The sequence below is a fragment of the Platalea leucorodia genome (genome assembly GCF_965183815.1).
Source record: "Platalea leucorodia genome assembly, chromosome: 7".
Taxonomy (NCBI): domain Eukaryota; kingdom Metazoa; phylum Chordata; class Aves; order Pelecaniformes; family Threskiornithidae; genus Platalea; species Platalea leucorodia.
Genome location: NC_138829.1, coordinates 26,174,785 through 26,288,447, shown reverse-complemented (window position 1 = coordinate 26,288,447; position 113,663 = coordinate 26,174,785). Strand labels below are relative to the sequence as shown.

At 49.0% G+C, this 113,663-nt stretch overlaps 2 protein-coding genes across 2 annotated transcripts; one reads left to right on the top strand and one right to left on the bottom strand.

Annotated features, from left to right (window-relative positions):
• Positions 1 to 3,244: 3,244 nt before the first annotated feature.
• On the bottom strand, positions 3,245 to 18,104 carry TGFB3 (transforming growth factor beta 3; the record flags this gene model as incomplete). Its single annotated transcript, XM_082317054.1, has 7 exons — positions 3,245 to 4,344; positions 6,762 to 6,915; positions 7,486 to 7,657; positions 8,472 to 8,579; positions 10,140 to 10,269; positions 11,627 to 11,790; positions 17,390 to 18,104. The coding sequence occupies 7 exons, from the start codon at positions 18,102 to 18,104 to the stop codon at positions 4,186 to 4,188; spliced, it is 1,602 nt and encodes a 533-aa protein (XP_082173180.1). The 3' UTR covers positions 3,245 to 4,185.
• Positions 18,105 to 24,368: 6,264 nt separating this feature from the next.
• IFT43 (intraflagellar transport 43) lies at positions 24,369 to 69,838 on the top strand (the record flags this gene model as incomplete). The annotated part of the gene is made up of 9 exons (XM_082318963.1): positions 24,369 to 24,422; positions 24,980 to 25,069; positions 40,417 to 40,484; positions 53,343 to 53,375; positions 53,891 to 53,937; positions 66,825 to 66,897; positions 68,282 to 68,357; positions 68,718 to 68,780; positions 69,599 to 69,838. 9 exons carry the CDS (start codon positions 24,369 to 24,371, stop codon positions 69,707 to 69,709), a joined length of 615 nt encoding a protein of 204 aa, XP_082175089.1. The 3' UTR covers positions 69,710 to 69,838.
• Positions 69,839 to 113,663: the final 43,825 nt, after the last annotated feature.

Here is a 113,663-nt window from a genome sequence, read left to right as displayed (position 1 = left end):
AATTGCTGTTGTTGCTCTAAACCACAATTAATGCAGGTTATAGGCAGCCCATACAACCATCTGTTATTTTGCACTACCACAAATCAGTATAGTTTTGCAAATGTGTAGATATCACACGGTTGGCTCCATATGTATTGAAAACTGTATTTTCTTGATTGATTTCATTGCTTTTCAATCACCTATTAAGAGAAGATAACCCAGTACTATAGAGTTAATGTTTTGCATACCACTAGAAACACTTGTAGTGGGTAAGAAACCTTTTCTGCACAAGAGAGCTGGCCTTAGAGCTGCATCCTGCTCACCCTCTGGTACTGAACCTGCCCTGCGTTGGACCCTGGACCATGCTGAAAACGTCTGCCTCGTGAGACATTGCAATGGATCCTCTTCTGTCATGGGATGGCTGTAGTGATTTCATTTACAAAGCAGTCTGAGCCTGGAGACCTCCTGTATTTCTGCTCTGATGAGGACACTCTAGTCATAGGTAAGGAAAGCTTCAGAGCAGCATAGAAAGGTAAGAAAAGGATCTGTGAACTGAGAGAATGGAAATTTGGTAGCTACAACAGACATGAGACATCACAGGACAGAGCAGAACAGAACTATGATGTTGCCAGAGGAGTGGACAGGTACGTTTGTCTTTTGTATCTTTTACTTCTTTCCGACACGGTCCATCTTGTTTAGTGTGCGTATTGATGTCTGTTGGTTATGGAAAGGTGAAACACAAAGCAGCATATCCCAGTTCACACAGTGGTAACGGGGATGTGCTACTGCTTTTTGTAAGTGCAGTGGGATAGCTAGAGACTGTCCAACCCAAAGACCAGGGAGCAAAGACTTGTTTAGTCTGTGAAGATTATTCTTTGCGGAAATATCAGTGTACATTCCTGTACTTACTGAAGCAGTGTTCCTTGCAGAGCTCTACAATGCACTACAGCCTGAAAACAAGGTGTTCAAGTTCAGGTCTAGGCTTCTTGCTTGCTGTAATAGAGTATGCCACAGAGAAGCAGGGACTACACAGATGGGTGTTTGATCATCTGTGTAGGATCTGCCTTATGGCAGTGCAGAATAGGGTTTTTTCACTCCTCCTAACCATTGATCTTTGTTAGAGAGATAGAAAGTGTGCTGGGATTGTTTTCATCCGCTTTTGTTTGTTCCCGGGAACAACAAAAGGGAACTGTTGGGAGCTGTATTCAGTGTTGGCAGTAAAGATCCCACTTTTTCTTTCCCATTGTCTTCCTCAATTTGCCAGAGCATATAGCGAACTGCCCTCTGCCTTCTCACACAAGTGTCCTGAAACGTTTTGGTAACCCTGCACCCAGGAGCGTATTCAATCTGTTATTAACCCCATGTAGATAGTATAGTTTGTTGCTGAGTTATAGCTAAAACAGACCTAGAAAAGCTATTTTAATTGTAAGAAAATGAATTCAGACCCTGTCTCACAAATCTAATTCTCAAATGTTGCTAGGGAAACAGAAGGGTGGACAGAGAAGCAGTAACTGAAATGTGTCTGTCTGACTTCAAGGATTACTGTACCTATGAGATTACCTGTGTCCTTACTGGTTGGACACCCCAAGACTTTTCTCCCCTGATTATCCATTGCCATTTTGCCTCCTTTTCAAGGAGCTTGGTCCTTCTGCCACCCCTCCCTGCCACTGAGGAGCAGCAGTGAACAAGGGCTACTAAGACAGACCCACCTCAAGGGGCTTGCCAGGGTTAATCCGTGGGTGGTTCTGATGTGCTCCAAGTGCCACGTAGGACTCGTGAGCTGTGCAAGTGTTCTAGCTCAGCTCTTTGCAGCTCCCCCTCCTTGTTTTTTTTTTTTTCCCCTTTAATAGCAAGGAAGCCCTTCAATTGGATGGGCAGCAGAGCCAGCCCAGGGCTCAGGAGGAACAATGACCAAAGAACAGACTGCAGCTTGTAAACCAAAACCTCCCCAGGGGCTGCTGCTAAAAGGAGATTAGAGAGAATTCCTAGGCCAATTGGCATCTGGATTTCCCCCCCACTCCCCTGTTGCAGCCACTAAATTTCTGGCCTATCAGCATGGTAGTGTAGTCATTTATTTGCTCCCTTCTTGGGCAGGCGGCGGGGAAGCATGGGCACAGAGAGCTGTACAGGGCATAGTAATACAGCAGTGCTGCAGGACCGATCAGAGCTGCACCTTTCATTATCACACCTATGAGAGGTCAGTGAGCCCCAGAGAGATGAAAGGGATAAAGCTAAGCATTGAGGAGTGCCTCTATCAGAGCACAAGTGCCCCAGCCAAAATGTCACACGGGTTGCCAGGCTCCCTCCACCCTTGCTAACCTCTAGCCAGGTGGTGATGGTGCAGGGAGGGTTGTTTACAGTTTATTAAGATGTTTGAGATTACATGTTACGGCAGCCTCACGTGAGGTATATGGAAGCAGCCACTATTGTGAAGGGCTTGATGGAAGAGCTGAATTCTGAGCTGACCATGGAGAGCCCTGGCCACAAGCGATTAACCAGCTAGTTGTCATTTTACACTCAGTTGCTGGGGACCAGGAACTGGGAGGGGACAGAGAGGAACCTCTGTGGTCTCTAGAACATGACTTTAAGTGGTTGTGGTTTGGAGAGTCAGCGAGGCAGCCTCTGAGTCTCATGTGGCATGCAAGCACTGGAGATTTTTACCTTTGGGAGTATCTATGGCTGAAAAAGCCCATACTTTTAAAAAAAGAGTAGATTGATTTCTTGCCTGGGCAACATCTGTGAGCTTTTTGTGAGCATCTGCAATGTTCATGGTAAATTCAGAGGAGGGGTGTGTTATCTACCTGTGTGTTTAAGTCTGTACTGGCAGATCATGTATATTCAAATGGACATAGGACATTTGTCAGCTGTGGGAACTGCACTGCCTTGGTTATTTAAACAGCACTGTTGGAAGTGTTTTACGTTTGAGGGGAGCTTTATATGAATCTATCAAAAGCAGATGCCAGAGGTGATGTACATGTCTGAAGGACTAGGGCAGGACAGGGCACATACACACCAGGCACAGTTTGAGGGTACCAAGGAATTTCCAATCTGAGGCTCCCTGGCTGACCTAAATTCTGTTCCTTTGAAGAGACATTTTGGAAAGGGGAAAGATTTGAGAGTGGCTGAGTATGCCACAGCAGCAGCAGTTTAAAAACAGCAAACCATCTAACCCTCCAACAAACAACTTGCTTGTGAAAAAAAGAGCATCTCCCCTCAAAGTATTTATTTTTTACAATGCTTTTGAGATTACTATTTTTTAAGTCTTGGCAGGTGACGCCTGGGCCACGTTCATTGTGCAGAACAGATGCAGAACACCCCAAAGCACCTCACAAACCACAACAGACAAGAAGTCCTCAGGGTTTATCAGCTCACGAACGAATGGGCCCAATATTCAGGTACCCACAGATATTGCTCCGGTCCTGACCCACAAACCACCTCTCAGAAACTCCAGGAAGGGAAAAGAGCTGAATGGAGACATCAATCCCTCTGAAAATGGACTCAGCATGCTCTTTCCTTGTATTTGCCCACCCTCAGCAGGCTGGCTGGGAGCCTTGCAGTTTGCATTTAGAAACCAATAGCCAGGATCTGCCAACTGAACTTAAAGGTTTGGCAGACACAGAGTTTCAGTTGCAGGACTCCTGGATCACAGCTCTGAGGAACAAAAGTCTAAGTATATCTCTGAGCATTTCTTCTCTCAGCAGCTTCCCTTCTTGGTGCATTTTCTTTCTCTAAAGAAAATTTCAAGGTTTCCTCTTACAGGGGAAACCTTTAATTCTTCAGGCCAGTGGGGAGGGCTGAGGTCCTAGGATAGCTAAAGCTAGAATAGAAAACATCACCCCATTTCCATTCCCCCTTTCACCTGCTCTTTCTCATTCCCTCGCTTTCCCAGCTCAACCACCCAGCATTCAAATACACAGCAGTTCCTCCAGCCTGTCCTTCTCTTCCGCACCAACTGTCCAGCCATTTTGGAGAGTGTGGCCTTCGTATCACCAGAGTAACTCCCAGAAGGAACACGACACTGCCAACAAGACCAAGAAATGTTCCAGAAGAGATCCGCAAGGGCTGCCAGACCCTAAGCCACAGGGTTTGGCACTCGGCCCTCAGCATACGTAGTCTCTGACCCCCAGTTCCTTTTTTGTTAGCCTGGGAGCAGGAGAGTGGGTGCTGACAGTTTCTCTCTTGGCTTTGGGCGGGCCACGGTGCCTTTCAGCTGCACTTGCAGGATTTCACCACCATGTTGGAGAGCTGCTCCACTTTGGGGGTCCTCCCGACATAGTACAAGATAGTGAGCGGCTCCAGGTCCTGGGGGACACAGCAGGGCGAAGCGGATGCCTCAGGGTTCAGCGTGTTGTATAAGCCCAGCACCTGCAGAAACAAAGTAAATGTGGTGACAATGTCAGGAATACATTCAAGTTGGCTGAGGACAGGAAGGGACTGCAAAGCCAACGGGTCTCTAGGTGTTTGGACTATGCTCATCAGAGGGTATTTCCCTGAGGTGAGTAATACTCCCCTGTCACTTCCTGATCATGGCCTGCTTCTAAAGGGTCTCACCTGCCCCAGCCTGATTCTTAAGACTTTTTTTTTTTAATTGCAGTAGCCTTGCTCTGTGGCTGATGCCTAAGAGTTGAAGGGGTGCAAGTAGTTGTCTCCTTTCATCTCTAATTTGGTATGCTGGATAGTGTCACAATTTTTGCTTTTAACAAGGCTGGGTGTAACCAGGCTGGGGCCGAGTTGTCTTGGTTTCCATTAAAGAAACCAGAAGAAAGAATATCTGTGCTGGTTACTTCAACCAGCATCTCTAGATAGCACTGGATGGATGCCAATCCTCTTGAGCATCCACAGTTCCCTCCCAGCTTTGAACTGTCTGATGCTTCTTCCCTCCACTCCATCCTCCAAGTCATTACACTATAATGCTGGAGCCAGGAGAGTGTCCTGTGGGACCCCACTGGATTCCTCCTCCCAGCTGGCCCCAGCCCACAGATGACTGTACGCTTCAGCCATGTAACGGCTACAGAACAGTTGCCACGTTTCTTGCCAGAGGTGGCCGCTTCTCAGTGGTAAGCAACTTCTTGAGTTGTGGGGCCAAAACATGATCTCACCTGCACTACTGTGGTCTCATTAGCTCTTGTCTGGTATAAACGACAGGATCTGGCACGTTGTCTTTTAACTACTTTACAGTAAGTCTTTGGGGATGAGAGGTGCTAAGGAAACATCCTGTTGTGTCATCCAGATCCATGTAATCACAGTCATTCTGGTAGAAGCTCTCTGGGATACTGAGCAAAGTACCCCTGGCTGTACCACAGAGGTACCACATGCCCTGGGGCCGCTCTACTCAACAGAGACAGTAGGTTAAACAGACTGGTAAGAAATCTTCTTTTCACCATGTTTTTCCTAGGTGGTGCTGGCAAGCTGTCAGCAGCTATATTGTTCTAAAGTTTTCTCCGATCACTCAGCTGACCTCAATGCTTGATTGTTTCCTTTCTTGCTCAAGAAAAGAATGTTAGGAACCATTCTAAAATCTCCTTTCTCTCATACTGATTCAGTCCAGTTATCTCCTAGAGAGCTTCTCAGGACAACCAGATGGTGAAGCTACGTGCCCATGACCCTTTCAAAGCTGTTCATTCCCTTGCCTTGTCTTGCGCTTAATGCCCAGCATCTGTTCACTCCTTCATTCCCATAGATTGACGGTTCCCACTGATATTAGTCCTTGAGCTTCAGCGAGCCTTGCTGCTGTGCAGACTCTCAAGCTGTCAAGAAAATGTTAGCATCTTTTCTGCAATATCATCTTTACCTAGTTATCTATTCTTCAGCCGAATCTGCTTTTTCCAGTAACTTTTTTAGTGAAACCTGAAGCTAAGTTGTTAGTGAGCTGTTGCATTGTCTGGATTGCTGCCTTTTCTGTGGATGGAAGCACAGGATTTTCCTCTGGCTTTTCTTGCTTCAGCAATGGACTGCCTGCTCCTTAGTCTGTCTTCTCCCCTTGGTACTTCTCCTCTGCCTGTGCTTTTCTATTGCTTTTATTATTTTCCACTCCAGACAGTAACGAAGCTCAGATGGTATTCTTCCCAAAGCCTGTCTACTGTACTCATGTTACGCACATGTTATGCGTAGGTTACCTAAAGACATTTGCTTTCTGCCAGTTTTTACTCATGAATATCACTGCCTAGTAGGTTCCTCCCTGCCATAGGTCAGGTGGGATTTATACAGGTGGAAAGGATGCCTGTGCAGAAAGGAGAGCCTACTGCATGGCTGTGTTCACTTCTGGACACGGACACAGATTTCCCTTCACTTCTGGACTACAGCTGCCCCTGTGGTAGCAGACAGCAGCTGCGTGCCATGGCACAACAGTTTTGCATGACAACCTGGCACAGAGCGTAGAAAAATCCTCTGTCCAGTGCAAACTGCAAGAGAAATTTAGGCAGAAGATAACTACCAGAGTTGACATTTGATGTGAACAATTCAGTTAATACTCTGGCCATTACCAAATAAGTACCCTAAAGCCATCAGTCCTGCTGTTTCACATCTTATCCAAGAGACAGCATCCTTCTCCTCCTCCTCAGCATTTGGCTGGAAGCACGGACTCAGTATTGACTCCAAAGGAAGCACGTTTTCCCTGCTGAACCACCTAGACTCTTTCCTGCAGTCTCCTTGGACAGTTTTTACAAGTACTGAACTGAACTGAACTGCTTTTGCTGCTTTGAAGAGACCAGGTACGATCAAGACGTAGGGAGGAAGGGGGAGTCATGGCCACCAGCCCTGACAGGATAATACGCTGGATGTACCGTGCTGTGAGTGGTGTCTGCGCTGCGGAGGTATGGACAAGGCCCCGAACAAAAGTTAGCAAAGTAGCCCTTAGGCTCATGGACCCATTTCCAGCCAAGGTCCTGTCGGAAGTCGATGTACAGAGGACGCACGCAGCAGTTCTCCTCCAGGTTCCTGAAACACAGTATTGAAACACAGTGAATCTAAAGAGGGGCCTTGTATGCGAGTGCGTGATGCAGCTTCCTGAGCAGAAGGACTAGTACCGGCAGTTCCCAGCGGGACATGGTGTTTGCCTGTGCCAAGTGCAGAGGAGCATCAGAGGCGAGCAGTGGCGGGCAGCTCAGCAGCCTGGCACTGCTTGTGCCTGCCGGCAGGCGGCTTGACTGCTGACCCAGGGACACGGCACCCCGCTCACCCATAGCTGCTCTTCGGCACCTGGAGCTAGCAGGGGTCTGCCACGGTTCCCTGCCAAGGCTGTGCTCCAGGAAGCCGCTTGCATGTCTCCCTCTAGCCAGCAGCTCAGCCAAAAGCACACAGTGACTCTGCTGACCTGGCCAGCATCCCCTTCTTGGGCACCACGAGGAGCAGCTGGCTGAGCTGTGCTCTTCATGTGGCACCTCTCTGGCACCACAGTGACCCACAACCCCCTTGGAGGGCTCTGCCTTTCCCGGTGGCATGGAGTCTCGCCAGGTTTGCCCACCTCAGGCATGGCACCTGGTCACTCCAGGCAGGATTCTCACTTACCGGAAACAGTAGTTGGTATCCAGGGCCCGTTTCTTTCTTTGGCCTCCCAACGCTGGGCTCTCCAGCCGATGTGGGGGTAACATCATCAAGATGAGGTGGGGATTATGCAAGTCCTTCTGCTTCTTCAGGCGCCCCAAGTCCCCACGGCCGTAGTCATCCTCACTGTCAATGCCTTCAGAGAAAAACAGGATCCACAAAGAAGAAGTCAGTGTGGAAGTGTAGGACACAACAAGACTTTTCAGTGCATTTAACACTCTCATGCCTACCCCTGAATCAGGGTGAAAGGGATTCAGGCACCACGTCCACTTACTCTGGGACTTCTTCCCTGACAGGGACCCCTTTACTCCTGGTGAAGCTCACTGCTGCAGGCCTGAAATAGAGGCTTACGGGCCACCTGTTTTACCATTTGCAAACTGCTGGTGGGGCCATTAATCCATCCCACTCACTCCTGGCTTCGGTCCCAGGACAGGCAGGAAGATGAATGGTTTAAAGATGTCAGATCATTGGCACTCTGCAGAACAGCCTCAGAAATGGAGCCTGTGGGGGCCAGTGGCTGCAGCCCAGGGCTGCAAGCCAGGAGGTTCCTAGTTCTTAGGCCAGCCAAGCCACTGACTCTCTGGGCCACCTCACACAGGATGCCTGATTTCCTTGTGTTTCAGTCACCCTAACTGGAAAGCGGAGCCTCCGTGGAAATCCGAGAAGGCATCAAGCTGAACTTCCCAGACAGACACTGAAATACAAAATCATTCCTTTCTGAAGACACTCGTGCAAACCCACCCAGCCTGCACTTCCTTTCTCCCATTTCTAACCTATGTACAAAGTGGATATACCCATATAATCAATGTGCAAACCCAGATGTGCATGCTTTAAGACAAATGTTATGCAACGTAAAATGCTCAAATATGCAAAGCAAGACCTCGCTTTTTCTTTAGATACTCCAGGCTTTCCCTTCCCCAACAGCTTCCCCTAATGCAGCTCTTTATCACCTTTGAACTTGATCTCCAAGACCTCGTGCAAATTCTCCAAGATGTCTCCGTTGGGCTGAAAAGTATGGCAAGGACAGTGTATGCTAATTTCCAGGCCAAGGTTGGACTCTGCAAAGAAGGAAATGACTCTGTGAGAAACAGTCTTCCTCAGCTGGGACAGCTCCTGGTGCAGGGAAGTTTCACTGAGAACATGTCCTTTGGTAACTCCTAGACTGTGGGTCAGTCTCAAAGTCAGGGATGCTATCAGAGTTGGGGAACAGAAGCTGCCTTGGAAAGGAGAATGGGAAGCAGGATCTTGCAGCTTCACCTGTGCCAAAAGCCTTGCTCATGCTAAAGGGAGCTTCCTGGGCAGGTGAGAAGGGTGCTCCTGGTTACGGTTTTTAGGCTATTCAGCATCCAAAAGCATTTGTGAGCTTCAAGGAGCTCCACTGGAAAACAAGGATTTTGAAGAGCTGGTTTGCAGTGTCTGTGTTAAATCAGTTTTGCCATCCTCAGTACCTGTCTATTATCTGGCTTCTGGTTAGTCTCTGAAGGAGAGATCTGAAAATGAGCGAGTTGGATATGGACAAGTAATTTCACTGGAAGCATTTTTCTCAGCAGCTGCAACCTCCTGTTTTGTTGAACTGCTAGCGGTCTAAGTCACACAGACTTTCCAGAGGCAAGTCTATTTTCATAATAACTTCCTGGACCAGTCGTGCTGTGTGGGCCTGACTAAGAGAACATAAGCCTCTTATGAAAGCTCCTTTTTTATGTTGTGTCATGAATTAAAACATCTGGCTCCCCGGGGCATTGACAAGGTGCCTAGCACCTTTTTTCCTAAGCACTGTATACTCTGTGATGTCTTGTCAGCTAGTGTGCCTGCTCAGAGCTCGCTGCAGTTCCAGCCCTGAACTCCAGCCATCAGGACACAACTTAGATCACTTGAAAAAGGAGGAGCCTACAAGCTCACAGCTTACCCTACCAGGGAGCGGCTGCTTGCCAGTACCTGCATTCCAGTTTTCAGTGGCACCTAGCTTCTATCTGTGAGGCCAACCCAGCTGTGAGTCACGGTGCCTATGCTCCAGCTGTGAATGGGGTCAGTGTTCTTGCTGGGAGCTGCCCCCTAACTATCTGTTGGGCTGCCCAGTGGTGGCAGAGGTATGTTCTCTGCAGTGCTAAAGCCTCCATCTGTCTAGGTGTGTCAGCCTCTGGTATTTCCTCACCTTTACACCTGCCAAGCTGTAAACAGCTGAAGAAACCAGGATCCTTGCTGGTTTTTCCCTACTAGATTTGCTCTAGTCCACGTCAAAATTAAATCAGAGCAATCCTCATTTTCTATGTATTACAGATTATAGTTTAGACAAGCAGAGGGGACCCCTGCTTAGAATCGAAGAACTAAAAGAAGTTCTAGCATCTCTCAGTGAAAACAATTTCTTCCTCCAGAGGATGAATCCTCATTCTGACTCAGCCCACAGAGCTACGCAGTGGGGACTCCAGGACAGAGCTAAGAATCTAGCCAACGTCACGCACTGAGGTGGCTCTCTGGGGGAAGGCTTGTTCTCAGACTGAAAGAAGCTGTCCTCTATGTGAGCCAAGTTCCTGCTAAAAGGGGAGCAGAGAGATACTCCTGTCAACATTGATCCACACTTCTATGGATGCCTTGACACCCGGTCCAGCTAAGACCCCTACCTCTGTGCAGAAGCCACTCACGCACAGTCTCGGTGACATCGAAGGACAGCCACTCAGGGGAGCCCCGTGTCTGCACATTCCTGCCACTGAGGTAGCGCTGCTTTGCTATGTGCTCATCCGGCTGAAGGATCTGCGTCAGAAGGAGTGGTAGAGAGAATCAGCCAGTGCCGTGCATAAGGAAGAGATAACCTTGGGTCTTTTTTCTTCCACAGCTCACCAAAAACTAATTCATAAGGTTGGTTCTGGCAAGTGAGACACCAGGAATACCCTGGCACAGGTGAGAAGGACATGCTTCTCAACCAACTTGAACTCCAGAGATCTACACAATGCTTAGTTCTGTGTCCTAAGCAGCCCACCTCTCTCAATTCATCCTTGTTTCAGGGCATGTATCCAGAGGCAGAAGCACACAGCAACTGATCTAATCGGTGGTTTTGTTTCTGTATACACCTGTGGAATGTGGGACTGGATTTCAGAGTAGAACCAGCAGTGGGCAATAGAGCATCTTGCCACAGGTCCCTTGCCCAGCAAGCCTATGAGTCCTACACTGTGGCATTTTCATGTGTCCTACACTCTTCAACTTCTATCAAAACACACCAAGGCTGATCAGGTTTGGAGACCTCTCCCCCTGCTCTGACATCTCTTCCTGCTTCCAGACAGACAGCCACAGCCTGTGCAAGGTGTTCCTTCCTGCAGGACCCCAGCTTCATGCCACAGAGCACTGAACCTATGGAGAAGCTCTGGGATTGCCTCCTTGTCAGTTGTGTCACCTGGTGGAGAATTGCTCTGACCTTTGAAGCTGAATTCCAGGAAGTCCTCAAGAGCCACCAGCCACAGGGCAATTTTAGCAGCACTCTTACTGTAACGTGGACAGACACCAGTCTGTGGGAATGTCCCACCTGGATGCTAAAAGTGTACCATTACCTGGGTGGTCCAGCCCAGCCTAAGACCACTTCCAAGCCTGAACCAGACCTTATTCTGCCAGGGGAGTCAAACCAAACTCCAGATAAGTACCTGAATTAGTGGTGCCATGAACTGTGCCCCTCAAGAGCTGCTGCTGAAGGGAACATTGAAAGCAAGCGTTATTTTTCCAGTAAATCAGTGAAAAGACAGAGAGCTCCACCCATTGGATTAGCACCAACTGTACTGCAAAGGGACCTAGGCATGCAGATGGGACAGAAGGGTCAGGGCTGCTCCACTGGTGAGGGGCTCCCTTTCCAACCCCCTTCTCAGTGCAGCAAAGAGCTGCAGTGGGCACCAGCCCAGGGTGCCCAGAGCAGCCAGCCAATGTGAACGGGGAAGGGACAGCACCACGCTGTAAAAGGAAAGAAAGGTGACTGTTTCACTGCATATGCTGGAAGAAGCCTGGAGTACAGCATGGGATTGCTTCTCTCTCTCTTTTGTGGCCCTGCACATATCAACCGAGTCAACCATTAAGAAGCCAAGCTATTCTGGGCTCAGGCACAGGGGAAGGTGAGAAGGATACTCACCTGGAAAAGCTCAATGCGCTGCTCGCTGCGTTTGGAGCTCAGGTTGGGCACACGCAGCACCCGAAACTCAGCCCGGAATAAGTTGGTGCTGTTCTTCTCTGCCGAGGACACATTAAAGCGGAACACGTTGGAGGTGACACCTTTTGGACAAATGCCCAACTCATCTAGGAGAAAGAAAGATGGAAAGACAGAACCACAGGTCAGAGGGGCGGGATTGCAAATAAATATTGTTTGAGAAAGCTTTCCAGCAGAAGCCTGTCATTCAAACATCTCGCCACCTGTGAAGCACGGCTGTCTAGCTAGAGATAACACAGGATGAATTCACTCAAATTTGCTGTACATTGCAACATTTTGCAAAATCTTCCCACTACTGCCACCATTATTTCAATGCTACAAGCCAGAGAATCAACCACAGAGATCAACCACAGTATTTTTAATATTATCTCTTCTAATCCTGCTCATCAAATGTTGCTAATGCTCATCAGTCTGCTGCATCCAAAATGACAACCCCAGCCCAGGCAGCGGGGCAGCCTCATTTGCAGCTAGTGGGGCCCATTTCCAATAGTGATGATGCTGTGAATCTGCTCATACTGCTGACATGAAGCCATGTAGGAGGTGATCCCATTGCCGTTGAATCTTAGTTTTACAAACCTTGACATTGTCTCCTAGAATGAAAGCCAGCCAAGTGTCCACAAAGCATGAGGTGTGGAAGACTTTTTGGGGCAGTGACTATTCAGTGTGTACTGAAAGAACTGGGTTTTAAGATCAGTTCTCACTCATGACCCAGAGAAGGAATTCATTAATAGTACTAGATACAGAGCTCTCCAGGGACAGAGTAATAGTGCTGAGAGGCCTGCGGAGATCAGACACATGGGCAGGAAATAACACAGCAGTTCTCTGCCTCGATGTGTACCTGCGGAGCAAAAAATCCATTTCACAGATGCCCCAAAAGAGAGTAGGTAAAAGCAATAAGGTCCAAAACAGTGCCCTTGAGAAAACAAGCCTCTCTTCATTGGGACCACTTTGGTCCCATGGAAAAGTCTTTGTAGTCGCTGTTGTTCCTCTCCTATTGACCTCTATTAGCCTTCAAGGCTCTAGCTTCATTAAGGCTTCCTGCAGACAAGCCACAGCAGCTCCTGCTCTACGCCCACATGCAGGTTTGTTTGCAGCCCTACAGAGCCTCTCATATGACTTCTGCCTGTTGTCCAGTGCAGCACGGGGCTCTCACGTCAGCTGATATTTAAGTTGGTTTTAAATAAAAAAAGAAACAGAAAGAAAAACTATCGCCTGTTCCCAGCCACAGTTCCAGCCTGTGACAAACAGGCTAGAAGCGCTAGTTGAAGCAAGCTTCAAGTTAGATTCCTGGAGTTGGCCCCTCTCCACAACACCACTACTATCTCCCCAGAGAAACAGCTTCTGAAGATGGGCTAGTGTGAAACGGCGCCTGAGCACAGAGGTTCACCTCCCATGCCAAAGTCTGCTTTGAGCAACCCTGATGCACCTCCAGAGTCATCTCCATGAAGATGAAGGTCTTCCTCTTGTGCTACACCCAGATTCAGCAAGAAGGAGCCTGCCAGTTTACAAGGGTGTGTTCTTAGGGTGCTGGAGTTCTATTCAATAAGCTAATGACCAGATGCTCACATTGGGCTTTAATTGGAGGGGTTTTTTTGTCATTTGTACTACTGAATGGAACAGCTTTCCCATACAGAAAAGTCTCTGGCTTCTATTGAAGAGCTGGATGTTCAGTAATCCCAGGAGACCAGACCCCACTGCAGCCACGAGCTGGTATGCTCAGCCCAAAAATCCTGCAGTGCAGAGAGTACACTGAGCCACATGAGGACACCCACGGCGGGGACTCCAGCACTGTGACCAGTTCTAGGTTTTATGCCACAAGAAAAGCACAGCAGAAAACCCAAGCTCTGATCTCGTTAAATGCCCAAAAGCATCTTCCTGGCTGAAGTCTAACACCGAAAACTGTTCTGTGTCCTACACCTAGGCAGATACTGTGTTTTAATAACCCCTCAAGCTGTTTTGCACCCCTAGCCCTATTAGTAGTGCTGTTAACAGCCTGCCCTTCCATTTCAGACCTGACTGCCTGTCCACGAGGGGGATCCCAGTAATCATCAGAAATGCCTTTCTAGATCAGACCAGTGGTCAGTCTAGCCCAGTATCTGTTTCCAACAATAGTGCTTTATCTGATAATCTATTTAGAGACCGCAGATTTGGTCCTACAGCACAGTGCAGATGAGAGACAAAATAATTTATTGTTTATCATCTCCTTAAGATTTTTTGCTAAGTTAGGCAGCCACGCTGGTAAGAGATTACTGTATCTACTGTATTTTGCCTGCTGTCTTCACATTGCCTTCTACCTACTTACTTCACCAGCAAGGTGCTGGTGTCTTGGGAGGCGTTCCTAGTGGAAATAGTAATAGCTATCTTCCCTTCTCTAAGAAGAAGGTTCATGTTCGCCTCGTACCCTGGGAACAAGCCCTCTGTGATGGGGAGATGGAGCTGCGTTCTGTGTTTCACACTGAACACTGTGATGTTGGAGCCTGCTTCTCACAGCAGGGCGTCCAGGATACAGGTCTCACTCCCAGGAAGCTGACTGCTTTGGGGCAAAGCACTTTTTGCAAGAGGTCACAGGCAAAGGAAACAAGGTGATTTTTCAGGGAACTCGGTCCAGTCCCAGCTCAGGTGTGTTAATCACACTGGATCTGGTCGTGCCAACCTACCAGCACGGAACAAAGCCTGGAGGCAATATTCCTGCAAGCTCTTCAGTCCACAATACTCAGAGGCTGTAACCAAGGCTGGAGACAGGGAATCTGTGACACCCTGTGCACTCATGGCAGTCTATGTCTGACACGACATGATGTATCCTCACGATCGGACCCTGCTATTGCTGTGGAGCCCAGAGAGCCCAGAGCTGTTGACTGCACAACCCATGAGACCAGTAGACTCTCAGCACGGACAATGTGATACAGGTAGCAGGTTCTTTTGGGAGCTTCCCTCTTCCTACCACTGCTCTCAGCGAGGTGCAGGTTCTCCACGTGCTGCCGATCCTACACAGCTGCTGTTTCTGGCAAGCCCCAAGAGGGCTGATGGCTGTGCAGTTGGAGTTTGATGTCAAGGAAAGGCAGGCTGTCTGTAAGCAGGTATTACCTCGCTCCATATTATACCACTGGTACTTCAAGGTGTTTCATGCCAAAGCTGCCTAACTTTGGAAAAAAAAAAATTTATCCTTCTGGAACTCTGCAGGCGGCAGGTTTGGAGGGAAGAGATGCTTGGCCCCAGCGACCTGTGACTTTTTGCCTTGTCTCTCAAGCTGGCTTGGACAATGGCATCTGTTTTTCCTCAGGAAGATAAGCAAAGCCATTTGCAGGACCGTTGCAGATGCTCTCTGAGCTTGAATCTAACCAAGTCAGTGCTTAAGGGAGTCTGAACCCCCATGAGTTTTAGGAAATCCCTGAAATGAATGGCTGGTCAAGAGCGAGTTATTCTCTGAAACAAAGTCCCTTATAATGCAGGCAATGTGCCTGAGAGGCACAGCAGAAAGACTACTCCGTGAGTCACCAGACAGCTCAGAGTAGGGATGGGGAACCTGGTCCTGAATATCCTCCCTTCCTAGAAGGATGCGGCTCTTCCCGCTGCTGTTTTTGCTCCTCACCTCTCCTCGCTTTTGGGCCTTAATTCTTTGAGAAGGATGAGTTGTCTGAGCCAACGAGCCACTTGACTAATAGTTTGGAGCTAGAACAGTTCGTGTGCATGTGAGTGTGCGCGCGCACGCATTTCAGACTTGTCTGTATCATCCTCGCGCTTCCCTGAATGGAGCAGTCCTCCCCTTCCCCCCCAGAGGAGACTGGCTTTGGCTCAGAGCATGCTCTGAGATCACCACCTGGCACAGCGACAGAGTCATGGGAAAGTTGAACATCAGCCACTGCTGAAGACAGGGGGCCAAATTCAACCATGGTGTAAGCGATGAAACTCCCCAGGTTTCAAAAGGAGAGCGTCTCTTGACACCACGGCCTGTCTGGAGCCGGTCTCTCCCAGCGTGACACAGTTCCAGAGTTCCCTCTTTCTCTGGGTGGTGGCATCTACACTGCCCACTCCCAGGAATTCAGTCTCGGCACTACTTGGTCTTTTGCACCCACTGCTCAGCACCTTGCGCCAGTGTCCTATGGGGACATGCGACAGGTTCATTCATTTCCATAGGAATTTTCCCCAACCCACAGTCCCTCCTCACTGCTCCTTCTCATGCACCACATGTCTTCATTCCTCTTTCCCCTCTACTTTATCCAAATCCACTCCTCTGACTTCATTTCCCGCTGTCGTGCTTTCCCAGTTTCCTTCCCCAAAACACACCGGTTCATAGTGTGGCTGTACTATTTTGCACAGACACTTGGTTTCCCCATATATTTTTAGAATTTCACAAACAACACTTCAGTAGGTCAAAAATGTTGAAATATGGGTAAGCTGCTGTACCCTGTGCGCTTTCTGTTCCTCGAGTCTTGGTGTCTCCTGAGCTAAGAGCTAATCATATAACCATATGGAGTGCAGTCTGCTAGAGATTAAGTGAAATTTGTTGCATTACCACATTGTAGCTCTTATTCCAGCTCATCATATGTCAAGATTAACATAAACCTGGCAAGAGTAGCTGCATTCTGAGGCTGCCTGCAGCAAGTCACAGCTCCTCCCCAGAACTGCTGGCGTTCAAATCGTGTCCCCAAGACTGCACTACATCACAGGAGGACACCCTGGATGGCGGTATGACTGCATGCCCACCAACATCTTCCAGTCCTGAGCACAGACCGAAAGGATTGCTTGTGCCTACATGTGCTCAGCATCTGCAATCTGCTTGGGGTTCATGCCTGCCCAGTCTCTGTCTTTGCATCTGCATCTGCTCAGCTTCTGCACCTGAATCTGTTTAGTGTCCGCATCTGGGCCTGCTCATTATCCTGCTCCACACCTGCTCAACATCTGTCACGTTTCCTCAATGCCTATGTTCCCTTGGGGGTCCCCTTCGCATCGCTTCTGCTTTGCACCTGCTCGGCATCCCTGTTATCTTCTACTCGCTCTCTGAACCCTCACGCTATCCAAGTAACACCCTCGACAGCGTCCTCCAGGCAGCAGTCTCTTCAGCAAGCGCCTCTCCACCTTCTCCACAGCCAGGGCGGCTGCTGCACACACCAAACAGGTTGCCTCGATCTCTGCGGCAGCCGCTGGGGCTTCAGCAGGGAGGGTCCGTCCGCCTGCTGGTCCCCCAGACACCAGACCCGCGCCGTGCCCCCGCCCGCTGCGCAGCGCTGGCCCCCAGACACAAGCTGCCTCCTCTCCCGCTGCCTTCCCGCCGCCCCCCCAGATGCCAGGGCTCCGGCCCCGGGCTCGGCTCGCTGCTCCCCGCCGGGGCCTGGGCCGCCGCTGCTCCCGGACCCCGCAACCCGCCGCCGCCCACCTCCTCCACCTGCGGCGGGGCCGCTCGCCGCCGAGCCCCGCGCCGTCCCGCCGCGGCTCCGAGCGCTCGCCGCCCCCCGCCCCGGCCCCGCTCGTCCCCGCACCCGGCCGCGCAGGCAGGCGGAGACGCGCCCCCCGCCGCGGCGGCCCCCTCCCGCCTCCGCGCTCCCGCCCCGCCGGGAAAGCGGCCCCTCCCGCGGGGGCCCGGGGCCCCTCGGCCCCGGCCGGCCGCCCCTCCTCCGCGGCCGGGGTCCCGGGCAGCCCGCCCCGCGGGCGCGGCACCCCGGCCGGCGCGGGGGGGAGCCCAGCACTTACTGTGCTCGGGGAGGCCCTGGATCATGTCAAATTTATGGATCTCTTTGGCATAGTATTCGGACTCGGTGTTGTCCTGAGAGCAGCTCTCCTCCTTCTCCTCCTCCATCTCCTCCAGCAGCTCCCGGGTGCTGTTATAGAGGGCCAGGATCTGGTAGGGCACATGGGCCGGCCCCACGGTCTCCGGGGGGCTGGTGAGCCGCAGCTTGCTCAGGATCTGCCCCCGGATGGCTTCCACCCTCTTCTTCTTGATGTGGTCCAGGTCCAAGGTGGTGCAGGAGGACAGCGAGAGGCTCACGGTGGCGAAGCTCAGCAGGGAGAGCAGCACCAGAGCCCTTTGCACGTACATCTTCATGTGCGAGGGGGCGGCGGCGGGGGCCCCCGGGAGAGACCCCCGGGCGGCGGCGGGCGGGCGCGGGGGACCGGGCGGTGTGCTGGCGGCAGCCTCCCCAGATCCCGCAGGCTGAGGCTTGGCGAGGAGGTGCATGAACTCACTGCGCCGTGCGCCACTCAGGACTTCCAGGAAGAGCTGGCAGCGCTCCGCAAGGAGAAGCGGCAGGCGCCGTGCCTCGCCGCGCCGGGCTCCTTCCCCATGCGCCGCCCCGCGTCCCGCGGAGCCGGGGGCGCCCCGCCGCGCCGCGCCGCCGCACGTGTCAGCGGCCCGCGCCGCCCCGCCGCCGCGGGGGGAGCGCGGCGCCCGCCCCTCTCGCTGCACCATTCATGCCCCCGCCGCGCCCCGCGCCCTACATCGCCCGGTGCCCGAGCCCCGGCGGCCGGGAGCGCGGCACCGCGGCGCTCCCCGCCCAGCCGAGAGCCGCGCCGCCGGGCCGGACCGCCCGCTGTCCCCGCGGGCTCCGCTGGCCGCCGTGCCCCGGCCGGCCGCCGCGCCGCGCCGCACCGCACCGCACCGCGCCGCGCCGCGCCGCCCCTCCCGCGCACACTGCCTCTCCCTCGGCCTCGCCGCTGAAATTTTATACCTCCCTCCCATGACGTCCCCGGGACGGGGCTCGGGCGGGGGAGGGAGCTCCAAGCCCGGCCTTCGCCCGCAGCACCGCGCTAATGGCTTCAGCAGCCGCGCCGCCGCCGCCGCCCGCCCTCCTCCTCCTCCGCCGCCGCCGCCGCCCCCCCCGCCGGGCCCCGCCGCCGCCCCCCGCGCGGCCGGCGACGCCGGGCCCCTCGCGCCCCGGGCCGGGCCCCTCGGCGGCGGGGCGGCCCCGCGCGCCCTCCGACGTGGCCGCCGCACCGCCGCGGCGGTGGGGCGCGGGCGCCCCCTGCTGGCGCCGCCCGGGCAGCGGCGGGCGCGGGGCGGCGGCAGCCGCCGGCCCCTTCGCGGTGGTCCGCCGCGCGCTGGCGGGCGGCGCGGGCCGGCCCCTCCCGTTTCCAGCTGCGAAATCGCATTCAAAGCGGCTAAAAATACCCCGAATAGTTTCCTGGTGTGGTTTCTTTCCGAGGGAGGGAGGGGCCGGGCGGCCGGCGGGGGCCGGGCGCCGCGCTGCGGGCGAGGGGCTGCGGCGGCCCCGGCTGGCGGCGGGGCGGGCGGGCCCTGCGCGGCCCCGGGGGCCGAGGGAAGGCAGCGGGCGGGCGGGGTGAAGCCCCGCGGCCCTGAGGCAGGTGCCCGCTGGAGCGCGGAGTCGTCCCCCGCCATGGCAGCGCTCGCCGAGGGGAAGGAGCTGCTTCGGGCGCCCGCTGCCCTCGAAGGGCGCCCTGGCCGCAGGCGGGAAACCAAGCACCGGCCCCGGTTGAGGTTGGGGTCCGTGACCTGCAGGCTCCTCTCCCGGGGCACGCCCTGACCGTGGCCACCCGCCACACCAGCCTCCCTGCCCCGGGCTGGGCCTGTGCCCGCTTCTCTGAAGCCCGGGGGGCTCCCAGCCCCCGGAGCAAGCCCCCTTCCCTTGCCCTCACCTGGCCCCTGCCCCAGCCACGCAGGGACTCCCCACCCCACCGCCCAGCCCTTCTCCTGGCGGCCCGCAGCGGGGGAGCCGAACACCCCATGGCTGGCGAGGCGCCCAGAGGTCCGGGGCAGGATGGCGGCTTCGCGCCTTCCCGACCCAGCGCAGCCGCCCGCAGCACTGCGGGCTCTGCCGAAGAAGCCGAAGATGCGGCAGGGACGGCTGCTGCGGGGCTGGGGGCTGCGGGCGAGGCGGGAGCTGGGCAGAGCTCTCTGCAGAAGCAAGTCCTGGGGGCTTCGTGCTCCGGGAGAGGTGGGCCCCAGGGGCGTGTGGCCCTGCGCCCGGAGGGGTGGTGTCCGGCAACAGCGCAGCGGATCCATGCCTGGCAACACCGGGTGCCGCTGCGGGGAGCCTCCCTTCCCTTCCCTTCCCTTCCCTTCCCTTCCCTTCCCTTCCCTTCCCTTCCCTTCCCTTCCCTTCCCGGGCTGGGAGAGCACTGCCAGCTCAGGGGCCAGTGGCTTGCCGAAGACAAGGAGTGTGGAAGAGGTTCAGAGAAAATCCATGGGGCGGCTGGGGGAGCTGGATGCCCGGTGAGCCCATTCCCTGCAGCTCTGAGGAGACCGAAGGGTGAGCTGCTCACAGTTTGCCTGTGCTTTGCTTGGGGAAGAGGAATTTGAGTTCCTTGATGGAGCAGACAAAGATGTAACAAGGTCTAGTGGCTCTACGAAGATGTCAGGCGAATCACGACTTGGAGTAAGGTGCAAAGTCTGAGTGCTGCCATTAACTGTCCACGAAATATTTTAATGTAGATTGGGATGGATGTTTCTAGAGCTCCCCAGGCACTTCTGAAATGAATTCTGGATGCTTTTCTGCTCTGGGACCTCCTCTACCCCACGTTAGGTTGGAGGTCACACTAAATGCAGTAGAACTGATTGCTTCGGACTTCAGTAATCCATTTGCTACAGTGCCACATGGTGAGTTATTAGTTAAGACAGAGATAAGCACAGGAATTATAAGACATTACTAGCGGAGTTCCCCAGCGGCTGGTCCCGGGCCCAGTTTTCATTAATGATCTTGGCACGCTGAAATGGGTGTGCTAATGAAATTGGCTGCTTATCCAAAGTTGGGAGGCATTGTCAATACAGGGAAGGACTAGGATATCCTATAGGAGCGGGTAGGCAATTTTGATGGCTGAGACAGTAGAAATGGGATGAAATGCAATAGTACAAAATATACGGTTATGTTGTTAATGGCTGAGAGCAGACTTTTCTGTTACGAGTTGACAGTGGGGACTTACCGCTTGGAAATAATAGTGGAGAAGAAGGATGTAGGTCTGGTGCCAGTTCCAGTACTGGGCCACTCACTTTCTGCTCTGGCCATTGCTCTCTCTGGGTTGAGAAGAGGTGGGGAAGCTCCGTGGCTCGACGTGCGCTGGAACTGCCGCTGGTGGCTGCGAGCAGCAGTCACTAGCAGGTTGCACGTCTTGGACACGCCGGAATCCAGCTGGGCTGAGGGAGAGCCCGATGGGGCTACTGAATGTGTGAGTATCGTAGGAAATATTTCACACTTGGCAACCCTGACTGGGGTTTGACAGTCTGAGCTGGGGCTGATGTAACCCGAACAGCGTCTGTTCTCGTGAAGATCAAGACAGGCAAGTGCGTGGGCCTTTTCTGCCTATCAATCAGAGCACCTTCCAGAAGGAGGAACCTCTTGTTTGAAGCTTTGCAATGGTTAGGAGATTTTGTCCTGGAACCCGCGCAAATAAAAGAATATTTGCAGTTGTTTCCCTCCTCCAAAACCCCTTAGAGATGGGGTAAATAAATACTTCGAGGTGCATGGAGAAAAAAAAATTGCAGAAAAATCAAAGGTGAGGTGCTTGGAGCTGCCAGTGTGCTGCTAGCGCGGAGCAGGCTACGGCAGCAGTCTTCGCCGAGCGCTTTGCTTCCCAGTGGAAGCTTAATGTTTTCAATGAATTGGCCCATGTCGAAATCGGGAGTCTGGCTGGCTGCCTGACGTGAGGACTGGGTGAGGAAGAAAAGCGCAGTGCTGTGTCACTGGTTGCTACTGGAATTGCCTTGCATCCCATAAATCCTGTTGCTGCCAGAGAGCTGCTTAACAAAACCTTTGGCCGCCCTGAATAAGGTGGTCATTGTTCTCTCCCACAGCAGAGCTACCATGTGGGCTTTCCACCATAGCTGTAGCTTTAACTACGCGTGTGTGCCCTTGCTCTAAAGGTGGTCTATGACCAGAAGCATGTGGGAGTGCTCAAGTGTGATTGCTTTCCCAGACTCTCCCGGCTTTCTCTTGGGTAGAAGGAGGACCAGACACAAGCTCTATTCATAGGCTCAGTCAAGGAGTAATCAACAGCAAACAGCACTAGTGGGGGACTCTGTTAATGCTATTCTGCGTGATTGGGTTTGGGTTGAAACCAGATGGAGAGCGTCCATGCTTAGATGTGAGAACTTGTCCGTGAAAGGAATGCTTGCGTAGTCCTTACTTGCTGTTCAGACAAGAAGGGGTGGCAGCAGTGTGATTTATAGCGAGCACAAAACTGAACAAGTGAGGCAGATCGAGAGCTGAGAATACACCTGGAAGGGTACACTGGGAAAGAGAAACCCTGGCACCACGGACCTGACCCGGACAGGCAGCAAGCACAGAAAATGGCTTTAGCCAGCCACAGCAGCACCAGACGTTCGTCCTGTTAACCATCTCCTTCTCGGTGGAGTGGGGCTGCTCTAGGCCAGGATCAAATGCTGCCTCTGGTGTCACCAGTAGGGCAGAGGAGAATGAAGCTGTTCAGAAAAGGTGACCCCAACGTTTAAAGCAAGCAAGATCCATTTTAGCCACAACATGAAATGATGGATGAAGACTCTTTCTCCCCTGTTGCCTTCCCCAAGCAGGCAAAAATGTGTCAGGGTGGGTGACAAAGCCCGTTCTGATGAGTGGAGGAGTCCAGAGGGACTCAAGGACGGATTTTAGGTTTCATTCTTTCTGCACGGCTGCTCTTCTTTCTCATCGAGAATCTCTGAAGTCAGAAGTCAAAGTTCTGAGGCAAGGCTTGATTCCTCAAGTGCTTAAATGTTTTCTCTCCCGCACATGAACCCCACCCTCCTTCAGTTGGCCTGAGACTCCCGTCGCTGGGGTGGGCAGCAAGCAGCACAGCGCGTCTTGGGGGCAGCCGGGATGGCTAGTGGGGTGCTGTCTGGGGTGGGCACCCGGGGGAATCGTGAGGAGGGGCTTGAGGGGGTCAGTTCCAGACAAGTGAACCCATGGGTCCTGCTGCTTCATGATCCGTCCGTCCAGGGTGGCACCCCGTACTGTTCCTACCCTGCCTCCGGTAGGAACACCCCACCAGCTGCCTGTTTGGGGCCACAGCTGGCAATGCATCCCTACCCAAGGATTCCCGCCCCAGGGATGCCCTCCTGCTTTAGCAGACGTTGCTCTGGACGCTATCATGTTCCTCTTGGGATGCTCTTTTTCTGATCAAGAAGGTCAGCTGTAAGTGTACGCTTGTAGTCGGGCATCCTGCAGCAGCTACTGCAGCCTGGGGGCTACAGTCCCCTCTGTCCCCCGGCGTCTGCGTAGCTGCACGGTTGCGGCAGCTCTTTGGAGGAGTGCATGCGAAGTGGGAAATCCAGGGCCATATTCCCATGGCCCTGGTGGTGAAGCATGGGGCTAGGTGAAAACTGACCTCTCTACCTCGTGTATACTTGAATCTGTAATTAAAAGAGAAGAACAAAGTATCTGGAAGATCATAATTTCATAGAGCCTAACCAGGCTGGCTTCAAAAAAGGAAAATCACATCTCACTTATTGAATTCCTTGAACATGTCAAGGTTTGTAAAGGGAGATAATATCTTTTATTAGACCAATTGATATAGCTGGAAAAAACAGACAAGCTTTCAGGCACAGAAACACTTCTTGTATGTTTTTTTCCAGCTATATCAGTTGGTCTAATAAAAAGTTATTACCTCTGCCCACAAATCTTATTTCACTTAATCCTTAGATCACCGCAGTCACAGCACAACTACTTGAAAATGTCAGTAAGGGATGGAAAAAAGGAGAATTATTTGACACAATTTATTTAGACTTCTTCAAGTTCTTCAGCCAGACCATGAGCTTCTACTAAAGCTAAGCAGGTACAGAGGGAGATCTGGTGCCTTTAGTAAAAGGTGTTCCTGGAGGGCTTAAAACTTTAGGGTCACACCGTCAATTTTTATCATGGCAAAGTATTAACAATGTAGTTTGTGGTGTGGTACGGTTCTTGACTCTAGCAGCAGAAGAAATGGACGACAACAACTTAGGCTAATGAGGATGGGTGAAGATTGTGAGGAATGTCAGAGATACCAGAAAAATATAGGCAAATGGACAAAGCACTGGAGAACCGAATGTTTATTTAACATGTGGAGCTAAAACTAGATCTATTTACAATTAATCTATACATCTGTCCGGCCAAGAAAGGGACCAGGGGTCGTTTTATGCAGCTCAGTGGAAATCTCTGCACAACTTATGCTCGAGAGGCATGTGTGTAATGATCGTTGCGCTTGTATTTGATCCTTGGGGCTGCCTCCAGCGAGCGCTCTGGGGACCGGCTGCCCCGTCTGGAAAGTCGTGTTGGAGAGCCGGAGGAATTGGGAAGAGCATCAGAAGCCATCAGGAGACTTGGCAAAACCTTCTGTGAGGAGACAGATCTACAAGGCTGGGATCATCTGCCGTAGTGGGAACTTAAAAAGCGTATAGCGTAAAGAGCTGGAGAAGACAGTGGCAGGCTGTTTTTAACCTGCCACTGCTGCGTGTGAAATTAAAAACTGATAAACGAGTACTTACGTGATGTGTTGTGCTGAGAAACCGCAGCACCGCTGTCACCGTTAGCCAGGCCCAGCTTTTCAGACTGCTGATGGGGCCGGGTATTTATATGGCTGCGGAGCACCCAGCGCCGCTGCCGGCTGTTGGGCAGGGGTGCCCGGCCTGCGCTGAGCTGCCCCGGAGGGGCTGGGGGTGAGCGGGGTGGCGGGCGAAGGGGCCGGGCAGGGCCGCCGGCTGCCGGGCCGGCGGGGGCGGGCTGTCCGCCGGAAGCACCGGCGGCGGCGGCGGATGGAGGCCGAGCCGGAGCGAGCGGAGGCGCCGCGGCGGGGGGGCGCCGCCGGGGTGAGCGGGCCCGGGGGGCGGCCGGGCCGCTCTGCCGCCCGCGGCGCGAGCTGGCCGTTAACGGTCGCGGGAGGCGAGCGGCCGCCGCGGGGCCGGGCCCGCCGCGGGCCCCAGCCGCTCTGAGCCGGGGCTGCGGGGTCTCGAAGGGCCGCCCGTTCGCACCCGAGCGCGGCCGGGGGAGCCTCGGGGCCGGCGGCCCCCACCGCAGGGCGGCGGAGGCGGGGAAATGGTGTTGGCCGTCCCCCGGGAGGCCTGCCCGCGCTTTCCGTGGGGACCGCCGCGGGGTCAGGCTGCCGCCGGCCGTCGCCGTGCGGCGGGAAGGGCCGAGCAGCCCGCGGGTGAGGTGGGGGAGCCTGACCCAGGCACCGGCCGCGGGCCGGGAGGGGCGGCAGCGTTCGCACCGGCAGCGGGCAGCGCTTTCGCGCCGTTTGGGGGAACGCGTCTCATTGCAGGGCACAGCGTCACTGCAGAGCTGTTGCTTGCGTTTGTCCCCCTGCTCTGAAGCAGCTTTTGCCGGTAACCGTGTCTCCCCCTTCGCGTCTCCCCCTGCACTGCAGGTGCTAAAGATGGGCCGTCGAGCCCGCCAGGACTTCTTCCCAGATGAAAATCTCAGCAGGAAGAAATCTCCGTCTGCTTCGCTTGGAGAGGTGGGTGTCCAGTCAGGAGAACCTGTCTGTAATCCTGCTGGTGTCTCCAGTGGAGGACTCTTCATTTCCTCCGAGGTTCTTTCCCGCATGGTGTGCTCTGTCCTTTGAAGTTTGTCCTTAGAGCTGGGGCCCACGTGACTGCCGCGTCCCTTTCCTGGTGTTGCCCTCTGCGTGACGTGTAGCTTTCACGCAGGGTCGTATCTGGGACTACGGTTTCTCACGTGTGAGGTATGGAGGGTAGCAGCAAACAGGACTTGGGGCCTCTCCCTCCTGTACACGCGTATCTTCCATGGGAATTAAAATATGGGCAGGCACATCATTTTATGACCAGTTTTGCCACCACCTATGGTAGCAAGGCAGAATACAGGTAAGCAGATGCCTTGCTTTTGCACTTCGCTTTTGCTAGAGCCAGAGTACGGTATCTGAGATGGTCAGTATCAAGTCTGTATAGTGACGCTGTTTCCTTTCCTCCATGCACAGGCTACAAAGGTCATGCTAGGAGCCAGCTTTGCAGCATCTGAGACTTTGTCTTGTGGGTGATAATATGCAAACTCAGTTCCCACTTGGCTTTGGAGAAAAACTTTGTTCAGAGTCTGTTCTGTCAGTACGTCTTCAAAAAGTATTAGATGGTCTGGAACCCCTCTTTCACAGGGGAGTGTGGCAACATCCTCTAATACCCAGAAAGATGAGATCTGAACACTTTCGATTCACTTTCTTGCTTAGCGCTGCAGAATGCTCAAATTCTGCCTGGAAGTTTGCTCTCTGACGTTAGCATGGCTTCCCCACAGGCATCTCCTGCTGGAAGGAGCACCTGTCAAGAAAGGACATACAGATTTTGCTCCTTGACACCTTCAGATGGACAAAAGGATCATCAGACTCCCACCTTATTGATAGTGATATTTGTTTAAATGAGATGATATTTAGCTTTTTGCAGTGCCAGTCGTGGTCTACAGCATAACATATTCTTGGCTTCTTCAAATTGCAAACCCACTTTGCCCTGCTGGCCGCCCTGGCACCAACTGTGCTTCAGGCTACTGTGCTCAGAGCCCTGGGACCTTCTGTCTTGGGAGTGGCTGCTCCCGCATCCTCTGTGCTGTGGCAAAACTCTCCTGTTACACTGTGTGAGTAGTTGTGTCCCAGCCATCTGCGCCAAAATGGTTTTGTGGGGGGATATTTCCTTGGAGTCCCTGCGATGCTGTTGAAAATACACTGTTATGGCTTAGCTTACAATAACACCTCCTAGAACAGGCTTTTTTTCTGGAGAAAGTATGCTTTTTGCTCTTGATAGGCATAACAGAGAATCCTCTCCCACCTATGATTCTCCGCTCCCCGGGTATGCTATAGGAGTTCAGGAGGGATTCCGTGAGGGAGTTTGCAGGGGGTGTAATTTAAGAAATCGAAATAACCGTGGGCCTTGTAGGTAAAGAAAGTCTTAAAGAAACCAGCTGGTGGTTTAAGTGGGTGTAATCATTGGTTAGCCTCCAGATTAGGGTGGCTCACTGTCAGATTGTTCTCTTACTGGAACTGGCTGTCCTAGTTCATGGACTGATGCCCTGGTTAGAAAGAGACCAGGGCGTGATGTAGGGGTACAGCTGAGTGATTGTAACTTACTGCAGCTGTACTTGGTGTGTCTCGCATCGTAGCCATTATAATAGCTGGGAAGAGATCATAAAGGCTCCAGTCCTTGGGCACCCCTGGAGAGGACTAAGAAATAGTTACAGTCTTCTGTTTGAAAGCAGTGAGTTTTTCAGCAGCAGAAGGGTGAGGCCTTCCACGCCTTACAAGGTTCAAATATGTTATTACTGGATCTTAACCACCAGGAAGAACCGTTTGTGTCAATAGTCTCCCTTCAGACAGTTCTTTGTTGCTAAATGTTGCTGTTAACTGAAAACCTTGGAGCTACTGGAGAAGAGACAAAATCCACTATAAATAATCCTCAGCCTTTTCCTTTGCTCCAGAATTGGAGGCTTCTCATACACGATCGTATTTGATACCAAAGTGAGCATTTGATAGAACTAACATTGTTTTTTCCTTCACCCTAGATTGGCAATCCCATTTTACTTTTCTGGAAGCTTGTCCTTGGCTTGCCTCCAAGTGGTGGGGTCAGCTGTTACAATGGATGTCTCATTTGGCCATCTGGTCATCTTGAATCCTTTTCAAGGAACCTTCCCAAAAGAAATGCAAAATAAAAAATAAAAAAGGTATTTTTTTTCTGGAACTGGCAGTATTGGAGGAGGCCCCATGTAATTAATTTCAGCATAGGAGGTTTTATTCTTATTACTGATTTTGAAGACAAAGGGGTTTGTCTTAAACCTTTGCCATATTCCCACCTTCATGTGCAGTTTCACATTCAGGGTGGTGATTCTGCCCTCAGTAGTTCCTCAGAGTTTTAAAACTTTTTTTAAGATTCACCTTGATTTTTTTTTTTTTTTTTTAATAATTCCATGTCATTCCACCCAGTTTCCACCCAGCTCAGATTTCTGGTACAAACATACCGTTTGTGCCATTGTTCTGGTCTTTGCCTGACACTGAGAACCATCCAGGAAGTGTTTTCCAGTCAGAGCAGCTTGCTTGAAGGAAGCAAAAAGTGCCTGTCTATCCATGTTTCAACATTTGGGCTTATTACAAGGAAATTCACTTCGAAGGGTGAACAACTCATTTAACATAATTAAAAACATCTTTGTTTTGAAGTCAATAGGCAAATCATCTGACTTGCAGCATAGATCTTATCAGATTACTGCTGATCTCTCCTTGACCTGGACTCTGTCTTCTGAAAGAGACTCCAAACAATGGTACATCTCCTCAACTGTGTGTCTTCTCACAAATGTGTTGCTAAAACCTCCTTCCCTAGGGCACAACAGCAATCTCTTGTGCCTTGTAGCCTAATATACTTCCCCCAAGCTCTATGAAAACGGTATGATATCTTAGCATCTTTTCAGAGCCTGTTGTGTGTATATATCTCCCGCAGCAAGTTCCTTAACCTACAGCGGTGTATCTGTAATTCCTCTGCCCAAATCTCTATTTGATAATTCCCATTGCTGTGTGGAAGTATCCGCATTACCTTCAAATGTAGACCTCTGTCTCCTCGAGGGGCTCACTAAGGGTCACAAAGCTCACAGTCTGCCATCTGGCATGTAGAGCATTCCTGCCTTTTCAGAAGTACAAGTACTAACAAACAGCACTGTAGCTATATATTATTTCATGAGGCAAGAAGGAACATGATTGTTTGCTGTAATTGGTGCAGTCAGCATCCTCCTTCAGCAGTGGCTGTGCGTGTTCCTGGCCTTTAGAGCTCCTTGGCAAATTGGCAGGCACTTCTTGGGCACCCAGGGGAATATGCCGTAAATGGGAATTCCTAGAGCTAAATCTGCTTGCTACATGCCAGAACTCCGCATTTCAAACATTCATTTTCAGAGGGGTAATGTATCCATTTTTCCATTGGGAGGCCTTTCCCATCCCCTGGCTTGATGTGTTACTTTTTACTCATCTTGATGCTATCAAGTTTCTGACAAAATGGGACAAATTCAAGCTGGTCATGTTATTTGTATAATGGGAGGGGCAGATCACATAATGAGATCTGTTGAAGATCTTTGCTGTCCCATCCTACCAGGGCTTCTGGACACTTTTATAGGATAAAAGTAAAACCTTTTTCCTGGCTCTAACATCACTGCATCCAACAGTCTGAATGCTGGCTTGATGACATCCACCAAAAGAAGCTGTTTGGCCAGGTTTGGAGCTCTTGAGATGATTGATTTGGAAAGCTGAGTGGAAAAGCCTTCTTTTAAAATATATCAGCAGATTTTTCCTTTTCTGTGTCGCCTCTCAGCGAGAGTGAACTATTTGCTGTTCCGTAAGAAATCAGTATGCAGAAATATTGTAATGTTATCCTACTTCCACAGTCTGCTTTCTCTTCATCCTACAGTGACAGGATTCCCTTGGGACCCTGTTCAAGACTTCCTTGGTTTCTGCCTCTTACAATCTCAATATGAGGTGGTTGGTGTCTCTCTAGCAGCACTTTGTAGATCCTTTGAGTGGAGACTGGTTTAATAGGCAATATGTCAGCCTAAAGGATGAGGGTTTTCCAGGCTATGTTGAGAATATCTCCACACAGGTAGGACAGGATCACTTTCACTCTATATCAGGGTTTGCCCAAAATCATTTAAGTTCCCTGCTGGTTCCCTTCCCCGCGTTTCACCAAAGCCTGGGGAAAGGCTCTGTGCTTTCACTTCTGAAAGTATGCTCTTGTGTAAAAAATACCTTATTCAGGATAGATTCATGTAGACAGACAAAAGCTTGGGCCACCTCCACTGCATATTGGAAGGGTGTTCCCACAGGTGAATTTTGCAAAGCAGCTATTTGGACTTCCACCACCCAGCTTACAAATACTCCTGGCAGTGATTCTTTAGGCTGACATCCAGGCATCGTTTAAATAGGACTCGGTTATCTAACCCAAGTGAATAAACAACTGCAAATCAGTTGCTGAGGGTGAAATCCACGTGGAAGATTGCTCAAAGAAGTGGTTATTGAAATGCTTTTCCAACATGTGCTGTCCAGCTGGATTTCCTTCCTTGCTACTGCGAGGCCTGCACCACTTGGGCTCCGTACATCCGGAGGAGCTTAGGTCATGTTGGGCCCCGCAGAAGCCTTTCTGCTCTCGGGTGTGGGAACAAGTGGGGCCCTGCTGACAGACACACACTTCCAACAGATTTTACCAGTTGGCCAAATCTGATTTCATTTATGCTGTTCACTGATACGGACACTTCTGTACCCCAGCTGCCCTAACCTGCACGTAGCCTCCCTCTGCTCCTGTCATGGTAAGACCATAAGACCAGATGACAGCACAGACGCTAAGTGGACTCAGATACCAAACCACTTTAATCAGAGATGTATGCAGTTTATGAATCGCATGGCTTCCCTGTTCCACAGGAGAGATGATGCAGTCCAGAATAAAAGTCAGGGGGGTTAGTGAAGTGTTTCCAGCCATGCTGTGCATACTCCTGGTGCAGGGTCATGGGATACCCTCAGTTCTCTCTGTGAGTGATTCTGAACACTGTCATTTCTAGGATAGCATAGAGATTACCGGCTTCTTAATTGCCTCCTTCTTGCATTTGGTGCCTAACAACTGGTGGTCACCACTGCTGGTGCTGGCAGCCTGCTCATCAGAAAGGTTCTCAACCAGTTTGCAACTTTCACAGTGATTAACAGGCTGCTTTCCTTGAGTTACTCATCTACCCCATAACCAAGCTACTCCCTTATATTATAGGGTTAGCTAAAGTTCATCTACTAAAGCCAACACTGTTAGCTGTGCCTATCTTACGCTAACTGCTACAGCTCCGGTTCCCAGTGGGGGGATCTGAAGTTGCCCTGAGAAACAGCAGCTCCTGAAAAAAGGGCTGCAGCCTGCTATGGTATATAACCCGTAGTAGGACCAGTACGGCATCATTTTCGTCTCTGGCATGGTTGCAGACAAATCCTTACAAATCTTTCTAGCGTCCTACACACCTGAATAATTTGGGTTTTCTCATTAAGGAGAACGAACTGTCTGTTTTCTTTTCGCTCTCATATGTTTTTTTTTCTTTAATATGCTTTTCAAGGTCTGATTGCTGGCAGACTTTCCTGCCATTGCAGTCAAACAGACCTGCTTTATAGTGTCACAGTTGATATATGCATAAATGACTGTGGATGTGAAATCTTACAGTGGTGGGATCAACTTTGTACTTTGTTCAAGTGAATAAGGTTGCAAAGTATGTGCTGCAGGACAGCCATTCATGTCAACCTTCAAGCTATTTTGTGCAGGCTTCTGTAGTTCTTCCTTTTAACTTCTTTCTCTCTTTTTCCCTCCTGATCCTTCTAGGATGAAGACTGTGAGGAAAAGGTTGACCATGTAAGACTAGAGGCTTTCTAGGTAGATGCTGGCTCCTCTGAAGGGGACTAGTAGGACTAACCTCTTCATGTGTCTGGAGACTACCTTAAGACTACTCTTGTATTGGAGAATAAGACAAAGTTTGTCTCAGATGCAGTGCCTTTCCTGCATCCTCCGTTCCTCTTGCTGACAGGTTTTTTTATTATCTTTGTAACAGCTGCTCTTATCAGCTGCTGCATCTTGTTCTGAGGTCACAGATGTATATGTGGCCATTGGAAAGATACTCTATTTTCATTTAAAAGTCAGGGCAGCAATTAGCTAATAGAGTACAAAACCTGACTGAGCCTAGGTTTGCTGTCCAGTGTGGTTAGCTTGCTCCCATAACATGAAAACTTGTCTTCAGGGATTATGAAGTCTTGCTAGTGCCCCAGAGGAGAAGGCCAGCCAGTAGTAACAAGGATGTGTGCCTTTCTATTTTCTATGAGTCTTTTATTTTTATTGCACCAGCACTGGAATGCTTATATCTGTGGTTAATAGGATGGCATAGTGCTTCTTACCAGGCTCCTGTTACACAGAAAAAAGGAATACACATACCCTTTTTCATCCTGCAGCAACGCTAAAATACATCTCAGCATTAATTTGGCATTAGAAGCCAGGGTGCTGCTGTTCAGAACAACCTGAGAACTAGTACCTGTTTCTGTTAAAGTCCTTGGGCTAATTGTCTTGCACTCTTCCTAACCATGGAATTGGTGTTGCCCGGTTTTTCCTGGCTAGAGTTGCTCTCTGTCTATGTTAGACAATTAAAGCATCCTTTCCTGTACTCTTAATTCCTTCCCCTGAAGCACCAGCCCAGTACTGGTGGCATAGTAGATTCATTTGTGAAATTTAAAGCCCAGAAAAGAAACCCGTATCACCCATCTCATTAATTCTGGCCTCAGAAGGGTATGCGCATCACAAGGAGTCAAGACTATTCAGATTAGCTCAGTTTTCTCTTGGTAGTGCTAGAGATGATAGTGTAGGCAAGATCCACTGGGTTTATTCGTCAGTGATGGATGGTTCAGGACTATGCCCAGAGCACTTTTCCATTTATCAGGCAAAGAGACCTCCCACTGATGGGTATAGTTTTGGGGACTGGTTACCGAATAGAAATTTTTCCTGATAATTGATCTAAACTTCCCCTGCTCCCCCTCCGGAACCAGTCCTTACGGTCATTTCACTGGAAATAATTCCACCTCCATACAGTGTCCTACATTGATTCCCAAGGTCTGCTGTACTGAGTGGTGGCTGGTCATATGCCACAGGCGCCTTCTTGCTCCTGGCTGCTAAATTTCATTAAAATAACTAAACTGATGTGACTCTTCCACATGAGCAATTGTTGTTGCCTCAGGGATGTTATGCAATGGTGCCTGGCAAGGAGATTTTCCTTAGTCTGAAGTGATCCCTGGTTTGAAACCCCTCTTGTTTGGATAATTCCTGCACCCTTTATTCAGGCTTACGCTCTTAAGCATCACAGTTGCACTTTATAGTATTTTTCCATTTGTAAATGCCTGTGAAGGGTAACAAAATGGTTCACTGAGTGTTGAGAAATCCAGCTGATCCGTAAGCTGCTTGTAACTTACAATACTATATGCTTACAAACTTCTGTTAATTGTATCGTAAGTCTCTTCCAAACCAATTATTAGTGGAACTTTATATTACGAAGTGTGATCCAAAACTTGTTGCAGTATATCCCTCCCTTAGTCATTGCCTGGCCAAGCTGAAATACTTGGCTTCTTGAATCATTTGTCCGAAGTTGGCCCCTTCGTCCCCCTGATGGCTCATGTAACCCTTCTCTGAACTCCCTTTGGGCTATGCTGAGTGTTACAATCTGAACTCTTCCTGGATTTGGTCCCTTTCCTCTTGCTGCGCTCAAGATACTTTGCGGCTGCCTGAGTACTAGCAAACAGCCCCATCTGGGCTGTCGATGTGAACGTACCTGCTGAAGTCCTGCCCTCCAGCCATCTGCCTGCTCAGAGACTTGTTTTGCATCCCCTGGCAAACCGCTCGTCTTGGATCTGAATTTTTGCCAGTTGAATCACTCATTTGGCTGCACCTTCCAAGGCTGCCTGGGACATTTAGCCAAAGGCTGTAAGGCTGATCAATGGTATAATAAAGGGTGTATCCTAATATCTCAGTTAATTTGCAGAGGCAGAATAGGCAGGAGGAGTACAAACATGGCTGTGAGCCAAGACTTTGCTGGGTTCTCTTCCTGGCTTTGCCACGGATTTGCTCTGGGGCCTTGGAGAAGTCCCTCCTTTAGTTTGCTTTAGTCCCTGGCTGAAAGGAGGGCAGGAGCTTTATGCAGTAGAACTGTGGGGATTCCCTAAACGCAGTTCCACAGGGGGATTTGGATGCCTTATTCTCATAGCAAAATCCACAGCCTGTATTAGGTGCCTGTGTAGTATGTAGACAATCTCAGATGGGCCTGTAGCTCTCTTCAGGTGGTAAAGAGTGGCTGGGGACTGCAGTGTGTCTGGCAACCCTGTCCTTCCGTGGAGTTTTGGACCCATTCTGAGAGCTCTGGGAGCATGTGTCCCTGCACTAGCAGTGAGTGACCCTGATCCCAATCCTGTGTTTTGTAGCCTTCAGCAGTGGTGCAGGGCTGCCCCTTGCCTTCGAGGAGCGCCGGGGATGGAGGTGTTCATTTTGATGTTGAAGCTGCACTCTTTATACATAAAGTTAAAGATTAAACCCACCATCTCCTTTCCAAGCTGGATGATACTGATTTTGTTGTCCTCTTCCTCCTCCTGAAAGATGTATCAAGTAATGTTTCCCACCTTCCTAAAGAATATTCTATATAATGACAAAACTATGAGCTGTTCTGGGTCTGAGAAGGCTCTCAGTCCTTTCTCCTGAAGTCGCTCTGCTTTGCAAATGGAACTGAAAGAATTTTTGGGCCACAGGGAAGGACTTTCTAACTGAAGACAACAACATATGAGCAGGAAGACATCTGTTCCAGTCCTAGTGAGTCCAGCTGGGACCTTGTTCTTTAGTTGTGCTTTGGTAGACATGCCATAGGTAGTCTCAAGGTCCTTCATGGACTAAAGCGGGGAGAGCACCTGACTTCTGACTCTTGGCTAGGTGGATGCTGACCTCTGTGGCTCTGTATCACTCAAAGTTTGAGTGATGACATGATTTAAGGCAACAATTGGAAAGGTGATTTGAGGATCTGACCTTTCCAGAGGGGGCAACCGAGTCCTTCTGTAGTTCTAGTTCCCAGTGCTTTTAAAACAATTTGGGTGGAAAAATGGGCTCTTGCTTTTGTGGTTAAGACAACATGTCAGGAACAATTGTTTTCAATGAATGTTTGTTGGAAGAGCAACTATTAAAAAAATTTAAGTACCTGAAATGTGAAGCCAGTTGTGGACTTATGTTGTTAGGTTGCCCAGTTCAGTGGGATTGTTTAAGGGAGTGTATTTGCATTCTAAAATATAGTGCAGAATGATGCAGAGATCCCCTGGTGAGAAGCAACCTGCACTCTACCTGGGGAGGTACCAGCTTGGTTACCAGAAGTACCTAAAGCTAGACCGTTTCCAGACTTGAGCTGACTCACATGGATCCTGCTTGCAGGTGTGTCTGCACCTGTGGTGTAGACATGGCCTGGGGCTTGATGTGATCAGGGCCTTTAATCAGAGCGGTATTTTCCTGACCCAGTTCTTACCCTTGCACAGTGGTTGGCACCCAGCTCCAAACTCTCATTCCATTGTCTGGTCTGGATCTGCGCAGCAGCCAACCCCCAAGTGCTCTTCCCCACATCCCCTGGAACTTAGAAACGTGCGACTGAGGAGCCCAGCACTGGCTGCGCTCAGCTGGGTGCTTACTGGGCGATCTTATTTGTGTAAAAATAATCACAGTGGTTTAGGCACTGGTCAGCCACTCTAGTTCAGAGAGTTCATGACCTAAGAAGTCGTGTATAGTTGTAATGCAGTCCCTTATAGCCCTTTTTGTATCTACAACTTGCATTTCAGTAAGATCTAGAGAGTGTTGGTGTGTGGCTAGGACAAAAATTTTCTATTCCCAAAGACCTTACGGTCTGACTGCGTTGTTTTTCTCTAGCATCCTGTTCTCCCCCGCCATCTTCAGCTTGTAGAAGAGCCCTCACCAGGGGCTAGCTGCATTTTGTACACAGCACGTTGCCAGGGTTTTGCCTTCTTAGGCATGCGAATGGGAGTGGGGTGGACTGGCAGTAGATAGTTCTTGAAGCAACTGGCATTTCTGAGAACCTGGGAGGGTTTTCTGAGGCAGAATTTCCTGTAGCTGTTGCACATCATGAGTGCCCTCCCATTTGCGTGTTTGTCCTGGACTGAGCTGAATTTGTCCCTCCACGTCCCAGAGTTTCTGTCATCTGTTTGGATTCTTGCATTGTGCTCCTAAACACCCTCCACCAAAGGGAACCAGCATCCAAGGAAGCACTGGCTTTTTTACCTGCCTCCATTTTACAGGGATTGCTTCTTTTTTTCCAATGGTCTTCTGGTTGCTTGTAAAATGCTGGACTCCCAGCCTGTTCCTGGGGACCGCTCAGCTGGAAGTTGGCCAGATTCTCCAGGAGGAATCTCAAAAATGCAGCTGAACTTTTGTTCCCTAATTAGGCCAACTTCCCCAGTGTGAGCCCCAGCACTGCATGGCCTGGAGCTCCCCAAGGCCTTGCGCTGCCTCTCTCCCGTGCACCCCGAGTGGCTGGCCAGCAGGGCAGTTATTTTCAGCTTTCTGAGGTTATCTACTAGCCTTTTGATGACATCTACTGAAATAGCATTTCTAGTCAGCCATGTTTCCCAGCCCTTCTAGTAGTATTCTCCCTGCTTGGCTACCTTGATGTGGATTAGGGACAATCCCATCAAAAATAATTTTATTAAAAGCTTTTCCTTTTCCACACATTTATTTCATGTTTTGAGTGCTCCTGGACCCACCTGAAGGCAGCAGAAGAACTGTAGGAGTGGTGGAGATGGATGGGAACGTGTCTGACAGTATGTAGCACAAGGTGGTAGCAAACTGTTTGAGGGATGTTCATGCCTAGGAGGGCTGGAGGGGCACTGCCCCGTAATGTGGGTTGTGAGAGGATTCTACCTGGTAGCCTCTTGCTCAGAGAATCAGATCGTTGTGTGCTGCTTGACTGTTTTCATGCAGGTGGGAGCCGTGCCTCTTGAGACAGGTTAAGGTACCAATTGCTGCAGTATGACAGCTTTCCTAGCAGGTGCACATGTGAGCTGACTAGGTGGTTGACTGTTGTTTTAGGGAAGAAATTCTTGGTAGCTGTTTAACAATATGAGCTGCTCCTTTACCTGCTATGATAGATGGTAGAGAATATTTAAAGCCCCCCAAGAACTTTTTCTGTCTCAATAGCACTTTCCCTAGTAAAAGAAGGTCAGTGACCATGAAGAAGGACAGTTTGTGGATGAAATGGAAATCCAGTATTTTCTACTAGGCATTTAAGACATGCAGAAGTTCTTGGAGGGGATTCATTAAAATCAGATGCGCTACTTGAACCATCTGTGGACGTGATAAAAAAGGCTAGCAGGGGTGGGCTGTTCTTTGCAAAAAGCTGAGGCTTGCATAGATCTGGGAATTGAGCCCTTTTTGATATCACATATGCTCTGAGATCGGTATAGATTGTAAGTGTCATGTGGCTGCTTGGAAGCAGTGGGGCTATTTGACTTACAGCTCCTTAATTGGCAGCAGTCAAAACTAATTCATCAGGCTTGTTTGTGGAGATTTGCTTTTCCTCAGTCAGGGGAGCCTCAGGCAACTTGCTGGAGAAGAGGAAGCTCAAGACTGGCCATACTTCTTTCTTTCTGCTCCACGGTCAATATTGGATAAAAACAAGGCACCTACATACTGTATAAAATCTCACAGTGGTTGTATATGGAGCAGAACATAGATCTCACACATTTTAGGAGATGTATTACATGACAGAAAAATTGCCTGTCCTCTGTTGCATGCTGTCAATGTCATTTGAGTCCCTGCTTCCCTGCACAGAGTGGCCGCTGTTTCAAAGGAGTTGTCATGTTGATGGAGGTAAAATTAATCCTATTTCCAGGCCCACCTGAGAATCTGAGGGACCCAACATGCCTGTAATCTGCCTGTGTCCTGGTAGGTCCTAAAAGAAACTTTGCTGGACCCTCAGGATCCAGAGACACACAGGGTGGTCGCTTCAATGAGGGAAGCAACCTCCAATTAGCACCTTCAAAACTGCAGACATGATCTGACAAGTGGCCTGGAAATTTCTGCCTTAATGGGGAAGCCAAATTAGAATTCTACATCTGCCTGATAAGAAAGGGCCTGACTACAGATAAAGACGAAGGTAGAGTTTCTACTTTAATGCAGGAGAGATGGAATTCAGGCCAGTCATTTTTCAAAGGGAGAGATAAAATACTGATTATGATGGTAGTGAGAAAGTGTTGGTAAGGAAGGCGGCCTGAGAAGTACTGGAAAAGTGCCATCACAAAAATGGTGAACTGGATTTCTGAGAAAAAATAAAATAAAGAGCCCAGACCATGGCAATGTGCCTTGAAAAAGTGGACAGTCTGCAGAAACTAAGGTAGAGGAAATCTTCTGGAGATAAATAACTGACAAAACTTATTGGAAGAGCAAACCACAGCAAGCAAGTGGTTAGGTAATGCTGTGAAAGAGACTGAGCAGCAAGAGCTGAAAGAGAGCACTGTTGTCAGGAGCTGGTGGAATCTCAGTGCCTTGGACACCAAACCGTTTGGGTGTATAGCTTAGCTTTGCATTTGGGAACATACATAAAAATCTTGCCCAAATATAATACATAGGTACCAATAAGTTCTGATCATTTAAAGCCCCCAGTCTTTTTCACCAAAAAGGTATGTCCAGGAGCACGTTTGCTCCATTACAGAAGAACAGTGTCCTGTGTTTCTGCTCTGCTCTCTCTGGGGTTGATGTTCTTCCCACTTTCTACCTCAAGCTCTTGCTTGCAGCTGCAATGTCGCTACTTGTCACCATATTATGGCAATGCACAACATTGCATTCTCAATTGTAAATTATGCTGAGGTTTTGGAAATGTGAAAGTATATGAAGGCAAGTTTATTTACTTGACAAAAGTGCATGTGGCATGTGACCTTATTACGGCACTTTCCAGGCAACTAACAAAGAAAAGCTATTTATCCTCAGCTGACAGTTAACATTACCTTTCCTGTTGCTAGTGCTCCTGTGGGCAGTTCAAAAAGAATTACCTGATTTATTGCAAGAGGAATAAAAGACCTGTAGGTATATGTGAGGTGTTTGTCAGGGTCTGACAGACGTTCAGGGTTGCCTGGTGTGTATGATCAATGGGAAGGCATTATAACATTGGCAAGACATTGGAATCAAGCCCCTAGATGCTATAAAGTCATGCCCTGTGCAAAGACTGGGGCAGTCATTCTCATCGCCCTTTGATCTTGAGTGCCCAACTTGAGATATCTTGGATCTGAAGGCCAGTTTTGATGATGAGGGAATTAAATTGCAGGTGCATTGCAATGCCCTGGGGATGCTGCATTTTCCCTCAGCCTTACGGCCCAGGTTCTTTGGTGACATTTGTGTAACTCTGTGCACCTTTGCGAGGAGTTGTGAGGCTGTGTGTTGGGAACATGGCTATCTGGGAGATGGTGCGAGGGGAGGAGGGTTGTTTGCATGGGAAGGATCCGTGTGGGAGGGAGTGTGTTTCTGAGGTAGGGGGGTGTGTAATGGGAACAGGGATGTTTATGTGGGCATGCACGCCCATATGTGGTGTGTTTTTCCCCTTTTTCCTGGGCTCTGGGTGTGTCCAGATTAACTGAATTCAAAATGCTCCTTTTTTGGCACTGTAGCCTCTTCTCTGGTTTGGCATCTTAAGAATCTGGGGGAATCATTTAAAGATCAGAAAACTCCATTCACTTGGGCCCCTGAAGGCTTCACATTCTGTGACACGGTCATTCCAGTCGACTGAGCTCTGTCCCCTGCGGATGAGCCCATATAAGGAGGCTGTTTCCTGCGTTTCACGCTCCCTGCCTGTCCCTCTGCCCTCCTGTGCTCCCTTTGCTGAAGAAAGCTGGTATTTTGGGACTGCAGCTCCTGCCTCATTCCTGCTCCCTGTTTATTTTTGGAGGATGACTATTTTTGCTCCTATCAGGGAGCTATGCAGGGTCATGCCCCCTCCCTGCAGCAGGCAGTGGCTGCCCCTGGCAGGCTCTCTTCATTTCCCACACTCGCAAACAATGCTTCTGCTTCAAGAAATAAACATGGGAGACCCCTACCATCAGGGGTTAGCTCAGCCCCTTCCCTGTCTGTGGCAAGAGGTAATTTGGCTTTGGCTCAGGGCTGACCCCACCACACATGCAAGGTCCCCTCTGTCAAGTCAATAATCCTCAGGAGTCACCCAGCCCATTCCTTTTCTTAATAAAAGCTGTGGGAGCCACCTGTTCCCCCCACCATTGCTCCAGCTTAGACTCCTTTGCAGTTACCATTTTTCCCCATTTTGGGACATCTTTTACCCAATCATCCTTTCTCATGATGGTCCCTTCACAGGTCCCCGTAACCCATCTTCCCTCACTGGGCACCATCAGTTGGGAGCTACACAAACTGGCATTCATGCACTGGGTTCGCTTTGCCCCTCTGCTTTCACCACGGCCTGTCATGCAAGACCCTGAAGCTGCTGCTGTACGAGGTGCTTCAGGCAGGGGGAATCCAGCCTAAAGCTGCAAAAGGCAGCGGGCAGCTCCCACATGCTGGGAAATCGTGGTCCTGCTCTTTGGAAATTCCCATTGTAAGCCCCAAGCTGAATTCCTATTTTCTCTTGCTGCACGGCAGAGAAAACACAAGACCATGCAAGAAAATAGCAGGGAGTGTCTTTAAGCTCCAGATGAACTTCCCCTTTAGGATTTCAGCGGTGGGATTAATCTCAGCTAACTTTAGAGGTGTTTGGTATGGCTGCCTGTACCTGAACTTGGCATCTAACCTCCTATTCTAGGCAGTGGACAAAAGCAAGACACCTTTTAGGAACAATTCCTCATCTAAAACGAGATGTCTAAAACAAGCTGACTTGTACCCTCGGAAACACGTAACATGCGATACCTCCCACTGAAATATGGGCAGCAGTAACAAAGGAGTTCCCAGTGAACCATATTTTGCCAGGAGAGTGCATCCTCTGTGGGTCAGTCTGCTACTGTACTCTGTGTCCTGGACAAGTCAAAGGCACACAGACCTGAAATGTGTCAAGATCCCGATTAGAGTGATACACCTTTTGCTTACAGAGACACTTAAAAACCCATCCTGCAATATTTGTCTTCCTTTTATTTTATGAATAAATAGCATTTTAAACACTATCTCTCCATCTATTATTTGGTAAAGTGTTATTATTTTTAAGTGTTTTGGTAAAGTGTTATTATTTGGTATGTGTGGACCTGGTATCTCAATTGGCTTGACTTCGCCTTGACTGGAGCTCGCTGTAACGTGTCTCTTCTCTTTATTAAAGGGTCCACCACCTAAGCCCCCACGCCGGCAAGGAGGCTGGGCAGATGATCCTGTACTGGCACCTACCAAGTGAGTCCTCACCTCTTCCCTTATTAAGAGGGGCTTAGTCATGGATTAAGTGAACATCACCAGTTGGGCTTGGCTGTCACAGGCATTGGAACAGTTTTTCTGGACCTTGTAGATGGCCTGTGTCTCCAATATCATTGTAACTTCTTCACACCATTTGAAGTACTGCTCTTGCTTCATTCCACTGGCTAATGCTCTTTATAAATTGGCCTGGTGGGACTCAGAACTGTGTACATGTCACTGTCTGCCAGAGGCAGTGTATTCCTTACCTGGTACAGTAACTGGAAGGAGGCAAGGACATAATAAGCATGTTAAATGCAGGAGCTGAGAGGGGGGGATTTGACTGGTTGCGTCCTTTCCAGGAGAGTGACACATGACAGTGCCCCACTGACAAGAATGCAATGAACAGTTCAGGATTTAGTGATCAGCCTTGACAGTAAAGGTGAAATTTGTCAATGTTTATGTGTGTGTGGGGTTATGGTATAATGGAGATGGATGGAGATGGTCAGTGAGAAGAGATGGGAGGAAAAAAGTATACAAATTGTAGAGTGTAGGTTGAGAAGCCTGATGCTTATGAAGGACACCTAAGGGAAAGGAAATATCTGGACATGGTAACAGAATGGGTATGAAAACTAAAGGACAGTTCAGACTGGGAGGACATGACTTGGTTTCAAGCTATTTGTTATTTTTCAAGCTGTAAAGTTATGCTGCTGTTATATTTCCCATTCAGAGCTGAAGGGCTCATTCATGGAGTGGTGTGAGATGGCTTGTATACATTAAGGCCTATAATAAGAGTGTATATGTCTGGACATACACTTTGGAGGCACTCTGATTTATGGAAAAGTTACATATTTTCTTTCCTGGAACACTGAGAACGAGAGAGGACATCCAGAAAGCTCTGTCCCAACACAGTCAGTATTTCTTGGGAGGTGAGAAAGGTGGTCTATATCCTGGGGTAGCCTTTCTGGAAAACAGTACTTTTCTGGGAAAGTTATCACTCTGTGTGTCTCTGAAGAATAAATCAGCTGAAAATCTGGAGACTGGAGGAAAGCAAAGGAATAAAGATCTCAGCCTGAACTCCTTCTGTTCCTCTCCAGTTTAACTCTGATAATGGTATTATTTTTCATAGGCTGGCTGCAGCTAGAAGTTGCCGTTGCAAAGATGCATCTGCCTCAGGGTTATAAAAAAATGCCACCAGTGATCCTGGATCTTTGTAGGACCAAGCAGAAGCTTTATGGAAATGTGATAGCAGAGAACAAGGGTGGATTGCATTGTTCAGGAAAAATAAATTATGTAATTGTTGGCTAGGTGAAGGGCTGGATTGGAGGTAATGCAGTTATTCAGGGCTGTGCCTAATGTGCCCTGAAGGACAGTCTACAGGTTCCTAATGTAACAGCACTGTGCCATGTGCTGCTTTAGGATGTTTTCCATTGTTTGACATTAGCCTCATCTGATAGATTTGGAGCAGTAGCTCTCAGCGGTGCTTCTCCAGCATCCCAATTGCATGGTTTACAGATACAGCAGGTGTCTGGAGTCAATGCTCTTACCAGGTTGGACGCAATTCAGCTGAAGAAGCAGAACAGGAGATGGAGGGCTGCAGACCTTTCTACCTGTGAGACCCTGCACAGTGGGACATGAGATGAAGATGTGCCTCTTGCTCAGTCATGCATACAATATCATGTCATATCTCACAGCATTCTTTTCATTTCTATTAAGAGCTTTTATTGAATACATTTTATGAAGGGGAGGTTTGTTCTGACTTTCTTCAGTCATATGAGGTACAAGGATTCTGTACAACTAGTTCCCCTGTCTTTTCTTTCCTTCGGCTGTGTATTCTCCCCAAGCTGATCTCTCTCCTTCTCTCCCTTAAAAAAGTCTGAGATGCTGGCCTGTAAGGCTGTCTTTGTGACATATCCCAGAGTAAAGCCTTCGTGTGAAAAGTCTGAGTCATCGGCTGATGTCATACCAATGTTGCTGTAGCTTTGTTGTTTCTGTTTTCTCAGGCTCTATCTCCCCACAGCTTTTCAACCAATCTGACTCAGTTTGGAAGCCCATCAAGTTAACTTGCTCCAATTTTACTAGTGTAGATGTAGTTAGAATAACATGCTTCTGTTGATGTATCTCATGTAGGTATAAGCACTTTTATGCCAGTGTAACTGAGCCTACACTTGGGAATTGTACTGCTTAAGGTAATTTGGTTTTCAGAACTGACGGTGTTAAAATCTGTGATTTTTTTTTTTTCTTTTTACTTAGGAAGGATCAGCAGAGTGGCTACAATTAGATTTTCTGTGTTGTGAAAATATATTGTGGGTTAGATGGGATACTGCAGCCACTTCTGAAATGATCTTGTAGCTGTTTATGTGTTATTTTCTCTCCATTTGAGGTCTAAGCTTTTAGTTCTGTTTCTGACAGATTCAAGATTCAGCCAGTTGCAACTGCACACTTGTTGCTTTTCCAGCAGGGATACTTAAACTCTTTTCTGCTGTATTTCTAGCTCAGAGTCTTATCAATGTGAAGTGATCACTTGAAGTTATTCTTTGTGTTTCTATTTGTCACATGTTAAGGTAGAATTTAATTCGCAACCTGTTTTTTCTGTTTTTCTACCTCTGCTGCTCCCTCTTGGTCCATTACCTGCCCAGCTCTTTTTATACCTAGGTAAACTTGCAAATATTCTCACCATCTTGCTGATTCTTTCTATCAGACTACTGCTGTGTCAGATTGTTGCAAGATAGGAAGAGGAGGAGGGCCCTTAAAGTTTTCCAGCCTGTAATTAGTTTTGAAATTAATTCGCACAGGTGGTGTGCAAGTAAGATAAAGTATTTTATCATGAGTTCCCATAGCATTTACAAGTGTCAGATATTTAAATTCCTGAGAACTATCACAATTCTGCCTTTTACTGATAAGTTTTCAAAATTCAAGCATGGAAAGATTACTTTGGAGTCCCCGTACCTCTGTAGAACAGCTGTCATTGCTAGGAGTCCCATGTTGTAAATCTGGATAATGATGAGGGCTGCAGGTAAGTGTCTGAGCAAACCCTCAGGCTTGTCCTCTGCAATCAGCAAATAAATGGTGCAAAATAGTTAGGGAAGAACCTTTTTTCCGTACTGACAGGGCCCTCTGCACCTGAATCTGCTGTATTTATTTAAATTTGTACTCAGACGGAAGAATCACTCTCTGTGAGAAGAGGCAGTCCCATTGCTGCCCCAGCAATATTCTAGCCCCAGTATTAGAGGATAGGGGACCAGCCAAGAACCTGGGCAGCCGCTTGGGGCCTAGTACCCTGCTGAGATTACATAAATAATAGTAATTACAGCTGGTTTTGCTACAGAAGCAGCTCTCTAACCACTGGATGGAGCCCAAGTGCCATTCTGAACACTGTGCTGATGTCCTTAATGACATCAGTGTTGACACTTGTGACAAGCAAAGCAGAGGTTTATTGTCAGGTTATCTCATGCATCAGAAGGAAGAAACACAAAGTGCCTGCCAGTGGGAAAAGGAAAAGGGAACTCAGTTTTGCACACTGGTGAGGATTTGACAAATGAGAGGTGCTTCCAGGATCCATTTCATTCCAGCTTCTGCTGATCTCATCTATCTGACTTTCCTTATAGAATTTCTTCCATTTTTCTCCCTATTAGTGTCTTTATTTCTTTGCTTCTTGGGACACTTGGGTCATCGATCCCTTTGGTCTTGCAGTCAGCCCCTTAAAATTCACACAGTTCTGCAGGCAGCAGCTAGGGTTGTTGTGGAATAAACACAGCTTGTTTCAGGTGGCCATGCAAGCAAAAGCAAGTGCTGCTTTCAGTAGGAAGACCCTTCCAGTGCCTGCACGTGTACCTCCTTTCTTCTATGGGGATCATGGCAGTTTAGCAACAGGTGCTCCAGCTACAACTGAAATTTCTCCTTTCTGACAGATAGGTCATACAGAGTTGGAATAATCAAGGCTTCTTCAGGAAAATGACCATGCTGAAGTATTTTGGAACAGAAGTGGTGGTACAGCATCCAGGAATGCATTTAACAAGAAGGTGAATATTAGGGGCCTGTAGGAAGGAAGGAGACGCAGTCGGGGTGACCTTTAGAGCAGGGTAACCCAGCCTCTGGTAGATATCACTTAGGGCTCTGGAGGGTGCGCAGTGGTGAGATTGCACCCTGGAGCTGGAGGAAAGTTGTTTAAGAGATTAAGGGGTTTTATGATTCAGGGTCTCTAGAGGTAAGTAAAGTTAAAAACCTCCTGTTTCAAAAATACGGGCTTAAACTGCCCTGTGTTGTATCTATACGAAATGACTCCTGAGAGTGCCTGGTTTATAGAACCTCTAGCCATCCCTGTCTTGCAAGTGGGAGTAGTAAAGTGCTCATGAGTTTCTCTGTCTGACATGGTAGGGGGAAGCTTGTGTCATTGCTTCTGCCCTCTACTCCCAGTCCAGCAGCGTTGAGGTGAATCTCAGGCTGGGCTTCCCTGTGTCACTGCCATGTTAGGAGCGGAGCCAGGCTCCTGGCTGTGAGGAAGACGGCAGCCTCACTCTGCATCTTGCAGCCATCTGTGGGTGTCCTCAATGATGTGAAGAGTATAGGCACAAAGGATCAAGGCTGCCAAGTGAGGGGGCACAACTTAGAAGGAGAAGAAAGAGAAGGAAGTCTGATTAAGTTTTGTCTTGAAGTGTCTGTTTTTGGGTTTGTCCCTGCATTGATCTGCAAGGGAATGAGGCAAGTAATGGCCCCTTGGGGACCTTCAGGACTTTCCTCTCAATGTCAGCCGTCATTTTCAATCACCCTCTCCCTCCCAGCCATTAATTTTGGCCCAGGATCATGGGGACTTGTCCATCTATCACTCCTAATTGACACTAAATGATCTGTCAGTTTATTGATGAACGGCAGGAGTGGAATTGTCACAATATATTTTACTTTCTAACAACTCCTCCTGACAATTTTACCTTGTCCATCTCACTCTCCTCACATAAATCTCCATTGGCCTCTCATTCCTTCTCTTGGGCTGATCTGGTGCCAGCCGCCTCCATGCCATCGGCACGCATCAAGGACATCAAGATGGCGGTAAGCTGCAATGTGCAGGCCCAGGGTGGGTTTTTTCCCTCTCTCTCTCCCTCCGCCCCCCTCCCCTTTTTTCTTTTTTCTTTTTTTTTTTTTTAATAGGCTGGATGTTCCAGGAATGCTAACAGGCTCTTGTCCTCTTGTCCCTCCATGTCATTGCTGGGGTTAGCTCTCCTCGGTGTTTCTGTTTAGACTCAGTAAAGATAACTGGCAGAAAAAGGAAAGTCCCTAAAAGACAGAAGAGTTACTTGAGAATCCCTCAGTACCATGGCTGTGATGGGGGATTTTTTTCCTTTTAATCCTGCTTAGTGTGACTTGCAAGGGTTTCCTGCAAAGGGAAAATCCTAGACTTGTGCCCATTCTTGTGTCTTTGCAGTGCCCAGAGGAGGCTGGAAAAAGAGCTGGGCTTTTTTTTTTTTTTTCCTTTTTTGTCTTTTTCCTTTTTAATTTTTTTCTTTTTCCTTTTTTCTTTTTTTTTTTTTTTTTTTAAGCTAGATTTCTGTTTATTTTTTCTCTGTTAGTGAAGGTTTTTTTGGCTTCCTTTTCCTGAAGGACACTGGGCAATGGAAGAACTAGTAGGATTGTAGTCTCTTGCTCCCCTGGAAAAGGAAGTCTGCATGACAAAAATGGAACAGGAGTGTGACATTTTTGGTAACAGCCCATGTGAGCTGCTGAGGTGGGCAGAGTGTGCTCAGGGTGAAGTCTCTCTGATTTTTTTTGATTGAGGACAAAGCATCTTCCTTCCTTAGTTCTCTGCATCTCCAAGGAATTTACCGGCAAATTCAGGGGATACTATCCTTGCTGTCCCAAATATTTCTACTTTAAAAAAGCAAAAGCCCCTTGAAGAACACATGCAACTTGCAACCCTTTTGTATGTGCCAAAGCCAAAGCTGAAAACTTGTCTGGCCTTTGTAGGTCACCTCTACGTTGGCTATGAAGCCTAGCTTAATGCAGTTTACCTGTGGAAAGAGACCTAAGATGACCTGATCTACTTGCTTGGCCCTGTTTCCCCTTCCCCCAGTCCCCTTCCCCATATAACCCCTCTACTGTTCTCAAATTCTTAATCCGAGTTCTTAAAGTATCTTCTTTCAGAAGCTGTTGCTCTCAGATGACAGCACAAGGTGCCATTCAGTAATGAACACCTAGTTCCTTCTAGTGTTTTTCATTTAAATTTTTGCAGTGAGGCCAATCACAGGTAAAAAGTCTTTGGCCCGGTGCTTCAGAGTCACGAGTTTGTTTTCTGTTGTGGGATTTGAAAAAAACAACCAACCTTAGGTACTTTCTCTTTGCATTCTAGTTCTGTCTCCTTTAGCAGTCAGTTCTTCCGTGTAACCGTGAGGATCAGAAGTGTGCTTTTCCCTTTAAATGGAAACTGAAATGCTCCTGTAACCTCAAGAGCCATTTGGTGTGAGAGTTGGCCCTGGTGCTTACTGGAGACCGAAGACGTGATCACTTGGATAGGAGCCCCTGTTCTCAAGGACCGAAGATGTGTGGTGGATACCTCTAGAAACTGCAGCGCTGTTTTCCCACACAGCAGGAATTTGTATTGAGTGTTGTTGTTTTTGCTGTTGCTCAGTGGGAGCCCTGAGCAGCTCTGCCGGTCAGCTCTCTACCAGTGAGCGAGTGGGGGAACCCTGGGAACATCTGTTATGGGGACGATGCAGTGAGTAGGCTGAGGTTCAGCGACCCCTGTGAACTCTCTCTGTCAGCTTGTTAGTTCGTGCCAATTCCTAAAGTCCTGCTTGCCAGAGCTTTCCTCCTTTGTTGTTCCTGTTAAGCAAGTCCACGTATTGGAACATAAGGACAAACAACAACACTTCTGCTAGAGATTGATTAGTGCCTCACAAAGCCGTTTCAGCTGGAGCCGGCTAGCCGCAGTGTCTGTCAGATCCCGGCCCACAGAGCATGCCTGCTCGTCGCTGCATCCTTCTTCCTCCAGTGCCGTGCTCTAGGGCAGCGTGTTCAACATGTGGTCCCGGCAGCCCAGGGAGCCTGTGAGGGGCCAGAAAGTGGATTTTGGGACCATTACAGTTTAAAAAAATGTGTCTCCCCAAAACCCCATTGTGGAGGTACAGATAGCCATGTGCCTCGGGGTTTGGAAGTGGAGGGATCTGAGGTGACATCCTATGACAAAAATAAAGGCTTGTAGTAGTCCTCGCTCTGCTGAAATCAATGGCAAAACTTGCCTTGATTTTAGGAGATACGAAGATTGAACTCCCTGATTTAATCAAGGCAAATCTGGCTTTTCCAGGCTGCCACAGTCCAGGGAGAGGAGGTGGAAACTTAAGCAACTGATCAGAGTCCCAAGGAAGGCGCAATGAATAGCCGAGAAGACACCTTGTGGTAGTGCTTTCCAGCAGGGGCTGCAGTTCTAGTTTACATACAACTTTGATGAGTGTTTTTCTCTCCCTGTGCCTCAGCAAACAAGCAGTGGCCAAGGCCCACGCTTGGAGAGCCAGGAGAACTGATCAGTTAGCACTTGTGCGTCATTTTGGATGTGTAACTTAGTTGTGCCTTAGGCTATTGAACAAGCTGCAACTCGTAGCTCACCACCCACTCACTGTGGTGATGGGCACTAAAAAAATATTTGAGCAAGACAGTACAATGTCCTTTTTTATCTTTTTTTTTTTCCCTCCTCCCTCAGGCCTAGACCTGAATTACAGTCTGTGCCCTAGAGGCAAAAGGCTTCATGTCTCCCCGTGGGCTGAGCCAAGCCTTCGGCTTTGGGGTGGGCATGGTTTTGGGTGGAAGCGCAGCGGCGGAACGCTGGCCCGTGACTAGCTTCCTGCGCACACAACCCGTCTCTCTGCCGTCCCCTTGATCGTCCTGCTCTCTCAAAACAAAATGTATCTCTGAACATCAGGACGCTCCCTTTTCTTCCATTTCGTTCTTTTAGCAAGAGGGCAGCTTGAAGCAGCTTTCTGGTTCCACGTGATTCGTAAAGAGAAGCGGCTGAGACGTGCCAGGAAATACGCTAACACGCAGGCAGATGAAATTCTCCCCCCACTGCCAGGGCCCTGTAAAATCCCGAAAATACCCTTCCCTCTCCGCTTGCGGCCCCCCCGCTCCCGCGGTGCGCGCCCCCCTCCCGGGCACAGCCCGCAGCCCCTCTAGGCTGCAGGTGTCACCGCTTGCCCACGGCCGCATCGGCGCCCCGGTGCTCGCCTCCCTCCTCGCTCGGCGGCGGCCCGGCCCGGGGACCCGCAGCCTCCGCGGGGAGCCCGGCAGAGGGCGGCCGCGGCCCGGCGATACTGCGGCGCCGGCGGGCGGCCCCCGGGGAGAGCGGCCGCCTCGGGGCCCGGCCCGCGGCCCGGGGCAGCGGCGGCGGGGCGGGACTGGCCCTCGGCGGCGGGGCGGAGGGCGCGGGGGCCGGGGAGGGCAGGGCGGCCCCCGGCGGGGAGCTGCCCGCCCGGGCGGGGGGCGGCGGGGGCGGGCGAGGGGGCTGCCCGCGCTCCCAGCCCTCTCGTCCTCGGCTGCCGCCCCCGCCGCGCCAGACCGGGCATTCCCGTCCGGCCGCCTCAGTGTTCGTTTTAACAAGCCACCATCGTTGCTTCGCTTTCCCTTAGCGGTGTTGCCGACCTCACACCTCCCTGGGCACGCAGAAGAGAGGTTCGGATCTTGCACGCTGGCCTCCTGGCACCTGGCTGTGGCTCGGTGCAGGATGCAAGTGTGTCTAGAGCTCTCATGAGCTGTGGACATTAAAAGATTTCAAGGACATTTCCCCCCATTCATCCCAGTTATGTCCCCTGCTAAAATAGGTTAACGGTGTCTAATTAACCACTGCACATTGTCATGCTGCATAAAGATAGCATCCTGGCTGTTCTCTGAGCCCTGCTACTTTATCTCCATTTAGATCTCCGTGGTAGTCCATTAAATGAGAAAGAAACAGTTTAACAGAGATGATGTCTACATTAGAACTGCTTTTCACCCTTCAGCACAGAAGTTTCAGGCAGCTCCTAGGCAGCTCAGCTGTACGTTAGGGGTGGTGGTGGGGAAGCCGCGGTTTTGAGGTTGAACCCCCTCTCATTAATGTGGCGGGAGGATTCCTGCTGGCCAGAGCTGAGCAAAGACAACACTCGAGCAAAATCAGATCTATATCCTCTGTCCCAGGACACAACTAGGAGAGAAATAGGTATTCTGTACTAGGAGTTACATACCATGAGCTTACATGGGGTCCGTCGGCGTCTTCTGCCCAGTTTCTCAGCTGTTCAACACCCCAATATAGACAAGGGGTCAGCAGCTGGGCAAAGCCAGAGGGAATAGTCTGGGATTTTGGTTATGTTTGGGAGCACAGCCAGCCTTGCAGTAAAAGGGAGTTTAAACGGAGCTGTCCAGGTGATGGGGTCGGTCCATGGTCTTTGGTCCTCCAGATGCAATGGGCTTATCAGAAGAAACGAAAGGAACAGAGGTACGGCTGTCTCACAAAAACTGGGGGTGGCTGGTGTATAATACAGCAGACTGAATGTATTTCTGAGCACTCCTCCCAGGATTGTATTGTTTTGTTTGCCCTTACTTGAGTGGGTGTATCTATAGTTCATACACAATTGCTCATTTTGTAGGTGCTTGTTGCCACCCTCCCTGGGCTGTGCCTCCTGCTGGCGCAAACAAACCAGGGCAGTGCACTCCTTGTTGCTGAGAACATTAAGAAAAGAGTAGGAAACCTGCCTATGCTGGCTTAAGTTTACAGTCTGTTTTCTTCCGTGTCTGCTTTCACTCACCACTAGAAAGCTGTGCCCATGTGGTGAATGAAGAGGATGCTGTGCAGCCAGGCCTGATATTCCTGAGGGATGAAATGCTGGTCTCAACATGTTGCAGTTGGCATTGATAAGCTGAGCCAGTTCTCAGGAAGGGGTACTCCACGATGCTCAAAGCAGTGTGATAACTTCACGACGAATGCCTGCGGGGCTTCCCGTAGCACCTGGAGAGCAAAGGGACAAGCAGGTGATTGGTTCTGCAGGAGTAGTATCTCCATGTATAGCTTAGCCCTCGGCTAAGCTTATGGAATGGACAGGGTTGGAGGTAGAGCACCTTTTGAGGATCTATTGATAACTTCTCTTACTGCCTTGAAGGTTTTTAACCTTAGGACACAAGGCAAAGCTTGTCTTTTCTCTCAGGGTCACCTTGTTAGGTAGATTTAGGTAACACAATTAGGCCAAAAAAGCAAAAGATTAGTCCGGACCAAAACAAAAATATTTTGTGAATTTTATTTTCCAGTCTGAAACAAAGAATGAAAAAGTAATTTGGCATCAAACAAAATGGAAGGAAGCCTTATAAAAAAAGAAAGGAAATAGTAGGCTGGTTGGTATCTTCTTTACCTCAATCATTAAAGCCACAGATAGTGTAAAATATGCAATTCCTTCCTGTGCTCCAGAAGTTTCATACTATATTTCCAGGATAGTTCACTACCTGTGAGCTTATCAGCTGGTTTGAAATCCCAGTTTCATCAAGTAATGCTATTCCAAATCATTAACAAACACATCTAGTACAGGTGACTGGAAGCAGATGTCTCGCCTAAACAGAACAACAGTCATTTCTAGCTCCTGCCTTAGTGCCGTTGGTATTTAAATGCTCTGTATAAGCCACAGTGCTGTCAGCACGAGAGACTGGCATCACCCGCTGCCACCTTCGGACCCTGTGGCACAGGGACTAGGGTGTTCTCCTGGCGCGGCTGACCGTGGGGCTTTAGCTTGCACTAAAGAGAGAAGGGAACTGTCTTGTTTGACAGGACAGTGTTTTAACACCTGGGCTCTGCGATTAAAGGGGTCAGTACTATTCTCCCCTCCCACTTTATGAATCTGTTCCGCAAATTACTATTTTTTCCGATATAGTGCAGCTATTTCATAATGAAGTATTTGCTTATTGCCCTGAGTAAGTCCTTTCCTAACATAATAAGGAAAAGTTGAGAAAGCTTTAAGTCTCGGAACATGAGTGAAGTAGTCTCTGCCTCTAGGACTAACACATGACTGCCTTCCCTGTGGGCCACCTGGATATCTGTCATGACAGGGAGCTCAGGAAAAAGAAGCAGAAATTGCTTACAGGGATAGCAGGAGTGACCCTCTCCTGGGAAGTATAAACATGTGGAGTGTTTCACTCCTGCCTGGGGACAGGAGATGAGCAAAGATGTAAGGAGTGTGAGTACTGAGGAACAGAGTGTTATTTGGGGCTGGACAATTATCAGGAGTAATGGAATCATGCTAAGAAGAGGTTAGATTGAACCTCCAGGAAATCATCTCACTGTGCAAGGCTGTGCAAAGCCATCATTTGGGATGTTTCAGCTCAGTGAGGGCAAAGCTCGGAAGACTGGGTGTGGGAAGCAGTTCTGTGAAGGCAGAAGGGAGGGATAAAATAGGATAAATCTTGCATCATCTTTCCATCTCTGTCTTCTCAGATTCTAAACTCCATTGAGAGCTGGTGGTGGGCTCTCTGAAGCCATCCCTTTCTTTCTCCATAGTATCAGGGGATTCACAAAGAGTGCTTTGCACTGCCACGGGGGAGAAGGATTGAGCTGGACCATTACTCCTCACGGGAAGAGCTCTCTCCTAAATTCCCCAGCTCCATTGCCCTTCTGTCTCTTCTGATGCATGCAAGGGTGCAGATATAGCTGAAAGCCCAGATGCAGGTGTCACCTACGCGGCTGCAGTTCTGATTATAGCAGTGGATATTACTGGGCTCAGATCACCTATTTGGTGTAATCTTTAGCTTCTCACAGACTGCAAGCTCCGTGGACCGCAGTGGAGACAAGGGGCTTTCTTCTCCTCATAGCTAGACATCCTCTGTGCCCTGCTCCTTGCTCTTAGAAGAGTAGATTATTCACAGGAGAGCTAGATGAGGACCATAACCTGCTAGAACAGAGAGCAGATGAGGAGAGACCTGTCCCACCTCATGGAAGTGCTTTGAAAGGAGCAGTGCAAGGCAATGAAGCAACCTCTCTTACCTCTTGGTGTGTCCTAGGACAGTGCATGTGGTAGGGGAGAGACCCGCGTATTCTTTATCATGGCACCCTGACTTCAAGGGAGGGGAGAATATTTATTCCCAACGCATAGAGATGAAACTTCACTCTGCAAAATGGCCAAAGCAATCAGTGAGTGATGGAGTATCTGCTAAAAAGAAACCTGGCATTTAATTAACTTTTCAAAGTGCTGGTTCAGCAGCCTCCATGTTTTACATTTTGAATATTGAACAAGCGTCCCTAACCAGGACTGAATTACTTCTGGGCTTGCTGGGGTGGAGAGCAAGGGAGCTGCCATTTGCCAGTGCCTCCCCCCCACGTTATTATTATGAACTCCTGTTAACTCAGCCAGATCAGCCCTGATTTACTGCAGCGACAGCATGTCTGACCTAAACTTGGCCAGCTCAGGTGGGGCTCCTAACCTACAAAGGTGACCAGGTAATCTTTGTGCACGACCAGGGGGAGGAAGGACCTTTCGATCTCTCAGGGGTAGATAGACAAAGTATAGCATCTTCTTCACTCCTTAATGTGCCAACCTCTCTACTCAGGTAAGGCAAGCTTTACCTGCAGCTGATGGCAAAGGGGATGAAAAAGTATCTGAGAAGCTAAAAAAACAGGGAGTATGGCTCTTGCTGCCTCTGGGCAAGGCTGTCTTTTTGGATCCAAATGGTTCTGCTTCAATCTGATGCACTGAGGGACTTGTTGATACACTGGTTTAGTGGTCACTCAGAACTCCTTAAAGGTGCAATGCGTTCTGTTGGACCTGGTGTAGGAACTGTTTTGCACAATAACAGTGATATAGGGAAAGGTGCAGTTTTTTCATTTTCTCTAGCCTTTTCTTTAAGCATAAGCCTTTCCTTGTCTTGCAGGTCAGGAAGAAAGCACGCAGAAGAAGTAGAAGAGTAAGTTCCCATTGCTGCTGAGACTTCTTCCACAACTTTTACATCTGATCTCATGGAGAAGGGACATGCGACTCTAAGCACCAGTACACCAAGATGTGGAACTTGGGAGGGGTGCAGAGCCTGGCATGAATTCATGTCATGTGTCCTGGGATGGGGCAGGGCTGGTCACTCTGTAGTTCCCTGGATATGGAGTAGGTAGTGTCTCTGTCACTCCGATATGACAGTAAGAAGGAAAAGTAGAAAGCATCTTCTTTCCTCCCAGATCCACCACAGGCCCTACTGCCTGCAGCCTAGGGGTTTGTCTCGGGTACAAGGCATCTTGCTTAAGCACTCTAAGCTGAGATTTCTGCCGAGACCAGCAATGAGGGGTATGGAAGAAGGTCAGTCTGCAGGCTAAGCATACCTGGGAACTCTCCCCTTGACCGGCCATGAGGCTTGTGGGGAGGAAGGGGACACAACAAGATGCTTTTCTGGGCTTGCAATTGGAATTCTTTCTTCCTTGTGTTTTGCTGCAGCCATCGTCTCAGACAGCAGAGCCTGGAGGCATCAGATGATGGAGGAGGTAAGGTATCACCTACTTGACTGCAAGAAGTGCCTTCATGCATGTCTGGGGGTTCTCCAGTAAAGTGAGCAGAGGCATTTTGTAAGAAATTGCAAGGAAATGAACCACCCTGGGGGTAAAAAAATGTGGGAGCTGCTTATGTCTCCCCAGCTGCTGAATGAGGGAGAGAGAGCAAAAGAGATGGAGAGGAGGATGAGGAAGTGAACCTGTAGTCTAACTCTGGCTCTTCATTAACACAGAATGATAAAGCACCTTTGGGAAGAAGGAAAGTGTCTAGGACACGCTCTTCTCTGGGATTACCTCCACATGGAGAATAGTGGACTGGAGCAAAAAGAGAGCTAAAAGAGCAATAAAAGGTTAAGAGCAGGGAAAGAAAGCACTGCTGTCCCCTAGTTTAGGTGACAGTATGCTCTACTTAAAGCCACTGTTATGTTTTATGGTAACATCCTTGCCTTGTTACCATCAGGACAAGTGCCTGCACAACTCTCCTGGGGTCTCTGTCGTGAGGGAATTCTTGATTTAAAAAATCTGCTTGCCCTAACCCAAGATCATAGATCATAAGCTAAACATACGCACTGGTGGGTAATCCCATCCCTGTACAGGCTGCTGTGAAACCTACTGGACTCCTGACTTAGCACTAGTTTTCTTTACAGTGTATATCACCTGCTCTTCTAGGACTGGATGAGCCAAGAGAAATCTCAGGGAAAATCCACAGTATGAATTTCGAGACGAGCACTAGAGAACCATGGGGAGCATAGAAATTCGTTAAAGTCTCTAGGAGCTACCTCAGTTTTCAAGGGCTAAGAATTTTATACAGTGTGTAAAAAGTTGCATCTGTAAAATATCACCAAGCATCAGAAGAATTACCAGGAGTCACAAAGGATCAGACATCAGTGTGGTTAATGAGATTAAATGAAGACTTATTTGGGTCTTCCAGACGGATTTAAGCATTGCGACATATGACTGCCAGAAGTGGCACCTTTATAGCATTGGCATCTTCAGAATAGACTTAATTTTCCCCCTGGGAAGTTTCTTGGGCTTCTTAAATTTCAGCGTATGTCACTGAGGCTGATAGTCTGTTCTGAACAGCTCTTTGACTGTTTGCATACGTGCTGTCCTTCTTGTTGAACCTCGGTCTTGTATTCAGAGTATAATAACTGTCTTTCCTAACCAGGCATAAAAATGCTTGTCACATGTTTGCAGCATGTGACTTTTAGTGCTCCAAGACCTCAGGTAATAAATATAGAATAGAATTGATGCAGAATGCGGTATGAAGACATGGCAAGTTCTAATACACTTCACTTATTAATCTGTGCCTAACCTATGGTTAACAGTTGAATTTGGATTGTTTGCAAACCAGAGGTCCGCTTTGGATTAAATCTATGCGTTAGAAGAAAGATCCCACTAATCTGATTATGGTTCCTACCCAGGCAGTTTCTGGTACAGTCAAATGCACTGGGTTGTGGATGTAATTTGCATATGGAAAAATCTCTAAATGGATCAGGGCATTGCATGCTTGTGGTCCTATTTCTACAGGGAGATTAAGCAAGCTATTCTGGGAGAAGAGTTTTCCATGTGGGCTCAGCAATTGCAGTGAAGTGACATATAAACAAACTCCAGAACCTGAATAAGATTACTTTTGTAAATAAACAGAGAGATACAAGCAACTGGCCAGTGTAGAAGGCAGGGAGTAGCATGCTGTGGCTGTGCAGTAGGTTGAGCCCTATCAGCCTCCACTTCGCACAGAAATGCACTTGGGCTTGTGTCCTTAACTGTAACAGAAAGCTCAGATTCTAAACATACAAAAATCAAGACATTGGTGTATGGATCCCCAAGGATGGGTCACAGTTATTTCATGCTGCATAATGTGTTAGCTTGTACACCTTAATATGAACAGGCATAGTTCCGTAATGATTGCTGCTGTCAACCAATACATTTGGATCGCCTTCCTTTAACCTATTAGAAAGCTAAGCTGTACCATTCCATTAACATTGTTTGTCCCCCATCCAACCTTTTCATTAGAAGAATGAAGGACAAAACTATATGCCCTTAAAAAGGTATTCTTGTGTATTTGAAAAGTGCTCAGTTGTGATCATTTATAGAGCACTAACACACAGAGGCTCAGAATTTGGAGTCCATTGGAGAAAGCGTTAAAAAAGCATAGGGCCTCAAGAGAGCCCAGCCTGGCATGTGGATAATGGAGGAAAGGTTGTGCAGCCAAGTGGAGACCTTTGGGCTTGTTATGCCTTGTAGTTTCAGAAATAAGAGTAGAATTCTCTCACTGCTCCTGGCCATTCACCCGGTGCATGAAATAGCATCTGAGTCCTCATCTCGATGGGAGTTTGGGAGAGAAGAACAGTTACTTCTCAGGCTGTGTGGAAAGACTGAAGTAATATGGGAGATTGTAAGTGGGTGGACCAGAGAGGGACATGGGTGGAACTATCTGCAATTTCAGCCATTCCTTACAGTTGCGCAGGAAAACCCAGAAGGTGCAAGTCATCCATACTGTGCAATACAAACCACTGAAATACTAGCAGTGAAATACCTTGGCTCAGGTCGTGCTCAGAATTCATTTTCTCTAATCCATATTTCTTCTTCGTAGAGGCTAGTCCAGGACAAGAGAGCCACTTTAAAGAGGAGCCAGTTTTGAGTTATAGGAAAGCAAAGACGTGTATGACTAGAAGCACCATTTGCTCCTGTAAAACCTCAGGCTGGAAAGACTGTTTTGAAAAAGTGCAGTGTCTCTCCAGAAATAGCTCTGGAGTGTCTAGTTGATGGATATTGGGGTTTCCTACAGCACCCGCTGTGAGCTTAGGGCCTGTCCTCCTGAACACACACTGGTACATGCTAGTATACAGGCAGAGCAAATGGATAACGCACCTTTGCTAGGTTGATCTGTGTCCAGCTGAACCTTGTCGTGGGGGGGGGGCAGCTCCTCTGCATGGTGGGAAAACTGCTTTAGCAGGATTTAATGCATCACAACTTGAAGAATAATAAACCTTCACAAGCAACACAAGAGTGTTTAATTCCTAAAGGACAGGCCTAGTTGGGTTACTTGTGGCCAGGGGCAATTGGGGGCTTAATGCTGTGTGTGTAGCAATCTGGGCAATCTGAGAGAGAGGAGTTTAAGGGTAATTGCTCAATTTTCTGTCCATGTCAACAGGGGAAATGGGCAGCAGTGACTGAGCTCTATGTGGCAGGGAAACTGCATGAGATGGGAGATGTGAGACTATCAGTGGAATTTAAAAAGTGCTATCTGCAGAGCGCTGCTCCTTTTCTGTAGCAGCCAAGAGCTTCTCCCAGGTGCAGACTATTCTTTGTCATGAGGTGGGAGGGAAGACAGAACAACCAAGTTCACATTGAAGGGCTTTCCCCTCCCTGTACTCCTTTCTCCAGCGGGGCAGTAGAGTCTCTGCTTTGACTTTGCTTGGGTATTTCATTTGGCTTTACTCTGCTCCTGTGTCTCTTTCTGGCATGCAGCTACAAAGGGCTGTTTTCTGTTGGAATGAGAAATGCTGGCATTCCCCCCACTCCCTCCATCAGCAAACTGCTTTGTCCTTTTGGCTAAAAGTTTCTTTGTTGTTCCTTTCTTGTCCACCAGTTTTGCACTGCTGACTTGCACTCCCCCAGGTGCCTGTCTCCTCACTACGCTGCCCTTGGATTTTTCTCCTCAGCACTTTTCCTGGGGCTTGTTAGCTAAGGTTGTCATCTCTCTCCCAGCTATCCTTCCCCCATAGACTGCTGCCCCATCTTCAGAAATCCCTTCCTCCCTTCTCTCTGTTACCCTTGGGATGCATAGCTCCTAGAACAGGGCTTTTCTTGGAGGATTGGGATGTGATGTGTGATTCTCTGTCTGCAGAAACAACGGCTTGTTATTTTAAAGCAGAGAGTGTGTGTGAATGAGACAGCTGATTGAAATGAAAGACTGACTGTGCTACACAGACAATCCAAACCTGACCTGCAGGTGAGGAAAGCTGCCAGGAGACAGTCACTAGATCTGTGCCCTCAAGGCAAAACCCCTTCCTGCCTGCTGGGAAGCCTCCTCAAGGAAGCAGAGCGGACGATTAGACCTCTCTGTACAATGTCAAACCTCTAGAAGGACTTCTTGCCCTTCTGGCATGTGCCAGCAGCTCCTTTGCATTTGAACAGGATGGGAGTCCAGGCTCTATGCACAACAGAGCAGGAAGCGGGCATATGCCACCGTCCCCACATCCTTCTGGGGAGTGATGTCTGTCTGTCAGGTGGGAGACAGCCCTCACAGGATATCCGGCACCTGGAATTCACAGCTATAAAATATCAAACATCTCTTGAGCTGCATGTGAACATGCACCGATGATGAAATTGCTCCAAACAGAGCTGAGAATAGAGCGCAGTGTGGGTTATTGTTGGCTCTCTCATTCCTGATAAAGTTTGCCAGTTCCTCCCCTGGTGAGCTGCTGTTTATACAGAACAAGTGCTGGTGGATTCCCGGAGCCCTGAGCTGCAAGGACAGCTGCGTTGGCTGAGCATGAGGGTAAGAGAGGGGGGAATTTGTAGGAACAGTCAGGAATATGGCCAGTGGGTACTTCATAGGCTCAGGAAGCAGTGGTGGAGTGGTTTGGGGAGAGCTAAATGGACGAAATGTTCTGAGCATCAGTGAAATGGAGATGGAGTGAAAAACATGGTGTTTTGGAAGTGGTGTGAATGGGCTGAAGAGAGGGGCCTCGGGCAGAGAGTGACAGTGACTGCTGAGTTTCTGGGATTCTGCACTGTGACTTTGTGTGTGGCTCTGTCATCACACCACAGTCCTCCCCTTGGCTGCTCCCCTAACGTGCTACCCTGACTCTCTGCACAATGTCAGTGAAGGGCAGACTCAGCCCAACCTGATGGTTTCCCTTGAGCTGTTGGTCCAGGCCAGTTTGAACTCCTCCAGTGACTGCTGGCATTGGGATCTAGAGGCTCTGGTGTTCAAGGAAAGCTCCCTCCTGACAGCCACAGTGGGCAAGGGGGAGCAGAGCATATGTCCCAAGGGATATGGCTGAGGTCCTATTTGAAGCAGCAGACCACTGGCCAAGGGGCGGTGGGCAGCTTAATTGCAAGGGAGCACACACACCTTGTTGGGGGCTGAAAATGATGATCTGGGTAAGCATCTTCCATCACTAAATTCTGCGATATGGTAGATACACAGTCATATTGGGTCTGTGATTGCTGAGTCCGTAAGTGTAGTTGACGGACTAGGTTTACCTAAAATACCCTTTAAGAAAAAGCTCTTGAAAGATGATTACAGAATTGAGACACCATCATTTAAAACTGCCCGAGGCAAACTCCTTTGAAAATTGCAGCAGTGGAGGGACAGAGAGAGAACCGCGTAGCCCTTGATTGTAGTGTCGTTCCCTCAGGACCCGTCCCCCCTCCCCCTCAGTTTCTCATCTGATATGAGAGAGAGCAGCAGTAAGATTCCTCATCTGTCTTATGAAAATCCGATTCTGAGTGGCTCTGATCAAACCCAACTGGCTGTCAGCAGCGGTGGCCTTGTGTGGAGGGAGGGAGGCTTCTGAGGAGTTGCTGGATGTGGAAGTGTCATGGGTGCTGCCGATCAAAGAGGCATTTTTTTAATAAATATATATAAGAAAAAATAAAAAAACCTAAGGATTTAGCATAAAAGAAATGTAGTTTGTCTTGTTTTTCCGGCGTAACATGAAGAGGATGAAATAAAATCAGACACGCCTGCTCCTGAACATACTTCCACAGGAGCATCCTGAGAAGCTGCTTTCCCTGCCACACTAATGCCCTAATGCAAAATCACTCATCTCCAGCATTGTTGAGGAGGGGTTTGTGTTTCTGAGTTCACCAGACCCTCCCTGGGCACTTTGTGCCTTCTCATCTGCTGCCCCACCGCCTTCTGAGTATGTTTCAGCAGGGGAATACTGCAAAGGAACAGGGAACAGCCTTTGAAAAGAGGAAAACAGATGTTACTGAAAAGGAGGGCAGGCACAGGGCTCTGTCAGGGGGCTGTTGGTAAGGCTAGGAGGTGTGTTACCACTCTAAATGCTGATAACCTCAGGAATATGGTGGACTCCAGGTCCTGAGCCTGGCCTCCAGTCTCTCCTGTCTTCTGCTGCTGGTGAACAAACCTATACATTAAGAGATGCCTCATCTTTAAAGCCATCAGTGTCTGCTCTTACTTCTTGCACAATACAAGGCATGGATTACTGCCTGTTGAAGCCCTGCACTGAGCCCAGCGATTCATCTGACAGGGCTGTTCTGTGCTCTGTCTCTCTTCCACTTCCCAGGGGTTGAAACTGGGCAGAAGCTTTGTGTCAGCAGCAGCCTTGGGAAGCAGCAAACATGCCTGATGCCTGTCCCCAGCAAGCTCTCAGGTGAGGAAGAAGCCATGCCACACCAAGCAGTCTGTGAAAGCACAACACTATCGAAGCAAGCAGAGTGTCTCATGGACCACCCGACCTCCCAGCCAGTCATCCATCTAGCTGACAGTATCATCAGAGCTTGGTGGCTGAAGAAAAAATTATTTTGTCTGATGCAAGGCAAATGCATAATCTTTTAAGGCAAGGCTGGAGGGTCAATACTGAATCTGCTGCGTGACCTCCGCTAGATCGTATGAATCCTCTGGCACCCGCTCACTGCGTGACTGTTCCCATCAGCTTGGCCAGGTTGTGCTGTCGCTGTTCTCTTCTCAAAAGGGTGCTTTGGGACATGGGACACTCAGGTTATCTTATGCTTGTCTCAGCTTTTAAGGCAGTGCCCTAGTAGCTGTGGTACTGCCTGCTTTTCACTCTACTGTTTTCATCTCCCTGCTGGCTGATCAGGCAGGTACGCTGTTCTGTATTGGCCTACTAGTAGGGCAATTTCAGTCAGGGAAAGGCATCCCTATGAAATTAATGTTCAAGCATCCAAAGAAGTGTTCTTTATCCTCTCCATTTGCCTGCTACTCTCCTGAGAAAGCTTCCAAGAGGCTTCAAGCTTGTTTGTGTGTTCAGCAGAAGCTGTCTGTGTCCCTTGTTCCTTATGGTTTTTTGAAGATTTTTTTTGCCTGTTGCTTTCCACTTTTTTCTTTTTTTTAATTCTCCATTTTTCCACTTAGAGAGAAAAATTATTTATTGCATTGAGATGCGCTAATTAAAGCCATTTTCTGGTATTTGGTTACTGAAGTGTTTGATGTCTCTCTGACAAGACCATGAAATGCACGGAGTGTCCACAGGGACAGAATTTGCTGAACACGGTGCTTTGTAAATGAGGGGACACAGTGTCGCAGCAGCTCATGAATATGAAACGCCCATGATGCTACCTCAGTGGACTTGGGAACACAGATGAATCCTGTCATGTGCTAAATGAGACCAATTTCTTTCACTTAACTTCATCTTCAATCAGACCTTCTTCCATTTGCCTGTTTAAAATTCCCCAAACGTGATGCAGAAGGTAACAGCATTCAGTAAAACAAAAAGTTTTGCAGCAGCAGAGATATTGTAATTATTTCAGTTTTACAATTTATGAGCAAGCAACTTAAACTAAAGTTAGTTTCATTCTTATGCCTGCTTAGTAGCAGGGGATTGCCAGCTCCAGAAGCCACTACCCTCTTTGTGTTCTCAGGATATGGTGGCGCGTGGACAGGGAGGGCAGCACGGTCCCCACTGCAAGAGTGTCCATTCTGAACTGGCCTTTGAAACGCTCACCCAGTTGGGGGAAGTGAATCAGGCTATGTGAGATGGAGTCATTTTTTTGGATGTCAGGGCGTTGGCTCAGGAGACTCTTAAAGCAGCTCAGGGAGAAAGTGGCAACCATACTGCTGACTAACTGCAGGCCTGACCTGGGACATGGTTTCTAGATCCAGCTCTTCCACTGATTTATTGCCTGACCTTGAACAGATTCTGTCTGTCCCCACTTATGTGCTGTCTTGTATCTAGCAGACAACTTAATTCTTTGGGGCTAGGACCAGATCTTACTGTGAGCTTGCAGGATTTTAAGGGACCCAGCCTGCAGGTGTTGCTACTAAACCAAAAATCAGCTCTGCCTGGGAGGGGAAGCACAACTCACCAACTTGCAGGAGCATCTGGATATTAAGGTGATGCAGGTTCTTCTGCCTCCTGCTTGTTGCTTTCTGTGGTTGTCTTCCTCAGCTGTCAGTAAGTTATTTGCTAAAGGGTAAAAAAGGTGATGGTTACTGCATGTACTCTAATATGAACATATAAAGCCCTCCTTTGTTCATGACTTGAAAAGCTGCTGTTCCTTGCTTGTTGCCTGGCTATCTGCACGTAGTATGGGTCACCCTCAGTCTTTCTCCTCCATCTTTTCCTCCTACCATCCACACACTTATGCCTTATGCTGTTGGTGTCTTGCTATCTTAGCCATGAAGCTTTTTTTGTAAGACCTAGCTCAGTCCAGCTATTGTAATAAAAATACTATTTTTACTTGTATGCTGGGACTTTGATGTTTTGAGACAATCAGTTTGGTGCAGTATATTATAACTCCCCTGTTAAGCAACATTTGGTACTAGTGTCTCCTACCCGACCCTAACTTCTGCATGGATACACTCATTTTGGTTTCATTCTTTGTTCACTCTTGTTCACCATCATCTGGTAGGTGGAGGCGAGTTCGCATTTAGTGCTCACTCAGTTTTTCACATCTCTACCATGAGCAGTTTCTAAAGCCAATATCTTTTTTCTTTATGGGCTGAGAAATCCATCAGGAAAGGCTTTGTGTTACTCTGTTCCCAGTCATTTTGAGCCATAAAGAGAAGCCTCATCCATTCCTCTTTGAGGTCACTGCATGCGCTGAGTTTTTATGTTCCCCCTCCATCTTCTGTTGCATACACTCATTTCTTCTGCTTGTAAAACACTACCTGACATGTGTGTCTACCTATTCTCCCCTCCCTTCAGCTAAAATGAAAGCTGGATACTCGCTCTTGGGGGGAGGCTGTCTTTTTTAGGAGCACTCACTCTGGGAATGTTATCTGACATAAGAAATGGAGATTCAGAGGAGTTCTCTCTGGGGGAGACTGGTTGAGGGAGGTGGCATAGGTAACAGTACCTTGCAGCACAGTGTTCAGAGGCCAGCCGGGAGACCTTTGGTAAGATGGTTTGTACTCAATTTGTTCCCCTTTTTAATATTTTTTTACTAGAAACTCAACTTTTATTTTAATTTTTCTTACCATTAGTATCATATCAGTTTGTTCTGATTTCAAAGTCTGCAGGAAAGTGGGAGAAGAACAGCTGAAGCTATAAGATTTTCATGTTGCTTCTGAGATTTGCCTACAGTTTTGATTAAAATCGGTTGATATTAAGCTATGGAAGCTGCTCTCTCCTCCAAAATGCAGCTGAGTAATACAACCTTCCCCCACCCAAAAGCTAGAGCTAGACTGCAGAGAATCACTTTTTGTTTCCAGGTTTTGAAGCTACCCCTTCTTCTCAGCTGCAAAACATTTTCTTTTTGTAATGCACAGGCCATTTATTCACTTCATTGCAGTGACCTGCTGTCTATGAAGGTGTTTCCTTTTGCACACAGCCAGCTCTTTAGCATGTAGGTATATTGTGCAATCATTTCTAAAGTTTACCTACCTGGCCACTGAATTCAGGCATGAGAACCTGGACAGTAAGTTACGTGTCAAGATTCTGCACCAAAACCACAGGCTTATCAGTGTGATGGAAAATTATCTGAAACCCTCACACTGAACAGGAGGGAAAAAAGTGGATCACAGAACAAATACACAGAGTGTGGGTTCATAATGTAACCTTGTTGGAAAAAGCTGTATGAGTGCTGGAGTGTGAGACTGGGAGGACGTGGTCCTGTGAACATTTCTGCATGTACTAATGTTATATGTAAATAACCTCAGTGCAGCTAATGGGGATACTAAAAGTAAAGCATATGCCTACACTCTTGCAGCCCACGTGCTTCTTCCCCCTGCAGTTGACATAGTGCCATGACTTGGCCGTGCTACTAGAGGTTACTGGAAAAAGAGATGTGAGTCCTAAGAAGAGCAACAAAACCAATTAGGGAGCTGGAGACTGCATGTGGGGAAAGGTTGGGTCCTTGGGGATAAAGTGAGAACTGAGACACTTTGCAAACTGTACAGAGAGAGAAGGGAGAGGGATTCTAGAGAGGTGGCACCATGGGAATTGGCAGAGGGAAGAGGAAATTATGAGTAATAAGTGAAATAAAGACTCAAATATTTCAGGGCTGATTTGCCACTGATAGGAGTTAGCCTGGGGAGCTGATATTTTCTTATAATTTGCGACATTTTTGTTCTGTTTCCTGTCAGTCTCTGACAGTGCTAAAGGACATTGCTTCTGCCTAGGAATGGACAAAATCACCCGCAGTTTGCGGTAAGAGCAAGCATGTGCTGGCCTTTGTTGGAGGGGCTGGCAGGAGCCCCCAGAGCATTTCCAGCTCTTCTGTCTGAAACATTTTCAAAGCGCCTAGAAAATATTGGAGCCTTGAATTTCTTTTGGAAAGAATTTCTATGTGATTGACTGGATTTTGCTAATACAGAGTAAAGGTAGTGTTCTGCAAGGGGTTTGGGAATGTCTCCGTGGAATTCAATGGCAATGAGATAAAACCAGCACTGGCAAATCCAGGACTCTTTGGGAACCTGAAAAATGGTAGGGGCATCACTGATCTGGGCCCTAAGTTCACAGTTTTCTCTAGTGCAAAAAGAGATCAACAAAAGCAAAAGGGAACCGGGAAGAGGAGACGCCAGAAGCAGCTGCCAAATGAGCACCAGGTGAAGAAATTCAGTTTGCTGCAAACACCTTCCACATTTCTGCTGTCAAAAGAGGATAATGATCCGACCTTCTCCTGCTACAGGGAATGCTGCTCTGTGGGCAAGGGCAGCTCTGTTCCCGGGTAGTTCTTCATTTAGTTGTGTTTGCTGTTCAGAACGTTCAGAATCTTCTGCTGAAAAGGATACATTAGCTCAGGAGAGATTAGACTGTTTCTCATCCCCATGCTCATTTGCCTGGACCTAACAGGACATCTCTGCACAGTGCTTCGTTCTTCCCCTTGCACCAGTCTCACCAGTCTCTTCCCTCCGTGGTATTTGTTGCTTATATACAGAGACTTTCTCCCACATTACCACTGAGCAGGTTTTACCAGCTGCCTCCACAGGTCAGTCTGTCTGTCCATGGAGATGCTTTTGGCCCATAACTGCATTTTGCTACAAGTTTTACCAAGAGCTGGGAGCCCCTGCAGGGAAGAGCCAGCGGGATAGCAGCTTCTTCCGTGTATTGTCCCTACAAGCAGAGGGGGGACAGATCTGCCCCAAATGCCCAGCGACGATTCACTGGTGATGCATTTATTGCATATGCCTCCTCCGTCTAAGGGGCAGCCTGGGGGCCTGTTGCTGCAGTTTCCCTTTAAATGTCTTTGGGAAGTTTGCTGTAGTCGGAGAGCTGTTCTGCAGGCACCTGCCCCTTGGGCGGCTGGGGAGCTAGAAGGCACAGCTCTGCTGAGGCCAGCCAAGCTGTCACTGCCTTTCACTGTGGCCAGGCTCTCACGGCAGCCCCTGTCCTGCTCAGCCTTCCGCCAGGCAGCCAATTAGCAAGAAATCCCACTGTGTGGCCAGCTCCAAACGGCCACTGCGCCAAGGCCTGGGCTGACCCACGTCCTGCCGCAGCTGGGCGAGGGCTGCCTCCCACCCCGCCGGCCGGCCAGCCGGGGGGATGTGCAGTGGACGTTCAGCAGGAGAGGGCAGCTCAGAGCCTGTGAAGCTCTGACAGGCGGCCGGACAAGGGGCTTTTCAGGAAGACCCTGCCCGGAGCCCTGAGCACCACAGGTGGGAACGTCTCTCCAGCTGCTGAATATTCATCTCAGCCTGGGCCGCAAAACGGGGCAAAGCCAGGCCCAGCTGCCGTCCAGCAGTAGCATGGCCGTGCTGCCGACAGCCAGGAGCAGACTGCTCGCTCCAGCATCTGCGCATTGTGCGAGTGAGACCTCTTCCCAGAGCTGAACCACCAGCTTCTCCATGGTCTGAGGGCTCAAGGTCTCTGGAGAGCCTTTGTGGCCTTGAATCTTCAAAGGAGCTCTGTGCTGGTGTACTCTGTCCTTGCTTTGTGCCTCCAGTTACCTCTTCCTCTCTCTGTTTTTGCTCTCTCAATCTCCAACAGTTTACAGGACTTTGTCAAATCAGAAAGCATGCAATGCTCTCGGAGCCCTGCTCCTCTAGCAGGATTCAGTGTGCACCCAGTTCTTCCTCCTTTCCTCCATTCTTTTGTCTCTAGTGACCTTTTTAGGTGGAGTAGCCGTAGTCCTTGTGCTGGGAATACCCAGTGACCCAGATGTCAGCCATTCCAGGGTCACACTAGAAATCACAAAAAGGTTTATGACTTTACAACTGGGTGCATCTTCCCTAGTCTTTGTGTCTGGTAGACCACTAGCGCTTCCTTCCTCAGCTATCAAGAAGGTCACAGGCCTCTGCACAGTCTGAGACCCAGCCAGTAGCTCCTTCAGCATGTAGTTTTACATGCCTTCTCTCAGTTTCCGCCCCACAGTTCATTTCTAACGGAGTCTAGGTGACTGGTGGCTGAGCTAAGCAAATGATAACACATCTCATAAGAAGCAAATTCTTGCCAGTCTTAGGATGATGGCAAGTAGGCAGCGGGGTTTAGTGCAGCTGGCTTCTTTCAGCTTCAAGTTGTGTTCAAATGCACGGCCCATGGCTATGGAGTCCTACCCAGCCCAAATCTGCTCTCTTATTTCTTTTGACCCCAAGCTTCAAAGCTTTATTGGCTTGTTTTAATATTAAACAATATATTTTAATAATTGCTAAATAACTCTCTTGTGTTTTCCTCTGATAAGAAACAGGCTGTTTCATATCTGTGAAGCAAGGGAACCTTTGTCTCTAGTGAGAGGAGAGCATAACACTCCCCACTTACTGCTGCTGCTTTCTCTTGTTGCAGACATTCCCGTGATCCCTGACTTGGAGGAAGTCCAGGAGGAAGATCTGGCCATGCAAGTGGCAGCTCCCCCCAGGTAAGAGCACTGCCAGGTGTTCTTGAGGCTCTCATCAGCAATGCGAAATGGCTGGTGAAATTAAACTCTATCTTATCTCATGCTCTCTGGTTGTCAGTGGCAGTGCTATTCAGCAGGATTCGATGCTGTGTATTGTGGCACTGGGGCTCCAAGCTGAACAGTGCAACCTTCTTGTTTCCTATTACACAGAGAAAGCAATTACTGCATATTCTCTCTACACATACAAAAAATACATTAGAGTAGCATGTTTGATGTTGCAAAATGAAACTCTCAAAAGTTAGCAATTGCTTGATCAAGGTTGCCTGTATAACCTCAGATGCCTCCAGTACACATTATTATCACACACACTTTGATTATGCACGGTCGTAGGCTGCTTTGCCCTCCACAGGATATCCTTCTTACTCAAGTGCCGAGTTAATTTGCAAAGTACAATCCTGTTGTTTGAAGGTGTTATCAGAATAGTCTTGGGGTTAGCTCAAGGGAGACCAGCAAGTTTTAAAAATGAAAGTTTTGGGGGTTTTATCTTAAACGTATCAGTAAAGTCTTCTCTCCCCTGTTGGGCCTATTGCCAAGATCACAGATTGGGATTTCTACTGACCCTTATTTGGAGGGGTGGGATATCTTACTCGTGACCACAGATGCCTCTCTCACAAGTATGGAGTAGGTATTGTAATTAAATAGCTGTTAACAAAAATAAATGACACTTCATAGTAGAAAATTTAAAATTACTTTGTCTCTCACCAGAGTTCGTGTCTTTGTGCTCTCTCTTTTTTTATAATCCCATCTGTTCTTCCTGTATCCATAGTCTCCCTGCAATAGAAAAGACAAGTCATTTTCATGGACAAACAGAAATTAAATAAATATAGGTGTTTTCTACAGTATTGCATCACCTGCGAGGGGAAGCATGGCACAACAGTGTATAACCTCCCTACCCCGTGTTTCTCTTTGGAGGCTACATTTTAAGAAATTGTGTTTGATAGCTGTGACTCAGCTCAGACATGGAAATCACAAGGTCTCTGCTATTCTGTAGCTTGTATGGTGGGGCTCTCAGACCCAGCTGGGTCTGTTCCAATGTTCACTGTGTTCTTGTTTTCTTTCTGGCCCTTGCAGCAGTCTTCCCTCTGGCATGCTGGCTTCTCTGAGGGAGTCTGTGGTCTCTCCGCATCCTATTGTTATGCATGTGCACAGCCTGGCACGCAGATTTGTCAATGACTGTTCATTTGCTGAATGAGATTTGCTTCTGTCTGGGGACACCCATCTCAAGAGTCCACATGGGTGATGTGGACACTTGCGATGGGTGCCACCAGATTCCTGTTCATGCCACCCATCTCAGATGTGCTTCCATACTTACCCAGGCTTGTTCTTTGACCCCTTCTGGTTGCAGTGTGCAGGTGAACCGAGTGCTGACCTACCATGACCTGGACAAAGATCTTATGAAGTATGCTGCCTTTCAGACTCTGGTAAGTGGATGTTGCTATAGGGTGACCAGCGTGACTCCCTCTCCTTCCAGGCTTCCATCATCCTCCGCAGTGATACTCAGCTGCATAAAATACACAGCCCTGTCATCCAAACAACTTCCAGTCTGCTTTCAAGTCTCTTCCTCTCTTCCTCTCTGCAGTGTGGCTTTCATGCTTGTTTGTGTCTGTAAATAGTGTGGGTATGGTATCTGCTCCTCAGATGAGGCTCCTGCTGTTGTCATGGGCAAAGTATATGCCCCTTAAGAGGCAAATGTTGTGCCTATCTCTAGCAAGACCTACCTGGTGAAATGATGGTGTCCACTTTCTCACTGTCTGTAAGACTGCGACTGTGTCTGTTCATAGGATGGAGAGGTTGACCTGAAGCTTCTCACCAAAGTTTTGGCTCCAGAGCATGAACTACGAGAGGTAAGTCTTTCTTTTGTGGGAACACCAACAAGGCAGCAGCTTCTTATGTGTCTCAGACTATGAAAGTAAGCCTTTGTCGGTGGGGTAGAGGAGAGAGATGAGGAGGAGCTTGTGAAGAGGAGCTTGTCCAAGAGAATGCAGGTCTGCTTTCCCCAGCAGATTATTTTAAAGATATATAGGGCCTTCTCTGTGTGAAATTATGGCATCACTATGATTGGCCCCCTTCAGTATGAAAGAGCTAGTAAGGAAAGGGCCTAGCACTGTCACAGATTCCTGCAGAAACAGTGCTCTGTGTATTGTGTTTTGGTAGCCACCATAAGCTTCAGGTAGTTCTGCAGAGTGGTACAGAGGGACAAAGGCAGAAAGCATTTGGGGTTTGGGCAGAGGTATGTGTTAAAGCAGGACAGAACAACCTCAATACAACTGGGGGGACAGGACTTGCAACAAAGGATTTCTGCAGCTCGTTATTGCATATGCTTCAGCAGAAGTGCAGAAGGGTGGAAGATTTTTATGGCTCCTCTTCACACCCTGCCTAGGAGTATCTAAGATTAACAAGTATCAAAAAATCTGTCCTTTACGGAATTTTGAAACGTGGATTTTGGAACAATTCTGTCAAAATCTTTAAATTGTAGCAGGGATTCACATTTCATTCTGGCTAGGATTCCTGTTCTAGCCAACTGAATCTGAGACTTCCCTGGCAGGGGCAGCTGCCATTTAGTTTCTCTCTTTGTTGTTCATCTTGAATATTTGTTATCATTCAGAGACCTTTGGGTGTCACCAGTAACATTTCAGCATGTTTGTCTTTTTCCTCTTGGTAGGATGATGTCAGCTGGGATTGGGACCATCTCTTCACAGAGGTGTCCTCAGAACTAGTGACTGAGTGGGACCTGGGACAGTCTGAGAGAGAGGACCACCTCAGTCTGCCCTAGAGCACTGGCACACCAGACATCTCATACATGCATCCCTTGTAAATAGTTTAGCACTTTAATTTTCTATTCACTTGTTTGTATTGGAAAATTTATTTCAGACATGAAAATAAATAGGACCTTGCTTCATAGGAAAACTGGCTCGGGAGAAGTTTTGGGTATTTTGTAATAAAAATCTTTGTTCTCAAAAGAGATTAAGAATTCTAAACACAATAAAATATTTACTTATGAAGAGTCACTTTCACCTCACTAGCACCTTTGCAAATTAACTGCAACAGTTGATCTTTCCTCTACCAAAATGCAGCTGCTCTAGGGTGGGCCATCTTACAATGGAGTGTGTTTTTCACTGATGCCTGTCAGAGAAGCTCAGGCTGATAGGATTTGTTTGCCTAGGACATCAAGATTACCATCTTCCTCACAACAGAGGCCACAAGTTGTCAGGATACCCGTTTTACATTTCATCCAGCAGCCTCCAGCCATCCCCTGCTAGTTTAACCTCTCTCCTGGAACATTACCTCTGTATTGACTCAGAGGAAGCAGCATCACCTTTTAAACTGCCAACACTGCTTCTAACAGCACCTCTTTTTTTCCCTTGAGATGTCCCAGCTAAGTTCTGACCAGGCCTAACCCCGCTTAGCTTTTGCAATCAGATGAGATCACAGCCTGAACGGAGATAGCTTCAGGCAAGAGGTAGTTTGCAAAGAAAATACTGTTTATTCCATGCACGTGAAAGAATGGAGTCTGCTGCTCTGAAACAAGGTAACTCCCTGGTGGGTGTCTCCTTGGAACCAAGTAACCTACTCTTACTGTCATCTAAAGAAAAATCCATTTAGCTGTTAATGCCCTGTCCCCATAGAACTGTGGTCATTATTTGCAGGAAACAGTAACATTACTTCTAAGCCGATGTCCTTCAAAGCCTTGTCCCGCTGGAGAATCTTGCTATATACTTCTGGGGGACAGTGCAGCTGCTGGGAGGAAGGCTTGCTGTGCTGCTTTTCTTAGCTTGTTTGGTCGGTCTAATAGAGCACTGCATTCCCACTCTTGTACTAACAACAGGACAGGTCAAATAACTCACTGTGAATTCAGTACTCTGCAAAATTTCAGATCAGAGTTGATGGGCCAAACAATTCTACCAACAAGAGAGAAGCAAGTGGGTCCCGGTCTGGGGCCACCAAAATCAGTGGAGGCTCATCTGTCTCAAGGAGACAGTAAGTTTTTTTACAACCAAGAAGTCTACCCTATAAGTAGAAAACAAGGCGAGACAGAAGCTTGGGAGGCCAGTGTATGGAGGATAATCCCGAAGTCTTTCTCTGAGCAGAGAAACTTGTTTTGGTATGAGCAGAAACTTCCCAGCTGAGCTAGCATCTATTTTTCTGTGACACCTATGGTTCTTGGCCAAAGAGGATTTAGAATGCTTCCATACATTGCAGGAAAAAAAAATAAATTCAGCAAACTAAAGTAGTTTAGTAAATCAGACAAACCCAACAAGCCAGTCTGAGAGGAAGAGAATGGTAGAGGGAGGAGGGGATAGTACATGGATTTGCTCAGTTCATCCCTCAAAGATCATGGAAAAAGCAGAGGCACTCTCCTCTCAATTGCAAACTCTAGGACCGTCCAGTGTGGGTTCTCTCCCTTCTGCTTGATCTGAGGTTTTAATCCACACTGCTCCTGTAAGCTGCTTGCCTGGTATCACCTTATTCAGTGGTATCTGCTTCCAGTGAGACTCCAGCCTCTTTGAAGCATGAAGCAAACATAACTCTGTGCCCTGAGAATGAGAGGACAAACTTTGGTGGTTGCAGGAGCAGCCCAAAACAGACTACCAGTACCCCCACTCAAACTTGGGTCTCTGCACCAAGTCCCTACCAGTGAAGTAACTGTCTTCCTACTATCATGCTGCGCTTGCCTCGGGTTTGTTGGAGGAGGGCAGGAAAACAACATGAGCAGAGAGAGGAAGGGAGGCTGAGAGGTGAGCCCACCTTTCTTCCTTCAGTCAGTGTCGCAAAGCATAGGAGGCCTTGCACTTTTGGGTCACCTCATAAGACCATGCAGTCACCCAGTGCAAATCAACCAGTTTTCAATGACTACAAAAGCTGAAAATGCCCAGGCCTGAGGCACAAGAGTGGGTGAACTACGAATCCAATGTTTCTGGTTGCCCAGCCTCTGAGGTATGGTGTGTGATATGTGGCATATTATGTGTTGCGTTTTCTTTAGGGCTTGGGGAGGTGGCATTGCTGGCCACATGGAGCATTAAGAGTGGGTAACTAAGCAGTAGTTAGGACTGCAGCTACCGAGTGCTCTGTGCAGGAGTCATGCCAAGCCCATTGCTCCTCGAGCAGCACCAGCAATCCTGGGCTGTCTCCAGGACGGCTCGCAGATCCATCTTCTGCCTCCAAGAGCTGCTCTGATCATCCTGGGTGGGCAGAGCACTCCTGTCTGGCTGCTCTCCCAGCAGGGAGGAATGAGAAGTGGAGCTGGGCTGTGCAGCTGTGCTCAGCCCCTCAGAGGCCACAGGGGCTCTTCGGGAGCCAAGAGGAAGATGAAAGCACCCTCCTTGAAACAAGAGCAGGAGGGACATCGGACCCTGGAGATCCTCCTGGAGACCGTGAGAGGTAGGAATGGGCGAGGGCTTGGGGAGGGCCATTTGAGGCAGGGTGTGGGGAAGAGGGGGCCAGGAGCAAGAGTGGGGTTTGTGGGAGAGGCAGGGTAGGGGCAAGAGGAGCAAGGAGGTTGAATGATTTGGGAACAGAATATGCATAAAATTTGGAGGGGAGTGAGGCCAGAGCAGGTGCTGGTGGAGAGCCAGAGCACAAAAGCATAGTGGGAGCTGAAGGAGGCCTTTGCTGATGAGCTGTGGTCATGTTATGCTGGAGGAGCTGCTCTAAAGCTGCATAAAATCTCCCAGAAGAGTGTGCTTGGGGCTGGGTGCCCCCCTCTGGCTTGGGACCCTGGGCAGGGATGCTCTGGGGTGGGAGGGAAGCGTGTGCAGGCCAGGCCTGTGCCCACTCTGGGACCCTGGGAGCCCAGCAAATACCCAGGCAGAGTTTGAAAGCAGGTCTTGAAAAAAATCACAGCCTCATTTATTTTAAGGTGGGAAGATGTGGGTTTGATCATTTAATCTGACCTGCTATAATACAGCCCATGGCAGACTCCAGTGAGATCTGGCTGAACTTTCCCTGTCTTTTAGAAAGGCAGATAGTATATTTGAAAATCTTCCCTGGTTAGTTTTTCTAATAGATAATTGCCCTTATCATTCAAAATCTGCTTTATTTCTATACTCAGTTTTTGAGTTTCATCTTCTCTTCCCTAGCCTGCTTATGATTTCACCTTCCCAGTTAAGCCATGCTGTCAGATATTTTCTCCTTGCTTCAGTATTTATGTGCACTGTGATCAAGTTGTTTCTTTAATTTCCTTCAATAAACTTAATAGACTGAGACTTGTTTCCATGTCTTTTCAATTCCTTCCCCAGCTGGAGGAGGGAAGGTGAGTGTCTGGCTCCTGGCCTTCCTCCAGCGAACTGTTTCCACCCACCTTCCTTTCACAGTCGTATTTTGGTTGCAGAGCTGGGAAGGTGACTGAGACCTGTTGCTTCTCCTCTCTCAAGTCCTGGTGCCGTCAGAGGAGAACCCGCTCCTGTTACTCTCCTTGCTAAAAAGAAATGACAAGGTGCTTTTGCATGCCTGGGCCAGCTCTTGGCTCGTGGTGATGCACCAGTGTGTATTGGCTGTGACAGAGTTGCCTCAGGGACCTGCATTTCTGAAAAGTCCCATGGAAAGAGTGTGCAAAGGAAGAAATGGCAGGTGTAAATTTCTTCTTGTAGCCTGCAAAGGTGTAGCTCTGGTTGACCCTCAGGTGAGGTGAGAAGTGAGAGCAGTTTTCAGAACAGTGCAGCCGGTTCCTAGGAACTCAGATCAGCCCTCTGGGCTGTGCCTAGCCAAGGAACAGAGCAGTAATCCCTTGTTGGCCTCCACAGACCCATATCACAGAGGGGTAAAGCGAGGTGCAGTGGTGTGCCTGGGGCCACACAACAAACCTGTGGCAGAATAAGGGTTAGAAACGAGGAACCTCATGTTCCTGATTCAAACATGGCTTTCATATACCTGGTGAGTGTTTCCCATCTTCAGTTCGAAGATGGCAGTTCAATGTAGAGAGTCTTGCGTCCTGCTTACTCTTTGTTCTGCTCTGTTCAGACATTGCTGAGGCAGAGCTGCAAACCTGTCGAAGTGTGTATTGTCAACAGCATGTTTAGCTCAGTGAGCTGATCTGGGGTGTCTGCCCAGGGGCTTGCTGGGATTCTGGATGGGTGTAAATATCTACCCGCAGATAGCCTCTTGCAGGCTCAGAACTCAGTAGTCTACCTGCACAAACGGCAAGCCTCATCACAGATGAAGTAAAAGAAGTGCACAAAGGAAAAATTAATTCTAGGTCCTATCAGTTTGAGGAATATCTGGTTTTGCTTATAATAATAGATACAATATTTATAGAGCTTCTTGGTGGAGATGCCTTACTGGAGTGCAGTTTGTCAGTGGTGGGGGAATATTGAGGCTGAGACAGCGTACACTGGAAAAAAAATGTAGAAAATAAAAGCTGAAAAAGAGCCAGAGCCAGCAACTTTCCATTAAAGAGCCTCTTAAAGGGACTCTGGCTGGCTGTTTTATTAAGTGTGACAAAGTGATGGGAGGTGGGGGGGAGCTCCTATGTTAATAAGTTGGAAAGGCACCGCCGTTCCTCTTGCCTGAGCGTCTCAGGGAAAGTGGAATTAATTCATGGCATATGCTCCCAGCATCTGCCGCGGTGACCCGGAGTGGCGGGAGCGCAGCGCCAGGCAGCGCGAGCCAGAGCCCGTATTCCCCGCTCCTCTCTCGGGCCTTGCTCGCGCCTGCCCGTGGCGGAGCGTGGGGGCGGCGTGGCGGCTCCGGCTGAGCGCGCACCCCGCCGCCCACCCGCCCGCCTGCTGCCCTGGGTGGGATGTCGCAGCCCATAGCCAGACTCTTTCTGGCTCTGAAGAAGAAGAAATGCTGCAGACTTGGGAGGGCGAAAGGGGATGTTTGAATAGAAAAGAGACCGATTCGAATGGAAACTAATCCAGTTTTGCCCACAGCCTTAATTCCTCCTACAGCAGTCCCTGACCAAGTCCTCCTTTCTCCAGCCTTCTGGCATGTTGTGAGGCTCTTGTTTCCCACTGCGTCTCTACAGATCATTTGATCCACTCCTCAACAGAGAGGACAGAGGTTGAATTTGCTGTTAGGTGGGATTTCATTGTCTGTTTAATGGCTCCCAGGAAATAACTTTCCATACCTTATTTCCCCTCCACTGACCTGCACCGCAGCCAGGAGCAGTATCCAGCTAGTACAGGTGGGTGCACTGTGTTGTTTCTAGGCTGCAGCAGTCTTTGCTTGTGCTCCATATGCTGTGTGTGAGATTTCCCTTGGGAAAGGGCACCCAGAGCCAACCCTCCACAGGCTGCTCTTTCTTCAGCCACATCCTTCCAACTTTTTGGACAAATGCCTGGAATATGGGACACTTTCTTGGCTTGGAGAGCAGACAGAGCCAGGAGAGACTGGAGCAGTGGGTGATCCCCAGACAGGGCAGAGATGCCCCATGCTCGTTCTTGTGCTCCCCCAGCAACTGCCCTCACACCTCAGCAGCTTCTCCTGCTTGCGCTCCTTTTCAAAGCATGGCATCCCAGTCCCGGCCTGTGTTGGCACTGTGCACTGCTGAGTGAGGGCCAAGGCAGGGTCCCAGCTGTGGGGCACCATGAGGGATCCACAACCTGCTGCCCAGTAAGACCAGTCTTCCCAGAGCCATGCTTTATCTGGGGGGATGACCTGCGCTCCATGTGTCCACGGCCCGGGAAGCATCCTGATTGATTCAATCATGAATGCTGCAGGACACTGACATCCAGAGCTCCCAAGCCCATTAATCTCTCTGCTATGGCCCCTGGGGGGATGAAACCTTTCCTCTCGGTGCCCTGCTACCCAGGTCTGCCCCATCAGGCTGCTCTGTGCAGACCTCGCTGGGGCCAGAGCAGCTCTGGGCCGTGGGCTCTCTTATCGGGCTCCATCTCCTGTCACTTTCAGGACCACTTCATTACCCTTTTATTAGCCCTCTTCTCCTGCTTATCGTTATTAATAATCACATCGGATCGGCTGGAGTGCTGACAGCTGCCCCTTGTCTATTCTTTCTGTCTATTTTAATCCTGCCTGCTTATCTGGAATAAACCTGATCCTTTTTCTTTTAATTAAAGAAATTTGGTCAGCCAGCCCCTCCTCCATGCAGAGATAGGCCTGATCACACCAGTGATATGCGGAGAGCAGGAAAAGGGGCAGATTACTGGATGACAGTGTTTTCCACAGCACAAAGATATGGGATGTCAGAGTAGAAGCTGGAAGAGATTAGGGCGCATGTGTGCAGAGAAGCACAGCACCGGGGTGCTGTGAGGTGCTCGGTTTGGGCTCTCTGTGCCTGACCCAGTCTATTGGTGCAGGGCTGTGCAACTACATCTGTGCTGCAGGCAAAAGGCACCACTGCACCAGTGCAAGGCAGGCAGGGGAGCTCTGCTCGCCCCTCTCTGCCTGGAATGGGTGGCAATAGCAATGCCAGGCTCAGAGTCTGTACGGGTGGCACTGCCAGGGCTGCTGGGATCACTGCAGTTCCTACAGGAGCTAAAGGACTTTGCTTCTCAGCGTTTTCTAATATTGCCAAGAGATGCAAATGCTGGGCTTCACAGTGATGCTCCTGCTTTGTGCTCCTGCTTTGTGCTCCCACAGGCATCGCTTCCTGGGGCCACAGATCTCATTCTAGTCTCTTAAAAATGCCTCGCCGGGCAATTTGCTTGAGCTGAAATATTTGTGTTGTCTGAAGGGACAGGTCACTTGAGGAAGGGCTGTGCAAATAGGCTATGGGAAAATTGTTGCGCTAATTCACACTTTTATGAACCTATAAACTTAAATCTGCATTCATTGCAATCTGTAAAGTGACTGGAGTGTGGGCTGAAATGCTTAGAAAGTGTTAATCAGGGGTCCGTAACAAAGCAAAACGCTCTGAAGTGCAGCAGCAGGAGCTTGGCCGTAAGCAGCAGGCGTATTCAACCTTAGCGCTAAAAATGCATATTCGTTGGTTCCCAAATGGTTCATTTCAGATGCACAAGTTGCAGCGTTGACTGAATGCGTATGTACCCTCTGCTACAGAATATGGCAACTGGCTCAGATTTGTAGGGCTGTTTCACCCCTGAGAGGCTGCGGGCCCAGGAAGGGTATAGGGCAGAACATCCTGATGCTCAAGCGAGAGTGTAGCTCTGAAATCCTGTCAAGCAGAGCACGCTGGCTTCTGTCCCTGTGCTTCTGTTGCTTTTGAGCATTTCAGCTGACTGGGATGAACGTTAAACTGCAGTTCAGATGTTGGTGAGGGAGCTGCCACCATACAAAAACCATGCGCATGGCTTAACAGATCCTTTAAAAACATGGGATTCTGTAACAATCCCAGGCAGGCATTGTGCATGGTGACATTCATGCTGTTGCTTCCCTATGAAATGTCCTGCTGCTCACAGGAAATATTTTTCCTCACTTTTCTTCCACCCAGTGCTGGAAAATAAACTACAGAGTCTGGCTGTTTTGTATCCAGTTATTGATAGCAGACAATGAATGATCATTACTTAATGCTGAACAAAATGTTTGAAAGATGAGAAAATGCAGAGTTCACTTGCCTAAACTGGCGCATTATTAACTGGTCAGAGCTTTTATTATCTGACCCTGCTCCTTCAGCAAAAATCTTCTCCCCTTCAGAGCCAAGTAAGGAAAATTCTCAGGATGGTTTTTGGCCCTGAAATGATGAGGGACACCTTTTTTGGTGTTGTGGGACATTCTGAATCAGCCAAAAAAGATGGACTTGCAGTCCATGTGATAGGCTGAAGTCTTGCTTTGATCATTAGAACTACCCGCAAAGCCAGAAAAGTGCCTTGGGAAATCGCCAAAGAATTTGGTCCAAGTCAAGCAACCTTCTAAGTGCTTTGACCGCCAAAGCCAAACTGGAGTTAAGCTTGTCGGTCCCCGTGGCCTGCGGGGTTATGCATACAGATGGCTGTATGGCTTGGTGAATCAACCTGCTAAATAAATGGGTGATAACAGTTCAGGCCATTGTAGCTATACCTGAGCTAGCTCAAAGCTAGTCCAGCTAGCAAACTCTGTCTAACCCAGAGGGATGAGAAGCAGCCTGGATTTGCTCAGCTGAGTGCTGTGGCTCCTCTTCCTCAGGGATCTGAGCTAGCTCTTTTAAAGCCATCCCTGGTATTGCCCCCCTATATTGCTCTATGCCCCCTAGAGATACTCTTACTCACTTCCACGGCTTTCAAACACCATGGTGCCAACGACTTAAGATCCTGTCTGTCCCTGTGTGAAGGGGACTGGATGCTCTTCATTTCATACACAGGGACCAGAGTCGTGGGCTGATAATGCAAGTTCTCCAGGGTCCCACAGTGAGACTGTGACACAGCTAGGAATTGAATCCAGCCCCTCCGAGCATCCATCCAGTGCCTCAGCCACATGACTTCACTGACTAACTGAACTGTTATACAAGGCCAGTGTACTTGTTCTCTTTTGATTTTCAACCAAAAGCGGGTTTCAGGCTATAGAGGTCCTTCCAGATTTTCAAACACACAAAGTAAAACTTCTTAGTCTCTGTACAAAACACCTTCCCCAGCAACAGCACAGCACACTGCCCACCTGGCAGCACCCCCACTGAGGTAGGAAACCATAATCATCTCCTGCAAAAACAGCTTCCTACCGTAAGTCTGCTCCCCTCGTCCCAGAAATACCCAGGGAAAGGGATGAGTTGTCAATGTGCCAAACTGTTTTCCAATGCAAACTCTGGAAGCCTGAAGCTGATAGGGTTCTTCAGCCTGTTGCTGTCTCTCTCTACAGAGTCCCCAAAATCAAGCTGTTCTGCTCAGCTTAGCAGAAGAGGACCACAGAGTCAGGATGAGAAATCTTCTGCATGCTGAGGGATGCACAGGCCATTCAGAAAGGCTTATGGTAAGTCACACAGTACCACATTGCCTTAAGATTAACCCAGGAAATGTGTTGGTTTTTTTTTTTTTTTTAAAGTCACATGATGGTCAAGGCCCTGTCTGTCCCAGGGGTTGTAGGCTCTTTTCACAGGGTACCCCAGCCCCAACACAGTTCCTAATTGAGTGGGACTGGTTGTGGCACAAAGTCTGTGGCGGTTTCTTGTGACATAAGACAGGCACAGAGAGAGCTTTGTAAGATGCCTGCGACTTCCATGACGTGCAATTGAGTGTGACCAGTCTGGATAATAATGTTCAGTATGGGCAACATCACATTAGGCAAACAGACCTGGAATATGTGTGTGGGTCTAAAATGGCCATCCTTAGCTTCTCAGAGAAATGTTTTTTGCTTACATAAAGTGGGTATGTATCTGGGTCATACTGGATACATGCCTTTTCTTGACCGGAGGTGTCTCTGTGCCATATAGAGCATACCTGTATCTCACCAGCTGAGTGGGTTCTGTCCTGTTGGGCCCAGGGATCTGTTTGTCCATCTGTACAATGTGCACACGCACCAGTGATGGCTGAGGTTGGAAGTATTTATGGCAATTAAAATGTTTTGCCTGGAAGCTGTTTTGGGGCTTTTTTGAAGTGAGGATTTTCAGACTTCAAGGTGTTAACAGCCCCTCTAAACGGTTTTGTTTTTTAATTGCAGCAAATGACTGTGGAGCCATTAAACATTCACCTCTCTGCAGTTGTTTCTAAGCCCTTTCAGTCCTTCTTCTATTTATTCTGTTTAATTCAGTCAGGTAGCTTGGGGCAGTGAAGATCAATACTTTACTTTGATAGAAAAGAGTCAGGTTTGAAACATAGAGATAAAACTGACACATTTTGTATAAATTTAATTAAAAATGCACCTTTAGTGGCTTGTTGCAAGCACAAAGCCAGCCCTCCATCTAGCTATCTCTCTGTCTCGTGCTCTGTCTCTCTTTTCCCTTTCTTGTTCCTAACAGGAAGATCTCTGAATCTGCCTCACCAACAAAGCACCTCGTTTTATGATTTTTGTCTTGAAAGTTTAGCACTGAGGGAGCAGGATGGAAGGGATGTGAAATTCTAAACAGACCTTCTGCTCTCCCTCCAGTCCCACTCCTTTTGGTGGTGGCGGCTGGGGGGACGGGGAAGGAGCCGGCTCCCCAGTGGAGGAAGGAGGGGGATGAGGCAAAATGATTTTTTTTTTTTAAACCCAGCAGATTGGACACCCTGGGGCACTTTCCATTTGGATCTGTAGCTTTCCTCCACTCCCGCCCCCCTCTCCTTGCTTTGTTAAACTGAGAATTATTTTTCTGACTACATGTGCATCCCCGATCCCACTAGGATAGTGCTGGCCACAAGGCAGTGTCTTTATTCTCTCTTTCTTTTTCGTCCCCCACCCCCCCCGCCCCCATTTCTTCCCTCTCTCTCTTTCCCTAACCCTGCTGCCAGTGGGGACATTTGTCTTGTGTTTTATAATCTGGCCCCTTCACCCCCTTCCCCTGCATGTCTCTCTCTCTCTTTCTCAATCCTGTTTGGCTCGGTTCATTTTTCACTTGAGTGCCTTTCCTCCCAGACTCCCCTCTGCTCCGGCCTCCCTCTGCTCAACACCAATAAAACACGCACAACACAGGTAGAACAAGGTGCCAGTGCTCAGCGTGACAAACGGCTCACACACCACTCAATAACCACAGCTGTAAATTGCCCCCTCCTCACCCTCCGCCAGCTCCCGGGGACGGCGGCTGGGCCGGGCCCACGCGAAACGTGCTGCCCCGCCACAGGGTGGGATGGAGAAACGAGTGGGAGTTTGGACACCAGCCACCGCTGGGGCAGAGACCTCTCCAGTGCTGTCATTACGGGTTGAGAGATTTAATGTCTCCACTTGACTCACCGGTGGGACCGTGCAGCCCGAAGAGGCCCCAGGGGCTTGTTGGAAAATGGGGGTTGTGCAGCAAGGGGGTGCAGATCGCCTTCCTGACCTACAAACCACCAACTTAAGTCCTGTTTTGCAGCCAAGTGTCTCAAGACTCGTTCCATCCATTCAAGCTCTGGGAGGCTTTTGAAGGGGAAGGATGACAGTGTCTTCCCAAGGGTCACTCTGCTCCCAGGGGATAGAGCTGGGCTGGCAGCTCTGGCCAGGCACCACAACACCTCTGAGAGTCAGGGCCTCCATGGCCGGTGTTCCCCATGGCTGTGCCAACCTAGCCGAGGCATGTCAGCCACTTATCCCTTGCTGCTGAGCCGCAGCACGGCCTTCCCTGGGATACAGCATCTCTGCCTGCCATGTGGGCTTGGGCTTGCCAGGGCTGCCCCGGCCGCCCACTCGCGCTGCACATCGCTGCATTGCTCACATATGCTTGGTGCTGTGCACTCGTGTTCAAACAAACATACAAGAGAAATAAATAAGTCACTGCCTGAGAAAAATAAACCACATGGCAAGGAACAGGCAAGGGAAAAAAGAGCAAACTAGTTAACAAAATAAATGTGAACAACACCTCTCCTCAGCTGGCAGCACCTGCGATCAGCTTCTTCCTGGATCTGCAGAGACTCCATTGAGAGCAGCAGTGTTAAAGAGCACATGGAAAATGGTTGGAATGGTGTGCGAAGGGGGAACGAGGTGGGACAAAGCAGGTGTCACTGGTGGAGACTGGACAGAAAGGAAGGAACGGGTCTGGAAGATGAGAATAAGCTTGAGGCTGATTTGCAAGCAAGATGAGCTCATGGAGGAGGCTGAAGGACAGAGACACAGCCACATACACTGAAGAAGCAGCAGCAAAAGCTAACCTGGATGATTGGGGCAAAAGAGAGGCAGTGTCTGCCTCCCTGGCCCTGGGTGACCCTGGGGGTGTGGCGGTCGGTGGGTCAGCACGCAGGCAGCGCCCCAGCTCAAGGCAGAGAAGGGGCTCTCAGATACAGCCACAGGGAGCGACGTGCAGCCGCTGCACGGAAATGTACTCTTTGAATTCCATTGTGTTTGACTTCAACTGTCAAAACTGCAGCCACTGTGAATCGTGCTTGAGAACCAGAGGATGCTGTGCGGGTGGAGCTGCTGGTTTTGCAGGGTCCCTGCCCCACAGATTTCAGGTGTCAACCCCTCTTCTCTTAGGTAATTGCCAACTCCAGCAGCCATGTATTTCCTGTTACAAGTTTCATTTGGCTCTGGGATTGCTCTTCACCTCTCCCTGTGTTTATTTGTGTCAGTAATATATGTAGCATTTCCTACTCTCGTATTTACAGGAAACTGAGTTTCAGCTGCAAGTGAAGAGAGTGCATTTTGTAAATTGTTAACAAGTGCTTCAGCTTGCCAGTGAAAAAGAAAAACGCTCATCTTTGCATCGCTCATCGCTGCTCCCCAGCCCGTACTGGCGTCTCTGCTCTGCCATTCAGGCTGCTCAGCTTTACCAGCAGTAAAAGCAGAGAGTATCCTTGCTACGCTAAGGCACGATGGGGTTAACTCTGTCAGTCTGTCTGCATAATATCGGCTGGAACATCAGTTGAAGTCCTTCTGAGTGATTCGTGGAGGTGAGTGCTGAGGGCTGGTTTCTCAGGGACTGTACCGCGAAGGAGCGCGTGCAGCGTACAGTGCGCTTCTGCAGACAGACAACTCCCGCGTCTTCTGCCTTTAATCACGGCAAATGAAAGTTTCTAAACAGGCGGAAAATGCCAGGCTTTTGTGTTCTGCCACCGGAGCTGTCTCTGCGCCGCCGTCAGTGCCGGTAATTGCAGACAGAAGCTGCTTTGTGTTAAAATGGCATTGGTAATTGAAACGGAATTCAGAATCAGGACCCTGCAGGCACCGCTCGGTGAAAGAAGAAATAAAGATCGTTTGGGTCACATCTTTTGTAATTTGCGTTTAATAATCGTACCAGGAGGTACATACAAAGGGAGAGGAGACATGAGACGCAGCCCGCTCCCCCTCCTCGTGCACGCTCTGCCTCGCAGCCTTCCCGCGGAGACGGGGGAGACTGGCAGGGACCCCGCACCCCGCTCGGCTGGGCTGGGGTGGTGGGAGCCTGCCGGCTGCCTCGCACAGTGGCTCAGGGCTGCTTGTGAGGCTGAGCCAGTACTGCACGCTGGCAGCCAGGAGAGAACGACTCCCTAGGTCCGTGTTAAACTGGATGCTCAAGTTCTGGTTTTATGGTTAGGCCGAGGATTTATGGGCCCAGGTGCTGGCTCTTGCTCAGTAGGTCTGGCTAAGCACTGAGCACCGGAGGGCACTCCACTGATTCGCAGTTTCTGAGTTTCTTTTTGAAACGGGCTCCCTTTGGTACCCTTCGATGGGCTTCTGCAGTTATGCCTATACAAGTCTATTCAAGCAAACTCAAGCTGTAGGGCATGGCTCATACTGAAATGTCCCAAACCTCTTCCACCACAGCACAATGAGGCCTCCTCTGTTCTGCTTATGGGGAACAGTGTGTTGCCTGTGCTCCCCACACAAATCAGAGCCAGGCAGTGCCTGGGGGGGCGGTGGGGACCAGCACCCCGCCAGGAGCCTGCCCATGTTCAAAGAGTGCCAGTGCTAGAGCCCACACCCTGGTAAATTCACTAGTGTAGATGCAGCCATGGGGTTTCCTCCTTGCTCTGTTTGGTGGGTGACTTCCAATCTCAGGGTATCGGAGTTACCAGGAAAAAGCCACGTAGAAACAAAAATGTTGCTGAGAGATGTTCAGGAGAAGACTGCAGTACAAGGCGCAAAGATCCTGTCAAAGACTGTAAGGAAAATGGGTGCACGCTGAGTGCAGGTAACTTCTGCTCTTTTTGGCTTCGTGCTGTGCTTAGCTGATGCTTGTTTGGCTCTGGAAGAAGTGGGATATGGTCTCTCTTTCTTTCACAGTAAAACCCACAACGGTGCTTGCCCTATTCAGTACTGCTCCCAGTCTGTCTGTTGGAGGCAGGACAGTGGGTTGGATGGCCCTTTGGACTAACCCAGTACAGCCTGTTTATTGTGGGCTCCTGACAGCCTGTCATGGCGTGCTTCTGCTGTGCTTGCCATGGAGGCTGGGTTGAAGGCCTCAGAGAGGCTACGGCAGGTTTGTGATGAAGATCTTATCTCTCAAACTGTCCAGGACATTCAGCTGGTCTTATAGTGCCCGAAGCATGCATTCACAAGTCTCTGCTCCGATGACTGCATCAGCCAATATAGGGCTGCCTTATTCCCCTTAGCCCAAGACCCTGATCCTGAAGGAGCTAAGCCTTTCAGGTACCTCCCCCAGAATCTCCGGGATGACCAAGACCTCTGACACAGCACCTAGCATATGTGAAACAAGAAGATCTGGTTCTATGCTCATATAGTCTGCTGACCTGCCCTGTGATTTCCCCTAGCTTTGCCTCTGTTGAGCCTTGCCATAGTGCAAAAATAACCCAAATTTCTTCTTCAGTAAAAAAAAACCAAAACAAAACACCACCACTTTTATTTCTTACGCCAAACCCAACCACATCAAACAGACACCTAAGGAATGGCAGTATCCATTTACATATTCCACTTTGGGCTTTCTAAAACCCAGTGGCACCCTGGGAGCCACTCTAAATCCAGATGAGATGGGCACGGATGTGAGCAGGACCAGTCCATTCCATCCTTGAACAGTGGGTCTCTTTACCCCAGACTTAAAGTACATTTTGGGGAACAAACTCAGCTCCGGTTACCTTCATTGGTGTCCTGTTGATCTCAGTGGAAAGGAGCACGTGGTACTGCCTGGGTTTCTTTCACACAATGTACGTTTTTCTCTACCACTAGGCTTGAGTCGGGGACAGGCTTCATTGTCACCTGTGGTCAGGATACAAAGGAGATACCTCCAATGTCCAGCAGCTCCCCTATGCTCTGTATTGATGTGGTAACCTCCTGGTTTCCCTTGCACACATGCTCTGCATTTCTTCCTTAAGCTGCTCCTGGCAGCTCACCATTTCACAGTTCTTGCCTATGGCCAGGAAGAGCATCATCTGTCAGCTACATCTGGAGCTGCCATGCTGCCTTCTCCCAGGGAGCCCAAGGGGTCCTTATCAGAGGGCCAGAGCTGCAGTTGTGACAGGAGAAATTTAGGTACAGGAGAGGTACCTTGGCTTCTAGTTTTAATTGCTATTACAAGGAAGAATCTTGTTAAATTTTAAGAGCCAATATCCTGATTTTACTTTAGCCTAGAGAAGGCACTGATATATGACTTGGCATCCCCCTGCTCAAAATGTTATCAGTAAATACCCAGACACCTGAAGTCAGATGAGGGACAGCATCTGAAAGAGGTAAAGAAAAGGAGTTTCTCTACTTTGTGGAGAGAGTGTCCAAGTCCTGTATAATTACATACAGACACCCAGCCTTTCCTTTCTGCCTGTGAAACTGAGGATGCATTAGCCTTTGGGTGCAGCAGCAGAGCTGCTGAGGAGGTTCATAATTGGCTGAGGAGGCCAATAAGATGCACTGTGGATGCTCTGTCCTTTTCTCTCCAAGCCTTCCTCTCACCTTATGCAAAGACCTACCAGGCATCATCACATTAATCCTGTTCCTTGCCAGCACTTCAGGAAATGACTGTGTCCTGCAAAGATACCCAAGTGAGCTGGACTGCTGCATTTGAGTGGCCTTCTGGCTGGGCATGTATGTCCTACAGTGGTTATCAGCCCTGGTGGGGTGCTGTGGCAATGCTCCTCTGCCCTCTTCCCTCCTTGGTTCAGTCCCAAATCCCTCCCCAAATCCTCAGCTCCAGTTTCAGCATCTCTACCCTCTTCTTCCATGGAGACCTAGAGATCTTAGGTGGATGGTCACGTTAGGTGATGGAGAGAAGAGAGAGCTCTTGAAGAAGAATTTAAATGAGCCCTCCTTGGCCTTGCCTTGCTTTAGTAACTCTCTTGGGGGCCTGTTTCTATGGGCCTGCTGTTTGGCCCTCTGACAGCTTTCTCTCCATTACGCTATGTTATTAGAGCCCCTTTTGCATACTGCAGAAGATGTCATTAGGAGGAGGCGGCCATAAAACTATCAGCAACATCCTCCCCTGATCTGTACATGTCTCACACACTCCTTCCGCCACCACCCATCCTCACACAGTGATTTCATTCACACTTCCCACACACTTGCCTGGGACCCCCATACACCCACACCTACACATGTTCACACAAATGCACCGCACTCTTATTTTCTCTGTTCCTTGGCCTTCCTTCCCTCCTCCCATCTGTTTGTTGAATAATTCCCGGCTAAGTAACTTTCTCTGCACAGCCCCCAGGCCGAGGCATGGGGACTTGTCCCCTCCTCCCCCCGGCCATCCAGGGGGCTTTTGAACATGTGTTTCTGGGAGGCAGACACCAGCTGGCTGGGCAACATTTGCATAGTCAGCTAAAAGCCCCTGAGCTGAGCTGGGGACGTCTGGAGGAGCCCATGGCAGGACGGAGGGAAGAGGGAAGCGCTGGTCAGCTCGAGGTCAGCTGGAACAGATTTCCAAATGAACGGACAGATGGTGAAAGGAGACGAGGAGTGGGGGGAGCACGCAAAGGCTTCTACATCAAATAAATAAATCACTAAATGCAGTAGGGGAATAAGTGACCACCGTGCCTATGGGCATGGCAGTCACTGTGCTGCTTCCTTCAGAGCCCGTGGGGTGGATGGATGGGGCAAGCATGGGCTCTCATTGCTCTTGGCACCAGGGAGGGGAGCAGGGTGGACCACAGACCAGGGAAGGGGCAGGGAGGGCGTGGGGCTCTGTGGGGTCCCAGCACTGCGAAGCAGCAGCAGGGAGCTGGAGGCTCCCCACAGCCTCCTGCAGCGAGCCGGAGGGGCCCTGCTGCCGGACCTCCATCCAGGCACTAGCAGGGCCTGCCGCGGCTGCGAGGACAGACCCCCAATTCCCCTGGCCACACTGTCCTTCCAAGGCATCAGCCAGCTTGGCAGGTTTGGCACCAGGGTTTGTACAGCCCCGAGCACACGACACCTTTGCGGTACCGACCCCCCATCCCTGCTGTTCCTTCCTGCTGTTTCCCCCACTTCTCCCTCCACTCCAGCTAATTTCATTGGACTGAAAATAATAAAGCAATCTGTACCGTTTTTCTCCTACAAGGACGTGTCTTTGCCATTCCAGAGTAACAGCAAAACATTATATTTACGAGCCCCTGTGCTGCCTTTGCGCTCTCTGCTGATCACTGTTCCCGGCTGCCTGCCTGGTTTCATGCTCTCTCCGGTCTGCACAGCTCACTCCTCAGGACAGAAAATACACTTTATTGTTTGATCGTGCAGCACCTTTTGGAGTGCTGGGGAAAAAAACCACTCCCTTAGCATGTGAATTGCCCAGGCAGAGAGAACTGACTTGCCTCCCCAGTGCTCAGGGTGGCCATAATTGAAGACTTTAGGAAAAAAAGGCCAAGAAACGCCATAACGGACAATTAGGGGCTAAGCCACCCAGACAGTACTGTTTTCCTCCTTCCAAGCTGTTTAGTGGTCACCATATGCCCTCGACCAGGAAGGTTCACAAATTACATGTTGTCTTTAAAATCCTGCCTGCTGTAACTGTGGGTGTTCCCCTAAACCACACGAGTATCTAAGCCTCTTCTGGGCTTACATCCTTCACACACCATCAGCATCTCCTACAGGCTAGTTATGCAGTACAGTAAGAGGTATTCCCATTACATGCCCCCTTTTTTTTTTTTATTCTTCAGGAGTGGAAATGCATTTGCGTTATTTTTAATGCTGTTTGAGGGAATTGGTGGTTTTTGCCTTTTTTTTTTTTTTGTGGTTGCTTTTTTTTTTCCTAATGTTGTTGCCTGGGTCGTGCTAAATCCTTTCCTGAGGGATGTGAACACATGGTCCTCGTTGTGAGTGCCGGCAGACAGATGTTACAGGAGCGTGTAAGGAAGGCTGTCACTAAGGGCCAGCTAGGGTGGCAGGGCAATTCCACATGAATTCCCTACGTGGATGATCCTACCCCACATGAAGGGTGTCTGTACATTAAGCAAAACTGTCAGGGTCTTCCTAGCACCAGTAGGCCTTAATTGCCCTGAGTGGTCTCACCTGGGGCCCCCACCCACACCCTCCCCAGGGGCTCCATTTAAGCTCTGCCTGGGCCACTTATTCCCTCCCTGAGCTGTGTTGTAAGTCTGCCTGTCTCTAGCCCTGTCTCTGGCCTCATCTCCCAGGTGGACCTCAGACCTATGCTGCAGGAGTGTCTCCAGCCCCATCTCTTGCTGCTTCTGATGGGACTCCCTGGATGAACCCTGGACCTGGTTTGTTACTTTCCTGTGGATGGACCCTATTACCAATGCCCATCTTTGCCTGCTGTGTGCAGGTGCTGCAGGACTATGCCCTGGTCAGTGAGGGCCCTGCCTGGCCTGGGATCACCCCTGGCTCTCAGCTCACCCTCCCTTAGGAGCAGCCTGTCCTTGCTGCTCCATGACACAAATTGCCACCTGCAGTTGGCTTGATGAAGACAGCAACTGAGTGTGTGCTGCCTTGCATCCACCAGCATTCTGTATGCCTGCTGTCATCCATCTCTCTGAAGCTCCCTGCTTCTCTGGCCTGGATTTGCTAATACAGCTAGGTTTTACCCACAAATCCTGCCACTCCTCTGCTTACCCCTAAGCACTGACAAATGCATCAAACAGCATTTCTAAGAGGTCACATCCTACTATCCCAAAGTTGTTCCCCAGCTATGCCAAGATTAGCAATCTACTCTTTCCTCTTCTAATCCCATGCCAGAACTTCATTGTCACCCCTACCTTGTCATGGCTTAGTTTCAGCAGCAGCCTCTTCAAGATGATGACTTTTTATTTGGAAGTCCAGGTAATGATGTCTTCTTTTATCACAATTTTGCTCAGAGGTTTCTAGTAGACTAAGGATGGCTGGTTGTCTTTTAGAAAAGCATTTCTAATTTGTCCTCAGGTTCCATTTCTTTTTGCTGTTCTAGTTTTTTACCTCTAGCCTGGAGATGCTGAGCTTGGAGAATGGATGGGCAAAAGCCACTTACAGTCTAGGCTGATGTGGACATTGGTCAGTGGTTTAATCCTTTGCACTCTGAGCAGTAAACTCGGAACACAGGGGAGGCTCTTCTGTCTCAGGCATAAGCTGTTTTGTTATTCTGTGCTTCATAATGTTTGTTCTCTAAACAGGGAAGAGAAATGCTCAGTGCAAGTGTCCCATGCAGCTGTTAAAAAGCTGTATTTCTGTTGTACTGGGAAGCGTGCTGGGACACAGCTGGGCAGCGGGGGAGAGCACCATGCAGGCTGTTCTCACCTTGCTCCCGTTTGGATCAGATATGCTTCTCAGTCTGAATACCTCTGAGTTCTGCTGGACCGAGTATCTGAAATAATGTCAATGAAGTACACAGGGAAAGAGAAGGCAGGCTGGTGCCAGCTATCTCTGTCTACATGTGTGCACACCCGCACGCACTGTCACAAACCCTGCCAGCTCCCCGAAATCTCTGAGCTGCTGGCAGGATACAGAGAGGTTGCCTATATCCAGACCTGAACTTGTGCTTCCCACTCTGTGGGCAGCTGCTGCCAAATGCCCAGCTCATGTTTTGTTTTATGAATCCCTTGCTTCTATGAGGCTTTTTTATTATTATTATTTGCGCTAAAATGGATCCATAACCTTGTGGGACAAGGACATTGGCCTGGCTGGCAGCGCACATGCTTTCTTGTGCTCGCGCTCTCCCTCCCCTCCACAATTACTCTTCATGCAGCACAGAAAATAAAACATTCCAGCAAAATATGACTGCCCCCTCTCCCAACAGGAGGTCACTGAGGCTTGGACTAGCACAAGAAAAAGAAAGCCCAGGGAAAGAGCTGCTCCTTTTTGATTTACATGCTGGCTGAGCAACAGGAGAGACTGCTGAGTGGAAGGAAGGTACTATGGGAGCTGCTAATTGAGTGAACACAGCTCAGAGCTGCAGAGAAGGTGGCAGGAGCAGGCAAGAGAGGCCTTCTCTTCTGGCTGGCAGGAGCCCTTACCTTCTTTTCTTGCCCTGGATTTGAAAGCTAAAGAACAGGTATATTTGCCTGCTTTTTGACATTGCACAGCACAATTGCTGCACCTCTGCCAGCGTCTGCCCCTAGCATTTGTCTCTTCTCCTTATGTGTCCCCTCAAACTGTTTTCATACCAGGAAAGTTTAATGTAGTAGTTCTGTGTCTGAGTAGACTTAGAAACTCTTTTCTTGGCTCCATGTCCAGTCCTTCTTGGTGCAGAGAGTTGAGAAGGTGAACAGTGTTGTTTGCTTGACTTCTCCCTGTTTGTGCTGGGCCTAGGATGCTCAGCATGAACATGCCCTTATGCACAGTCCATCATCCTTTCTGTCCGCACCTGGACACTGGGGCTTTGAGGCTGAATTCAGCAAGAGCCAAAAATGCTCTTCTGTCCCACAGCTGAGTGTGAGATGCTGCAATTGTCAGGGTTGCGCAAGGGGGATATGGCATCTCCTGGCATGGCTGGGCTCAGCCAGGCACCTGCTGTAACTTGCTCCTGCCTCCCGCCATGCTGAGCTGGCAGCTGCTGAACTCCCTCTCTGCCTGAATGCGAACTTCAGGCACGTGTTCCAAATTGCAGCTGAACTGCACATCATCTCCCAGCACTGGCAATTACCCACCTTCCATATGCCTGCTGAATCATATGCCTGATCCCAGGACCATGCTGGAGCTCAGGCAGCTGCAACTGGAGAGGCAGGGTGTGGGCAAGACCTCAGCCCATTTTGCTTACTTTCATTAGTTTTTCTGACACCCCCCCCCTAGTCTGGCATAGTCATTCCCCTATTCTGAGTACCACCTCTCCACCTTCTCCGCGGATGAGCAGATATTTCTGTGATCAGCCCTTGTTTTTCTCCTGCTCAGGAGGAAGGCGATTACTGCACTAAGAGCAACCTAGACATTTTTTTCTGCCTGTGAGGGATGCTCGGAGGTGGAGGACAGGCAGAGTCCCTCCAGCATCACTAGAGGTCTCTCTTTATCTGTATGTGCTTGTCTGCAGGGCAATGGGAGAAAAATACACTTGCTCAGAATAATTTCTTCATCTGCTTCTTGACATGTCACAGCCTCGTAGAGCATGTGAGCCCAGCGAAGTCATAGGGCTGAATTCTCCTGGCTCAGTTTCTCGGCATGTCAGCAGCTTGATAGCATCTCTGTCTGGGATCTGCTTTCTGCTGCTCGGCCCTCCCAGGCTCCCATCTCCTCCCAGCACCCTGCTCAGCACTGCAGGGCTCTGCAGCTGGGTGACATTGATAGCCGTTTGCCCTCTGTCAGCCCACCCAGGCACCTGCTCAGAAAGTGATTTGCCAAAACCATGGTCTGAGCTTTCTAGAAGCTTGTTAAGAGCTGGTTCTCTCCTGATTCCTCATCCTCTGGCCAGGCTATCGGCCACAGGTCTCAGCTTGCCCCTCTGTGCCCATGCCTCTGCAACTCCTCTCTGCTTGACGGCTGCTGCAAAGTCCTCCAGCATCCCAGCAAAGAGCACCAGCAGCAAAACCCTGATGCTGCTTTGGAGCCGACACCAGTGGAAGGAGGGGAATGACATTACTGGTCCTAAGATTTTTGCAGGATTGGTCGTCTGCTCTCCCATGTGTCTCACTTCACTGTAGCAATGGTGAACCATATCCTCAAGAAAAATTGTCCTCTGCCGGAACAAGACCTGCTCAGGAGTTGGAGAGGCAAACACTTTGCTCAAGACGCTGTGGCTTCTTTCCCTCTTGCATTTTCCATGTGCTGTTTGGTGACAGGCAACGAGCTACAGCCCAGTGACTCCAGACGCCAGCACTTCGATGCGAGGGCCTGGGCCCAGTGCTGTGGTGAATGAAGCTTCATCTGCTTTCTCAACAGGGGCAGGAAATTGTGTTTCTACACGGTGTTTTCTTTTCCATATGTTGGGTACGCAGCAGCCATCACTGCTGTGCAGGCAATGCATCGGTGTCAGGACCCCTCCAGCAGCTTCTGGCCTCAGGAGTGGTCTTGCAGGGTGGTTTTGTCCAGGGCAGGAATTATCCAGCTCCTGTAGCTGACCTGGCCTTGCAGGCACTGAACGTGCCAGGAGCAGCCTTGGGAGTGGGCAGGTGGACTTCATGCGGCTTCCATCTCAGCCCTGCTGCCACGTTGGGCTTGCATGTTCCCTGTGTAAAATCACTAGTAGCTGGGGCGAAGGGTGTGCTGCAGCTTTTCCTAGCTCCACCTAGCTCCTATGCTCAGCTTCTTGTGCAAAGTTCTCCCTTATTTTCTTCTATTCTGATTTTTTTTTGGAGGTGAGGAGTGGGTGAAATGTTTGTGCTTATTAAGTAAGGCACTGATAGGATGAGGTAGACTGCAAAGCCAGGCTGTTCCTCAGAGCTCTGTCAGTACTCCCCCAGTCTCCTCTGAGCAATTTTCTGCTGGTTGAGCCCTCTCTGCCAACACAGGCTTGCAGCTCTGAAAGCCCAGGCTAGCAGCCTCACTGGCAGCCCCCAACCTGACCTGCAGCCCTTGGTGGCAGTGATTCAGCAAGGAAAGCCATGTGGATCTGGAAATCTAGTCCTGGTTGTGGGAAGTGGTCTTTGGAGCATCCCTGCCAGGGCCTGGGAAGGTGGAAGTACTGTTGACAGAAGTGGTGTAGTCAGTTTGCACGTAGCGAGAGATACTGATTCTGGGATACTACTGACCTTTTGGAAGCCTTTTGGATTAGATCCTTGTCTTGTTTCGCATTCATCAGCTGCTCCCCCTGATATATCCTTGCTAACTTTCCACTGAGCAGAATGACAGACAATTCAGGACATGGCATATGAGTAACTTGGGAAATGTGAATAAACAGCATGTCTGCAGCTTTCTTGTGATGCATTTGACTTCTGAGCCCAGGAAGTCACTGGCTGAAAATGACTGGTTCATTCATCCGTTGTTTCATTTTTTTCTATCATCTGCTCCACTGCTCTAGTTTCTCTTGCTGTACTAAACACCAGTGAAACCAGTGAGGTTGTAATATCCCATGCCAGGAATATTTTCTAAGAAGAGCTTGCAGATGCCAGTCTCTCACAGATAGTAAAGGCAGATGTACCTCAGTCTGATTCTTTGTGGTGAAGTCCTGCCAACTGCTTCTCCTGGCTGCACATGAATCAATTTTTTTTTTTTTATTCTACCCCATTGCTAAATTGTCTACTGCTAGCTTTGCTGCCTGCTGCGGGCTCTTCTGTGTGGAACACTGCAAGGTGAGATGGATTTAGGTGTTCCTAAATGCTGGAATCCTGTGAGGGCACAAGCTGTCTGGGGCCTGATGATAACAGTGATGCAGAAACCTGCCTTAATGCATTTTAGGTGCAGAGAAATGATGTAATAGCTGAGGACTGCTCCTCTGTGCTCGTTCCTGGAAGGCTGAGATGCAGTGGACCAGATTTGGTCTTGCTGGCTCTCTGCAGCCCAGAGAACTGCTTGAGGTGGCAGCAGAGTGGATGTTGGGACGTGCTACTGTCATTTGTCTTTCTGATGGATTTTTCCCTTGGATAATCTCTGTTTGAGGGAGCTCCAAAGGAAGAAAGTGCTTCCCAGCACAGCTTTTCTTCCACATACATGTAGCCTCAGATCAGCACTGGGCACATTTGCAGAACCAGCCAGCTTAGTAATGCTGAGAAAATAAACTAGATCGGCAGAGGAGGGGGATGCTTTGGTTCCCTAGGCCAGGAAGCATGCATAGAGGCCACTGCGTAATAGTCAGTCCAAACATACCTTCAAAAGAACCACTGGCAAGCATCATATCAGATGGTTTCCTTCCCTGTTCAGTGAATCCCAAACTTGGTGTTTGGCTACAGCATGCAGGGTGAAAGACAGTCAGTACTTGGGATACAGGGAACCTCTGCATTTGGTGCTTGGGAGATGGCCAGCTTCCCCATGGGGGAGAAACCAATATATTAACTGAGATCCAAACCCCAGAAAGGGTGGACATGGCGGATGCCACATCAGCTCTTTTCAACATGTTGCACTGGTATGTAAAACCTGAAATACATTTATCCTGTGACCTCTCATCGACCAGGGAACAGGAAAAATTGAGCAGATACATTGTAAGCTGGTGGAGGAGGGGATTCTCACCCATAGACCAAGCATTTGCCTTCCTCTACCCGCTTTCAGTGCAGTGTGGTTTATGCACACGTGTGTTAATATACCTGTTATGCATGAGAGAAGCAGAAAGAGTGACACCAACTGCTGCTGCTGGTTGCAGTGGGGTTTAGGATGCCTAAAAGCCTGGCTGTGGATACATTTAACCCTATTGTGCTGTGTCTGTGCATCTCAGTGATTACTGTACATGTTGGCAGGCACACAGACAATTATCTGCCTGCATTTCTCTGTGTGCTCATGTGTCAGTAGGCACCTTGGTCTGTCCGTGTACCTGTGTCTCTGCCTGGGGGTACAGTACAGTGCTGTAACCAGGAATGTCCTGGAGCCGAAGCTGCTGTAGTAATTACAGCAGATAAACTGCTCTGCTTGAGGGTTGCTGTCCACACCAGGCTGCAAGGCAGGCAGCCTGGCTTCACCACCGAAGTCTATTCATTTTAATAAGAGGGACACCCTGTGTTATTAAGAAGAGTGTTTATTACTGTCGCTGCAAGCTGACAGCAGCTTCCATCATCGTTAAAAGGCAGATGGGGGGGAGGAGGGTAGGGAGCTGTGTGCTCCTGTCTCGGAGGCTAGGACCCAGCTGGTGAGGAGGCTGGGGGCTGCAGGGCTTCCCCCATGTCCCAGAGGGAAGTTGCCGGTGGGGAGGAGGCCTTCAGGAAGGGTGGAGAGGGAAGTGTGGGGCCCTGTTCAGTCTCGTCTCTAGGGCTGAGTAGTTTTGCCTCCAGGTCCCAGCCTAGCTGAAGCCTGTTTTGTGTGGGAGGCAGCCCTCCCTGCCTTGCGCTGTGTAAGGGCTGGGGGGCTGCACGTAGAGATGGGGAAACCGAGGAGGGCAGCAGCAGTGGGCACTCACTGGGTGGGGAGGGTACGTGCGGGATGCTGCTGTGGCTGTGCTGAGCCCTCTGCTTGGTTCAAGAGATGTCTCAGCACCTCTCTTCTCCCCCTCATTTAGCTGTGACAGCACCACTGAGGTGTATTGTTTGTACAGCCCGGTCTGGGGCCCCTCACCTAGGACATGAGAGTGGACATATTGGCGTACAAGAGCAGGCCCTGGCCCAGCGAATGGCACAAGCAGACCTTCACCCATCACTGCCTGGACACACTTCTCACTTTAAAATTTCTTAAAATGAGAGGATATCTGCTGCAGCGTTGCAAGTGCTGTGAGTTTGTAGGTCTCAGGGAAGTGCAAGAGGAGCTGGTCAAAGGTGGTGCTTATGCACAGCGTGAACAGCCAACATTGGTAGCTGGCCTTGCTGGTGTTCTCACTGTGCAGATGAGACCTGAAGTCTAGAGGAGCCACTGCCAGTGCAGGACAGGATGGGGACAGGGCAGCAGTGTATGAGGTCTGCAGAGTGCCTTCCCACTCTGCCCCCAGCGCTTTCACATTTCTGAGCACCTGAGACATGGTGGTTCCCAGATAAAGATGTTTATAGAGCCAAATCCCTCCAGGTTACTGGGCTTCACCTTTCTTGTGTTCAGTCAGAAACAACTGCACCCAAAGCTGGAAATGGGCTTCATTTCTTTGCTCCTTGAAGAGCAAGGGAAAGTCATTGATGTTTTTGGCTTTCCGCTGAAGAGCTACAATTTCAGATACCGCTTTCAGTTTTCAAACAAATGAAAGAAAATGTACTTAAAATTTCCCTGTCTTCCTCCCAGGTGTTTCCCTCTCCCTAATTTCTCCTCCAGTATATTCAAAACTGCCCCCAGTTCTTATCTCTGGGTTTCCTTCTCCTTCCTACACCTCCTGGGTTAAAGCTCCTGGACCTCTCTTCTCTGAAGGTGCGGTACTAGGGGAGTTATAGCACTACTGGGGACATCATCTCTCCCTGGCTACTTTCCCTCCCAAGAAATATATGGATGAGGGGGACGAGATGACCTGTAAGGACCCTGGGTGGTGACTGTCATAGGATGGAGTTGATGATCCAGATGGGTCCTCCTGGTGCCCTTTGTCCACTGCAGCACCCATCACAGCAGGTGATAGTGGACCACACCCCCTCCTGTGCCCTGTAGAGAAGTAAAAGGTCTCTGCAATCCCAAGAGGAGCAATTCTGTCCCAGCAGAGGAGCAATGGGGGACTGTTCCTTGGTGGAAACCCCAGATGTTCTGTATCTTTATAATGGCAGCAGCTGACTGATGCACCAGGGATTACATCCTACCAAGCAACAGGTGAGTGCAAGGGAGCAGGTGGAAAGGAAATACACGGCAGGGGAGCCATGTAGGTGAGCAGAGGACTGGTGGGGAGCTTGGAGGAATGTGCTGGCTGGGGAGAAACCTGTGTCCTGAGCCAGCGGTGGGTGCTCTGATGTGCAAATACTGCTGCAGCTGTGCTCAGTAGAGATGGAGAGGTACAACTCTAGGGTCCCTTGTCCTTGTTCTGTGTGACTTAGTGCCTTGCTCTGACAGCTGAAGCTTTTGCTGGTCAGATGCCTCTGGCGGCTGGGGACTGCTCTGGCTGCTCCCCTGGCCCCAGCCCGCCTCATTGGGGCTCTCCAGCCATGCGTGACATTAAGGCTCCTCTAGGTCTCTGCAGGTTTCGCAAGGTTGATTGGGACCAGCGCGTGTCACTCTCGGCCACTTCCTCATCACCATAACTCTGGGCTGAATAACAAGAGGCCGAGAATCTGCTAACGCGGGCCCCGGCAGAGTGCCCCATCACTCTCTTTTATTCACCCTGGAGATTTATGCTGCCTATCTCCCTTCCCTTTGTCCACCAGCCGGGCCCTATAAGTCATGTCCCCGGGCTGACAGGTCACGTGGCTCATGCCGCTGCCCTGTCAGAGTGACTGATGCCAGGGGGTGATTAAAAGAGAGGAGGGGTGAGAGGTCAGCAGCAGGCAGCATGATGCGAGCAGGGGATGTAATTATCACTCCCGTGACATACTGCTGGGGGCTTTCATGGATCGTCACCCGGGCTGGAGGTGGGGAGGGAGGTGCTGGAGCAGGGAGGGGGAGTGGATGGACACAAGGCGAGAGCAGGCAGTGGGGTTATGGGAGGCAGGGGCTTTCCGTTTTTGAGAGAAACTGGGAAGTATAAGGGCCAGTCTGTTCCCCAAGCCTCCAGAAAGAGAGAAAGGGCGTTGGGAAAGCTGCAGGGATCTCTGCTGGGATCAGGAAGCAGCCCTCTGTTTGGAGAGGCTTTTGGCCACTTTAAAATGTTACAGGTTCCCTCTGCTGCTGCATCCCAACACTGACAACACAACACTGGCAAGAGTGCCTTCAGACATTAAAAAATGAGATGCATGTGTGCTCTGCTGGGGGCAATTTGACAGAGAAGTTGGCAGACTCAGTCACCCAGTGCTGACACTGCCCTGTCTGGAGTCTTTTGTGGACAAGATGAGGCTGCCTGGGTAAATAGTCTCCCAGACACACGATGCAGCCTATATCTTTGAATGTCCCCTTTCTGGCTGAAAGTAGAGGTGGGATGTTCAGTAGAGCAAAGAATGAGGAAAAAGTAGATGAAGACAGAGAGGTACGTATCTCTGTCCTGGAGAAGAGGATTTTGGATGGAACAGGAGGACAGCTGTCATATAGTCATATAAATGAGAGAAACAATTTAGATTCTGACAATGGGAAGATTAAGAATGCTGGCTGGCAGATAGGGGCTGGAGAGGCTAAGATGATGTTGAGAAATGTCTTAGCAGTGAGTGTAGTCATGAGTGTGGTCAGGCTCCAGCACTGCTGAGCTTTGGGGCAAGAACTGAGAAGATTGTGGGAATATGTCAGAGAGTTCACTGTTTCTGTCTGTGATCTGACTTAGGTGATTCCAGGGTATCTGAGTTTTCCCATGGGTTCTGTTTGTGCCTTCCTAAGGCTCCATTGCTTAAACTTGAATTTCTAGTTAGCTTTTCTTGTAACTGGGAATTACTTCATCAAGGTGTTCCCTAGGCTAGGACTGAGAGCTCCCAACCTCCAGTTTCCAAGAGTATACATGGGAGCATTTCCAGTTCCCATGTTTGCAATGACTCAAGCTGTCTTGGTGAGCCACAGACACCATGGGTATCTCTCACTAGAGACAAGCCTGAAGTTTAGCATTAGGATCTTGGACTATGTATGGGAAGGTGGTGAAGAACATGCAGTACTGTGCTGTTGTGCCCTCAGAATTGAGGGATGCAGGAATACCCCTAGAGAGTAGGCAAGTGGACCACCTAGTTCAGTATCCAGCCTCTAACAGTGGCTGTCATCAGTGTGTCATAGGGAAGTTCATGAAACAGGCAGATGTGCCCCACCCCGAAGCACTTCCCCTAAACTTTGGTAGTTGGAGGATGGTGAATTGGACAGCTGTACCTCGGGCCACTTTGAGCTTTTGACTAATGTTGTTTGACAGTACAGGGAATGACAGCCCTTCAGACTCAAGGGGTGAATACGTAAGTCAGAGTTGCTCTATTCCTCCCTCAGAGGAAGAGATGGAACTTCTTGGTGATACATAGGCCAGGGATATATCTTGTTCATGGTGCCTCCTGGTTACTGAGAATGAGCGGTTACATATAGATGTCAGAGAGCAAAAGCTACCTGAAATAAACAAAAGGAAACCAATCCAAAACAGACGACACAAGAAGGAACCAACCAACCCCAGCAGCTTCTCATATCATTACTATTTCCACACTGGTATGGCTCTAAGGGCAGCTAGAGGAGTAATTTATGGTTAGAGGAAAAACATCACTGAATAAACTAGAGTAAATATTATTCATGCAGTCTGAATTAAAGGATTAAGTGTATTCTAAACATTTTCTTTCTCACCAGCCCTGGACAGAACTACTGTCACACCTCATTGAAACTCAAGGGCTCAGAACTTAATTTATCATCGAAATACCTAAACTTAGAAAGAATCACAAAACTCAGCAATATCTGCAGTAGGCAATCCTCAGTGTCCAAATTACGCATCTTGGCCTCTCAAGCAGAGAAAAGGACATGCTCCTTGAGATTCTCAGCAGTGTTGTGGTACATGTATTGTGGCTCTTCTCTCCTCTGCTTCATTTTGTCATAGCTATGCTAGGAAGCATAAACAGGACTTAGCTAATGTCTCATATTATCATTCACGTGCTAGTGTGGGTCCAACTGCAGATTTTCAGCCAGGTGTTTATTCCTGGAAGGGAATATGTGTTATGGGTAGTCCCTGTCACGTTAGCAGAGTGTCATCAATATATTTGCAGATTCAGAGAAAATACGGCAGGAAGGAACACTGAAAATTCATCTAATCCAGCCCAAAGATACCTATGTGATTTCTTCCAAATGCTACCTAACTTGGTGTTTAAGAAAAATTATGGTGCTACCACAACCTCTCTAATCAATTTATTTCAAGACTTTACTACACAAAGCCAAAAAGTTCTCCAAGCTTTCTAAATCTCCCTTGGTGCAGTTTAAGGCTACAGTTTCTCCTATACTCCAAAGACCTTGCCTCTTCAAAGTAGCCTGCTATGTATTTGAAGATTGTTATCATGTGTCCTCCGGTCTTTTTTTTTCTCTAGGCTAAACAAACCCAGTTACACCCTTTTCCCTGCAGGCCAGGTTTTCTAGATCTCTGATCATTCTTGCTTAACTTCCCTGGGTCCTTCTGGCTTGTCCACTTTTTACTTGAACTTCAGTGTCCAGAGAGGAACAAGAAAGGGCCAAGAAGTCCAGCTCAGGCCTTATTAACACGAAGGAGAACACAAGGATTAGTTCTTATGCCTTACAGGCTGTTCTCTTGTTTGTGCAGCCAAGCTTATTGTTTGCCTTTTCACAACAGCTTGGCATGGGGATTTGTCTTCTACTTGTGACCTACTGTTTCTCCCCACATCCATTTCTATAGTGCTGCTACCTACCTGGTGGTTCTCCAGATCCATGATTGTGCAGTTGATTATTCAGGCTCAGATGTACTGGAGAGGGAGTATGCTAAGGGAGCTTCAGCCCATTTCCTTTATCACTTCCAAGTGCAACATGCATGTGATATGTCCTGTGCTGAGGCAATGTGGCTCTGCAAGTCTCTCACCTTCTGTTTAGTTGTGTAGTTGCATCTGCTTGTGTTATTCCTACTTGATGGCTGAGTGTGGTGCTGTGGCTGACCTGCCTCCTTTCTTCCAGACCTTTTTTCCAATTTGTCAAGGTCATTTTGGATTCTCATCCCATCCTACAATGTCCATTCAGTCCCTTCCAGTTTAAGTAATCTGTAAGTTTATGAGCAAACTCTCTGGTACAGTGAAGCCTGTGATGGTGGGTGACCGCCCCCTGGAAAAGAGGAAAAGGTTATACCTCATTGGGAATCAGCTACAATAGTTATTGAAAATTAGAAGGGTGGGAACTGGGAACTGAAAAGCATGATCCTAACGAATGCATTGTCCACTGAGTTACCTCCTATTTGATGATGCTGGAACAGTTGCCTTTTTTACTGTGGCTTAAAGAAATCCTGTCACTTAAAGTACTAGGGACTAAAATGGGATGTGATTGGGAAATGGGAGACCAAGAGTGACATAAAGTAGAAAGTTACTTGGGTTAGAGAGAGCTGTGTGAATACATTCAAGATTTTGTGCAACTATTAACTCTAATAAAAAGGGGTATTCCTTTCCCTTGTGTTCCTTTTTCCATAAGGGTTATAGGTAGTGCATATTGGCAGGAAATGTGTGGTGAACTGGAAATTTTAAATTAAGGAGGAGTTCCAGATATGAAATCTGAGCATTTGTGTCAGTACTCTTGGTTGTAGGGCTGTTCTAGGATATTACAGCAGATGGACTACAAAGAACCCTTCCACACCAAACAATTCAGTTGTAATCTTGCACATCAAGTGCAAAATCCCTTTTTTCTTCTGTCTTGAAGCCCAGATTCATTCCTCAAAACTGTTTGGTGAATTCCAAACAGCAAATACACCTGAGAGAATTCAACTCAAATGAACAACCCATCAATGGAGAAATAGGTTAAATCTGGCAAATACAGTATTTGCTAGATATTGCTTGCTTAGCTTTACAGAGGACTGGAAAGGACAAGCCAAAACAGTTGTTCCTAGTCTTTGCATGAGAGAAGTTTCCTTGAAGAAGGCATTAGGATTCTGTTATACAGAAAAGACAAGAGAAAGGGAAGAATTTACTGATGATGAGTTCTGGCAATGGTGATGGGAGGCAAAAGGATATGGTGGTAAATAGAGGGACTGGAAGAAGATAGGCAGGGAGATAGAGGGCAACAGGTAGGAGTGGGAGATGCCAGAGGGGTGGGGAGCATGGGGGAGGAGGTGAGGGAGTGAGCCAGGAGAAGACAGCGTGACTGTGTCTGATCTACACTGACGAGTACCAATGTTAACTGTCACCTCTCATCTCCAAACTAAATCACACCTGGAATTGGAGGCAGCGAGGAGCTGATAGAGTCAGCCTTAGAGAGCCGACAAGTCAATCAGAGCGGAGATGCGTGGAGAGACACCAGCTTTATAGGGCTCGGTGCCTTCATTCATCGCGGGATTTACACCTGTCAGCCTCCCGGCGGGGGGAGCGTGCTGGGACTCACTTCAGCACCACTTAAAATGGGACAACAGACACATTACTGCAATCACCCTCTGCTCTCCCCTCCTCCAAAGGGTGCGTTTTATATTACAGGCAGCTCGCCTGCCTTTGCTAGTTGCATTTGAAACTGAATGCACCTCCTGCCATGAGGGAAAGGACCGCCGGCATCTCAGGACCTGGAGGGCTCTCCCCACACAACTGCAATGCCCTAGGCCAAAGTGGGAGGGAGGGCTGCGTAGGGTAGGGGGAAATGACAGGGTAACAGCTTGCTGACCAAAAGGCTTCAGGAGCTATGTAGGCTGCGCAAACCCATCTCATTATCTGAGTCTGTCACGCTATTTATTAGAAGAGGTCAGCGGAGGCCAAACCAAGAGATCAACCTCCCTGTCTTCTACCCAGCTCTTCTCAAATACCTGCAGTGCTCCATAAAGACCCTCCTCTCCTTTCAAAAGAGCCCCCAGATCAGAACTCTTCCCTGCTGGCTAAATCCTGGGTACCAAAGCTTGTGATACAGGCTTTGAGCTGCCTGATCTCTTAATCCAGCTGTGTGTATTCATTTGAAACTGAAAGCAGCTCCTTTTTGTCGTCTGCTTCTCAGCATTAACTTCTCTTTGATGTAATTCTTGCTTCCGATGCTCTCTCCCTTCATGGGGAAGATTAGTGTGAAATTGGCCTGCTTCTCCAGAGACTGCAGTGTTAAGCCTCCAACACTTGGTCCTTATTGGAAATCCTTAACCCACATCAAGAGGAGGGGGGGAAGGAAACTGCAAGAGTCACAGACTTGACTCTGCCAGGGCTCTGTTGCCTCCATTCCCTTTGCTGTTTTGGGAGTGAGGAACATGGGGGTCGAAGGAGGTAGGGATGTGCTCTGAGTGATGAAGGTATTTTAGAGCAGGGACAAAGATGGCATCCTAGCTGCTAGGCATATATATCCTCTCAGTGAGGTTGAGAAGAGAAGATGGCAGTGCATGGGTAATCAGAGGGGACCAGGCTGGTCAGACTGATACCCATGTTTTGGGAGTTAAGCCACAAAATTGGTCATTGCTAGTCTGCTTTGAAGAAGACTGCCCATGTGGTGGGGATGGAGTGCAGGAGAGAGAAGTTCCCTCTTCTCCTGGGAGGGATGTGGCTGCAGGGTTGCCTTGTGCTTCATCTGGAGTTTTTTCCTCTTGAGAAGAGCAATGGGCTCAGTGGGGATGAACTTCAGTGAGCTCCAGAACTGCAGTTCCTGAATGTCTATGCCTTAGACAAGTTGCTCGTGAGGGTCTCCCTTCCCCACTGTGCCAGGACAACACCCTTTGCTCTCCCTTTCACCCTGCTTCTTGTGCCTGCCTTCCCTCACATGGCTGCTCTCTGCTTGTTTTCCATCATCCCACCATTACATGTTCTTCAACTTTACTCCACCAACCACTTCCACCAGCCCTTGGACCTGCTCCTGCTGCTTCCTCCTCCACCAGCCTGTCCTGCCCACACTGTTCTTCCTGGTGGCTCTTGCCTGCTCCCCACACCCTCAGGTCCTGACATGTGCTGCACTCCAGCTCCATCATCCTCTCCTGCTTGGTCCTGCTCCGTTGCCCTCCCCACAAACACACATTGCCATTATCTCAGGGAAGGGCCTTGAGCACCCCCTTTGGTTTAGCCTTGTGCTTCCTCTCGCTTGGTCGCCCCCCTCCCTTACCCAGGTCTGCAAATCACTCCTTCCCATGTCAGCCAGCAAATTGGTTTATCCTCCCCCCATCCCAGCTTTCATTACCTTGCCGAAATGAAGCGATATCTCCTCGGCGGAGGCTTCCCGTCGCTGCAGCCAGTACCCAAATCATGAGAGCTGGCATAATAAATGAAGACAAAGTGCCGGCGGCCTGGGCCATCTCTCCCACTGCGCCACTAGCCGCTGCCAGCTTCATTATTCGCTTAAGTTGCCGGAGAAAATTACTTAACCCTGACCCGTGTATTAGGGCCCTGTATTAATGCTGCGACAGGCGTCTCTTACAGCAAAGAACAATTTATTAGAGCCGAAACAGGCTGCTTTTCTCTGTCATTTTTCCAATCTGAGCTTTGAACACACATCATTAAACTTGTCTGACTCTCTCCCCTTCTCCATCATTCCTTTTTTATTTTTTTAAACAGAAAGCGCTGTGGAGAATGGAGATTGTTCTGAACTCGCTGAGTGCCTCGGACTTTGCCCCCTCCTTTCTCCCCCTATGCTCTTTCCTCCAAACACAGCCCGTGTCTCCATCTCTCTCTGTCTAATTCACCCTTACTCTCCTCTCTTTGTAGTCACATTTCTGTTTTTCAAACTCTTCCTCCTGAAATTCTCTCATATTCTGTGCTTGCAGCTCTGTTTGTTTGCCTGTCTCTCTTTGTACAGGTGACATGCTCTCTTTCACTCCATGAGTTTGGCTAACCTCCTCGCTTCTTTCTCTGTGCTGAACTGGAGAAAGGATGCTGGAAAGCGCCTGCTCACTGTGCCAGCATAGGGTCTGTCCCACCTTGCCCTGCCCTGGGGCTACCTGGGACACCAGAGATCATCAGAGCATCTTGGAGTTGCCCTATGAACTGATTTTCAGCACTTTCACCCTCATCCAATTCTCTCCAAGGGCTCTACCTAACCACTGTTTGGTCCTCTACAATCACCCAGCAGTGCCCAAGCGGTGTGCGTGCCAGGAAGGGTTTCAACAGGACTGGTTCTGTGTGTGTAAGGGAGCTTTCTTCTTACTTGCTGAAATACTTCCACATGCTTTGGTGGGGCTCAGTTATGCTCTCTTTTTTTATAGCTGACTCATTACGAGACCTAGAGTAATGCATGATAATACAGAAACACGTGGTCAAAATAATCATGCTGTCCTTTTTGAATCCCACGCTGACGGACCAAACACATAGAGGCAAAGAGAAGTTAGATATAGGGTGATGGCCAAGAAAGTAATAATAAATAGGAACATTGGTCATTTTAGCTCAGTAGCATTGAAGCTGTATGTACTGTCTTGTTTGGTTCTCCACCTTCCCTCTGTTAATTTGCTTTTTTTTCCCCCTGTCTTTGTATACCATCTATCAACTTCCTTGTTGCTTTCTCACTGACCCATTTAATGAAATGATTGTGTAGATCTTATATCACTGTAATATTCAAGTTCTGTCTTTTCTTTTCCCCTTTGTCAGTGCTTTCCCCTGTTTGAGAAGCTGTAATCCTCTCTTCTCTTTCCCATCCATCTTCTTGTGTTATCTCAGTCACTGTCCTTGGTTCACTGTCACTACTTGGCTCTTTTTCCCCCGAACACCTCCCCTTTCTGTTCCTTTTACATATTCCAGTTGTCCCCTTTCCCAGTCTCATTCCACTCTAGTCATTATAATTGACACTTCAGAGCCATCAGTTGGGATGGATTTAGCGGGAGGCTGACCATGCTGTCTCTCCCCTTTTCTACTTCCTGATGAGCTGCAGAGAAAGAGAGGATGAGAAGCAGCCGTACAAGCTCTTCCTCGGACCTCATTGCTGCAGCCTTGCAAAGCTGGTGGCAGAATACTGTCTGGGGAAGAAAACAGCTAGTAGTGGAGGCTTCTGCAAATGCCTGATAATTTTTGGTTTGAGATGCAAGACCTAGACTTCCTCACTTGAAGGCAACCTGGGCTATGTGTGTGCAGAACAATAGCTCAGACTGGGTCTCCAAAGCTGGAGGCTACCAGCTTGCAGTAGCCTCTGTGGAGTCTCAGGTGTTTAAGGCTTGGTGAGAGAGTGTTTGTGTCCAACCGCCCAGGACTGAGTGCTTAGTGCCTGGGTCAGGCTGCCTATCACGCTATTGTATTTTGTCTCCAGAACCCCTCTGGCCAGAGGTCAGATTAGCTGAGGGGCTGGCATGAAGGCTATGTTGGCCTTATTATCAATTGTTTTAGACCAGAGCTACCTATCTATCTACCTATGGGATCTTCCTCTTTATTCATTAGTTGACCAGTGATACTAGAAATTCAAGGCTGAGCCCTCAGCATCTTTAGAAGTAGGTGACATGAGTAACCCAGAATTCGAACATGCAAACTATTGATGACAAGCATTCTTCTCCATTTCCATTTTACTGGTGATTTGCACAAGAAATCAGCAAGAAATGGACACTTTGTTAAAGAGAAAAGGCTAAATATACAGAACCCCACAAATCATTCTGGCTTCAAAGATTTCTAAGTCTGGTGCTGGGCTTACTCTTAACTGTCTGTTAACAATTTGCTCTTTGCCTGTAATTGTCCCATGGGGATAAGTGAATGAAGAGAAATTGCTAAGGATTGAATGGATCTTGGTGACCACTCTGTCCTCCAGCTAGCTTTCCAAGAGACCATATATTCCCGGTCATGTCCTCTACTTGTCAGCAATGAAACTTGGTGATAAAATGGGAGGCCTTGCCTTGTGTGGAGGGTCTGCTTCTGTCTGGATCTCCCAGAGGAGGTGGAGATTACTAGAGCTCAACACATGGTCATGGGTAGATGGGATTAGGCTAAGAAGAGGTAGGAGTGGAAGTTAGGAGAGGCTGTTTGTGCTACTTTATGCAGAACTCCATACACTGTGACAATGAGCCCTTCTGTCTGCCTTCACGTTTTCCTGCATGATCTAGATGAGAAGTAGCTCATTTACCTTATAAAAGTATTTCTTTTTTCACATCAATTTATGGCGAGTGCCATGCTGGATTGAGTTTCCTGCAGTCTATAGAGTGAGACAATCTGCCCCTCATCCTGAGCCTAGAGGAATGGCTTTTGTCTAAGGAAGAGGACAGTTCAGTCCCCATAATTTTTTTCAATCTGCGGCTGCTCAGCTGACACTTTGACTTCTCTGTTGCACTTTTCTCTCCAGTATGGACCTTGCCAAAGTCCCCTTTGTCATCTCAGAACAGGATTTTTGACAGTCTTAAGTACAGCATTGGCAATAGACTAACAACAAAAAAATCCTAATAATTAAAGCATTAACTAGTATTAACTATGGGAGTAAGGGGTTAGATAGATTACTCTGATTTAGTAGAATCTTTATTATCTTCCTGTCCACTGCAAATATGTCTGGGATGCCAAAGGTTTATATTGAAAAAAGAAGGAAAAATTAAAGTGATGGTGGTTTTTTCATTGCATCATTCACATGCAAGGTAGAAGTTCAAATTTTGTATCCTAGTCCCATCCCCTAGTGTTTATGTGGGCTGGATGAATTTTCAAGGCTGCTTACCTTCCCAAAGGGGGAGAAAGTTATTTCTAGCAATGTCAGGAATCAAGGGGATTCTGTAGCTATTTGTCAAGGGAGTGATTGTGAGCTGAAGGACAGCAAATTCATGAAGACATACACATGGTGCATGAGATGGCTTGGGGGCTGGTGGGCTGTGTATCACAACAGTGATACCTCTAAAACTGAGGAAATAACTCAAAAGGACACATGCACGGAAAAAGTGGCGCAAAAGCTGGATCAGAGTACAGTCTGGGGTAGTTTTCTTCTACTTCTATGTAATTTCTGAGTGTGAAACAGTCAGGGATCCTAGTTTTTAGCCACCTGTTGAGGAATCAGCTAATGAGAGACACCCTGAATGGCCATGCATGACCTCCCCACATAGCTGGGAGGGATGCCAACACTTTTGTGCATCATCTTCTTCGGCCATCGGGGAAAGGCGTTTAAGGTGAGTTGTCAGCTGGGCCTTTAGGAGCTGAACAACCCCAGTGGGCTTTTGGTTATGAGTGTGCAGGCTCTGCCACCATGTAAAGCATCTCTCCAGCGACTAGACCTGCTGATCTTTGGAACTTCTTCGTGGCTTTTTCCTGAGATGTAGGTAGGGGGTCACTGTGGCTGACAGGGAGAAGAGGGGTGGAGGAGATGGCAGTGAGGGTGAGAGGGGATGGTTGGTTGGTGCAGCTGCCCTTCTGCTGGGAGTCCCTCCCGAATTCCCTGCCACTCTCCTGCTTAGCCTGATAGCTCCTCCAAGTTCTCTAATCACCTTCTTGCTGTAATGAGCCTCTCATCTCACTGATGGAAATCAGGGTATTTGGTTATGAAAGGGACACTGTTAATAACACGATCTCTCTCTTCCCCACTCCATCCCCCACCCCGCCCGCCAGCCCCCCTCCCAGCTCTCCACACAATTCTCTCAATTAACGATAGGCAGAAATTAATTTTTCTCCTGAACTGAAACAATTGCTTGGCGGAGGATTGCCAGCTCGGCTCCAGATAGGGACCTTTCCCAGCAGGGCCCAGAGAAAGGAGGAGAGACCGAGGCGATAAGCAGGGCCCTATCAGCAGCCACAGGACGCAGTAATACAAATGTTATCCTTAGAAATGTATTTAAAGAGGATATGTTTATAATTCGAAGGGGATTGTCAGGCTTCTCCCCTCCCCCTCCCCGCAGATCCACGCTGCTGCCTTCTTCCTTACCATGAAGTGCTCTCAATCCTCCGAAAGGCTTGGCAATGTCAGCACCGCAGGCTCCCCTGGCCACAGCATGGGGTAGGAGGAGGGGGTGCCTGGGTGCAGTGCTGGGAACGGCCGTGGAAGGCCACAGCACCCAGCCCGCAAAAGCCAGGTAAGGCAGCGAGTAGGATCTGCTCAAGGGGCAGGGGCTTGCAGCAGATCTGCTTGGGTCTTGAGCAACAAGAGGCACGGACCAGGCAAATACACTGTGCAGAAAGAAAGCAGTGGTAGGAGGAATGAGCAATTACATGAAGATAAGGGAGGAGAGCCCTAGCTGCCGGCTGGTCTGGAGGGCAGGGGGAGGTTAAGTGCAGCCTGCGGCAGGGGTCCAACTGCTGTTGCATGCAACTGTGTTGCAGTAACACTTCTGACTCAGAAAATGCTGTCCTCTTGGTTGCTTTCTAAAGCGACACATTTATAGATCCCATATGCGTAATAGCTCCATGTTTAAAAATAAGCCATCCAGCCCAGTCCAACCTACGGATGCCAGCCAACCTGCAGGGCTACTCCAACGAGTGTGCCCCTGGCTGAAACACCCAGCCCGGTTCACCCATCCAGCGAGCAGAGCACCTTCACCTTCCCCTTGAATAAGGAATGACAATGCATCCAATGAGGCCTTCTGGCAACCCCTGCTTGCCTACTTTATGCAGACTTGTCACGCCCTGCAGCCTTGTATAAGACCTGCTGCTCTCCTGCGTACCAGTTGATCTCACTGCAATAGGCAGATAATTGCAAGATGCAGGGACAGCAGGAGAAGAGCAAGAGACTCCACAGAGGACTTTCAGGAAGCAAGACCTGCAATCATTATAACTGCAAAAGGCATCGTTCCAGCCTCCTCAAGGCTTCACCAGTCCTTGTGGGTGATTCCCACACTTGGCTGTACTGGCTTTCTTTGAGGCCATAGCTTTTGAAACACCACTTGTTCTTGCTGAGGGCAAGCTAGCACTCAGTTCCTGCCACCCGACATTAACATCCATCATGTTCCAGCCCTGACCAGCATCACTGGTGCCACTGCCAGCTCTCTGCTGCCATGGTGAATGTATTTCTTTTCTGAATATCAAAGCATCCTCAGGGGACTTAGTTGGGTCCCTGAGGCTGGCTGGGAGACTGCTGAGTGCTCCTCTGGGTGGCTCAGAGGCCACTGTTGTTACACCAGCAATGGCAGGTGGAGAGGCACTGTAGCAAGAACCTAGACCATTCCAGTCCTACGGAAGTCCTTGATCTTGCCAAATAAAGCAAATTATCAAAAAACCGTGTTAGATAAGACATGAGTAGCTTCATGACCAGGCTTTCAGTTGCAAGACTACGGGGATTCCTGTAATTTGTTTAGTTGTTCTTCAGTTCCTGCCTTGCTTGCGCTCAGTTTCTCTTTTTATTTAGTTATTGCTTCCAAGTTACAGCATTATTAAAATCCTGCTTACTATATTTAAATGTCCTTTCCATGGAAGAATCCAAGTAAAACTGATTTCTCTTCATTTCAAAAATTTCTTTCCCGAGGAACTCTGCATCTGTGATGCCTTGTCTCTTGCCTGTCACAGTAATAATCATGTTTGTTTTACATTGCCTCACACCTATATTTACAGTGTCCTCTCCACAGCAATCTGGAGTTTGACTTGGCTGTATCAGCAGGAGTAGCACCTTGTCACAAGTCCCAACCAGGTACGCCGCACATGGTCATTGCTCAGCTGACCGCTAGCAGCCACAAAGCCCCCACAAATCCTGACTGAAGTAGGATCTGCATCTCTATTCAGTGCTCAGCGCACAATACTGGAAGGAGGATGGCCCCCATAGGCACCAGGTTCCACAAATCTCCTGGCTCCCCTCGCTTCAGCTCATTCTGTCTGTGCCGTGCAGACTTTGCCCATTCTCTGCCAGACGTGTGAAGGTAGGCAGTAGTTCCAGAAGGTGCAGAGCACCTCTATGACGAGTGGGGCAGCAAGGGTGAAAGAGAGGATTTGACAGACCCTGCTGGCCTGCCAGTGCAGCACAGCAGTGTTAGACCAGAGAAGATTTGATTCACTGAGTCTAAAGAAAAGATGCATGTTTCAAAATACAAAATTCATTTATTGCTGTTAAGTGTGAAAACCTCTTCCATTTGCTATGTGCAAGTGAAGTCTTTTGGTCTCATGCAGAGATGCTGTGGGCAAACAATAAGCCCTAAAAGCCATCCCACATTTAATGGGACTAGCTTGAACCACTGGGATATTAATGCAACATTTACAGACAGGCCAGCCTCACTTTCTGTATTACTTCAAGTTCATAGCTAGAAAGTTCTTTTAGACATCTCCCCACAGTGTACTAGGGTCACTGGAAATTAAGCACAGGTCTGTCACAGGACACTGAAACACAGGTCATCCCTGATTATTGGGACTATCAGGAATCCTTCCAAGTCCACATTAAATGAATACCAAAGACGGTGGGAGCAGATTACTCAGAGGAACATAAATGTAGGCCTCAGTTTCACTTCACTCTCAGACACTTGAGAAACAGAGCATATTAGGGAAACACCAGCTGATGCTTGTAGAACAGTAACCAGAAATAAACTGACCCTCTCTGCCCCACAGCCATTGGCAAGAGCCCCAATGTTGGGCCAAGAAAGAGCATTGACTGTAGAGAAAAAAATATCTACTACCATGGTCTGTAAAAGAATGCAGACAGGATATCTGCCCTGCAAATGACATCAAAGAAGAAGGAAATGAAAACACCAAATTTCAGTTGTCTTCTGTCTCTCCCTGCTCCTGCCCTGGCTCCCTCAGCAGCTTGGTTTCTCCCCCAGTTCCCAGTGCTGCTGGACAACCGCCTCAGATCAACACGCAACGATACTGATGGTGTTGTCATAAGCTCTGTCACAGGTGAGCATGTGGGGACTCGTGTTTCCAGGGCCATGGGAGTCACTAATTTGAACTGTGGCCAGCTTCTTTGGCAAGACTCATGGAATGACACTGGGGTGTGAAGCTGGGATGGGACCACTGTGTGAGGGAAGGCCACAGAGCTGTCTCTGCAGTTGACTGATGAGCTTGAGCTCCTGCATTGAAGTTCCTGGGTTCTCCTCGTGCCATTTGTTCCCTTCCCTCAGCATCTCCTACTGTTGCCAACCTGACACTTCTCAGTGAGGTTGTGGAGCCACCTGTCCTGGTCACAGTAACATTCATCCCTTTTTTCCTCATATTTTGTAGTAGTAAAATATTCCTAATAGCACAGTGGCATGCCCAGCTACCCAGAAAGGACTGAGGCTACCACTAGAAGGTGAAATCAGTTGCGTGGCCTTTACTAGCAAGGTTTCCCATGAAGCCAATGGTACAAAATGCTAGGAAAAGAAGCTAAGCTCTGTAAGCATGTTAGGTATTGCAGCACTGTCCTCCCTAGCCATGTTCTTGGGGCAGGTATTCACTGATTGTAGCCCCACGCGCACGGCCACAGCCTGCGTGACAGCCTCCTCCCCTCCCTGCCATCTTCATCCAGCTTTTGTCGCTGGGCTGCCCATGCGGAGCCAGCCCGGCGGCAGTCACCTCACACAGATGTCCACGTGGGTGGACTGGCACCTCCAGATGGGAGCAATCCAAGGCACAGACTGCGCCAGCTGTCGGGGGGAGGCACCAGGGAGGATCTTGTCAAGTGCAGAGCCTCCCAGGTACCATTTCTTTCCACATTCAGGTGCTCTTTAAGCTTGGGCAGTTGGGAAACTGGGCTTGAATGTGTCTGAGGGAGCGTTCTTACAAGATGAGCAGATGCAGCCTGTTAGTCACACCAAGATGCTGGGGGTTTTTTTGCAAAGACACGCAGAGACAGTCTCTCCCTCGGGCCCAAGTATACCTGTTTCTGGTAAGGGCCGTACCTCTGAGCCAGGGTGCATCCCACCAAACCCACACAGCTTGGCCAAACTGTCAGCCCAGAGACTTTCCAAAGGGCAACTCAAAGCTCGACAGCCGAAGTCTTCAGAAACTCCTTCCGGGTGGTGGGGCGGGAGGGAAACGTGGCGGTACAGCCTTGTCCACCATGCACTTCTTCACTCCCTCCCTTTCAGCCCTGTCCTTTCTCAATACCCAGGAAAGATTAACTCCTCTCCGTGCGCCAGAGAAAGTTATTATCATTAATGAAGAATTAAAAGGGAGTGATTAATAAAGGGCCCTTATCTGACAGCGAGGAGGAGGCTGGACAATGGGAGGAAGATGGGAGAAAATGAAAAACAATAAATACGAAGCGTAAAAGGAGGCAAGCGCTGCTCCCACTTGTTAGATCGCAGCTGCATCTCCTGAGGGGGGAAGGCTCCAAATTGCTAATTACTGCCTCTGAAAAGACCTCGCTCTGATATGTTTTCTGCTGAAAGGTTCCCATTAATGAAGCAGCGATGATGCCGTTTCCCTTTGACTTGCCTTCAATTCCCTCCCTGAGCTTCCTCCCAAGCCGGGAACAATGAGGCCCTGGGAGCTGGCGGCTCCCACAGGCCTCTCGGAGACTAGGCCGGGGGCAGCCGAGTGAGGGAAGCCGAGCCGGCTGTGAAATATGGAGGGGGGAGATAAGGCAAAGACAGAGGAAAGAGGCTCACTCCCAGGAGCCCAGGGAAAATTTGCAGTTATTATGAAGGAGATGAGACAGATTAAAAGCCCTTGTGTTCTGCGCTGCCCTTTTATTTAGTGGCTTCATCTCCGAGATGAAAGAAGTTGGAAATGACTTTCTCCGCGTTTTGCTGCAAGAAGCTTCACGGCACATTTTTTGACTTTATTCCTCCCTTTGTCTCTTGTCCCCTTTCTGTCTCTCTCTTTTTCCTTTTAACCCCTGGAAGGTTTTGCTGAGGAGCACCATGGGACCAGGCAGAGCATTTGCTAGGGTAGAGCAACGACCCCTCTACTCTCCCTGTCCTACCGGGCCGTACCTCTCCCGCTGCCCGCCGGAGAGGGAGCTGGGCAAAGGCGCTGCCGCGACGCGCTGCTGGCATCCAGCCGAGCTGCCTCTCCTGCTCACCTCGCAATCGTCCCTCACCACTAACATCTCCTCTCCCACCTCCAGGCCCATCAACAGTTCAGCACTGGTGACCGCAGCCTCTGGGCAGGAAAAAGAAACCCGTACATACAAAGCCCAGTGACGGATAACAATCCAGGGGGATAAGAGTGCTGAACTTTTTGTATCCCTAGAGCATTTCATGAGCAAAACTAGTGCTGAGAAGATGGGCCAGTTCCCGTTGTCCACGCAGGGAACCTGCAAACTGCACAGAGGGTAAATAATTTGCCAGAGACACGGGATGAAGTTGAATGCAGGCAAGGATTCAAAATTTATGGTCACTGGCCCACTTCAGAGTGAACCTTGTAATACAAGACAGAAATACTGTAAACCGCTAAAAACCAGATTAATCCAGCTGCCCCATTGTATTTCTCCAACTCCTATTCCTAATTTTCTGATTTTTCTCTGTGCACGTCAATGCTCCATTGCTGCACCCTTTTAGTTCCTGGGACTCTTGCAATTGCAAAAGCAGCTTCTGCCCTATCTTTTGCTTTTGCCCTCTCCCAGAAAATCAGCCCCGCACACCAATCTGCTGCCTTTACTCAGGCCAAACGCTGCCAACATCTGTTGAAATTTGAAGTGTTGAAAATGGCTAAAAAATTGGATGGGTGAAGTAAAATTTATACCAGTTGCAAAACAGTTTGTTGACCAACAGAAACAGCAGAGAACTATTTGGGCAAATGAAGGGAAAACAAGAGAAATTAGAATGGGCATCTGCTGCTGTCTCCCCAGGACATCCGAACACAGGATTTCTTGTACACAATCATTTGTCTGGTTTGTTATCCTGCCTGGAACGGCAGGCAGTACCGAGCGCTTGAAATGACGGGGTAAGAAGCTCTGAAGTGGATGTTTACAGAATAACCTTCCCATCAGGGGAGTTTCTCTCTAACCCAGACATTTTGTAGCTGTTTTATATCCTGAAGCATGAAAAAGGATTGCAGCGGCGAAACAGGATTAGATTTTAGGACGGATTGGCTCTCAGATCTGAGAGTAAAAAGAAAACCCCTGTATTGGAAATAGGAAACTGGCAGGGAAAACAAAAT